At 48.8% G+C, this 139,141-nt stretch overlaps 7 protein-coding genes across 30 annotated transcripts in view; 2 read left to right on the forward strand and 5 right to left on the reverse strand.

The window, feature by feature from the left end:
* Positions 1 to 10,763: 10,763 nt before the first annotated feature.
* On the reverse strand, positions 10,764 to 24,179 carry LPAR5 (lysophosphatidic acid receptor 5). Its single transcript, XM_061454060.1, has 2 exons — positions 23,729 to 24,179; positions 10,764 to 16,641 (listed from the first exon to the last, which is right to left on the reverse strand). Exon 2 carries the CDS (start codon positions 16,318 to 16,320, stop codon positions 15,208 to 15,210), a length of 1,113 nt encoding a protein of 370 aa, XP_061310044.1. The 5' UTR covers positions 16,321 to 16,641; positions 23,729 to 24,179; the 3' UTR covers positions 10,764 to 15,207.
* A 2,728-nt stretch (positions 24,180 to 26,907) lies between these two features.
* LOC133269765 (protein Wnt-4-like) lies at positions 26,908 to 29,812 on the forward strand. Its single transcript, XM_061454431.1, is given in 4 exon segments — positions 26,908 to 27,332; positions 28,164 to 28,295; positions 28,448 to 28,590; positions 29,294 to 29,812. Coding segments are annotated over 4 exon segments (1,044 nt in total). The 5' UTR covers positions 26,908 to 27,082.
* Positions 29,813 to 30,159: 347 nt separating this feature from the next.
* ACRBP (acrosin binding protein) lies at positions 30,160 to 45,227 on the reverse strand. 4 transcript variants are annotated; one of them, XM_061454111.1, is made up of 10 exons: positions 44,851 to 45,160; positions 43,883 to 44,095; positions 40,437 to 40,531; positions 40,218 to 40,320; positions 39,695 to 40,097; positions 32,083 to 32,215; positions 31,682 to 31,861; positions 31,411 to 31,578; positions 31,250 to 31,336; positions 30,160 to 30,313 (listed from the first exon to the last, which is right to left on the reverse strand). In XM_061454111.1, exons 1-10 carry the CDS (start codon positions 44,912 to 44,914, stop codon positions 30,194 to 30,196), a joined length of 1,566 nt encoding a protein of 521 aa, XP_061310095.1. In that variant the 5' UTR covers positions 44,915 to 45,160; the 3' UTR covers positions 30,160 to 30,193. The 4 variants fall into 4 exon arrangements, with proteins under 4 accessions (XP_061310095.1, XP_061310097.1, XP_061310098.1 ...); XM_061454113.1 differs by lacking the exon at positions 44,851 to 45,160 and adding an exon at positions 45,167 to 45,227 and having other exon boundaries at positions 30,162 to 30,313; XM_061454114.1 differs by lacking the exon at positions 44,851 to 45,160 and adding an exon at positions 45,167 to 45,227 and having other exon boundaries at positions 30,175 to 30,686.
* An 8,115-nt stretch (positions 45,228 to 53,342) lies between these two features.
* On the reverse strand, positions 53,343 to 69,222 carry ING4 (inhibitor of growth family member 4). Of its 5 annotated transcripts, XM_061454078.1 has the most exons (9): positions 68,802 to 68,897; positions 62,947 to 63,047; positions 56,423 to 56,494; positions 56,054 to 56,220; positions 55,745 to 55,859; positions 55,311 to 55,419; positions 54,851 to 54,998; positions 54,387 to 54,448; positions 53,343 to 54,211 (listed from the first exon to the last, which is right to left on the reverse strand). In XM_061454078.1, exons 2-9 carry the CDS (start codon positions 62,984 to 62,986, stop codon positions 54,172 to 54,174), a joined length of 753 nt encoding a protein of 250 aa, XP_061310062.1. In that variant the 5' UTR covers positions 62,987 to 63,047; positions 68,802 to 68,897; the 3' UTR covers positions 53,343 to 54,171. The 5 variants fall into 5 exon arrangements, with proteins under 5 accessions (XP_061310062.1, XP_061310064.1, XP_061310063.1 ...); XM_061454080.1 differs by lacking the exons at positions 62,947 to 63,047; positions 68,802 to 68,897 and adding an exon at positions 69,195 to 69,222; XM_061454079.1 differs by lacking the exon at positions 62,947 to 63,047 and having other exon boundaries at positions 68,802 to 68,906.
* Positions 69,223 to 76,339: 7,117 nt separating this feature from the next.
* Positions 76,340 to 99,085, reverse strand: ZNF384 (zinc finger protein 384). 14 transcript variants are annotated; one of them, XM_061454064.1, is made up of 13 exons: positions 98,995 to 99,022; positions 98,432 to 98,480; positions 97,619 to 97,772; positions 97,343 to 97,532; positions 94,555 to 94,621; positions 94,184 to 94,424; positions 93,502 to 93,832; positions 88,604 to 88,684; positions 81,329 to 81,553; positions 80,499 to 80,681; positions 79,580 to 79,658; positions 78,566 to 78,724; positions 76,340 to 78,399 (listed from the first exon to the last, which is right to left on the reverse strand). In XM_061454064.1, the coding sequence occupies exons 4-13, from the start codon at positions 97,393 to 97,395 to the stop codon at positions 78,124 to 78,126; spliced, it is 1,695 nt and encodes a 564-aa protein (XP_061310048.1). In that variant the 5' UTR covers positions 97,396 to 97,532; positions 97,619 to 97,772; positions 98,432 to 98,480; positions 98,995 to 99,022; the 3' UTR covers positions 76,340 to 78,123. The 14 variants fall into 14 exon arrangements, with proteins under 14 accessions (XP_061310048.1, XP_061310046.1, XP_061310047.1 ...); XM_061454062.1 differs by having other exon boundaries at positions 98,935 to 99,021; XM_061454063.1 differs by lacking the exon at positions 97,619 to 97,772 and having other exon boundaries at positions 98,995 to 99,047.
* An 18,108-nt stretch (positions 99,086 to 117,193) lies between these two features.
* PIANP (PILR alpha associated neural protein) lies at positions 117,194 to 130,114 on the reverse strand. 2 transcript variants are annotated; one of them, XM_061454082.1, is made up of 7 exons: positions 129,865 to 130,114; positions 129,416 to 129,556; positions 123,042 to 123,110; positions 122,332 to 122,888; positions 122,092 to 122,173; positions 121,625 to 121,843; positions 117,194 to 121,486 (listed from the first exon to the last, which is right to left on the reverse strand). In XM_061454082.1, exons 3-7 carry the CDS (start codon positions 123,056 to 123,058, stop codon positions 121,465 to 121,467), a joined length of 897 nt encoding a protein of 298 aa, XP_061310066.1. In that variant the 5' UTR covers positions 123,059 to 123,110; positions 129,416 to 129,556; positions 129,865 to 130,114; the 3' UTR covers positions 117,194 to 121,464. The 2 variants fall into 2 exon arrangements, with proteins under 2 accessions (XP_061310066.1, XP_061310065.1); XM_061454081.1 differs by having other exon boundaries at positions 122,332 to 122,891; positions 129,865 to 130,111.
* Positions 130,115 to 137,130: 7,016 nt separating this feature from the next.
* COPS7A (COP9 signalosome subunit 7A) overlaps positions 137,131 to 139,141 on the forward strand; it is a 3,492-nt gene continuing 1,481 nt past the window's right edge. For 2 of the 3 annotated variants that reach the window (XM_061454124.1, XM_061454125.1), the window contains exons 1-5: positions 137,206 to 137,439; positions 137,555 to 137,630; positions 138,214 to 138,302; positions 138,377 to 138,579; positions 139,051 to 139,141. The exon at positions 139,051 to 139,141 is cut by the window's right edge and continues 15 nt beyond it. In XM_061454124.1, coding sequence (XP_061310108.1) covers positions 137,278 to 137,439; positions 137,555 to 137,630; positions 138,214 to 138,302; positions 138,377 to 138,579; positions 139,051 to 139,141 — 621 coding nt within the window. In that variant the 5' untranslated portion in view covers positions 137,206 to 137,277. Of the gene's footprint in view, positions 137,145 to 137,205; positions 137,440 to 137,554; positions 137,631 to 138,213; positions 138,303 to 138,376; positions 138,580 to 139,050 lie in introns of those variants that run through there. The other variant, XM_061454123.1, reaches the window with a different exon arrangement.

Here is a 139,141-nt window from a genome sequence, read left to right on the forward strand (position 1 = left end):
AACCAGACCCAGCTCCCACAGTTTCTCCACAGGAGATGCTCCAGAACGCTGAGCATCCTTGTGGCCTCCAGTGGCCCCTCTCCAGTAACTCTTTGTCTTTCTTGTCCTGAGGAGCCCAGCACTGTTTTAAGCTACTGCAAGTCACTGGGAAGCTCTGGACCCTCAGTTTTGAAGGGCTGCGTGTTCTTCCCCTGCCTCAGCCACACAGGCAACACAATTTCCCCTGAGAGCCAGCAGAAGCCCGCAGACTGCTGGAGGCGTGGACCCACCCTCGGCTTTCCTTGGAACCCACGTGCGGTGGCAGCCGCGACCCCCACCGCGGTTTTGTCTCTGCCCGTGTCCGACGGCGTGTGCCCCCTCCCGCCTCCCTGCACTGCCCCGAGGCCCCGCACGGCGAGAGCCCCCGCAGCCCTCCTGGGCAGCCCCACCCTGCCGAGCCGGCCGCATCCCATAATAGTTCACAAAGGCGAGTCCATCCCATAATAGCCACAGACGGGAAACGCTCCATAGCAACCACCCCCCCACCCCACCCCCAATCCCCACACCGCTGGAGCAGGCAGCCCATAATACCCCGCCGGCTTTATCGGTTATGACTTGCCGAGGGGCACAGGAAAGGGGGGTGAAGGGGCAGGCGGTGGGACGGGGGCAGCAGGGCTGTACTGCGAGGGGTGACTGAGGTGGCAGCTCTGCAGCGGCATCCCATAATAACCCCCTTCTCCGTCCCTCCCTCCCTCCTCCCTCTGTCTGCCGCATCCCATAATATTTCCCAGGGAGGCAGCCCGCCCTAGGTATAGAGGCATCCCATAATAGTCGCCCCGGTCACACGCGCAGGGAATGGTGCCATCCCATAATACTCCTCTCACGCCGGCTGCGGCGCGGGCCCTGCCATCCCATAATAACCGCCTGCTTCTCTCTTCCCCACCCCCCATCCCCTTATGGGGCATCCTCATCCCATAATACTCCCCCAGCGGAAAGCAGGGCCCGCCATCCCATAATACTTCCCCACCACCCACCTGCCCCCCTCTGGTCGCGGGAGGCCTCGCCATCCCATAATAGCCGCGGCTTGGCTCGCCCTCCCCCGCCGCAGACGGCCTCGCCATCCCATAATACCCTCCGCTTGCCCTCACCCCGTGCACACACACACCCCCCCGCGGGCCTCGCCATCCCATAATATCCACCGGCTGAGGCCTGACCCCGTTAACCAGACATCGGCGGCCCCGCTCGGCTCGGCCCGGCCCGGCCCGGCCCGGCCCGGCTCTGCTTCTCCTGGCCAGGCTCCCCCAGCCTCCGCAGCCCCCTGGCACTGCCTCACCTCGGCCCTGCCGCCTACCTCTGCACTGGATTCACCCTCTCCCGGTGTCCCCGGGCCCATCGCCGCCCCAGCCTTGGCCCCACGCCCTTGCAGAGCCTTGCCCAGGATGCCCCCTTGTCCCGGTGCCTGCCCCACTCAGCCCTCAGCAAGCGTCCGCTGGCCTTGCCCAGGTGCTGCCCGCCGTCCCACAGCTGCTTCGGGTCAGCAGGAAAGCAAGCGCCACATCGTGCTGCTCAATGGCAAAGTTCAACGTGGCCGTTCCTGGTCTGGACAGAGCCCCCGCTGCCATGGGGCCTGGGGCTGTGCTGGCACTGCCTTTGTGGACACCTTAGGTGGGTGCTATGCTGCTGTCTGAAAGGGCTCCCACTCCTCACCCGTGAGCACTGCGTGCCACGTTCTGGTCGGCTCATGGAAAGCATGGCTATCTAATCGCATCTGCATTATCACGCATCTGCTGTGGAAGGTAACTCCTCATCTTGCCTTCTGCTCACATGAGTGTGAATATTTCTGAACACAGTTTTTACTGTCACCTTCAGGTTTTACTTTCAGCTTCATCGCTGCTTTTGTGCTTTTGTGTTGTGTTTAATGTTTATTACTTGCTCCGGGTAGCCTTTTGTAGCTGCTTGGTGGTTTTACTGGACACACCACCCATCCTTACATGTATGGTTTTGCACTTCCAACGATTACTTATTGCTAAAGCCAGCAAAAGTGTCTCAATACCTAAGGGAGGAATAGAAAGCGTAAACCCGAAAAGCTGAAATACCAACATGCAAAAGGTTTATATGCAGAGAAGAACACAAATCCCAAACCCCTGTGATTTCCAATATCCTGAACAGAGGCTCCAGAATGACCCACTTTGTGTATTTAAAGTTCCTAGGCGGTCTGGGAAACAAGGAATAGGCAGCAGCATGGCAGCGAGGCGTTCCCTTGGAGCTATAAGGGTGGTACACAGCGAAGGCACCCACATCCATTCAGTCAGGTCCACACAGAGCAAACACGGGGCTGAGGTTTTCGAGCGGCAGCAGCAGCAGCATTAAGTTTGGACACCACTGCGATGAAAGGTGGGAAGGATTCTGTTTTCCCAGTGACAAACACACTGCTGCTGCTTCATGGTGAAGGCTATCGAACCTCATCCGGGTGAACCGGAGAAGGGGTCAGCCAGGAGCACGCCTGTGGCTGTGTACCCAGTGGCTGCCGGTTACCAGCACTGGCAGTGCTGGCGAGGTGTGGTCCCTTTGTCTGTTGGCTTTCCAGCAGCGGATGCAGGAGCCCCCTGGCAAACTGTGTGTTTTACAGAGAGTGCCCCTGCAGCAGAACTGTTAGCAGGAAGGAAAGCATCTGCAGGGGAGTGCAGGGCTGTGGTGGAGGATGCAGCCTACAAAGTGCCGCTTGTTTTCTGCCTGTCATGCATTTCGTTTGCAGATGATCTGGCATCAGTTAGAAACAAGCAAGCAGGCAAATGCACTCATCACTCCATGGTCTCGGAGAAAGGAGCTCTGGACTTGGAGCCTGGAAGTGCTGAGTCCTTTTGAGAATCCTTCCTTCTTGCTGTTTTGCACGTTTCCATGTACTTGGGCGCTCGCTCAAGCTGGTCTCCAGCCTGGGTCCTTGTGAAGAGAGTTGTCTTTTGCTTCTTTTACTGAAGGCAAAGCAAGGTTGTGTCAAGCTGAGCTAACACAGAGATTTAATTTGCAACGTGTGGTCCGTACTACACCATCTGCACGTGACACATTTGGATCGACATTACAGCTGCTTAGTAAAACCCGGAACACCTAATGCAGAGGGGGAACTTAATCTGCTCTGAGCCTGGCTTTAATTGGATAGATCTGTGGTTTGGGTACACGCTCTGCTCACTTGGTGGGAATCATCGCAGGTTCGGTGCTCTTGTCCCCTGGCTGTCCACTGCTGACCTAGCGCAGTAGTAGTTGTTTATCTCTCGGCCCTAGTGACAGAGCAGAAATCATGCATGCTTGATGCCTGCTTCAGTGTGAAGTCCAGCACTTCATGCCACAACAGCTGCAAGAGTAGAAGGTCTGAGCTAAGGAATCTAATTCAACCTCAGCCCTCCCAGGGCACCCCACTTTTCAGGGCCTGCCTGTGCTGCCAGTTTCCTCCTCTCTGCATGCCCTCCTTCCTCTCCTCCAGTCCTCAGCCCCCACAGCAGGTCCTGTGCCATGCAGCTTTCGTCTTGCACCTTTCACAGAGAAGTAACACAAGTGTTGTCCTGGGGAGCAGGAGCCGTATTGCTGCAGGGGCAGTAGCTGCACTGGGCACCTGCATGCTGCAGGCAGGCACAGGAGCATCATTAGAGTCCCAGGCAGCGAGCCACACCAGCCCGGAGGCTCTCTGGTTGATTGCACTAAGTTAACAGGTGCCTCATCCTTTACTTTAAGAACTCACCAAATTAATTATACCAGTTTGAAACGGTCCACCTTAGGCGAGGCTTGAACATGTCCACATTAGCCATTTTTAGAGGTATAACAAGACTGTTTCTAAATGGGTTTATTTACACTGGTGACAATGCTAACAGACCAACCATATGCAAAACTCCAGGTTCCAGGTTTGCCCTTCTCTCTTCCCCCAGAAATATTGCAGGCTTTGAGTGTAAAGTAACAGTTTCCAGCTATCAGACGTCATGTCTCCATCTGCCTTACAATTCAGACAAAGCTTCTGTGAGAAGGCATGATCTAAGGCAAAGCAAATGCTGTGTTCCCGCCTTATTCTGAAGCTACCAGAGACAGTGATGTGACTGATCCCAGAGTGGCAAGTTCAAACTGCAGCTTTTTGGAAGGAGAGACTTAACAGCAGAGCTGGAATTAGGCTGTCTGGGCATTCCCACTCTAAAACATTAAGTGGCTTCTAACTTTTATGATTGGAGCTGAAATTTTCCATTTGGCTGTCTGCCTACATCTGATTTTTTATATATTCTTTTCTTTTAAAATATAGCTTCATTTAATTTACTTAGGGAAAAAAAAAAGGAAAACACATTTTGGTTTAGACCATTAAACTGTATGTTAAACGGAACAGCCCTTTACTACAGCTCAAACCCAGATGCTTTGGAGGAAGCTGATGTGCATGAAGGAGAGCTGTCCTTGCATCAGGGTGACACTACTCAGGGTGAAGGAGAAGCAGCTCAGTGCAAGGAGGACAGTTAAGTCCCTTGGGGATGGAAAGCACAGGGAATAGATGAGGGCAAGGAGCGTAATGACACTAGAACTGGTGTGGGGATTAAGACAGGAGTTACCAGAAAATGAAGGGGTGGAAGTGGGAGAAAAGAACCTTGACTGGGTGAAAAACATGACTAGATTGAAAGTCAGAGTACACAGGGTTAAAAAAAGGTCAAGACTAATAGCTGTAGTGGAAGCAGGGCCTAGGGAGAGGGAAGGTGGGCATGTTGAACAAGCACACTAGGCTTGGGAGCTGTGGCTAACGGAGGAGTAAGGAGCCAGCGAAATGAGGAGAAAAGGGGAGCTAAAAGTGATGGGAAGGGCGTAACAAACTTTCCTGGAGATAGGAAAGAACAAGCTGTGATAGACCAAAGAGCAGGAAGAGCACCCAGATAACCGAGCAAGGAGATCGGAGGCGGAAGGGTGGGCAAAGAACTGGCCAAGCAAGAACCAGCATGGATCCTGTTCTAGGGGCATAAGCAAACCCTCAGGTTCCTTCACCTCATCATTCCTGAGTCATGATTCAGGAATGCTGAGGCTGGCAGCACTGCTACTACCTTGAAGAGCTAAGGGAGAGAAGGAAAAAAAGAGAGTAAGACAGAGGGGATTCTACAGCAGCTTCTGAGCTGCCATTCTCCATATGAAAAAGCATATGTTACTCCTAAAAAAAATCTGCTTTCTTCACCAGCTGATAAATGACATTCTGTGACCATCTTATGGGCAAAAGAGCATCCCTCCTGGTCCCCACATCCTCATCTGCTCCCTTTCCAGACTCCTTGGTAATGACATGGAGACTGAACCACATGAATGAAGATTTATTTATGAAGACTCATTTTTAAAGTCTTTGATTAACAAACCCAACTTTTATTGTTTGCTTTTTGTTGTGGTTGGGGGGGGGCGGGGGGGGGGGGGGGGGGGCAGAAGGGGAAAGGGCAGGGTGGGATTAGCAGACCAAATAGAAAGCTCTTTATGTAAAAAAAGGTGAGGTGTTCCCAAGGTCTGTGCTGTACCTCTTCCTGATTCCTACATGCTCTGCCCAATTCCCCTTACAGATACCATACCTGCTCTCCACCCTGGCTTACTTCCCAGGCTGTAAGGGGTTTTACCAGAATTGCTGATGGGGCAGATGACTGGGATGCCAGAGCTGGATGCGGTTCATCCAGAATTGTTGAAGGCTGTGTTTCTTCTTCTTTCCTCATCCTCTTCAAAAACTATGAAGCCATGGAGGATGAAGTGGGACAGGCTGAGAGTGACTGAGCCCTACAAGGTGTGCTGTTCCAGATGTGTTTCTGTCTTTATAACAACACCTGATACGTTTGCTGGCAGATGCAGTCACCTAGACTTGAACTAGAAACACGGAAGGCATTAAGAAACCCTGCAGACCTGCATATAGGAGCAACATCAGATGTTAAAATTGGTCTTAAAGTATTTATGTTAACATCTTTAAAACTGTTATTTCATCAACAGCCAAATAAACTTAACCAGCCACACAAAACAGGGACACTGCACCTTTCCAACAAAGTTTCCAGTTTACCCTGCAGTAGTTTCATGTACAGCCAAGTGGAATCTCTCTTTTTGTAATTGTAACTTTCCCCTTTTTATGGATGGTTGAGATTTTTATTTTCTTTTCCTTCTCTGCATTGCTCCCCATTCCCCGCCCCGGAGAAGCTGTGGAAGCAACAAAATATAAGAAAGAGATGCTAACTTCCCTTGACCACCTTTCTCTTTAAAATTATAGCCTAGGAATCACTTCCTAATCTATCTGGGGGAGGAACTTGAGATGCATTTGATGCAGGTATGGTGCAGGACAGGGAGTATCAACTTGTGAGATTGGAAGCTGTAAGCTCTAAGTGGCTGCAGGTCCAGATACAAGCAAAGCCCCATCTCAGCTTCCAAAAAGCATCCGTCACTGTGGCATGAGGCCAAAGAGCTGAGACAAAAGGCTGTTCTGGACATCTTCCCTGGCATCCAAGCACAAAGACAGTGCTATGAAGATTGTGTGTTATTGGTAGGGTCACCGTGCTGTCAGCATCTCAAAATGTTCCTCTGGTGATGAGCACAAGCACCTTCTCCAGCAGGTCTCAGAGCCTTTCCTGTTCTTTTCAGGCTTTGTTGCTGTGCAGTGTCTGATGTCTCATAGGCAACCCTGGCAGTCTGGAACATAAAGCAGGACAACTACCCTCCACAGCACTCGGCAGCTACCAGAAGCTGCATAAGGAAGAGCTGTCTGTCAAACTGAGATCCCCACCCACCAGTCCGCTCAGCCAGACCGGCAGGAAAAGCAGTACAAAGCTCAGCCGGATCAAACCGTCAGCACAGAGGAGGTTATTTCCTAGGACCACTAACGCCATCTCTGTGCTAAATCCAAGCCAGCAGGGAACAGTTGATTTTCGTTCTGCTTTGGTTTAAATTATTCTTTAAATTGGTGAAGGCTACCCCCTACCAGAGAGCTACAGAAGACAACCCAAGGACAGAAAGAAGTGGTGGAAAGGCAGGCATCATCAGATTCATCCCATGTTTTGGTGTCCCTGGGGAGCTGCTCTCCAAGCTGAATCATGTTTTTGGTGCAAAGTGCCTCGGGTTTTTAGAAGAGAGTAGTTTTCTTTAGTACTTTCAGACTGCATGTCTAGAAAATGTCATGAGGAAGGACAGCATGGAGGGAATAGAGCAGCAGCACAGGGTCAGGTTTGAAGAAAGCAAAATGGAGAATTGTATGTATGACAGGCCCCTCCCAAGCTTCAAGAATAACTCAAATGATGAGTCTGACCATTTCCCTTTGAAGCATTGATGTCAACCTGCCTGTGGCAATGATCTACTTACCAGATTGACAGTATGTTGCTACTGGCAGTTATTCTGATGCAGCTAAAGTCAGTAAATAACATTTCTAAATTAAGTAGCCTGAGAGTTTTCCTATTGCTTCTCCTATATTTAATTCTTCCTTTTCCAGTAAGTCATGGTGTCTCACCCACTGGCTTTCCTTTCCCTCACCAGTAGAAAATACAAAGTGCAGAATGACAGAATGACCCGTGTCACCTTTTTGTCTGTCTTGACCTTTTACTTTCTAAATTTCTCATTTTTATTACCCCTAAACTAAGATGGCATTTTCCCGTTGGCTATAGCCGTGGGCTCTCTGGCTGGGTAATAAACTTTGTGCAACCAGCCACCAGTATTTTCTGTATAATCACTGGTATTTTTCTGTCACTGGGTTTCTTCTGGACTAAATCCCCATGCCACTCCCCTCCTCTGGAGGAAGGTCCTTTTGGAGCACCAAGCATGCCTGTTGGTGGTTCAGATTACTCTCTAGATACACAAATAAAGCAACCAGGTCAAGAAGACAACCTCTAATTCCCAGGCCAAGAACATACACCTCACTAGCCATTGCAAGGCACTCCAAAACCAAGCCAGCTTGTGGCAGTGCTGATCCTTGCCTTGCTTACAAATTGTCATCAATAATTTCCACAAGTGCTAACGGGACATCCTTTATCCCGTAGGTCTCCCAGATGCAGGTCTCTCCCAGGATCCAGATTCAAGTCTCCGAGAGTATCCCCCCCCCATTCCACAGGCACACCGCAATGCTTCCAGCTGCTGTATAGCAGCAACTGCTGTCCCTAAGCCATAGCCAGATGTTTCCCCAACACTGCTATTTTTTTGTTTAACCTCCCTGTCCCCTCTGAATAGGCCATAACCGGGGATTTAGCGCTGCAATTATGCAAATTGTTCTACCGGGTTTTTTGTAATGCTAATTATATCAAATGCATGCTCATCAATGAGAACGTCTAATTCCCCTTGCTCATTATCTAGATGTCACATGCTGATGTAGAAGCATCTGAAAAAACTCATCTCACAACACTGAGGTTGTGAACCCCTTGCTACCACCTTCACAGTCCCTGCCTCTGCCCCGGAGCCCCCAGGTCAAACTGAGCATCAGCACACTCATCAAATTGTCCCCGAAAGCTAGCGCTCCTGTGCCTGTTCTTATACAGGCTTTCGGCTGGGGACTTTGGTGTTTGGTTTGCAGGATTGCTTAGATCTTGTGTTTGTGGCTGAAATCAGTAGGAGAACACAAAGAATGCATACGTGCTATAGAGCACTCCGAAAAGTGACACCCAAAGTAATTTGGAACATACTTTTCAGCTACTAAGTTTCCTTGCCCATAAAATCCTAATAATACCATATCAGCTTATGGGCCTCTGGAGAAAGAAGTTAATTCAAATTTACGAAGCCATTGGATGCAGCGATGATAAATACTACAGGGAAGCAGAACAGTCTCCCTGTTTGCAGAATGGAGTTCAGGTATGTGCAGTAAATACCCAATGGGTTTGTATACAGCATGAGGGGAAAAGAAAGAAAAATAAGGAAAAATATCAACTAGCTGCTTTTTTTTTTTCTCTTTCTGAGCACCATGTTCTTCCTACACACAGAACAAAGAAGGGACTTGGTGGGGAAAACAATCTGTTATTGTGTAACCAAGGACAACCGTGACACCTAGGCACAAGGAGTCCACAAGGAGAAAACTAACTCCGGCATTTCTGAACCCGAAGTGCAGAGTTGTGAGACCTTTTTCAGCTGTGTTTTCACCTATTGCAGCACTCCCCGAATGTGGGAGTTCAGCACTGGCCAGGCTCTGACCAGGTCAAGCCCTCACGGAAGGCTCAGAGCTCCGATGGGCAAGACTGCTTTCCAATGCTTTCTTTTGTAGTTGTTGCTTCTCTATTCTTCATTTCGTACTGGGTGATGCTACCTTGACCACAGAATTACCTCCCCTTTTTCCCCTGCTCCTGGGGAAGAAGCACTCTCAGCTTTAATTCCTTCTGCTTTGCAGCTTCTTTTCTTTATTACCACTTATTTTTTAATCGCTTTTTCCTCGCCGGGTACCTGCCCCCAGGACTCGACGGCCTCGTTCTTTCGGGTGCTCCGGTGGGTGACCTCCCCCCAGCCTCGCTGCTTTGCCTCGGGACACCTCGGAGGCGCCGGTGCTGCAAGAGGAAGGGTCCCTCCGGAGTCCCGCCCCGAGGAGCCGGGGATGGTCACCCCTCTGCCGTGTGCCGGGACCCCCCCGGCTAGGGGTTCCGCGGGTTCGGCTCCGAAGAGCGGCAGCCGTCGCCGCCGCCGGGGGCCGCTGTTGGCCGCGGAGAACGCGAGTGGGGCGGGAGTAGTAACAGCAGCGAGCGCTCCTCCCGGCTCGGAGACGTCCTCCCGCCGGCAGCGACACCGGGGGAGCCTGGGGGGTTGTGTGTGTGTGTGTGAGGAAGATGAAGGCTGCAGCCGGCTCCTTCCGCCGAGCTCCTGGGGGGGGGGGGACACCCTTCCCGCTTTGGTACCCACCGCCGTGGGGCTGTGCTGGTGTGCGCGGCTGCCCAGGGACGGGTGGCTTTGGCCACGTGCATGTGGTGTCGGGTTTGGACATTCTTTTGTTGTTTCAAATTAAAAAATAAACCCAGCCAACCCAAATCAGAAAGCAAATGGTTATGTTGGTCGCAATGAAATTTTGGTGAAAGCTTCCCTGTCATTGCAGCCGGCCCTGGGTACATCTGGCTGGGTGAGTTTTACCCACACAGGCTCCTAAGAGGGCAAAGAAGAAGAGGCTGAGACCCTGCAGGTATCCCTCTGAAGCTGGGACAGGCTGTTCCAGGTGTCACACTGTGCTGAGGGTTTGGTCCTGTTATCTGAGTCCATTCCTGATGCAGTGACAGGTTGCTTTGTAGCCCGATGATGTCTGTACTGTTTTTATCTTCTTTTTCCTTTCTATTTTTTTTTTTTCCCACTCAGAGTCAGAAAATGCCTTTCATCATCACTTTGTGGGGAAAAGTTTGATCCTTTCCTTCCAGCCCTTGCCCTCCTAAAGAAAAATACTTCTTGTTCCCTTGTATTTCAGGCACTGAAGTGTAGACTGCCTGCGCTTCAAGGTGTGGTATTTGCAGGGCAGGGAGGAAGACTAGATCACCTCTCCCTGCTCACTCTTACTATTTGAGTAAAATAGGTTAAAGCAATAATAGCGATGTCTCCCTTTAGCACATCCAGACTCCCAAATATCCTTGAACAAAATTAGCAGCAGAGCCAGTTCTTCAGTGATATTATGCTATTTCTTCCTGTTTTGTTTGGGAGCCCTTAGAGACAACTACCTGACTGTACAAGGTGCCACACAAGCCAAACAAAAAATGATACAAATCCAGATTGATCTGTGAGTGTAAGAGCAGAGACAGTGGATGACAGGGAAATGTGGGAAACCACAAAGAAACCCTGAGACGATTTTGGTCAGCAGGATGCACAGCAGTACCAGCGCAGTGACAGTCTGGCCTCTGCCGAGATTCTGTTAGCATTGCAGAATACAAGAGTTTGAAAGAAAGGCTTCAAAAGGAGCTCATGAAACGTAAAGCTTAGACTTAAGGCTGTCAGCCACGGGATCCGCAGGATCAAGGACTCCAGCTGCAGCTGGAAGTCAGGCTGGATACGCAAAGCGTAATCTAAGCAAGAACAGCTTTAAGAGGGAATGATAAAGAAGGAGCTGAAAAAATGCTTGGGATGGCAAGTCAGCATCTAAACCACCAGGTCAGAATCACACATTTCTTTAGGTTGGAAGGACCTCTGGAGGACATCTGTTTCAACTCCCAGCGACTTCGGGGTGGGAGGGAAGGAGGGGGAGCAGAGGCAGGGGGATATCCTCCCAAGCTCAAAGCAGGCACTGCTTAAGTTGCTTGGGGCGTCTGTAATACAAAATACATGTTTTGTTGGAGGGATACATGAAGCGGTGGGAGGCGTACAGCCAGTGCATGGTGAAAGGCATACAAGCAGTAGTAAAAAGGATTTGAAGATTATGTCTGGCTTGTTCTAGGACTTCTGAAACATCTTTTCAAACTGACTTTCAGAACCCAGAATGGCAGTGGGTTTCTAGAAAGTATAAAATACACTTCAGATCATGGTTAGTGGTCACAATGTTTCTCTATAATCCAAATAAGGAACCATTTCCAGAAGTGATTGTTAGTCTCTTTTGGAAATCAAAAGACTCTACATGCAAATGCATTTATGCATTTTTGCAGATACCCTGTCTGATCCATATAGAATAAGCATTCGGTGCTCCTTTGCCATCTCTCTGACCTTTCACTTGTTTAGTCATACTTGATAAGAAGACATTTGTTTAATGTTCACATCTGTGAATGACATGAAGTGCAGGGAAGCAGCAAATGACATCTTTTACCCCTGACATTCTTAGCAAGAACACTAATTCAGGAATTACCGCAGTAGGATGTAGAGGGTCAACTACACAGGTTGAAAAAGATTTGCTGAGCTAATATTCCCCTTTAGCTTTCCTTTACTGAATATGATTGCTTTGTGTAGTTTGTTCCTGTTCCATGCTTTCAAGTGGTTCTATTCTGTAGCAATTGGTATTGTTGGACTCCATCATAGTGTAGGGCTTTCAGGTTTGTTTGCTTGGATTTTTTGTTATACATAATCATTAAACAGAAGCTATAAAGCAGGCTAGGGTGACTCATTTCCCTAAGAGACAGTACATGCATGTTCTCTTCTTATCACCACGTGACAGAATAAAAAAATCAGGCTAACAAAGGCAAAAAATGCAGAAGCAGGAGACCTACCTAACACTGGTTCTCTCTGTCAGACAGGAAAAATACCCAGAACCCAAAGCAATTAAATTTGACTAGAATCCTCAAAAATGAAGCAAAACCAATTCAAGCTGAAACAGATTGAAAACCCAAAGAACAAAACGCAACATCCCACACCGGGCACACCATTGCCTATGTATAACAATTAAGGAAAGGTTTCAGAACCCTGAAGTCAGGAGCTTTTCTGCTCGGTGTAGCATGATCAGCATCCCCCTTTATTGTTAAACTGTTTCATAGGATTCATTAAGAGATCAGCTTTTCAGTTGTTCATAATTTTGTCAAAATATTTGAGCTAAATTTTCCTCGGCTGGAAGTGGAATATTTATAAAATGTTCCAGGTAAAAATAGTTCCGCTATTTTCAGGGATGAAACTGTAAGAAAAGATTATGTTTTCTGATGTTCTTTTTGAGAAGTTCGGTACTGTGTTTTGAGGAGGATGCTGAAACTCTGGCAGAGGAGCAGCCTCTTCCAAAGGAGTGGTGTCTGCCACCTGACATTTCATTCATACTTGGCAAGCTTACCAAGAGGAGATGGAGCCAGAGTATGCTCACAGTGGCCCTGAGAAAGCACAAGAGGCAACAGTCATGACTTGCAAGGGAGGTTCCTGCTGAGCATTAGGGAAAGCCTTTCCCCAGGGCATGTTTCAGCCCTGCTGTGAGTGTCCCAGAGGCTGTGGAACCTCCATCGTTGCAGATGCTCAGAAGAGACCTGGGCAAGGCTCTGAGCAACCTGAACTAGCTCGGAGTGCTGAATGCATCCTCCCTGCTCCAGGGGCTTTGGCAGGGTGAGCTGGGGCCAGATCAGAGAGTGCTGCTGAGGGCTGCCCCTGCCCTCTGGTGACTTTGGGGAGAGTTTCCAGAAAGCTCTGCTGGAGCTCCAGCCAGAGCTGACCCCCTGCCCCAGGAACTGCTTTTAAGCTGGTGCTCTTGCCCTTGCATCCTGCCCAAGCAGTCTTGCCTGTGCCTGACCATGCACTGTCGATCCAGACTGATGGATCAACTTCCTGACTTGACCTGAGACCTGCTTTGTCAGGATGGACTTGTCTAGCGATCACTGGACTGTGGGTCACCCTGGTTACTGCCTCCAGAGCTGATCCTGGTGCTGACTTAACTTCTTAGTTTGACTTTGGACCTGCCTCATCACCGCAGGCTTGTCTGGAGATCTGGATTCTCTGATGAACCCAGCTGTCGTCACTGTACTTGCCTTGCTCACGTTGCTTGCATGCTTACCCTTGCTGCGAAAGCCTCTCCCTCTGCCTGCCTTCTTACCATGCCTGGCTCTTAGGTGCTGTTCTTTTGGGGGGCATCCAGCCCTCACTGCCCCCAGCAACCTGCTGTGAGCAGGGAGTGCAGGTACAGACCTCCAGAGGTCCCTTCCAACCCAAATCTTCATATGAATTTATGACAGTGCTGTAGCCAAGATAAAAGGAAAGAAAAAAAAAGAGTTTCTCTGGGCAGAGAAGAAAACACAGCAGTGAAGGCATTGTATTGATGCTTCGGTACATGGTGGGTTAGATCTGGGGAAGGGAAAAAGGACCAGAGGAAGAGGGACAAGGAAAGGGGTCTAGGAAAGAGGAAGGCAGGAAAGAGGAAGGGGTGAAAATGGGCATCAGTGCTGCTACTGTAATACCACTTTGCTACCCTGTAAATCACAGAACAAAAGGGTAACATCAGACCCTAGCAGAAGATACGTACACAGCTCTCTTTCCTCTGTAGCTGTACTATGTCACAAATGATTCACATTCACATGGTAGTCTTGAGTTTTCAAAATAGAAATACCTCCTGCCCTGCAAGCCCTCCTCCACCTCCCTCACCGCATCTCTCAGACACCATTAAATGTCCTTCATCTGCAGATATATTTCAAGGCTGGTTGGCTGGCTGCAAGGCTCAGAAAGGGGATGGAGCTTGCCTACCCAGGGCATATGTCTCCCAGGGCAGCCTGTGGCACAACAATCTCTCTGCAGAGAGGTTTATCATCTTCTATAGGTCTTTTTGAAGACCTGCTTCTACAGTCGCCTGTGGAAGCGTCTTCAAGGGAGACTGGAAAGATGGTTTTAAAATGCTGTGTCCCTTATTTTGTAACACAAAACTGTGATGCATTGCAATACATAGCACAGCAGTTATGAGGTAGGGAACTGCTAATTTAGAAGTCTAAGAACCAGGACTTCACCCTGAACTGCATTTCATGTCATTTTCCTTTAACAGGGGTAGCCTCAGTCCTGCTGGAAGCCACAGAGAAGCTGTTTTACAATACAAGTGTAAAGGCGACTGCCCTGTTCACTAGCAGGAGTGAATAACAGGTTTCTGTCACTGCCTATGTACAGCTGGATCTCTCTTCTGGGAAGATTTATGGGGCTTTCACATGGAGCGAGGGCTGAAGAAGCATGTACAAGCAGTGCAAGCAAATACATTGCACTGCAGCCTCATTCTGTGACATCATTTCTCTTTAACAGTGAAAATCACTCAGACCTGAAATCAATTATCCTGTGGCTGAGCAGCAAGAAAGTGCAAAGCACTAATGTTAGTGTGAGCTTCACAGATGACAACAGTATTGGTATCCTCTCTTTTTTTTCCTGAGGTCATTGTGAAAGTTGGGTGTATTTTTAAGTATGCTAGTGTTTCCCAAGCCGTTTTGCTTTAGGAAAATGTATGGCCATTGTGCTGCATGTGTGCGTATGGCTGCACAAGCACATTTGACATCCCTCCTAAAGGTTGCTTTGCTAAGGTTTGTGACTCTCTATACAATTAGGAACCTGTTTTCTGCAAGAGTACGAAACACTCAACTGACCCCAACAAGGGTTGCTAAATGTTTCATCTCTTCTGGAAAATTAAGACACTTACTTAGGTGCCCCAAGCTGGATTTAAGACTCAAAATGAAGCATACTAGGTTTGTTTCAAGTCCCTGTTCCCTTGTTTCCTGTACCAAAAGAGTGAGGTGAGACCATGTCACCAAGACAGCTCTGTTTATTCAAAACAGCCATTCATCCTTCAGTTTTGTATCATCACCTTCACCCACATACAGTCTGCCATGCTCCCTCAAACAGTTTGCTAAGCTACCTGAGCTGTAATCAGTGAAAGGGTGACTCTGCAATGGTATGACCTTTCTGTGCTTATATTTCTGAGTCCTCAATAGGGCCATTCAAAAATACTGCAGTAGGAAGTGATGGCAAAGATTCATTGGGATGGATATCATTTTCAGTTGAGAACTGCTTTACTTTTGAGACAGCATGGTCTCGGGTTGGCTTATGCTCCACAACCTGATTCTTAAGCACCGCTGTTTCTGAGTCCCAGGCTTGTCCCCGCCGCAGTTTCTTAAAGGTGTTACGGAAACCCTCAGTACTGAAGTAGTAGATCAAGGGGTCCAGTGTGCAATTCATGCTGGCCAACAGCATTGTTATAATTAACACTTGGCGGACAGAGGCCTGTGTTTCTTTCTCAACCTTAATCACCCGGGCCTTCATCATCCCATAGACTGCCAGGGTAGTGTTATAAGGCACAAAGCAGATGATGAAGATGACCAGATTGACCAACAGGAGACGGACTGTCTTCTGCTGTCGCAGGGTCTTTGTCTGGCTGTTCCGGTAGAGCTCTTGAAAGATCCGAATTGAGCAGTATGTCACAGAGCTGAGAGGCAAGAGAAACCCCAAGATTTCAGCCAGGACAACTAGGGGGAAGAGGTTATTCTGCCACATGTTGTCACTAAAGCTTTCAAAGCACAGATAAATGGTCTTGTTCTGTACCTCACAGTGGTTTTGCTTGTGAACTATAGCTGTGGGGATGGAGCCTATGAAGATCACAACCCAGACAATCAGGCAAAGGAGCTTGGCTATCTTGGGGCGCCGCAGGTGCCGCCAACGAAGTGGGTGAACAATGGCAGCATAGCGATCCAGATTGATGCACATGAGGAATAGGCAGCTACCATACATGTTGATCTGGAAGACAGAGCCAGAGACCTGGCACAGGGTGTTACCAAAGGGCCAGTGGTGGTTAAAATAGTAGTAGAGTCGCAGTGGCAGAGGGAGTGTGAAGGTGAGGTCGCTCATGGCCAGGTTGAACATGTAGATCATGACTACGGACTTCAGGCGCAGGTAGCGGATGAATATCCATAGGGCCATCACATTCAGCATCAAACCTGTCATGAAGATCAGGATGTAGCCAGGCAGGAGCAGGTGGTGGTTGAAAGTGTAATCCTTGCATGTCTGAGATGCATTGGAAGCTGACATGCCAAGTGGGGATCAGAGGAGGGTGATGCTGAGGTGGCTGAGCCTGCTGGTGGGCTAAGGAGGCACAAAGAAAAGCTCTGAGAGAAGTCATTCCCCTCTAAGAAGCCACAGGCTGATCATTCCCCTTATCTGGAGCTGGGAGGTAGATGGACACATCTCTCTTTCATCCAATTTGCTTTGGATTGCTGCTCTGTGGTCATCTAGCAGGGGTGGTAATGTAGTCACCTAGAGTCAGCTTCTGCCTCTAGTTCAGCAATTCTTTCCAGTGCTTATGGGGATTCTGATGCGATGGAGGGTCATTGCCAGTTGTCAGCACAACTCCTGGTCAGAGTGGAAGACCAAGACAGAAGATTTTAAGTTAGAGGAGGAAATCTCTTGAAATGTTAAAATCATGGTAACTTCTGCAGCAAGAGCTCACAAAGAAACCAGAAGACTAAGAAAAACAGACAATAGAGAAGTAAGTAATTACATGGCAGAAGAAGCCAGAGCACAGAGAAGGTAACTGTTGTACAGAATCATTTATTGCTCAGCCTCAGGAAATGCACTTTGATCACTGCTGAGGGCACGTGTATACAAGAAAGGGACAGCACAAGAGTGCATGAGGAAAGTAGTGAACGCAGGTCCAGAAAGAGGAAGAGAGAGAGAAAGAAAAAGAAGAGAGCAGGCATTTTGAGGGGAAAACACTGACTGGAAGGAATTGAAAATAAAAACTCTTTTATATCAGAGAAACAGGACTTTGTACATCTGTACATCTGTGGCAGATAAAAAGACTTAACTTAGACTTAGGCTTGACTCCACCCTAGCTCCTTTTCCTAGGTTAAACAACCCACACAAAACTGAGGCCCAGCAACTAGCTGGCAGTTCCTTACGTTGCTTATAATCCTATAGTTCCTTGCTTGCATGGGACAAGTGGTGCTTATTTGGGTTGCATGTCCTCAGGGCATTTTCTGACTTACAACATGGTAAAGCATGTTGCTGTCCATGCCCCACAGACATAGCACAACCAGGTAAGGCAAGGGAGCACACAGTAAAGAAGGATGGGCCATGGGTTTCAGTGGTCTGGAGGCTGGAGCACTTGCCCCATGAGGAGATGCTGAGGGAACTGAGATGGAGAAGGGAAAGCTCCAGGCTATATAATGTATACCCTATATTGGGTTTGCCTGGCAAGGTTTTGGTGACACAGTTGGCTTCTGTGAGAAGCTGCTGGAAGCTTCCCCGGTGCCCAACAGAGCCAATGCCAGCTGGATCCAAGAAGGACCTGCTGCTGACCAAGGCTGAGCCCATCAGTGATGGTGGTATCTCCTCTGGGATAACATATTTAAGAAGGGGACAAGTTGCTGCATGACAGCAACTGCAGCCAGAGCAGAGGAGTGGGAATGTGTGAGAGCAACAACTCTGCAGATGCCCAGGTCAGTGAAGGAGGAGGGCAGGAGCTGCTCCAGGCACTGCAGCCTGTGTGCAGACCATGGTGGGGCAGGCTGTACCCTTGCAGCCCATTGAGGTCCATGCTGGAGCAGATATCCCCCTGCAGCCCATGGAGGTCCATGGCAGAGCAGAGGAATGCCCAAAGGAGTCTGTGACCTGTGGGAAGCCTGTGCTGAAGCAGCTCTTGGCAAGACCTGCGGTCCCGGGGGGGAGAGAAGCCCACATTGGAGCAGGTTTGGAGGCAGGAGCTGTGACCCCCCAGGGAACCCACGCTGGAGCAGCCTGTTCCTGAAGGATGCACCCCATGGAAGGGACCCACACTGCAACAGTCTGTTCCTGAAGGATGCACCCCATGGAAGGGACCCACACTGGAGCAGTTCGTGAAGAACTGCAGCCCGTGGGAAAGACTCATGTAGAAGAAGTTAATGTAGAACTGTCTCCTGTGCGAGGGACCCCATGCTGAAGCAGAGGAAGAGTGTGAGGAATCTTCCCCTGAGGAGGAAGGAGCAACAGAGACTATCTGTGATGAACTGACCGCAACCCTTATTCCATATCCCCCTGTGCTGCTGGGGGAGAAAAGGTAGAGAAAATCAGGAGTAAAGTTGAGCCCAGGAAGAAGGGAGTAGGGGGGAAGATGTTTTAAGATTTGGTTTTGGGGAAGATGTTTTAAGATTTGGTTTTACTTCTTATTATCCTATTCTGATTTGATTGCTAATAAATTAAACTCATATCCCCAAGTTGTGTCAGTTTTGCCTTTGACAGTAGTTGCTGAGCAATATTCCTGTACTTAATTTGTGAATCTTTTGCTGTATATTTCTCCCCTGTCCATTTGAGGAGGGAAGTGATAGAGCAGCCAAGGTTAACCCACCACACTCTCCATACCTGCAAGGTGGCTACTGAAAGAGAACATAGTTAGCTGCTCACAGTAAGGCATTGCAGGGGAACAAGAGGCAATGGACATAAACTGAAGTAACAGATTCAGACTGGATATAGGACAAACTGTTTTCATTGTGGGTACAATCAGGCATTGCAACAGATTTCATAGAGAGGGTGTGGAGTCTCCATCCTTGGAAGTTTTCAAGACCAGGCTCTGTAGAGTCCAAAGTAACCTCGTCTGATCTCATAGCTGCCCCTAGAGACTAGGGACTAGTCTTAATTAGGCTAGAGACTGTCTTAATTATTCTATGATCCTAAACCCAGACGTCTGCTCTCAAAGCTGTCACAGTGGAGTAGGAGTTGGTAAGTATGACACAGTTCCCCCACAGCTGTTTACAGGGGTTAGATAGGGTCTCCCTCACAGAGCCCACATAGATTGCGGTCTACTTCAAAAGGAAAGTAGAATTTCTTGTCTAGAGGAAATCTTTACATAAGGTTGATATTACTGGAAGAGGAAGCTAGTCAGCAACTTGTCAGCCACGACAAGCACGTCAGAACTTCTGGATGGCACTGGGGGGCAACGTACATATCTAGAGGGAGGATCTATTAAAGACGTAAGTGTGTGCTAACCTAGTAAGTAGGAAAAGATTCATCCTGGCAACAATATGTTCAATGATGAAAATGGAAGTCTAATATGAGAGAGCAGACAGCTATCAAATTGCCCATCCTTTTGTGTCGTTGGGCAGGTCCACCACCATGACAGGTTTCTTAGAGGAACTTCTATTGGTTTATCAAGCTATATCTGGATGGATTTCATCCTTCTTCGTGGATGAAGACTTTGTGTGAAGACTTGCTTAAGTTTAAAGTATAAAATAATCCAGCAACACAAGGCAAACGTGCAAGAATGTTGGTTTCAAGTGAAATGATTAAATGTCTTAACAAATCTCAAGGATTTTGACTGGGATAAAGTGAGGGAGACCGAGTCTCTGAGAGAGACTGTAACCTGCTCTAACTTGTGTGCCCAGACCATCCAGGTGTCAGGTGGAGGTGACTTGTCTCAACAGACAAGCTATTCAAGAGGAGGTATTCAATAAAGAACTTGAGAGGGAACTTTTCTTTCATAATTTTACATGAAAAGAAAAGTCAGTGTAAGATTTACCATCTACAACATGCAGTGCCAAGGAGTTCCAAAGCTTAATTGCATCTCAGGTGAAGAACCACTTCTGTGTACTATTATTTGAATCACCATCTGCTAGATTCAGTTCCTAGTTTTAGTGCTGGAACACAGTGGTAAAAATACCCCAATTTACCTTCACCTTATCACGGGTGGTTTTGTAAGTGTCTGCCATATTCCCTTCATTATCTTCTTTTTGTTTTGGGTTTTGGTTTGGTTTTTTGAAGTTAAAGGGTCCTTGTCTTCATAGTTGCTCCTCACAGAGGAGCCATTCTGTTCTTTTGAACATCCTTGTTGCCCTTCTCAGCACCTCTCCACTTTTACTACTGCCTTTGTGAGCCCTGTGGCAGAGTGCTCAAAGGATACACAATGTTGATGGGTTGAATTGAGTAGGCGTAGATCTCACTTGCAAAGGGCTATGGTCAATTCAGATCGTCTTTTCTCATCCCCGGCTAGATGATGGTATTTTAAGGCCACTCACTCATACTTCTCTTAACCTCTGCAGTTCTTCACAGCCAAGCCTCATCTTTTCTGACTTGAATAATCTTATTTCTCCAATATATTTGTTATTTTATTAGTATTCATCCCTCGTGAATAAGTCAAACAGTGCAAGCCTCAGCACTGGTGTCTTACCACTCCACTGTGAAAACCAAGCATCTGCCTTCATTCTCTGTCCTATCTTGTAAGCACTTTTTATCCAGGTAGGCACCTTTTATTTCAGTTTCTTTAAGCACCATTGGTGGAAAGCCCTTTTGGAAATTCACATGGGCCACTGTTCATGTGCTTGTTGGCTCCTTCAAAGACGGACTGTGAGACACAGCATCCCTTTATAAAAGCTATAATGACTCTTCCCCAGTAAGTAGATGTGACTGCATGGCAATTGATTTTTCTCCTTTATTATAGCTTATAATTTGTTCAGCACAGACATCAAGCTCCCCGGTCTGAAATCCCTCAAGAGCCTTTGCTCAAACTGTGTCTGCAAGTGAGCCTTTAAAAGCAGTTTTAGGCAAATGTTTTTACAGCACAGTTAGTGAGGTCATCCAACCTTCAGCTGCTTTCTGACCTCTGGGGTAGGAACTATGGGGTTTCAGACACCGTTTAGTTCATCGTGCTGCTCCACAGCCATCCCTACCACCATCTGATCAGAGAACACCCTCTGATTAAAGTAGTTAAGAGAGAGTTTTGGCTGTGGAAATCTCTCAGACTTTCCTGCCGTGAACACCAGTGCAAGAAATCTGTTCGGTGTTTTGCCCACCATCACCTTTTCTCTCTTTTCTGAGTGGTCTTTCCTTACATACGAGCCCATCAGCCTTCAAGACACCAAGCAGCAGAGTTCTAAACTGCCAGCAAAGATCACTGACAGCAGAAAATAGATTGGGGTTTTCAAAGGGATTTTTTCTGTTGGTGGGTGGATTTAAGCACTGAAGTAAAGAATCCTCTACAGTGGTGTTACTGACGTTAAGCTGAGAGTCTCACATTTGACATAACGGATACCATAGTCAAGATCTCAGAGACCTGAAGTGAGATGTGTACATATGCGGTCTTTGGAAAGACGAAGCTGTGGGAACAAAGCATTTCTCTGCAGAGCTCTGCAAGTACTGTTTTGACTGCCCCTTTACCATTAAAAGGTAATTGCTTTAAGCTAAAAGAGAGGGGAGATTGAGATGAGATCTTAGGCAGAAGCTCTTCCCTGTGAGGGTGCTGAGGCACTGGCACAGGGTGCCCAGAGAAGCTGTGGCTGCCCCATCCCTGGCAGTGTTCAAGGCCAGGTTGGACAGGGCTTGGAGCAACCTGGTCTCATGGAAGGTGTCCCTGCCCATGGCAGGGGGTTGGAGCTGGATGAGCTTTAAGGTCCCTTCCAACCCAAACCAGCCTGTGAATCTATGATTCCTTCACTGAAAAGGAAAGCTAAGAGTAAAGCAGGTTGGTATCAGGAAGCTGAAACTGGTTGGTTTATCCTTGTTGGTTAATGTCTGAAAGCCACAGGCCATGTTCTTTGTGTTTGCCTCTGAAAGAACCTCAAGTACCCATTGCTCCACATGAAAGCTACTGAGGGGACTCAACTCAACAACTGTGTAAGGAGGCAATGGTACCACAATCCTCCTCTTCACGATGAGATGCTGACTTGAGATCCTGAGGGAACTTCTGTTTGGTGACTGACCTTACGTGGCTCAGAAGGTGGAGGAAGCATCTTTTTACCTCTCAGTGAAGATCAATATAAGCCCCTGAAGGCCATCTGCCAAGACCATGGTCCTTTTCCCAGCAGGGACAGAAAAGAGCAATTCAAACCTACAGATCCTATCTAGACAGATGTTTCTTTCTGGTTTTAGGTAGAAAATGAATCTGCTGCCAATATTCTTGCCCTGGGAGGGGGAACAGGGGGAATGACATAGACATGACACGTGCAGGTGCACCTGTGTGCACACGGACACACATACACCTCTGAGCAACTGCTGCAGGGGAGGAGAAGCTGCAGAAACAAGAAGGAAGGAAAAACACCAGTGTGGGAGGAAGAGGTGCTGGTATAGGTGTGAGATGAGGGCAATGTCAGCTGCTGCTGCTGTGTGACGGAAGAGGAGAATGTGATGCTGGGAGGTGGTCAGACAACCCCAAAACCACAGTTGAAAAGAATGCACTGTCCTCCCCTCCCACAGCTCCCCTCCTGTGGCCACCCCACTTGAACAACAGCCATGTCAGGGGGGTTGGAACTACAGGATCTTAAGGTCCTTTCCAACCCTAACTATTCTATGATTCAATTCTACATGCCTCTCATGGTGCTCAGGAGCTGCATAGGGCCCTGGCAGGTGTGGGGTGCTGGACTGAGACAAGCCAGAGATGGGGCCCAAGGTGGGCATCTCTCTCCAGAGGCAGCAAAATAGGTGGTAGGCCTGGAGACCCCACAGGGCATGCAAACCCCATGAGGATTTGGGTAAGCACACACCCACCCACCCCTACTGTACTTGCATACAGGGGCTAGAACAGGCAGCGTGCCCTGAGGTGATGTGTGCCTGGCATCTCATTGCATGGTCCTGGGCTTCTTTTCTCCTGACACTATCTCACCAACAGACACTGCCTCCTAGCACTGCAAATAGGAGCACAGCATGGTGGGCAGAGGGCTATGCACAGGGCTGAGAAACGAGGTGGAGAAAGACAGCAAGAAAAAGCTTGCTGAGCATGCCACAAGGTCAGTATTTCTGAGAGTGACTTGTGTTTTAAACCCTGGACCTCTTTGGGGCTGGGGATGCAGACAGAGAACGTAGCACTGGGGTGCAGAGCAGAGCAGCTGAAAACACAAACTGCATGATCTTGCTTAGTAAATCTGAAACCAAAAGGAAATAACAAAGAGTGCACCGAACCTCAAAAACACCCAACTTTGCTTTAGAAATCGAAGGTACATTTTATCATAAAGGTGGATGCTTTTTATCTGCTGTAAGTGATATTTAAGCCCCACTTTTCACCTTTTTTTCTAACCAAGAAATTAGATTATTGTGATGATTTATTGTGATGATTAGAACTGTGAAGACATTCAAGGATGTCTGTTTTTTAATGAGAGACAGATGACATAAAAGCTGAGACCTCCACATTTAACTCACAAGGTCTGGTCACACTTCTACTGCCTATTCCCTAGAGGTGTCATCCCCCTTCATCTCCTGAGGGCCCCACGGAACAGGGCTTCCGTAGTGGGCATTTTGTCAAGTAAGCTCTACAGTCTGCCCGTGCTTTTAGTATCACAGGATCCTAAAACCAGGATCCTCTGAGTAAATACTGAGACTTGCCTTGCACTTCTAGGCTCACTAGGCAACTGAAAGAGGTGTAGAGGGTTCCCCAAGGGCCCCATTGTCAGGTCTGGCAGCACATGTGCAGCTTCTCATGGGGACCAGTGCCCAGTGCCCCCACACCATCCAGCTCTCCAGGTGTTTCCATCTCACTTACCTCTGTGCTGGTGAAGAGCCAAAGGTGCACGCAGGCTTGCTCGATAGCGACTGCCGTCACTGCAAAGCTGTTGATCCAGGCACCAAAACTGAAAGCAGCTGGAATCAAAACAGGACCAGGCAGGCTCTTTGCCTACCTGTTCATCCAAATCACAGACATCCTCTACCTCACCATATCTAGTTCTACATCTGTCATGCTGCAGATCATCTCTGCTCCTTTCTCACTTCCTGATGCACTTCTGGCTGCCCACAGAGAATGAACCTTGCTACCCAAAGCTGATTAAGATAAAACACTTCCTATGAAAACAAACGTAATCATGAAAGAAACAACACCCAGATGTCCTTGCAACTGAGGAGACATGCCCAGGGTCATGGTGCTGAACACTTGCTTGTCTTTGCTCAGCCACCCCCAGGACTGACAGGGGAAAACTAAAACATCCCCCTCCCCAGAATACTGCTAAACAGGAGGTAGAAGTGAAATAGAGGAAGTGAGAGCAAAGCTGATTTAACTGTCAGGCAGTGCAAAGGCTCAGGGTCCTGTCAGTCCCATGGGTTGGGTGCTTTGGGACTGAGCTCCTGCCAGCAGGAACCCAATAGAACTGAGCTCTGAAGAGGTGTCAGTGCCCGTGGCAGGCAAAGGCACGTTTGCCACAGACACAGTCCCTGTAGTTTAAAGCTACAGGAGGCACGGTGCTAAGAAAGTACAAGGGCTGATTTAGCAGGACATCGGTGACCTAGCACTGCCTGGCATAGTTGGAAGGGGATCTGCCCTTCTGCAGAGCCCATCTGGCACTCTGTTGCTTCAAGTCCCATTCCTGCATTGCCAGTCCCAGCACACCTGGAAGAAGACAGAGGTCATGGGGACACTCCTAATCCTAACAGTAGTCCTTGCCAGAAGCAGCTGCCTTGAGAAGGTGCTGTGCCTGTGGGATCCCGCTTTCCTTGCAGCCCTTGACCAACTCCTCCACCTGCTGGCTGCTGCTGCTGCTGTTTGACTTTCTCACTGCCTGCCTCCCTTGTTCTGCCAGCACTGCCTCCTCATTCAGGGAATGACACACCGAGGGATGTATGTTCCTGCTGCTCATAAATCCTTGGAGGGTACAATAGCACTCAAACCACTGATCTCACCCTGCTCCTTTTTAGTGCTTCTCTTTTTTTAACGGGACCCACCCTTTCTCATTTCCTAGTTGCTGGAGTCTTTGTTCTCACAGCTTTTTGTGTCTCTCCAGTCCCCATAGACGCTCTGGTGCTGATAAAGACTTGCAGATATACCGGGGAGGGGGGTAGGTGTCCTTCTCCCTTTGCAAAAGGAGTCTCTGATAGCCTCTATGGGAACTTTCTCCTCCCCTCACACACGTGCACACACCTGCCTGAGCCTGGCTTTTCCATGCGTGCCAGAAAAGGAGAACACGGTGGCACTTAGCCCATGAGCCCCAGAGCATCCCTCACCCAGGTTCACTCACCTCACCAGGTCTCAGTGCATCAGCCCACGAACTCCATCTCCCCCTGCCCAGGTGGGCTCACACCTCTGCTCCTCACTGTCCCTTGGAAGCTCGGCTTGTGGTGAAGAGCAGCGCAACCGCTGGCATTTCCTCACAGCTGAGTCTGTAGCAGGTAAGACCAGATTAATGGGGTGTGTGTCGGAGGCTACACCCTGGTGCTGCAGATCCCAACATGCCTGCTGCCCCGGAGAGCTGACTCCAGAAATCAGGAACAAGGACCCAACAGATCTAGGGATGCAGGTTGCTGTGAAGGCAAGGGGAGAGGTGGAAAGCGTGCTACAACAGAGGGGCTGCTCGGGTTTGAAAGGATGACTATAAACCCTAGTACTCTTCATACCTCTTTGTGCAGGGAAATGTGGAAGAGCACAGCAAAGGGGGGCCATGGTGGAAGAGCCATAGCAAGGCTGGAGCAGCCACGCTTCACTTTCTGAATGATTCAGACAGGAAAAGCAGAACCTTCTAGGCTGTGAGGAATTTCAGCCTCCAGGATGGTGGGGACGGCTGGCACTTCCCAGGCCTGCTAGGGAATGACAGGCTTTTTTCTCCCAGGACATTCTGGTCACACAACGCACATTTTCTGGGGCTCCCAGGAGCTCTTAGGAAAATCCTACCCACTGAGAAGAGGGGCAGCCCCCTCATCATGCCTGCTTAGGAAAAGGGCAAGGACTGAACCTCTTGCCATGGGGAAGAAAATGAGGGGGGTGGAGAGAGACCTGCAGAGAAAGAGTTAAAAGAGCCAGGGAGCAGCCAGGCTGTGTTTGTTTGCTGTGGCTGTGTGGGCTGCAGGGTAGAAAAGAAGAACCTCCAGCCTGGAGGAGGCAAATGAGGGGGGGTCCTCAAGGATGGTGGCTGGGGATGAGGGAGGCTGCAGACCTTCCCCTGCTTGCTCCCATGAGCTATCACTGCAGGGGAACTCTGTCTCTCCAAAGGGCTTGGTGACAGAGCAGTGATGAGCTGGTGGGTCTAACAACCAGCTTGGTGCTGCCAGGTTTTTCTTGTGTGGAAGGCTCTGCTGTTGGCTGGGTCTCTGGCTGCTTCCTGCTGATGGAGTGACTTGGCTGTGGATGAAGACAACCAGATCGACTGCTGACAGAGACCAGGGCTCTGACACTGAAGCTGTCCCCAGCCATGTGAGCTCCCTCTGACAGATGCCTGCCGCAGACCCCAAGTTCAGAGCCCTCCCATGATGCTGCCTGAGCTGTAGGTAGGGAACAGCACCAGCGTGGAGGCTCTTCAGGGCCAACCTGTCAGGTTTCTGTGGGATATCAGGTCTTCCATGTTGGCACTGCACACCAAAGCAGCCCACAGTCATTGCCCAGGGTAGGGGCTACCTGTGTGCTGCACTAGAGCTGCTGTGAGAGCGACTGTCCGGCAGAGGCAGTGGGAGGCCACAAGAGGGGATTCAGGTGCTCTTGCAGAGTGGATGAAGTTGGAGTTTCACCAGGGACAGGATGGAGATGGTGTGGCTGTACGTGGTGCTGATCCTGGTGCAGCACGTCCTTGCTGTGACCTGGCTGTAAGTATGCTTTGTACTTGTCTGGATTGGAAAGTCACCTGGGGAGGTGCTGTCTCCCAAGAAAACAGGCAGATCTGTGAGAAAGGGTGGAAGAAGGAACCGGGCAGCCCAAAGGCAGCCCATTAAAGAGGGGCATCTTTGGGATCATGAGGGGAAGGGACAGTGAAGCTGGAGAGGTGCAGACCAGGACGAGAAGCAGGAATGTCCAATTTGGTACAGACAAGAGGCAGCACATCCCCTTCCCTGCCCCATTTCTGCTCAAAATAAGGCTACAGAGGGCTAGTCTACAGAGGGCAGACACAGCTCCGGCTCTCTCTTATCGGCGACTGACTCTCCCATGCCCCACAGGTACCTGGCCAAGCAGACTTCCCTGTGGGTGCTCCTCCGGGACCCCAGGGCCTGCGAGAGCCTGGCAGGGCTGGTAGAAGAGCAGGTCCGCCTTTGCCAGAGGGAGGTGGAAGCCATGGATGCGGTGAGGCGAGGCGCAGAGCTGGCCATCGAGGAGTGCCAGCACCAGTTCCACTCCCGGCGGTGGAACTGCTCCACGCTGCAGGGCCTGCAGGTCTTCAGCAAGGTGGCCATCCAAGGTCAGTGATGGGGAGGCGGTGCAGGGGGTCCCTTCAGTATGTCCATGGGATCTCCTTGACACACTGGCTCTTTTCGTGGGCTAGTGTGGCCAGAGTGGCCAGTGCCCTCCTCCATGTACTACCATAGCTGTCAACACGCAGCAAACGGAACCAAATGCATGTGTTATTACAAATATTAGTATTCTGGCTAAACTTTTCCTCATTTGTCCCGATTTGGCCTTTTTTGGTCCCATGTGGATTATTGTGGGTACTAGCTGGTGCAAACTGGTGCAGACTGACCAACCCAGCCCTTTGGAGTAGCAGCTCAAATCAAACCTTTTGCTCTGCAGCTGCAGTCCATTTTTATTGCAGGCCAAAAGAAAAGGATCTGCCTATGCCCCCAAACAGCACTGAATAGATTTTGCATGTGTTTGGGTGGGAAGAGCCATGCACAGAGCTATGAGCAAGAGTCTCTTTGGCTCCTAGACACAAGGCAGCAGGGTCCTCCCTGACAAACCCCTCTGTGTGGGAGGCTCAGACTCTGGCATCCCCCACCATGGCTTCCCTTTCACTTCTCCCGGTGGCTGATGAGTTGTCTCCCACAATGGGACACCTGGCCCAGGAACTGAGGGTGTCAAAGGGTCCCGAAGGACCCCACAGAGCCGTCTCCCTTAGTGGTCCAAAGCTTTAGAAAGAGCATCACCAGGAGAGCATCCTTACAGTGATTTCTCCTGAGCAGTCTCCATCAGAATACATCTTCCCTGCATGCAATCGCAACCTCTTTTCCCTTGTGCCGTGTCCCATCAGTGCCTTTCCCCCCGCAGACTGGTGCCATGTCTCTCCCCACTGCAGGCACACGGGAGTCTGCTCTCATCCACGCCATGGCCGCGGCCGGCGTTGCCTTTGCTGTCACTCGTGCCTGCAGCCGCGGGGGGCTGGAGAGGTGCGGATGCGACCCCAAGGTCCGAGGAGTCAGCCCCGAAGGTGAAGGAGGAGGGGGTGGCAGAGGAGAAGGTCCATGTAGGAAACCCTCACTGGGGGGGGGGGGTCACCTCCCATCTCCGCAGCCCTCAGCCCTTTAGTTGCTCCTCCCAGGGCTGCTGCAGCTTTATCTCACGGCTGCTTTCCCTTTGCAGGTTCCCAGCGGTCAGGCTGCTCTGATAACCTGTCTTACGGGGTTACTTCCTCTCAAGCCTTTGTAGACAACCCTGAGAGGAGCCGCGGTGCCTCCTCCAGCCGAACGCTCATGAACCTGCACACCAATGAGGCTGGGAGGAAGGTAAGGGCAGGAACAAGGGCTGGGGAGCGAGCCTGGCTTCAGCGGCTTCTCCCTGGCTCGGTGGAGCTCGGTCCCGCCCGCTTACCCTGAGGAGCCGCCATGGGTCCCCAGAGCAGGTCTGTGTCCTGCTGCCTTTTCCCAGCCCAGCACTGCGCTGCTCACACCGAGCTGGCTCCCCTCCTGTGTGTGTGGGTCCCAGCCTCCCTAACCCACCTCTGTGCAGGGTCTCCTTTTCCTCACAGGCTTCAGCCGTGATTTACCTTTCTCTGCCTTTTTTGCAAAGGAAATGGGTTTCTCCATCCTGCTCTGAAGGGCTTCCCTGTTCCTTCAGTACCTCCTGAATAAAACCACCATCTTCTGCAGGGGACACTTAGATCTGGTCCTCTGAATGTCCTCTGGCTCTGGGCAGATCTGTTCCCATCCCCACAGCCCCACGGGTCACAGCACGTCCCCATCTGTTCCTCTGCATCAAGGATTTCTTTTACATACCCATCCGGTTTCCATGGAAGGGAGTCCCTTCTCTTTCAAAATGGCCTGGCTTAAAGAAACTTTTTTACTCCCTTGCTTTCCCTTGCCTTCCCCTGGTCCCTTCCCTTCCCACCCCATGGAGGTGTGTGGGTACAGTGGCTGCTGCACCTGCAGCCATAGGAACTATGGGTCAGGGTGTCCCAGGTCTGACTGGCAGCTGCCTCCTGCTCCCCAGGCTCTCCTGGCCCACATGAAGGTACAGTGCAAGTGCCATGGCGTGTGCGAGGTGCACACGTGCTGGAAGGTGATGCCTCCCTTCCGCAAGGTGGGCAACATCCTCAAGGAGAAGTTTGAGGGCGCGACAGAGGTTTACCCCAAACGGGTCGGTTCCCACAAGCTCCTGGTGCCCAACAGCTCTCGCTTCAAGCCCTACACAGCTCACGACTTGATCTACCTGTTGGCCAGCCCAGACTTCTGCTACCGGGGCCCCCTGCGCGGGGTCTTTGGCACCTAGGGTCACCAATGCAACCGGACCTCAGCAGCCATGGATGACCCCAGCAGCCATGAGGGACAGCCTGGGGAGGGACATGGGGAGCAGGGGAAGGCGTGGGGAGACACACAGCCTGGGGGGGAGCGGAGGAGGTGTGGGGTTCTGCTGTCCTGGCAGAGAGGAGCCCCTGGCTCCAGGGGTGCCACCCCTGTGCTCCCTGCATGGCACCCCCTTGCCAGCCTTGTTGGGGTTTCTGTTGTTTGAATTGTTTTTCCAGAGGGAGGGTGGGAGAACACAGGCCCGATAAACCCTTCAACTTGAGAAATAAACCGTCTGCAATGGAAAGCCAAAGGTGTATGTCAGCTCCTTCCTGGTGCTGCATTTGGGACTGGCTCTGCTGCTTCCCATGGGCTGGGAGGAGAAAAGGCCATGGTGGAGTCCTCATGCTCAGGGGGATACATGGACTACAGCAAGTGAAAAACACCATGGTGCAGAGCAGGGGGGCGTAGGGGCCCACCTCGGACATCAGAGGGGTCACTGAGTGGTGTAATAGAGCAGTGGCATCAGAGAGAAGGGAGTGAGTTAGGTTTATGGGAACAACAGGCTCTTTATACATTGTTGGGAGATCTCCTAACTGGTATAGACCTACAGGGAGGGAGGGAGGCAAGAGGTGGTTGGGATGTCAGACAAGGATGCTTGGACCAGAGACTCTAAATCCAGGTTCCCAGGGCTGATGCCTTCTCCAATGCTCAGCTGCTCCTTTGGCTGGAGAAAAATGTTTCCAGGGGTTCCAGGCAGGTGCCACAGTGACATGCTGTTGAGTGAGGCTCCCCTCATGGTCTGCTGCTGCCCCTGGTGCGGAGCAGATGCTTGGAGGGGGAGATCTGGCCATGATGAGCTGCCATAACCAGCAAAGGGGTCTGGGAAGAGCTGTCCAAGCCTATCCAGGGTACTACGTCCCACCACAGCCCCAAAGACCCTGATGGAGCCCTGTGCTCCCTGCATATGTCACTGCTACTATGCATCACCCCCTGGAGAGGTCGAGGAACCTCTGGTGCCACAGCTCCACTTCCTCCTCTCCTTCCTTCTCACTCAGCACCCGGTATGTCTTGTTCCTGTGGCAGCTGCGGCGAAACACCTGCAAGGACAGCCTGAGCTCATGGGACTGATACCACTGCCCATCCCTCCCCCAGGAAAGGAGGATCTCCGTGATGGATGGCATATGGAGGCTGGGATGATGAGGGCACGAGGGGGAAGAGGGGAGAACCAGCAGGGAAGAAGGATGAGGGGCTGCTATCTAAATGTGTGTTTAGCTGAGATATGGGCTAGTGCTCTGTGCTGCTCTTGTGTGTTTGGGTTTTGTTACCACCTAGGAAGCACCCAGTAGATGAGGGAGACATTCCCCTGCAGGGATAGACAGGGATACCCAGACAGATGGGGGCCTCCCCACAGCTCTTCTGTCTCTCAACATTAGTGTCTGTCTCTGATGCCATCTCTTACAGCATCTGTGCAAATCCCATGGCCTCAATTACACGCCAGCTGCGCTTGGGTCGCTATTTGCCACCCCCTCCAAACACACACAATTCTGTCCTGCTGGAGGGAAAAGCAGTGTGCCTGTGAGTCCTGCAGGGACTTGGGCTGGCTGTGGAGGGACCAGTGATGGAGAAGGCTGTGTAAAGGGAAGTGCAGGCTGCTTCTTACCCTCTGGTTTTTGAGGCTCTGCTGGAGACACTGGTGGCTTTTGAACCCGCAGTAGCTAGGGTGCTGAATTCCATCTGAGTCACAGATCTGGGGGGAGACGTGAATGAATGCCAGAGGAAGAAGAGGAGAAAGAGGGATGGGAGTATCCACTGGGCACCCACCTGGTTTGGGACACCTCCATCTTTGAACGCACTGTACTCTGCCTTCAGCCAGAGGGCCACACGAGCGTCCTCACAGCCATAAGTGGCCATCCGGCTGCACCAGTACTCTGCCCTCAGCCCTCTGAAAACCTCTATGCCATGGTAGTCTGAGGTCTCCGGGAAGCTGGTCTGCAAAAATGGGATAAAGAGAGCTATGCTTCTTCCTCCTCTCCCCATCACCCAACCTAGGCTCCTCCTCAGAGGCTGGCAGGACATGCAGCATGCTCAGTACCTTGTTGCTTGCAGCCTGGTGCTGGGCTGAGATCTGAGGGTTGATGTAAGGGGAGAAGCTGCCCGTCTCACAGTGAACACGGTTCAGGGTATGGATGTTTTGACATTGCTCCCTCTTCAGTGAGCAGAAAGCGCAATCAGGACACAGGTCCATGTGATGCCGCCCGAGGCTGTCACACACCTAGGGTGGATGCAGTCAGGAGGTCAGTGGGGAAAAGGGAGACTGAGGAGCTCCCATATCCCTGGCTTGGAGCTTGCCTCCCTGGTCACCAGGTCAGCTTCTCCCAGGAAGTGGCACCTGAAAGGACAGTGCTGATGAGCTCTGGCTGCCCAAGGACTGTGTTCAGCGCTGCAGGGAGCCCTGCACCCAGAGAGAGTCAAGGTGGACATCAACATCTTTACCGAATCTCCGAACCCAAAGACGCTTTCTTCCATCTCCTTCCAAGCCTGAGCGACCACTGACGAGAGACAGTTTCCCTCCAGCATTGCATAGCACAGGATCATCACTGCCTCATCCGTCTTCAGGGCTAAAAGGCTGACAGAGGAAAGGACAGAGGAAGTCAAATCTCATCTCTTGTCACGAGCTGAAGAGAGACCTTTAGTTAAAAACTGAAGGAGGAAAAACAACCCCAAGGCAGAGCAAAATAAACGTTCCCAAAGAAACCTGGAACTCTTGGCCAAGCTGCGCAGAGAAATGCGGGTATCTGCAGAATATGTGCACATGGAATGGGCTGCCCAAGGAAGTTGTGAAGGCTCCGTCCCCGGCGGTGTTCAAAGCCAGGTTGGACAGAGTCTTGGGTGATACAATTTAGTGTGAAGTGTCCCTGCCCATGGCAGGGGGTTGCAACTGGATGATCTTAGGGTCCTTTCCAACCCAAACCATTCCGTGAATCTATGATTCTATGGTTCAGGAGTATGTGAGAAGGACTGGACAAGGAGCACAGCTTAAGAAACTTTCCCATAAGGTCCTTTTTTGTCCATCTGGGTGTACACCAAGGAGGTGTTAGAGGTCTGCTGAGTGTTGACCATGGAGCAGCTTCATTTGGGTCTGGAGTATGTAACTTATTAAGTCTCCCTCCTGCTTGAACCAATATATTTGTCAGAATGGGGAAAAAACTGGTGACAGTGAATTAACTGTTCATCCAAACCAACATGGGAAACTAAAAGCAGAAGATTTAATGCCAGCGGGATAAAGACATTTTGCATTTCTTAGGAACAGTAGAAATTGTAGACATGGTAAAATGGTGCCAGTTATCAGTAATGAAGCGTAAGAGGTAAAAATGCTCATTTGATATTTGTCTTCTGTGTCTGGAAACAAAACCAGTGATAAATAAAGCAACCGGTTTAGTTCCTGATCTTTCAGAAAGTAAGAACAGCAATTGCTTATGTTAAAATGCTCTTAAAATCCATACATGGGCTAACCTGTATGGAGAAGTTTTCCTGAGAGTAGCTTAAACTTTCTGGAGACCTTCAGGTTAGCATTAGATTTCCCAAGGCCTGGAAAACTTTCACCTAGGGTGAGAAGCTAAAGAAGCTGTACTTAGCTGAGCACAGACGCTAGTGGGTGGCCATTCAGGCAGTCAGTCAGTATGGGGATCATCTGGAAAGTTCTTTTCATTAGCAGATGGAACAGCAATGACTTTCAGTGACTAGAATTCGGGATGAGATTCATTCAAACCAGAAATTAGCTGCATTTTCCTGTCACAAAGGGTATCTACCATGGGAGCAACTGATGGGGTGGTTTCTCCACAGCTTGGAGACTTCAAAAAGGTATCACAAATTTCTCTTAGTAGAAGGCCACATGATGCTGTTTTTTCTTCAGGGCTCATCAGGCAGGGCTCTCCATCCTGTACGGAGCAGGAAGGCCAGGGTGAATGATCAGAGTAATAGCCAGGCCTGAAGGCTAAAAGAGATCAGCCTCCCCGCTGTTAAGCTCTTGCAGTTATGTGGTGTTTGAAGAAATGGAGATGTAAGGAATGACTAGAATATGTGAGATATGTGAGAGTCATACACTGCATGTACAGGAACATAGAGATGCTTGGCATTTGCATTGAGTTTGGGTGTGCACTCCCATAGGAGAACATGAGTGAGCATTAGGGTTACTAAGAAGTTTTGTGAACCTCCTTAGTGTGCACCTCCTTTTGTGCATACCCTGTCATACACCGTGGATGAAGGAGCTTACAGCATGTGCTCTGTACTTGCAGTGAGTCAGAAACAAGTGATGCTGTACCCAAACACTAACCAGCAGCAAATGAGCCTGTCAGAATCTCTGAAGGCATCTCTCTCTACTAAAAGAGAACCTTGAAAGTCTTAGTCATGGAAAATATGAATATTAGTTTTTTCTTTTAAAAAGACATTACAGTCAAGCTTGTTTTATCACAGTGCAGCAGATGTTGCTCTGAGCCTGCATCCAGGCAAGCAGACGTTACTTCAGCACGCCATCCTGTACTGTACTGTGGACAGCCTGCAAATGGTATTCTGTAGATACAGACATGTGAGCAAATTAGTGTGCTGCCAGCCCACAGCATGTCAACCACATCCACTGGAAAGCTGAGGACAGCTGAATACCTGGAAATCTACATCTCCCAAGCCTGTGCATCTCTTACTGCAATGCGCCACAGTGGGACCAAACTGGTCAGAGGTTTGTGAAAGAAAGGTCTGAGTTCAGAGAGGACAATAGAATGCAAACTGAGGAGAGCAGTGACATGCAATAATTCCTCCAGGAAAAGTTGAAAAGAATTAAAATGTGCCAGTAAAACACAGAAACAAACCCCCCATATCCTGTATCCTTCCACAGCCTATAAGATCCTTTATGTTCATTCCTCCATTCCATGGCTCCACATGATACTTTTAATCTAGGGGGTATTTTTGTTTCCTCTGTAAACATTCAGACCATTTAGGATACCAAGAAGAACAGGAAGTTTTAAATTTAGACCAAAAAGTCTGTGCTGATCCCACACTAAATCCTGTCTAAGCTTGTTCAGTTCAACCCTCTCAGCATTTTGCTGTGACTGGGAGCTGAATATCGCTGAGAGAAGAACCAGTGACAGCCTCCAAGGCACACCTAGCATTCCTCTTCTGTGAAGGATTGCTCTTTGTGTGTGGATTACCTGACACTGACAGTTTCTCTCTTTAAGCAGTTGTAACCCAGGAGAACAAGTGCTCACTCCATGTTGCTGATAAATCTGTGACAGCCAAAGGGAGTCCCTGCCACCACTCAGATGCTTGACTGCTTAGGAGCAGTTGGAGTTTCACCTTCAAGATTTGGTAAACTGGCTGGGGCATCCTGATGAGACACATTTCAGTTAATGACCCTGATATTATTCCCCAGACTCCTCTGAAAGAATTTACCCACAAATACGTCACTAATGGCTACTGTTCCACTACTTGCTTGTTATCCCAGTGACACATTGTGATTCAATTGCTTCTTCATCACACCAGGATGATCGGGCCAATAAAGCAAGAGGCATATTCACAGTCATTAAAGTGATATGAACGGCTCTGGTGTTTTCATCACTGAGGTATTAAAAAAAAAAAGAAGAAAAACTGTCCAGCTTGCTGTACTTTTTAAGAAACAGCAACTCCCACTAAAAGGGTTTAACAGCCTTTGCTTTCTCCAGCACACGTACTGGTCCAAGAAGTGTAGCCCAAACAAGACACAAATAGATTACAGGCAAAAGAGGCATAAAAGGGAACTTTTCTATAAAGAGTGCTTCCATAAGTAGCGATGAAACATCTGCTGAGTGTTGATGACCTACTTGTTCAGAACAGATGCCAAGTCAGATGTGGGCAGGAGCCTCTGCTGCACAGCAAACTTTAGATTTGTAGACCACGTTTGGTATGATCAGCTCTCGCACTCCTATTCACTACCTTCTGACGCTTTGCTGTTGACCCTATATGCACATGAATTGTGTCTGTAACATCCACTCACCCACCCAGGAAACTGAGTTGTGCCATCAGGTTGAGGTTACCAAGAAATTCTGTTGCCCTGTCTGCCGCATCCTCCTCTATCTCTGTTCTCCATCTCTGTTGTGAGGCTTTCTGGCCTCCTCAAGGTTACAAAATCAGCAGCTGGTTTACCACCTCTGGATGAGTGAGATGCATCTGTATCATCCCCGAGTGACAGCCAGTTCCTGAAAGCAGCTGAGAAGTGTCAGGAGAATGGGTCCACCCCACATCACCAGACCCAAGGAGAGGTCCTGGGCTCCTCCCTTGCTTGTGGGCACCTGGAATCCACAATGCCGTGGCACTAGCTACACCCCAGGGCTGTCCCTGGTTTCTCTCCTAGCGATGCCCAGCACCCTGGCACTGATCTTCGATGTAAACAGCCACCCTCCCACTGCTGCTGCCTTATGGCAGTGCTGGGGCTTTGTGTCCCATCACAGTGGTATTATAGACAAACGGTATGGACCCTGCAGAGTATAACAGCACTGCTGCTGGTCCCCTGCAGTCATTGACATGGTGCTGAGTATGTCAGTGGATGTGCATAAGTTTCACCATGCATCAGGGAAAGTCATAGGTCTAAAGCAATTTTCTAATGCAAATCCCTCCCTAGCTTAGTACCTCTGCACATTGGTGGCCTAACCTGGAAAAAGCCCAACAGTTACTTGGAGGCAATGTTTCAAAGGGAATGTGAAAAAATGTAATTAAGAAGAATCTGTGGGCCCAAATCAGTAATTGCTCAAAGGCAAAAAGAGAAGAAATCAGGTAAAAACCTGTCTTGCTCTAATATCTCAAGACATGGAGTGACACACACAGAGCCTACTTCAGCGTATCTCTGAAGAGTGCTAGCTAACAACATCCACCTTTCCCTCGTCATGATGACAAGGATTTGGGCCATTAACTTTCAGCTGCTGAACCTCTCCAATATTGGCTGGCTGTGTGAGATGGAGTGAATACCTGAGGCAAGCAAAAAAGATTATAAGGAGCAAACAGCAGCTCTCTAGCACTTTGTAACCTCTGATTTAGGGCAGTTGCTGCAGGAAACTAAAACCACTAAGCAAATAGCCATTCTTAGCATTTTCAGAAACAAAAGAGATCTTGGCCTGCATGCCAAGAAGACAGGCAGGCTGGATAGGTACCTGACAGATCAAACCCAGAAAGTAACCTGACACAGGAGCTATTGGGAGGATGGGGATGTAAACACATCTCTCCTGCTGACCTGTTCATATTGCAGTCCTTTACCTCTGCCCCTGAGACACTGAGAGACCCCTGCTTTGAGAATCCCAGAAGCCTGGGAGCATTTGAATTTCGTCTAGCCTGGTGGTGAGAGGCAAACCTGCCTTGTTACTATCCCCCTTTCACAGTTAGTTGTGCACAGTAGCAATAGTGGGACACTAAACTGGTCCCTGGACTCACTGGATGGTCAAAAGATACCACTACATAATCCCCAAGTCACAGCTAGTTCCTGAAGCAGCTGAGAAATGTGAGGGGAATGGGTCCCATCCTGCACTACCAGACCAAAGTGAAAAAAGGAATTGCAGACAGGTGATGATGCTAAGTCTTAAAGAGTGGTGTTTTTCTGGGGATGGTATTTTTAATGAATGGTCTGATCTTAAAGCTGCTGGGGATGAAGTACATAAGCACCACAGGAACTGCTTGGAGGGGTAAAACAGGAGGAGGAGGGTGCAGCCACTGGGAGGGCTCTGCTCAGCCTTGTTGGAGAAGCTGGGCTCATGAGCATCCACGCACAAATACCAACAGGGTGCGGGCTGTATCCAGGACAGCCCTGACACTGCGAGAGGTGTAGGGGTCGTAGAAGGCAAACAACGCGCCAGCAGAAAGCCATGGGGAAAAGGGCAAATGCAATTCCTGTGTGCAAACAGGAGAGCAGGGGAAGGAGGTTGAACTCCTTCTGCACACCCAACTGCCAAAACCCGTTGCTGAATGGTGCACGCAGAGCTGGAGCGTGTGGATGTTTTGAAAGGACACTGAAAATTGCCACAGAAAATGAGAGCTGGATGGGCTTTACAATGGAAGAGCCACAGAGCTCTTTTTAGCAAGGCTGAATCATCCTATATAGGTAACTTTGTGGAGAGGAAATACTTGGAAATAAATAGCTCATTAATTGTGGAGCAGAAAGCACAATAAGGACTAGAAATGGAAAGTAAGTGCACTAAGAGACATTTCCCTCCCATAATGGCTCACTGCTAGCAGAAAGACCACAAAACAGTGCTGCAAATTCCTCACCTTGTTATACTACTGACTTTGGCCTGTCTCTCTCTAAAGGTCATAGCTGGCTTCAGCAGGTACTATGAAAGCTAGTAGAGCTACCAGAGCAGCCACCACAAGCAGGAGTGAGGAAGAAGAGATCTATGTCCTGCTGGACATAAGACCTTAGGGAGGACACGCAGCCCTGGTTTGTGCCTGTCACAGCCGTGTACACCTTGCATTAAACCAGGTGCTGAATGGCACCTCTGCACGGCGACCAGTCCCACCCAGCACTGCTCCTCTTGCTGGAATGGAAATGCCTCAAAGCATTTTGCTCTTTTTTTAGGTCACACATTGAAGTCCCTTTGCGAGGAAACAGGATGTGGTGAGCAGCAAAGCTGACAGGCATGGTCTATCTTGCCTTTTAATCCTCACTTGGGTTTAAGCTTTGCTTAGCATGATTGATGGGGCTCGGCTGCCGGGTTACAGACACACAGTCAGCTTTAGGGTCTTTGAGAAACTCTGCAGCAGCATAGTGAGTGTCATCTGCAATCACAGCAGACCAGCAGTAATCCCAATGTAACTTAATCAGAGCAAGGCTCAATTTCAGAGGCAGGGAAAATGAACATGTCCTCAATGAAATGGAATTTTGCCTTAGAGTACTTACACAAGAAGAAGTTTGTCAAGCAGTAAATTAGGAATATAATAGGAATAATATGAGGAAGTAGGATGACATAAGTTACAGCCTTGCACAAGGACAGTTACAGCTTTAACAATAGGATGCAATTCATTTTTACGTGCAGAAGTGGGAGCTCTGGTTAACTGTAGTAGTGTGGCGTGCAGTGTGTTTAATAGACCCCACAGAGGTACAGTCGTGCACAAAACATGTGTGCTTGCAGGAACATCACTAGCCAGCAACAGACTTGAAAACAACATGATTTCTCCATGAAAGGCACACCTACACAGCATTTTTGTTTTTCCTCTTGGCAAGGAAAGTAATCTTTGCAACTCAGTCAAAGCAAGTGGTCCTCAGCTACAAAGGACTAAATGATCAAAAAGTAAATTTGAACGAAAACAATAATTCTTTTGCAGGTCTTTTCTGTTTGGACTCACCTCAGCTGCTTGAGGACAGAGGCAAATTGATCCTAGCAGATCACCTGAGAAGAAATCAAGATGCTTGACAAGCTCCTAGAGCATCCCTAGACCAGAGAATCTAAGAGGGGTGTGTAAAAGGATTGCAGTAAGCTGGGCTGTCACAGGGCATGCAGCTGCTTTCAAAGCCAGAACCTGGAATCAGAAACTCCTTAAGAAGAGCAGTGAACAGATCCAGAACACAGAGACGTGCTCAAGGAGCAGTAGTGGTCCTGCACAGCCAGGAGCAAGGCTCTGTGCTCCTGGCTCTGACTTCTACCTCAGGGCTGCTTTTGCTCTACCTGGGTGAGGACAGAGCACTCTGCAGAGCAGAAACATCTGCTTCACGTTGCACAGTGAGATACGTTTACCCCAAGGAAGCTATTTCTGCAGGTCACCCAGATTGCCAGGAGTTGGGAGGATGAGGGCAGGAGGTGGTTGCACACTGCAGATGACCACAGGCTGGGGATACGCTTTGCTTAGGATGCAGAGGCAATAGCATTGTCAGGAGCTAGCAGTGCTGGGTCACCCTCTCCCTGCTCACTCTGTGCTGGAGGAGGGGGCTCCCCGGCCGCAGTCTTGCTCTGTATGGGTCATCTTGCTCCAGAAAGCCTGCCTGCACTCACCAGCTGAGGGCAGGAGCGTGAATACCATGTACCGGTACGCATTAGGACATCCCTGCCCGGGTGGCGTGTGGTACCCTGCCAGGCAGGGAGATGGGTGCTCCCCTTACCTGCCACGGAATGCCGTTTCCTGCACCTCCTCCTGAGGGCTGCCTGTTGTGCTCTCTGAGTCTGGCTGGGTGCTGGAGTTCAGAGAAAAGCCCTTCCTGCCCACCTGAGACATCTCCAAGTCCAGGGCCATGTGGATCAGCTGCCAGATGCCCTTCTGCAGGTGCTGCTCCCAGGCTTGGTCTGGCTCCGGAGGGGATCCCAGCCAGGGAGGCACTGGGGCAGGGGTAAGTGGGACCGGCAGGGTCAGCCCCCTGCCTTGGTGGGCTCTCGGCAGCTTTGTTGTGCTCAGGGCAAGGTTCCTCGGCACTGGTTTCTGATTTGAGAGCGCGTAGGAGTACTTCAGGAGAGTGTCCACGCTGGCGCGAAGCAGGCTGTCAGCAGGCAAGAAAGCTGGCCCTGGAGCTGGGGAGAGAGTGGGATGGGGGTACTGAGCCAGCCAGAAAGCTGATGTGAGGGGGGAAAACAGCTATGGGATGTCAGCAGGAGAGCAGGGATACCCAGCACGGATAGGTGCAGCCATACCTTCTTCTGCAGGGGAGCTTTTGCCCCTTGTCCAGGAGCCCACTGTGTGGGTTTGCTCCGTCGGGAGAAGGCTTTTTGGAGACAAATTCAGGCATGGGATTCGCTGAGCAGAGGAGAGAGGCAGAAACATGAGTCCCACTGTGCTATGTTCCCTTCCTCCTCGCTCCTTCCATCTCCCAGGAAGGGATTCCCCACCCTGTCTGGAATTTCGCACCACACCTTGATGTAGAACTGGTGTGTGAAGCAGCGGTACTGGGCGAAGTGGCAGAAGGTCTGAAACCACGGTGCTTCCTGGAAGTCAGAGCAGACTGGCCCTGGAGAGAGGTGAGAGACAGATGTGGGATGAGGGCAGGATGCAGGCTTGTTTGTTCCATTGGGCTGGGTGCAGCAAGAGGTGGGGACCCCTGGACAGCTGTTTTCAGAGCAGCTTGTGCTTGAAGCTATGCCTCCAAGTGGAGACCACAGCCTTGTGCTACTGCAGCTCCCAATCCCAGGTGACACATGTACTTTCCCTCCAAACTACCCGGCTTTTCAGTTAGCCCTTCTGCCTTTTTTTCACATGGTTATCTTCCCTTTCACAGAGACTCAAACCTGCTGTTTCCAGTTCCTGATAAAGACTCTGTTATCAGTCCTTGAAGGATTTAAAAATAGAAAAAAGGCAAGCAGAGATGTGATGGGTTAAAAAGGCGGCTGGAGTGGGCCTAACAACACCGGAGGAGACAACCTCTTCAGGGCAAAATAGTCTGACATTGATTCCATCTGTGCAGGGGATGGAGCAAAGTCCACAGGGCCAAGATGCCACTGGCAAAGTCTGTGCCTGTACACACATACACCATAGTCTTGACCAGCACTGCTGACACTACTGGCTTAAAAGCTGCAGCTCTTCCTGCAGGGATTGCAGAATAGCTGAGGTCACGCAGGACAGCTGAAAACCCTGGGAGGTTTGGGGAGGGGGTAATCTTGTGCTCTCTCTGCTCACCGCCAGCCCGTTCCACACACCAAATGGGTTAAGTGCTGGCTGAGGCAGAGCAGGTTAGTAGTGGAATTGCACTGCTCTCCTCTTAGTTGCTTGTACACCATCTTTTACACCGTAGGCGCTGCTCTTGGGCTAAGCATATGGATTCACTAGCAGAAGTAGGATTTCAGGTATCCACCAGGATCCCAGCCCAGAAAAGTGCCCAGATTGTAGGGGACATGCCAGATCCCCACTGTGCCCTTTGCTGATGCTCTGTGGAATCTCTCCAGGATGTGGGTGGCATGGACTCAGCCAGTGCAATGCTCTTCTGTGTGGACTGGGAGCTGCAGAGTTACACTCCATCACACAGCCACTGCTTGCAAAGGAACATTGCTGCCGTTGGGCAGGGCAGGAAGCCCAACCGCTTGCTAACCCCACTATTAGCCTGGCTCTCCCAGCGTTCCCAGCAGTGCACACCAGACCAGACTTGGAGTATTACAGCTTGCTATGTCCTGCCAGAAACCATTCCTGTGCTGATACAGAAACGTTCCATTTTGGTGTGGAAGAAGAAGAAAAGCACATTTTCATTCCAGCATCTGGGAAGAGAAGAAAAATTTGACACAGATGAAATTTCCCGTGGGCTCTCTTTGCTGGTCTCTTTATTTCCATGATGGTTCAGCTCTCTCACAGTCCGTTGAACACTGATGACATGGCCTGACGAGCAGCTTGCCTCCTTTAGCACTGATCCCTCTTTCCTCTCATCATCTCATCTCCCCTATGGAAATACTTGCCTGGCTTTCAATCCTCTGACTTTCCTGCCAAGAGCAGCCTTTCCCAGCAGTAGCTGCTTGGTTTAATCAATATTATCTTCTGCCTTCTTCCTCTGCTCCTCCTGCCCATGTGGTTGCTGGTTTGCTGCAAACAGCTACAGCTTCTGCTGGGTGTCAGGAGGCCTCTGGGCTTTGTGGCCAGCTCACAGGAGCTCCCAGCGTGGGGGAAAAGGAAGGTAATTGGGGCAATTAATTAACAATCACTAAAGAGCTGGAACCAGCCAAGATGTTTGCATGCACTCAGCAGGAAAACATCTTCCTGAGTCATCTTCCACAGCAAAGAGTGTGAAAAGGCTTCATGTAGGCTTCCCTTGTTTGAAAGGCAAGGTAACTGCTTTCCTCAGCACCACACCTGAAGAGGCTCATGAATACTTGGATATAGACGGCACTGCCGTTTTAGCTGTGAGGACGCTAGAGACAAAACACGAGGGCACGTGCTCTGCTGTGTCTGCTCATTCGCTCAGCCCAGCCGCAACATGCACCAAAGTAGCCCTAAAGCTGGAAAAAAGGGGACTGTGGAGGGGAATAAAGTCTGCAGATGGGGGTGTGGGGCTGAGGGATGAAGGCAAAGAGGGCATCCTGCAAAATTGTCACATCTCCTGGAATTCCCAGGTGTTTCTGCTCTTGGCACCTGAGTTTCCAAAGGCAGCAGCAGTGGGAACGTGTCTGGATATGCCAAAAAGTGGTGCTAGGGTGAAGGGCATCGCCAGGCGAGGAGCCATGGACAGATGGTGCACTGGAACCCTGGGTGCACCTAGTACCATGGCACTGTAGATTGCAGGTGCCCGCAAGTGAGCGAGGAGCCCAGGACTCATCCCTGGGTCTGGTGATGCAGAGTGGGACCCATTCCCCTGACACAGCTGCAGAAACAAGAAATAGTTGCCCTCAAGCTGCAGTCCAAATAAGCACAGTTGGCTGATCATTCAGTTCATTGACGTTCATAGCTAAATATAAAGACATATTTTTTATGAGAAAATTGGTCCTATTTTTTTTTTTTCCTCTGAAGAAAAATACAACAGAAGTAGTCCCAAGTTTTTCAGCTGCACAGATATAATTATGCCACTTAAATTCTCTGATGCAGGGGTGCAGGGAAAGTATCTCTGCAGAGATTTAAAGGGTGCTGTTGCTATGGCGCTTTCTGAACTGGGATGTTTCTTGGCTCCTGAAATGTTTAACACTTAAAAAAGCAGCTTATCAGCTCAAGCTTTCTTAAAGGCCCATGAGAGTCTGTACACCAAGCTTCTGTGCTAAACCCCACATCATGCTGGAAGCAGGCAGTCAGGTTGCAACATGAAGTGTTGGGAAGAGATGATGAGCTTCAGCAAGCTTCAGAAAACCGTGGCCAGCTTTTTGCCCCACCAATGGAGATGTGGAGAAGACAAAGAGCTCAATGAAGGGCCAACAAATTGGCCGTGCTTTCAGCCCATGACCCGTGAAGAGAGTTCAGGGCAGCTGTGCTTCTTCAGCTGGGTGAAGAGGAGGTGGGAAGGTGACTTAACAGCAGCCCACAAGGACCTGAAGGAAAGCTACAAGATGACAAAATCAGTCTCTTCTTGGTGGTGCCAGACAACACAAGAGGGAAGAAACTGCAAATTCCTGTTTGGGAGGTTAGGAATGCCCATTAGAAAAAGCTTTTTTTTTTATTCCAGGAGAGCAGTGCAGCACTGGAAGGGGTGCCCAGAGAGACCACAAAACCAAACTCCCTTGAACAAAGCCAGGGTGCTCTAGTGCTGCAAGTGTCCTGCTCCACACTGGACTTTGGGCTAGAAACCCCAAACCAACCCATTGCAACTCATCCCCATCCCCATTCCCTCAATCCTGGGTCGTTCTGCGGGGCATAGAAACAGCAGGCACTGCTCCAGGAGGAGCAATATCCCTACCGTTGGGGACACGGCCATGGTTCTCCTCTTGGTCCAGCTGCAGGATGATGGGGCTGAGGCAGCCGTGTACCTGGCGCAGCTGGCAGGACACCTCTGCCTTCCAGGGGGGCTGCAGGTGGGCGAAGAAGAGCCGGTACTCTCCGTCTGACAGGGGGCTGCCCGGAGCAGGACCCACCGGAGGGGCGACACAGGACATGAGCAAGGCCAGCAGACCTGGGGGAAATGCAGGCTGTGCTTAATCCTTCTGCACGGGGACAAGCAGGGAGGGGAAATGAAAGAGCAGCCTGCTCCTGTCTGCTGGTGGTGAGTGGGGCATGGGGTATCAGCTCCATCACCCCTGTTTGCAGGGCTCTGGGGGAACCAGGACCCCTGGGAAAAATGAGAAAACAATGAACAACAAAAGAAGAAAAAAAAAGAGCGAGAAAAAGAGAAAAAAGTAAAGAAAAAAGAAAAAAAAGAATAAAGAAAAACAAGAAAAAAGGAAAACGTTTTAAAAGAAAAAATAAAGAAAAAAGAGAAAAAGAGAAAAGAGGAAGAGAAAAGAAAAAGAAGAAGGGAAGGGAAGGGAAGGGAAGGGAAGGGAAGAGAAGAGAAGAGAAGAGAAGAGAAGAGAAGAGAAGAGAAGAGAAGAGAAGAGAAGAGAAAAAAAGAAAAAAATTACAAGGAAAAAATAAATAAAGGAAAAAGGAGAGAAAAAGACAAGAAACAAGAAAAAGGGAAAAATAAAGAAAAAAAGAAAAATAAGAAAAAAGGAAAATAAGAAAAAAGGAAAAATTTTAATAGAAAATAAGATAAAAATCAAAATGTTAGAAGTTGGGAGTTTGGGGAGCTTGATTTGGGTAGAGGAGAGAGATTTTTACTTTTGGTTTTGTTTAGTTTGAGGGATTTTTTTTGGTTCTTCCCCTACAAAAGCCTTACTTGCCTCGTGCCTCTGGAGGCACCCACAATGATGCAGTCTCTGCTCCCACCTCTGTGAGCTGCCCACTCCACCACACCAGGGGCCTGAGCCCCTCCGTGGGGACATCCCTCCATCTTTCCCCTTCTCTCCTTTGCCTTCAGCTGGGTCCTTTCCCACTGCCTTCTGCACCCCAAGCAGGGATGCTCTGCCCCAGCCCCATGTCCCTCCAGCCACCCTCCTGGGGGAGGCAGAGCCTGTGGTCCCAGTGGGGAGGTCTAGTGGGGCAGGAATGAGGGGTGGCATCAGCAGGGGCTTCCAGCCTCCCTCCAGCACTGCCTCTGTGGTGGCCCAAAGAAGGTGGGCAGGGAGCAGGCAGGGGCACTCACCCACTAGGCACAGCAGCCTCAGCATGTCTGCCCCAGGCCTCAGCACTGGGTCCTCCTTGGTGGCCCGGGGCAACGGTGGAACGAGAAGGAGGTGGTGTCAGAATGAGAAGGGAACGACATCACAGCGGGGCTGGGGAAGGGCACGTGGAGGGGGGCTGAAACACGGGGCTGGGGGGAGATGGGCACCCCATGAGGAAGGCAAGCCTTTGTCCCACTACCGGGACAAGGCAAGCTACAGGAATGGGAGCCAAGCAGGGAGCTTCCCCTCTGCTCGCTGACACAGTGGGGGCTGGCAGAACCTGCAACAGCATCTGAGGCATGGCCAGGCTACTCCTGTGCTGAGAGTGCCCCCAAAGTTGTACCTTATATCCCAAAGCATTTTGTGCTCTTCTGCAGGGGAAAGGCAACAAAACCTCTTCCAACTGCAAGGGATTGAGGACAACCCCCCATGCCTCCCTAGGTATGCATCCCAGCACTGGCTTGCTTTGGGATGCAGGGGGAAGCTGGCTTGATCTTTTCTGGGCAGCCGTGCCACTTTCTGACCCCCCATGGAGCACTCGCTGGTCTCCCTTTGCCTCCAGCATGGGTGCCCTGAGCACCGCTTTCTGCATGGGAAAGCTTTCTCAGGCAAAAGTAGGAATGGTGCCAACAAAAGAGGCTTTGGGACCACCAGTGCAGAGGTGCCCAGAACCCTCAAGGGCTGATTTTGAGGGACACCCACACCCATGTGCCCACGCTGGTTCTTACTGCAGAGACCAATGCGTGGGGCACAGACACAGCGACCCACATGTGCACGCTGTCGATAGCCACCAACGCATCACTTCCCATGGCTGGGCACTTTGTGATGTGAGGGGGAAAGACACGACCATCACCAGCACGGGCAAGCAGCTGTCAGGGAGGTTGGAAAGAAAACGCCTGGCACAGCAGCTACAAGAAGTGCAGCCGTAAGCAGAACGCAGGGCAGCACAGTGGCTTTGTGCAGCCGCTGCATCACCCCACAGCCTCCGCTTGCCTGGGAATTGGCACCCTTACAAAACCGAAGAGGAGCTGCAGGCAAAACAGAGGAAGTTTTCGCTGTGTAGCAGGGTGCTGCTGAAGGAGTCACTTCTAACATAAAGCCCAGGAGATTCGAGCAGTATGCAGTGTATACTGCAACACATGCAATGGCGGCAGAGTGCTGCGGATGCCCTGGCCGTGACTGCAAGGCTGGCACACCACCTGCCTGTCCCCTGAGTAGCCATACAGGCTATCACAGTGAAAGCTCAAATCACTTCAGTCCATTATACAGGTGTCTGGCAACAGCACGTGGCTTTGCTGGTCCTTGCAAGAGGCAAGCTGTGGTTTGCTGTAAGATGTCTTGTTGGAAGGTAACGTGTCTGAGATGCTGGAAGCCTGACCATTTATCAACAGCATTGAGCTTTAGGATGTTTTTGCAGCTTCTTAGAAAGACAGAGAGCAGGAGAGATCTCCCAGCCACCTCCTGCCACTCACATTAAACCAGGCAATGCTGCTGGCACTTGCAAATTATAACCAGTTCCTACTCTTCCATTGCTTAGCTTAAGATATATTGCTTATTAGCTGATGTTAGACAACTCCAGGTCCTTCAGCTGCCCAGCTCTGTTAATCCCTTCTGCTCCCCCATGACAACAGAGCCCTGGCTGAGTTCTTGTGCAGCTTCTCAGAGTTGTTCAGTGCTGACCTCAGTGCCTGATGGAAATACATGATGTAGGGAAGCACTCTAGTGTGTCACGTCACACAGTGTTATTAATGTTTGGCAGGTGCTGGCTACACAGCCCGTGTGTACACGTGCCAGAAAGAGATTTATGGCTTATGAAAACAGGAAACAAGAACGAATGGACCAGAGTCCCTGGACATAAACTGAGAACTCAAACATGAGGCAGAAGATGAAGGAGCTGTCAGAGCTTGATGCTTGGTCGGTGCTCTAAGTAGCAATGCCTGTGGGAGCTACTGTATAGTTGCAAAGAAAGTGATTAGCCATGTGAGGACAGGTTGGCCACTTAGTACTTCTCATGCACTGTGGCATGCCCTGCATTTGGTTCAGGTTGTCTGAATCCTTCAAGGAACTCTTACGGTCAATGCACCACATGCATTGAGAACCTGGTCTGCAGCCTGCACCCAGCAGGCTTGGAGACTGCGAGTGCAGGAGGCACTGCTGTGCTGTGTTGTTCAGCCTGGTTTGCTGCTGGCTATGGGGCACTTGTGTTTTAAGCCACCACAAAAAAAAAGAAGTCATTTCTGTGGGAAGAACAGTCCTTTGGACAGGATGCATCAGTGCTGCAAGCTATGGGGGAGTCTTCCTTTCTGGTGCATCAAGCAATGAGAGGGGTCAGTAATGCGCAGCACAGCGGGGATGTTAATCCAGTATTTGCTGACTCCCAAGGGTTAACTTGGCACCTTTAAGCCTTCCTCCCTGACGACGCAGTAGAAGCTGTGTCGCTTTTGCACTGAAGCAGATTTGCAATCTTGTTCTCAGAACCACCATGAAATGGAGTTTCCTGCAGATGCTGCTCCTGAGCTGATGTACACAGTTGTAACCCCCAGGCCCAGAGTGTACCTGGTGCCAGCAGCAGGAATGTGTAACAGCAGGATAACAACTCGCTGGAGTTGTGTTTTCCATGTTGCCATCTGATTGCTGTGTTGCTTCTGAGCTTCGGAAGAGCCTGTGTGGTTTGTGAGGGACCACCTCTGGCAGACAAGCTCCTCTTGCAAGTGAGCCTCGTTCTCTTACTGCGGCTGTTTCACAGCACTTCCCACTCTGTGCGTTCCACCACAAACTCCACCACCAGCAGCAATGTCTGAAAACCAGGCCCCTGTGCCCTGGCCTCGTCTGTGTTCAAAGCACAGGCCCCACCAGCAGCAATAAAGTCGCAAGAAAAACCAGCTTCAGAGCCAATGTTCAGCCATCTGCCCCTAAATCAAGTATCCTGGTGGGGGAACCTCAAGGAGAGGCAGAAGATGGCAGTAGTAGGCTGAGACGTGGGACAATGAAGCCGCTGGCTAAACAGCAGTGCCCCCCCCAGCACCTACAAGAGGTGGATTGAGATGTCCTCCAGTGCTGCATCTGGAGGATGCAGAGCTGCTTCTCAGGAGCATGCCTGGGCTCTAGATCAGCTGCCACCTGGTGCTTAGGGCAGAGTGGACAGCCCAGCCAAGAAGCCGTGAGAGTCATTGCACAGCAACTGAGTAAAGGTCCTCTTCCAGTTCAGCTCTAGGTCTTTCATGAAGAATAGACTACTTCAAGAGCCCTATTCAGAACACCTTCATCCTGGTAGCTATGGGCCTGTGTGAAGGGATGGGGGTACCAACCCCCTCAGACAAGGGCTGAGTTCTCCATCTCCACAGACAAAAGCATCAAAGAATGTTCTGATTTAAACCATAATGCTACGAATTGCTGACTTTAATCACAGGTTAAACAGTCTTCATTCCACATTTGTACTGTATTTTTGTAGGTTTACTGTCACTGGCTGAGAGCTATGTGATATACTGATAAATATAGACTTTACATTAAAATTGGCACTCATTTTAATTTGCTGGATATGTTAATCTATTCACATTTATTCAAGCACTGTACAGTTATAACATGCATTAATTCAGACAATTTACATTTTATTTTGTTAGGAAATAGTGAATGAAGCAATTTTTTACTTGTCATTTAGAAAATGGAATATTTAATTGATTGCAAAACCAGCATTTAAAAATGGTTTCTTGAATTCATGAGACAACCTCTAATGGAGTGGATTCATAAAAGAGTGCTCGACTGAACTGCTCTGGTCTTTTCAAGGACTCGTTTAGTGCAAGAACAACCTGATCTAAGCACAAGGTTATTCCTAGTGAGAGCAGGAGCTTGGTCTACAGCGCTCCAGAGAGTTCTCTTCCCACCTAGATCTTCCCATGGTAACTGAATGGGTTCTTCCAATGACTGGATTCTTCAGGCTTTTGGAGTGAGAAGATCTCATGGGGTCAAACTTTATTTTCTTGTTTGCTATTGGTGTGTAAAAAATAACTCCAGCATTTTCTCCTCCCAGCCTGGTGTTGAATGAGTTATTCCTTCAACGGCAGCAACCCAAAGCACTGAAATTACATTGTACATCTGCAAAAACAGACCGAAGTGGGCAACTTGCTGAATACTTTTTCACACTAGGCTTTAGGAGTTGAGTGTTTGCCATGGGTTTGCCTGTCCTCAAGATTAGGGCAAACCCATAATTTTTAAACTAACTCTCCCATTTCTTTCATGTGCTCAGAAGAGGAACCATAAATTAGCAGAAATGAAGATGTTTGGCTATTTTTATAAATGAAATGCATTTTATTTCATAAAAGCATCTATATTTCTTCTTATACTGTAACTGTGAGCTCCACTGAAGAAATATTCACTTGTCTTTGGAAAGCAAGATGGGACATTTTGTTTCCTTCTGTCAGTCCTTAACTGTTGTAACGCTGCAGCCTGCCTTGCCTTTTGCTGCTGCTTTAGAGCAGTCAGGGATTGCATGCACCGCAGATATTGCCACTCGGCGTGCCAGCATCTCCACAGTTTGTCCTCCTGCTTCACACGGCAGAGAAAAAGCAGCGCTGTGGTTGGTTATACAAAGGAGAACGGCTTAGGAGCTGTCAAACCAGCCAGGTCTGCTTCATACAGGCCCCTTACGCTTGCTCTGGAGTTTGGATAATCACACTAGGTTGAGTAATCTACTGATGAGCACTTGGTTCATGGCCACTGTGCCTTGCCCTGCTCTAGGAGATAGGAAACGTTAATGTTCCTGTTGCCAGTTTGCCAAAGACTGTTCACTGGGCTCAGTCACTTTAGTGTCCTGCTGTGCTTTAGCTAAAAATTCACTTAGGAGAATAATTACACATGCTCCATATCCCTCCTTCCTGGGACTTGGAGGAACTGCCACCCATTTCTTAGTAGATGTGTGAGGGGAGCAATCCTGCTGTCACCACTTCTCAACCATGTATATCTGCTATCTTCAATGACAAACATCATGGGAGGACCTGGCCCTATTTTCAGCCAGTATAAGCAAGTTATGTCTTAGGAATGCTCTTCTTCTCTGCTGTATCTGGAGATCTTTGGACTGACTTGGCCAGTTCTTGAATCAAGCCTTAAGATCTTCAGCAACATCACCTCTCACCTGGAGCTGCTTCTTACCCTAGCTTGTTCTGCCACAGAGCGTGATGCCACTCAGCATATATCTGACCTGATTTAGGACTGACAGCAGCCCTACTTTGAAGTGGAAGCTGAACCAGGTGATCTCCAGGGGTTCCTTCCAATTCCAAGATATATATATTTATATGCAGTAATTGTCTCACAAGAATTGATCCCCCAAAATCAAGTGAGCATCACTGAAACACAGCCTATAATTGAGCCTCAAATAGCCTGCCGAAGCACAGAAGCCTTAGTCAACACGTTCAATAAACAGTAAGATACTGGCTACCACATGGCTCTGAGCGTAGAGCTGGGTAAATAATACCTTAAGAGAATCTAATGACAGGCTGAATGTTGCTGAGCTAGGGTACTAGTTTAATTGCTTGCTGTTTGGAACAAGAAGGTGGTCCCACTGGTGGAAGGCAACAGATGGTGCACATCACACAACGTATACGGTGGTGGCAGAGCCCAGGGAACGGAGCTTGCTGAGTGCATCTGCTTGCTGGAAAGAGGAATACTTTGCTGAACAGCAGCATGAGCCACACTTGCCCAGCTTCCTAGGAATGGTGCCCACAGTTGGGGCAAACACAGCTGGACAAGATAAACCGGTTACCTGAGTGCATGGTCAATTGTTATTAATAAGCGGACTCAAGAGGCCAGCAAAAGTCTTCTCTCTTGTCTTCCTGCATGGCTCCAGCTTCCCGAAATCCAGACTTGACTTTACTCATCAACTAGGTTATTTCCAATCACTCTAAAGGGCAATTTCTCCAGCTCCATTTTAGAAAGTGTTTATGTTGCACTGACAGCTGCTCCAGAAATCTGCAAGCTAGCCAGTTCTTTAAAGGACTTCATGATTACTTTAACTTAGTGTATCCCCTCTTTAAGCACTTTGAGTCTAGAAGTAAACTTTTTCAGATCTCATACCACTGCAGTGATACAGGTAACGATTTACAGTGATCTTAAAAATAAGTCATTTTTGATTGACCCTTTTTTGCTACTTAACCTGCTTTTATTTTGCTATTGACCTGGATTTCCTGCTTGTTTTAGAAAGAAGCAATTTACTTCTCTGTTGTTTCAGTGTTTCACATCTGGACTGCAGTGGCAGCCTTCTTGACATCCATTGTTAAGGACCAGCACAGAGTTGGCTCTTTTCCAGCTTTGTAGGCTTTCCTTGGCAGGCCAGAGCGTGACAGGGAGCAGACCATGGATGCCTTCGGGTGGCTTTTACAGGCTGACAAGCACCATTTACTGAAGACTGCTGATCAAAAAAATCCTTTGCCCCAGTAGATGCTATTTAAAATCTTCCTTACTGTTTGCCTAGGAAGTGCCTCATCCCCATAGGACACCAGCACCAACACAGAATAAATATTTACAGAACACTTCCCCCTCCTCTCATTAGAAACAATTCTGCTGGCTGCAGTTGGTAATGGACATGTGCCATGTTCAATTATACCCCAAATAAAAGGCATTCTAAAAAAAGCTGCTGATGTTTGTAGCCTTGTCGCTTACAGGCTTTGTTCCCAATGGCTTCATTTTTGTACTTTGTCATTTCTGACTTCTGATTCTTTTATTTTCTTCCTTTGGTGATTAAAGATTGCACAGTTACTGCTGTTATCCCCTCTCTTCCAAGGTTAGCTTTCAACATCCTTTCTTTTGCATATATACTTGTCAGCCATTTAAAAAGTCTCAATTTTAGTCCAAGTTTCCTCTTCCTATGTCAGAGCATTCCCTCAGCTGCAGTAAATGTGCTCTGGATGCTGCTGGTTGAAGCACCCCTTTGTTGGACAGAGGCAGGATGCAATGGTAGAACGGCTGTTAGTCGAGCACCCACAGCCTTCTCACCTATTTTAAGATGGCACAGTGCCTCCTGTTACAAAGACTGCACCAGACACACACCCAACGTCTCCCAGAATATACTTCCTGTCTGTTTCAGGAAGGAAGCCCCAGAAAAATGGTCTAAGACAATCTGGGGACTGGGATCCAGACTGTAGCACCACAGACTGTGTGAGCTGTAGCCTGGGTAAGAACTTACCTCTATTTTACTTCTGTGCAAAATGGGAAGCGGAGCACCTCTCCTCGACACAAAAGCAAAGACTGCCTGAATGCTAACTCACTTGAACGGAGGACTCAACACCAGCTTCTGAGCTGAAGGCTTGGGCATACAAAGCTTGCTGTACAAGGTAAGAGTAGCAATTGCTCTTTACCTACACAGTCCTCTGACTGCTCTTAGTAATGAACCCCTAAAAGAACTTCGGCTTCATGACTGCAAGAACAAAAATGCTCCATTAGTCCTCATACAAGTTAGCTATGAGGAAAACCCTTCATGTTTCAGGTGGAAAGCTTAAACCCTCCTGAACAGCAGAAACAAGCAGGAAGGAGAGATTCAAGCTCATCAATCTCCAGGCCATGCCAACACAACGGGAAAGGGGGAGCTTCAGTATGGGTCATCTCCTCACAGTCACCAGACCCTACAAAGAGAGACTCATCTTCACTAACTGTTTTGGAGCCTTACATTATCTTGGTAACAGCAGATGGAGGTTCTGGCACCAAGGTGATCCAAGGTGGAAGTTATCAGGATATCTGAAAAACCTATCCACATTCTTGGATGTGCGTGGTTTGTCCTGCTGGCTTGTTTTCTCAGCTGTACTGCCCAACAGCCACAGTGAGGGTTGGCCTTCTATAAGCTCCACCTCTCCTCAATTAAGAGAAGACAACTGATGAAGTAAACACCAACAGAAATGGGAATAAATGTCTACCCTCATGTGAGGGCATGACTGAACAGGCAGATATTTTTCACAGCCACTAGAAAGCTTAGTAACCTTTTCCAAGTACATTAGGACATTTCCAAGCCTGACTTAGGCAGAATGTCACTTATTAACACTGCAGGATTATTATATGAAAAAGCTGTATCACATTCATAATTTAGAATAAAAGCAGAGCTGCGAGAGAAGGAATAACTGAAGAGACTAATTGCTGCAGTTTATTTTGGAGGTGACAGCAAGGTAAACAGGAGTATTTGTTTCAATGAACTTTATTTAACTCTGTATTATACAAGTGGGATCTGAATCCCCAAACTTCCCATCATCAACATAATGGAGAAGCACCACTGCACAATAAGGAAGGCAGAATTTTGGAGATGGAAGACAGGCTAGATCAAGCCGTTTCTCCCTGTGTGGTCAGAAATTCTTCCTCCTTCACACTATGTGTTTCCCAGACCCGCAGGTTTTACCCCAGGAATAAGAGAGACAAAGCTAGTTCTAAACACTCTCTCTTCCTCCTGCTCTCCCCAACAAAAGAGGCTGCTCAATACCAGTAGTGGAATGATTAAAGATAGGGAGTACATTAGGTTTGCAGTCTCTCAACCAGCCCACTAGATTAAGAAGTGGCCTGGTTACTCCCTCTCTCCTGAAAAAAATCCAGGAAAATCAAAGACCTAAAATGCTGAAGACTTACCTCCTTTCCTTCCCCCATCCCATAGCCTTGTTCTCTAAGCAGAGAGTAGGCAATGAACTCTGAGGAGGCTGAAGGAAAGCGAAGGAAAATCAGGGGCTACCTGAATCCCTGGGAATCTGGTGGCTACCCTGGTGCCCTCATTCATTCCCTTTGAGGCTCAGAGACCTGTTTGGAATAGTACACAGAGAGGGCCTTTCTTAGGGATTCGGAAGCACCCAGGGATACAGAACACAGAAGCCACCGTGAGGGTACACACCATTCCAGGGAGGGCCCAAACCACAAACAGGGCAAGACTCCCCCCCAGCCAAGGCCTCAAGGGCTGGGGGAGCTGGGACGAGGCCCTGACAGGGGGAAGAAAGCTCCTGCAGCAGGACTTAGGGCTCATGGGATTTTACTTCTTCTTCCTCTCCTGGGAACAGCGAGGGCAGAACCTGACAGAAAGGGAAGCAAAAGCCTTTAGGCTTTTAGGGTATGACATGAACCTCGAACATACAGTCCCAAAGGACCTTTCCCAAGGTCCCTGACAAAGCCTCCCCCTTCTGCCACTCAGGACCTCCCCTTCCCAAAGACCAATGTGCTCACTCTCCATATTGCTTGCTCACTCACCATTTTCCTCTTGGTTTTGTTGTCAGACCCACACAGGCAAAATGAAACCATTCAATGGAACACTGTTGGGATAGAGAGCAGTCAGTCAGTCAAAAAGCCATTTTCTTTTGAAATCATTGCTTCTGGGCTACAACAATTTCCCAACATTAGATCACAGACTCCTAAATCCCTAGCAGTGATCAGGGAATGAAGACTCAAACCCAACCTATACATTGTTAGCAAGAACTCCCCTTTTCTCTTTCTAAGTGTGGGGGCAAGAAAACAACCCATCGTTTCAAGGAAAACTTGAAGAGGCACTTAACAAGTCCTGGTAAACCACCCCTCCACCCTTCCACACCACCTGAGGTAAGCCCTCTTTTTGTCACTGCTTGCTGTATCATGCCCTGCCCAAGCAGGACAAGACTTTCCATGCAAGACTCTCTCCACTTCCTTCTCCTCCATTTACACCAAGAGCAGGCTCTTACATCTGGGTTGTCGCAGCCAATCATCTCCCCATAGGAAACCTGGTGGCAGAGGCAGTAAGTAGGCTCATTGGGATCGACTGGCATATCCAATACATCCGAAGGGTGCACATTTCCAAAGGTGACTGAAGGCATCCCATACTCTGTGCTACTGCAGACAGGAATAAAGTAGGTCAGCAAAATAACTGGCTTTGTGTCCCTTCACTTCTCCCAAGACAATGCCCTTGTTTGCTAGAGATGGTTCATACACCCAAGTTCACTGAAATGATCTGCCTTCCCCTTCATGCCACACTCCCCTGAAAGAATTAAAAGGTCTCCTTCATCCTCCTTCCCAAAAAACGGACAGGGGACACACTGTCTAGTCTGGGTATGTGCCAGATCCTTTGCAGGGAGGTTGGCTAGGCCTTCTTGGTCTGATCTGTAGTGCTGCTCCTCATTCCCACAAACCTCTTAAAACACTTACGTGCGGACAAGCTTCAGTTTCTTTTGGGTAGCTTTTGGTGCTTCCTCATCAGAGTTTTTCCCTTTAGAGCGAGCACGGGCAGCTTTCTTCTCTTTTTGGGCTCGGCCCTCTGGTAAGAAGAAACAAACGTGGTTCATCTGCCACCCTACCAAAATAGACTACCTGATAGTAACAACCTCTCCATCACTAAAATACACTCCCACTTCAGAGCGTGTATTGGCTTTGGGCCATGCACCCCATCTTAATTTTATCTAGCAGCCTTGAATATGCTCACACACAAGAAGAGCCCAAGTCACCATCTTTTTACCTGTCCTTCAGATTCCAGCGTAACAGTCTTTGATCTGTACCACTCCAGTGCCTGCCTTCATCCCCACCACTTCCATAGTCACTTGGCTGCCTCCTGTATCAATCTGCAGCCCAGTGGTGGTACTCACTCTTCTTGCCCTTGCTGGAAGAACTGTCATAGTCACTCGACTCTATCTGCTTCTCCTTCAGGTCTGCTTCGAAGCGAGCGAGGTCTGTGTCCAGCCGACGGATGTGCTTATCAACCTGCGAAGATGAGAGTGATGACAAGTTACCACAGAACACAGCCCAGGAGGGCAAAGAGGAGAGGGCATGGGGCTTGCACTAAAGAGCTGAGAAGCAAGAGTGGGTAGGGCCTAAAAAAGACATCAGGGCCTTCCAAGACTGGGGTCTTTAGCACAGCCTTTCACGTGGTAAACACTAGACACTCCCCTCCATACCATCTCATAGGTCTGCATAGCCAGCTGAACCTTGTCGTCCCCAAATTCCTTGCATTTCCCATAGGCCTCCTGGATTTGCTTGAGAAGCCCCAGTTTTTCCTCCGAAGACAAAGTCCGTGCATTGCTGATATACTCTGTGGCCAACTTATCGATCTCCGACTTGAGGTCTGAAACAAGTTCACCATTAAATACGTAAGTACACACATATGCCCACACACTACAGCCCTCCATTAAGAGAGGCTGAAGGATCAGAGCAGCTGTAGGCTTCCTCCCCTGCCCTGAGACCTTCACTGATCAAGGCAAAGAAAGGAAAAACTGGCCAACCTGCATCCTTCCTGTCTCACCAACAAAACCATCTTTAAGCCTCACCTTCCGTCCTCTGATCCAGGTCTCGCATGAGCTGGAAGTTTCTCTGCAATTCAAATGGCAGGTTCTCAATACCTGCAGGGAAAGGAGGATACACGGAGAAGTCAGGTTCCTGTCCATGATGCGAATGCAGGAACAAAGCTAACTGACATAACAACACATACACTACTCCAGTGATTCCCAACACCCTTTCCTGGTGCACATTAGTGTGGTTCCCTTTGTTGTCAACTCTAAAGGAGACAGATTATAAAAACATGATATATTTAATCCAGGAGCATAGTTCTACAATAAATATTAGATAACAGAAAACTGCTGTCGAGCATAAAGGCCTACATTAGGAAAGCAGAAAACCAGAATTTGTAAAGTCAGTCATTATAATATAGAATCATAGAATCCCAGACTGGTTTGGGTTGGAAGGGACCTTAAAGCTCATCCAATTCCAATCCCCTGCCACGGGCAGGGGTACCTTCCACTAGACCAGGTTGCTCCATGCCCCGTCCAGCCTGGCCTTGGACACTGCCAGGCATGGGGCAGCCACAGCTTCTCTAGGCACCCTGTGCCAGCGCCTCAGCAACCTCACAGGGAGGAACTTCTGCCTAAGAGCTCACCTAAATCTCCCCTCTGTCAGGTTAAAGCCATTCCCCTTGTCCTGTACCTGAGGGCCCTTGTCCAAACCCCCTCTCCAGGTTTCCTGTAGCCCCTTTAGGCACTGGGAGCTGATCTAAGATCTACCCGGAGCCTTCTCTTCTCCAGGCTGAAAAAGCCCAATATATCCATTCGAGCTCCATTCAATAATGGAAAAAATAGTACAGTAGCTGGTAAATAATGCCATTTAGTTATTTCTATACAGGGATGTACAAATTGAAGTTGACTGAATGCTAATTCACTGAAAAGTGAGTCTATTTTAGCGCATCCATTTTACATATAGGGGACAGGAGACACTGTGAAAAGCCAAAGAACAAATCTGGGACAGGACAAGGAGCGGTGAACAGCAGTCTTAACCCTGTGTCACATGTTCTTTGTTTTTCCTTCTGCACTGTAATCTCAGTGTGGTCTGTCCAACACCTGTAAGGATGCTATACATTGTGAATAATAAATGTTCGTAGGGCTCAGGATGAGCAATGTGAAGTTGATAGCTAATTTTCAGTGTACTATGCTACTCATGCCCTAGGCATCACCTGATGCTCAACTGACAAAGCTGACAAAAACAATTCTCATTTTTCCATGCCTAATTAAAGCAAGATCTGGTGTCACTGCACTGACCTCAAGTCCAAGCTTGATTATTGTTACCTTTATACCTAATTAAAAAAAAAATAATAAAATAGAGAAAGGTTGGGGAAAAAGCTCTTCAGAAACATAAGCATGTCTTCTTCCTGAACCCACACACCAATATATAGGGAGTGTGAACAACAGTGTGTCTACCCAGCATCAAAACCATCTCATACATCATTCCCAGCAGCAGTCTCTACTGTCCCTGCCACATGTTTTTACAGCAGAGGCACTTCCCTGAAAGGTCTGTATGCAAGTGGCAGGTTGAAACAAGTACTACACATGCCCATGAGGTAAACCCAGCTGTGGGCCTCACTCTGCTCAGAACCTGGTCCTTTAACTTCTTTTTTGCACAAACGGAACATACGAAATTACATACAGAATCCTTCTAAGTAGCAAAGCTATTACTTCAACAGAGTTCTGTTGCCATTTCTAATGTAAAGATCTTAGCAACGCTCAGACAGCAGGTGTCCTCAAGCACACAATCACACAGCACATACACATCGGCCCCTACATTCAAGGACAGTTAACAGAGCAAAATCAAAAACCGAGGAAGTGGCAAACTGAAGGCTGTGCATTCCCAAATATGATACTTCCACGTTTGTCCATGACAGACTTCACACAAGGTGCAAGCAGCTGACTACCAGATCACATCCCTATGGCTCAAAAACACATCTCAGAAGACAACAGGGACAGAGTGCTGAAGATTATCATTGCTTACAAATGGAACTTATGGCAAGGATGAAATCCACTTTGGGAATCTCAAGACCATGCCTTTTCCTTTCCTGCAATCCCCAGTCTGGTTAACTCCAAACCTCTCAGTGTATACAGCAAATAAAACATGGATCATACTGCAGCATACTACTTTCCATTCCTCTCAAAGCACCCCCTATAGAAGACAAGACAGGTATTCTCTAGAGAAAAACAGTTTCTGTTCTTGGACTGTACACAATATGTCAAGTTTACACTGAGTTTAGCAATCCTGGAAGATCTCAACTTCTAAATTCTTCACTTTGGAGTTTTAGAAAAGGATTAATGTAATTTTTTTTTCTCTTCTAAAAAGGAAAATCAGTAAAAGCACAAATTCTACTGGGTGTAGTCAGTTTTCCCTCAGCCAGGATAGAAATCTTTAAACAGTGAACACCCAGGCTGGCACAAAAACCAGTAGGATGCTATTGTCTGAGCAGAACTACCCTACGTAAGGTTATGGCCACGTTTAACAGTGATCTTTTCACAGCACAAACACAGGTAGGACTTTGCTTCTGTACCAGCAACCTGAAAGGGACCAGGGAGGTTGGATGATCTTAAGGTCCTTTCCAACCCTAACCATTCTATGATTCTATGCTCTAGCTTTTCCAGCTATTAGTGTAAACAATCTGCCACCAGCACATCATGCCCTCATCTGGGAAGCCTCTGTCTTCCCTTTGCCTCTACATGCCTAGTCTCATCTTTTCAGCCCATGTCATCGATCCTTCAGAGCACTTGCCACCTATCTCAGTGTCTCCAGCCTGGTTACCTGGTTACCACATGCAGAGCCCCCTGCTCCCAGTGGCTCTTGGCAGCGCCAGAGAGGCTTCACCCAGCTCAGTCTCTGGCCTAGCAGACACTGAACACAGACACAGTCAAACATGCATGAGCACTGATCTTCCAGAGGCTCATTAGTTGGGCAAGGTTTCCACAGGGACTGATGAGACAAACGCCTGTCATTTGAATTCCTTCTCTGCTAAACCCAGCAAAATGATTTCCTAAAACTGCAGCAAAATGTTCCACCTGCAACTCTATTATTGGACCAATGTTCTGTAATTGCTTCATCAGTAAACTGGGAGAAAATGAAACAAGTGACAGTACAGTGACTTTACAATCAGAACTGGTATAAAGACACTTCATCTATTCAACTGGAAGAGGGAGGAAGCCGAGTGCACAACTACAAATTATGATCTGGAGAGTGTGGCGAGAACAAAAAGCACAGCAAGATAAAGCTGCAGCTAAGCAAGTTTTAACTGAGCAACAAACTATTTGTATCGTATATAGTTTTGTCTAACTATGGGAAAGTTTTCTGCTATCTGCAGCTTAACTCAAAAGCCCTTACATACCCTTACACAGAAGTGATGCTCTGCATCACAGGATTCTATTACAGTAGTGAGAACACTTGCTGGAATTGCCTGGCTTGTGCTGTGGTAGTGATTGGACATCACCACCCTCACAGTCCCATTAAAAAGAAACCAAAACAAACCTAAGAGTTACGTTGTCATTTCCTCATTCCTACCAGTGCAACACTTTCCTCAGTCTTTTTCAAAACATTCCTGTTACTCATGGAATTTTGCTTCCTCCTCTTCTTTTACAATTAATGTGCTCTTATTGTAAGATGCACCTGAACTTTTAATGACTAAATACTATCTATCATAAAATACACAAATAATTCTCACATTCTGAAATGGAACACAGTAGAGGAGAACCACCCTTGAGGCCTCCTTGATCACTAGAGCAGGCAGCAGTCACTCTGTGCCAGACAGGCAACAACCCCACAGAAAATTAAAGAAAATCGAGGGCCTCTTTTTACATTAAATGGAAGCAGGAGAGGAAGAGGAGGATGGTGAAGATGTACAGTGAAGAAAGGGGCTAGCAGCTTGGCCCAAAGCATGGGCTGGCATCAGTGCAACTGTGTCCATGTGTACAGGTCCACACAGCCACGTACAGCCCCACTGTGCCCCACTCATCCCTCCCACAGCACGATTAGGCTGAAAATCATCAGCGCAGGTCTCTCACTGAGGTCCTTCCCACTTCTTCCTTTTCTTACCCTGTTTTGACACAAGCCAAAGTCTCTCTACCTACCTTCATCTTTCCTGAATTCTTAACCCTTCACTACTCCCTTTCTTTTTTTAACTATTTTATTCTTTTCTTTCCTTATCACTCCTTCCCTCACTCCTTCCTCTGCAGGCATCCATAACCACGCTGCCTCGTCCCTTAAGAACCACACGTTCTCCCTCTCCAAAAGTCAGCATCCATCACCACCCTCCCTCCCCTCCAATTATTATCATTTTATCTATTTCTTTATAGAAACATATGTGGGGTGTCAGGTGTAGGCAACTGATACTTAAACTTCAGCTCCTTAACTCTGATGTCAACTCTGACACACACAACACAGAAAGCAAACCCACCCAACCTGGTAACTTCCACTGCGCTTCAGCCCTCCGCAGCACGGCTGTTACCTCTGCTGGACAGCAGGTTTGTACCGTGACAATGTCCAAATTCCTAGAGAGATCCATTACACCAAGGACTATCCAAACACACAGTGCCTTTCCCGAGACATCTGTTCACCAACCGTGTTCAGATGCATGTTGAGATTTATTAAAAAGCATGAAAATACATTCTGAAATACAGCCGAGGCTGCTTTGTTCAACAGTGCAGATTTCAGCAAACACTTTAAACACCCAATGCTAAAGGCAATTAAAAAAATCCTGCTTGTGTCAGGGACCTCCACAATGTTCTTCAGCCCCCGAGACAAGGAACTGCCTGGGATCTAACACTGGAAGCACACATGATGGTATTCCATACTTCTAATTTCGTAGCATCTAAAGTATGCTGCGGGACAACCGGCTTACAGCAACCTTCAGGAGCTTCCTTGTTTCCCCGTTAGGGGCAGGATGGCTTTATACTACTCTATCCCTCCTTTTAGAGGCTATAACCCTTTTAAACTGCTGCTTCTACTCTGTCCTATGTCCTAAAATAATTATCTTCTTATGCACTAATATATACCTTTCTCTCTATTCACATATGGCTCAGCCCTACTGCAATATATCTGTCCTAACCTATAACATTATTCTCACAACACCTTTGTAAGGGATACTACTACCCTCGTTTTTACAAGCAGGGTACTGAGGTGCATGGTAGACTGATTTAGCCACAGACACCCAGGAATTCTGTGGCTATGTCATATACCCTGAGTTCTGGGCCAGTGCACTACACACTAGTCCATAAGGTGTATCTCCTTCAGGATCTGTCCAAAGAAACACGTATCAGTCAGCAAGGACAGTCAACGTACCAGCCACAGAAACCTAATACTCCCCCAGAGACCCTTTTCTTGAGGAGGGAGGGCTTCTTTTGTCGTCTTATTATTATATTAGTTTAATGCTACAGTATCCAAAGCCAAAACAGTAGGCAATGTTGTTAAGTCTCACAAAAGGGATCTTTCTTGCTGTGTTAAAGATCAACCTTTGATTTCAGCAGCTTGGAGGCCTTGGAAGACTGACATGTCAAATGAGACTTGCACCACCCCAGGCATTCCCAGCCTGTCACAGACCTCCAACGGCAGGGACCACCACCAAAGAGATCACAGGGCTGTTTGCCAAAATGGTCACATCAGATTTGCTGTTGGGCAAGTGAAAAAATGCAGAGGAAATGCAGTATGCTTTGTCGTGTAAAGCCATCTTGTATCAACTCTGATAAAAGCACTGGTTAACAACAAAACCAATTCTGAATGAGCTGGTCATTAACAATAATAACTGTATTCGCTTAGCGTGGGCTATGCCATGCTATGAATCACCAAATTCTCTCCCCTGCATGAGAGAATTGTAATTTTCTACAGATCATGTATGCTGCATCACACATGCAACTAATCCAAAGTCTCAAGAAGGTGAAAGGCATCTTTCACTATGCTAAAACAAGACATTTGCATATCTGCGGTATGGTGTGAGAAACCATAGAGGCATGAACAGGAAGGCATGGCTGCATGCTACGCTGTGGAGGGGATGAGAGTAATGACAGGAGGCAAAGCAAGGGATAAAAGAACTGCTGTGGAATTTGGAATGCAGCCAGGACTGGGAACGAATGGCGGGCTAGCCTACAGCAAGTCCTGACATCACACCCATGCCCTCTCATCTTGTATTAAGATGACAATACACATCATACCCTCATTTGATGAGGCTCTACAGAGGAAAATCCAGACAGATGCAGCTATTCCAAAAGAATAATCCTATTTTACAGGGTTAACTAACGTTATCAAGGAATGAAAAGACATTCCCATGTCAGTTGTAGGAGAAAGAAGATGACTTTCAAGAGGGCATATGCTGCTCCTGTTGTTCTGTGCTTATGCTGACAGAAGTTTCCTAGTATTGACAAGCCCTGGACTGCTGTAACACTATGTGCCTATTGACATACACAAGTAGAAGGAGCAAAGGAAACCTGATGCCTCCCTACTCAGTATAAAAAAAGGGAAAAAATCCAAAAGAAAATTACTACACAGAACCATGTTAACTTACCAGCTGAGGACTCCTCATCTAAGTCTGCTGTCTCCATCATCCTCTTCACTGAGGCAGATATGTCCTAGTGTCTGCTCCTGGAACAGGTCCTGACTGGTGGCCTCCAAGACAATGGAATTAATATCAAGCAGCCATCTGAGTAGACAGGCCAGCGACATCCTTCTACTTCTTAAACTCACCAAGGTTACTAGCCCTCTGCTCACTATTCTCCCAACCATTTAGGTCTAATTTAGACCAAATGTTGGCAGAATCTAGTTGCTCAGAGGTTTGGGGTGGAGGAAGATGGAAACACTTTTTATTGTTTTGTTATCATTCTTTACCAACATCTTATGCTGACATTTATTCAGTAACAGAGCAGTGCAGCCACAGGGAAATTTGAACTTCCTTCCAGTCTGGCACACATTTCCCAACTGGCACAATGTGTACTCCCCATTTATCAAGGCAAATAAAGCAACAGACTCATCAGTCCAGGCAGGTCGTATGTTGTGGACAGTGTTAACTTGAACCAGCAGGGAAGGTGCTGTTGGAGAAAGTGCACCCCACAAACATGACCTTTCCATCCACCTCATCTATGTGAGCAACTGGGCAGACGTCCTCAGCAGCAGAACATAGGTAGGTGAGTGGAGATGTCACTTTGTAATAAATTCAGACACCAGGCAGTTGAGGAGAACTCCGTGCCTTCATTCTGAGGCCATAAAAAATAAACGTGTGTTGTCACTAAGTATACTTACTTTATTCTAATACCCACTAGATGGATAAACCTAGAAAGCACCAAGGGTAGAAAATACATGTGGCTGCAGAGCAGTCCTGTGGACTGTAAAGACAATCCCTACACTCATGGCACATTCACATATGAACAGAGATTTGCAGAAAACTATTTGGACTGTTTCCTAATATGTGTACTTCAACAGTGCCTAAAGAAGCTCTGCAACCCTTAAAAAAATTCCAAACATGAAGAAAACTCATTATCTGGAAAATCTGTATTAGTCACCCTTCCTTTCTCCCCCTCAAAGCCCCCATTACAGTATTTCTAAACCCAGTATGAGAGCAAAGCACAGTAACTCAAGTTTGAGCAAATACAAATTAATGAGTCTCCAGGCACATTCAAGCTTCTCATCACAAACTACTGTTTCCTTCCTTCTTATTCTCCCTCCACTCCTTTCTACATCTCTAACTTCTCTGCACCCAGTTTTTCCCCTACTAAAGCTGCGCTGCTTTCTTGGCATGAGGAAAAGCACTTCAGTATCTTGCTTTCTCCCCTCAGAAGCAGGCATAAAATGGTTTAGAGACCAGGAGGAGAACAATATTTGAAGGGATGGAAATCTTTTCATGCTTAACTTCAGTCACTGAAGAAAACTGAGGAAAAAGTCTTGCTCAAAGAAAAACACTCAGGAAGAAGGAGGAAAGAAACATTCCTCTTCTTCCCCTTCCCAAATCCTTTGGCTCAGTATAGTCATTGAAGGGGGAGCTTCACCAGGATAGGAAGGAAGGTGATCAGAGTGGACAAGATGTGGAGTTCATCTATCAGGATGTTCAGCACAGAAGGAATGTGTATATTTTTCTGCTGCAAAAACATCTGCTAGGAGCATAACACATTTAGGACAGATACGCTTTGCAACTGAAAGCTTAGAGCAAAGGCAAGGGCATGTTTAATCCTAGGTCTAAACCCGGTTTCAAATTACAGCAAGGACATGAAAGCTACAGACGTACCAGAACCACGAAGATGCCAGACACCTTTTACTAAGAGAACTGTTGATAACTTGGCTATTCCACAAAAATCTCCTGGAAAAGAACTTTAGATGCCCAAAGGAGAGAGCTCAGAATTTATGAACTGAGGCTGCATACCGAGCTTTGTCAGGCTGCTTGTGCATTGTGACATTTAGTTTTTAAGTACGTAACCACATGAGATTTTCATACAAGGCGTTTCTCATTCCCTAGTGACTGAGCAGTGATTCAAAGTTTTATTTTATTCTCTCTGCTCAATACAGTGTCACACATACACAGCCCAAAAGCCAAGCTGAAAATTGACCTAGTAATCAGCTTTTCAAGGTGCTCATTATTGTGACATTAGACTGCTTTTTCACAAGCTGCTGTGGAGCAGCCTGCTTCCCTTCCCAATAAAATGAAGGTCAAGAGATTTACTGAGGCAAAGAGATTAAAGCCAAGAAGACCAGCTAATTACAAACATTCCTCTTGAAATGTCTAAAAATGCTCCATAGCCTGACTTTTCAGAATTATCTGCTCAGAGCAGACTTCAGTTGCAGCTATGAACATTCGGCACATCAGCTCCTCTGACTACAGATTTGCACTCAGAATTTGAGGGAAGCATAGCATTACAGGAGAACCTGTAAAAAGTGTGACACCCCCCCCCCCCCAAATAAACAAACCCAAACTCACTTTGTCAGAGGGGTATTCAACTGCCTCAAGCATAAGACCACCTTTTTTTCTTCCTACAATCTCCACTTAATTCATTATACACCTTCCTTTCTTCAAGGACATGAAGAGGTCCTACAAAACAACTGCCCTCTTTCATCACACACTCCTCATTCATTCCCTGAGCAGATCCAGCCAGTAAACCATATGAAAGAGAATCTCTGTGGGAGGAAAAAGAAAATCAACTGAAAACTGTGTCTGCATTAGCACTATGATACTAAAAGAATTCCATTCCAAGGACATGTAAATATTAGACATTTTTAGAAGAGCTGACCAAGGGTTCTAGTCTATTTGTTTATTTCAATTTTCAGGAATTTTTTGAACATCAGTGAACTGCTTTAAAACCGAACTGAATGTTTTTAAAGACTGAAATAATGTTTAAAAAACAAAGGGAAGGAATGAGTGAGGGGGAGGCTGAATGCTGTCAGACAGGCATGAAAAGAAATGGAAGAGCTGATCTGAGATCACCTCAAAGAATCAAACAAGGGCAACAACACACACTAAGTGGTAAACTTGCCTGACTGGACCTTTTGTAGTAAGAGTATACATTTCATTAATGAAAATAACTTTTTTAAGTCATAAGACTACAGCTTGCATCAAATACTCTATGTAGTATCAGGAAGTATCATGCATAACAAGCTAGAATAAGAAAACAAACAAAAGATACATTAAAAAGACTTCAGACTGCTACATAAGACTTTGGAATGCATTATAGAGAACTATCAGCAGTGGCTGCACCACTCATGCAAATCACACAGAAGCAGTTCTTGATCCAACAAAAGAAGAGTTAGTCACTTGGAAGCGAGTTGCAGACTGCAAGAACGACAATGGAAGGAAGACACCACTGGGACAGCAAGAGACAGCCTGACTGCAAGCAAATACTTTCCATCAAGTCTTACAGGGTAGTACATTTAGGAGCAAGGAATACAAGTGATGGATAAAGGATGCTGGACCATATTTCTAAGAAACAGAAAGACTGTATCATATCAGTATCATGGTAGATAGTTACCTGAATCTGAGCTTCCAGCTGAAATGCAATATGCAACAGAGATAAGGGTATACCCAACAGAAGAATGATAACCTGACTTTAGTTAGTATCATGAAGAAGACTGGTTACTACTGGTTACTAAAGGGCTGTATGCATTTTCAGAGAGTCAGAACTTCAAGTAGGATGTCAGAAGATTAGAGCAGGCTTGGAGAAGAAAAACACGGGTTATTAGAAACCTGAAAAAGATGTTATTACAAGTAGCTCTTTTCTTTCCCCCCCCTCCCCAAGTTACCAGAAAGAAGGTTCAGATTTCATCAACTGCAATCTACACAGAGAAGAAACTTTTAATAACGGAACACTTCAACATGGCAGGTAAAACACTCTGTAGGTGCAATGACTAATTACTGGAACTGTGAAAATTAACTACAGCCAAAAATCACAAAACCATGCCAGGAAAGCCTATCATCAAACTAACTTACTGCATACTGAGATGTTCTTTGATTCTAAGTATTACAATTCATATGATGTGTTTTTCTGAAAGAAACCTTTTTTTTTTTCTCAAAGAAGTACTTTTAGATTGTGCACATTACTTAAAAAAAAAAAAAAAAAGAAAAAGAAAGATACCTTAAAAATGACAGTCCATACCCCCTTATTAATATATCCACCCTTCAACAGGGCAAGAATCTCTAGCTCAATTGCAGGACCACATGTTTCAGCTGAGAGAGAAAATTTGACATTTTCTCTGGATGCTTCTGCTAGAGGGGAACAGAGCAGTTTCCACAGGGGTCACTACTTGTAGCTGAGAGTGACAACAAAATCCAGAAACGTCTGACTTTGGTGGGAGCACTCTAGCCAGCAAGCTCCTCTACAACTTCCTTTCTGACTTGGTACCTACTGTACCCCTCCAAACTCAGTGCTGTATATTTCTCATTTCTGCCTACCATCTGCAAACCCCTGTCTTTCAATCCTCTATCTTCTCACCGCAGCTCTTACTCCAAATACACTTGTGCTCACTCAATAGTAAACCCCTGCATCCTCCCCGCACACTTACTTCTCATCCATCTGTATCTTTCTCCTCCTGCCTAGTCCCTGTCCTCCCAACTCTTGGCCATCTTTACTGAGGAGCCTCAGTCAACTGCATTCTTCCACAACAGAATGAGAACAACAGATGAATGTATGCTTTTGAACAGCATCCTTGCTCCTCTCTTAACAATCCGCCTTCTCATCCACCTCTTCTTCGTAGCTTTTGCAGCCTCCTTCCTAGCAGCTCCTAGATCCTTGCCTGTTCACTTCCAGCTTCTTTCAGCTTTCACTGAAATTTATTATTATTCTTGAACTTCTCTAACTTAATCTTCAAGAGGTTTCCTTTCCTAATGACAAAAGGAGCACTGCAGACACAAAGGCTGAACCCCCTTGCCTCCACATCAACGCTGTGTCACCTCTATGCTGGAGGAAACCCAGTGCAGCAAAATAACTGAATAACCAAGCTCCAGTGCTTGTAAGCATATACAAATAGATAGCAAGAGCTTTAAGTTAGCCAGGTATGGTGAATAAAAACACGTTACCAGAACTACCACACTTTAACCACTGCACCCCATCAACACGATACCCCATCTCTAGTGCTGAGGGCAGATCAGAAGGAAAATGTGAAAAGAGCATTCCTCAAAGCACAGGTTACTACATCTTAAACCGTTAGTTCATTCCTTCAAAAACAATTGCTGTGATTAGCCTACTCGGCTGTTTTTAGAACACAGGGGTAGAACAGGCATCGAAAGTCTTATCCCCAAAGTCTGACAAAGTTTAAACACCTTATGTCAGGAAGACGTCAAAGAAGGGCTCCAATAACGCTACAGACTCCCTTAGTGTTTAGAGAGCTCTCCTTCGACCAGCAAAACAGGACTGCACGTGTAAAACCACAGCCCAGGAAGCGAGCTAAACCACCTCCCGACAGACACGAAAGCTGTCTTTGCCTGGATTTCACCAGCCAGGCACTTTATTTCGGGAAAGCCACTGACAGCCGGGCTGCGGCTCCCGAGAGGAGGCGGCTGAGGCAGCACTGGGCTCCTTGCTCCGAGGACAACCAAACGCTCGCCGCCGGTGTCAGCGGCGCTGGGCTACCATCGGAGCCGCAGCCGAGCCCGTCCCCACGGCGGAGGGGCAGTCCGTGCCGCCGCCGCCGCCGTTTCGAAACGGCCCTGAGTCTCCTCTACGCGGCGGGCGGGGCCTCTCCGCAAGGCCCCATGACGGGCCGGCCGCGCCAGGCTACCTGCCGCCAGAGAGGCTCGGAGCAGGCCGCGGGCGCTCCGGGGAGGGGAGGGCGCGGTCAGCCCCCGGGCAGAGATCGGACCCCGCAGGGCCCCGCCCTGAGCCGCGGTCCGTTCGTGCCAGGGCGGCCCCGGCAGCGGCCCCCGGCCCCGCCCCCGGCGGCTCTTACTATCCAGGTAGTGCTCCAGGTACATCCCCGCCGCCATCTTGGGCCCGCACACACGGGCGCTTCCGGCGGGAGCCGGACGCCGGCGCTCCCCCCCCCCCCCCCTCCGGAAACAGCGGTGCCCGGCTGCGGCCGCCGCTTCCGCCCGCCTGCCCGGGCGCTTCCGTGCGCTGACGCCGCCATTTCGGGTCCTGCGGCGCTGCACCTTCCCCCGGCCGGTGGGTCCTGCCCGCCCGCCCGCCGCCGCTTCAGCAGCACCGGCGGTGACGGAGGCGGGGTGAGCTGCGGGAGCAACCCGGGCCGCCCCGCTGCTGGTTGCAGACAGGAGGATTAGGAGGGGCGGCCCAGCTGCAGGGAGGCAGGGGAGCAGGCCCGGGGGTGCGGGCAGGTAAATACCTGCTGCCTTCATCTCCGCAGTGAAAGAAACGGGCTTCGTCTTTTGGAGGCTACGGAGGTGTCTCCTGGGCACTCCCGGCGGATAATCTGGGGAGGAAGTGCTGTTAGTTTGTTACGGCACTCTTGTCTCCATTCACCGTGTAACTCGCCACGAGAACCTTCTGCTGTGCTACAGAGACTGCCTTTGCTGTAAAATGATTATGGCACAAACTTAACAACTGACAAACTGACGAAACAGTGAAGTTAAACGTGTGGCTCCGTGCTCTTTGCTCCTCCGTGCCAGACCCACTTTCATGACCATCCATCATGAGCCACCTCTAGGTCAGAGATCCTCCTGTTCAGGAGTCATTCCCCAGCCTGCCTTTTACTACTGAGTGCACATGCAGGGTATGGTGTCTGCCAGGTCTCTTCAGGAAGGAGGGTGAGGTCACCTTATGAAGGAACACAGACAAAATTACCTGACTTCTTTTGATCCTTCAGGTCTGGAATATCCAGGATGGTTGTTTCAATAGGTCAGCATTAATTCAGCATCCCATATAGTTTAGGAGGCACTGGGCGTTTTTGGCAAATGTTACATTTCATCCACTTTCCTCCTGCTCGCTCCCCTACATCTTTCAGTTTTCCCTAACAGACTGTGTAACAGCAGTCACGGCTCAGGACTGGGTGCTGCTAGATTCCAGCCATGAGGAGAAGTGACCAGCCTTGTTTCTTTCCTCCCAAAAGTTTTCCAAAACACTTACTTATATGGATATACTGTGATTAAGTCCTCCAGCAGCCTGCAATGCAAGACTGAGGTGCTCTTATAAAAATTAATCACAGCTCTTAGAACTACCAACCATGTACCTGTTAAACTATTGGGTTAATTTAGAGATCCCCTGTGTTCTGAAGATTCTGTTTTCCAGGCCTATTCCTATAGCCATTTATACATGACATATTTTTAATGACTCAAAACACATTTCTTACTCATCTCGATTCCTGTATGGAGCAGCTGGCTTCAGTTACCAGAACATTATTGTTAAACCACACTTGGTTTTTACTTGTATAAATTGCCTTACACTCTTAATTAAGGAGAAGGATCTGGATGTTACATTAAAAGAAATCGTTCCCTATACCCTGTCACAGTAGTAAATCATAATTCCCCAAACGCTTCCTGCTTGAAGCTACCAGGCTGAGTGGAGCCTCTGTTAAGAAGCAGGCATTCTTACACATCACCAGTTTGGTTAAGAGGCCACCTGGGAATCCCGCTTTATTCTCCAAGTCAAAGCTAGGAGGTGTCAAAATGCTAGAGCCCTGAAATACAAAGACAAGCTCCCTTTGGACTTGTTGCCAGTGCTGATAAAGTCAGGGCAAAGAAAAGACTCTTGCCTAAAATCTAAATGGTAAACCTTAGCGGTGTACAAACGTGTCTAACTTCCTTAACTACCACTGTGTAGTAGGAAAACAAAGGGGAGAAGCAGTTTTGTTACCTGTGTGGTCTCATGGCAGTAAAAACTCTTCCAATCCAGCAAAAACTAGTTCCTGAGCTCAGAATTTAGAAAAGTTTGCTATTTTTGCTTTCTTTAGAAAACCAAGGCAGAGGTTCCTGGAGAAATGCATTGCTCAGTTCCACAAGCAACCTCACAGATGGAGTGTCTTAGTTCCTATGGTAGTTACTTGGTGAGGGGTGTAATAGCTGTTAAAGACCTCTCCAAGTGCAAGTCCTAGAATGGGCACAGATGATTATGCAAGGAGATGCTTCCCCAACTGGAATACACTCTAGAGGTACATGCCTATTTATGTCTCCCCTCCCCAGCCTCCTATACCAACACTTAGGTAACTGTTGTTACAACTTAGTAACAAAGCCACATATGGTTATCACACACCACCCCCTTTACCCCAGAGTTTGCTACTTCAATTACATCCTAATGTTAAATGGGCCAATACCTCCTAGTTAGATGAAGGACCTGGCTGACAAGAGGGCCTACTGCCCACAGGGCAAAGGGAAGCTAACAGCCTACTGAAGTAGTCTAGAGTAGTGGTTCTCAACCTTTATTGATCTACAGATGCCTGTGTATTTTCCCTTGGAAATGTAAACATCTGCATACCAAATTTAAGCCTTCAGCTTTTGTTACCTTACAGACCTCTTAAATGTTGTCCAAGGACCACAAGGTGAAGGCCAGTACTTGAGAGCGATCCTTATGCAGCAGGAGGCCCACAACTTCAGTCTTGTTTGGTTCCCTTTCTGCTGCAGTGGTACACATTCAGCTTTTCTCACTCTTCAACATTCTCAGTTCAGAGGTCCCTGCTCTGCATTTCCTTCTCTTCAGGAAAGACCAGATGTACCCACACTTAAGTCTCATGAACATCAAACAACTGATCTGCAGCACTTGCCCCCAAGGTGGTAAATCAGCTTCACAAATGAAAGAGGATGCCAAGGGGCCCAGATTATAGCTGTGTCCACATTCCAAAACCATACCCTAATTCAGGAGCAAAACTAGGCGTACACTCTACTTCTTTGGTGTCATGATTTCTTTTCTTGCAGGTTTTTTTTTTTCCATTACATAGACACTACATGAAATGTTTGTTGGACCAAGTTACTACATCTCTCTAGTACTTTGGTGTACTACTACACAGAAACAAGAAACCATGCACACAAATGTAATCTGTTGTACCTGAAATGACGATTGAACAGGTACCTAGTTAAGGAAGTGTACAGAGCAATTTCATTCTATGTTCTGAAATTGCACTAGTAAACTTGGGCAGCTTTCAGGTGCATTACCTGCAAAGTATTAGAAGAAAATCCTAAACATGATATATATCATTTAGCTGATATAAAGATAAAATAATCAATAAAAATATATAAGACAAGCAGAATCTCATAATTATATTCTATATTGGGAAGAAAGTTGGATGATGTAGACACATCTGTGAAGTAACGAAATATTACCTTGCCAATCTAATGAGTTCTACTCATTAAATAAAACATCCAAGAAGTTGCATAGCTAGAAACTGACAATCAGTAACTTTAGAAGAATTATCTGGCAAGCAGATGGAAGCAAGGGGCTTTCTCTTCCAAACAACTCTGGAGCTCTTAATGTGTTCCAGAAGACAAGCAAATACTTTTACTTAAAAAGTATTTGAAAAGTAAATGGGATCATCCAGGTTGCTGTAAGTCAGTTAACCTAACACTGATTTGGCAAAGTCACAGTGTAACTGATACAGGTTGCGCTCAGCTAAGAAAAGAAACATAATGCTGCTTTAATTTAGAGAAAAAGATCTAATTCAAAGAACTACACATCCTTGTATGGCAATGTAAGCCTGGTGGCTCAGGATAACTGTCTAGGCATAATGTAGCAAGACTTGTAACTGAGCATGACGCAGCCTGGTCATTCACAAAGGAAAAAGAAAGGCAATACAGAAGAACTCCATGATGGAGCCAAGCCTTATTGTGAGACACCTAAACCAGCTCAATTTAATTAAGCCATTTGGAAAGATGAATACAGTGACCTGATCATGGTCTGTAATTCATTACAAAGGAAGAACTTCTTATAGCAGAAGTCTTTAATGTACTGAACTGAATGTACTGAACAAAGGCATAACAAGACTGTATGGATTAAAAAGAAAAAAAAAAGTAGTAAAATAGAACGACAGTTTCAGTGGCAGTGATAACCAACAAAAAAACTCTAATAGGGGACATGGCTGACTGACCATAAGGCTTTAAATTATGAAAGTCTTAAATCTTTCTTTAAGATTTAACTGAATTATAGACCAGCAGTACAATCATTAGTCACGGCTGAGATTCAGTTACTGTTTGTGGGTGACTTTTCTAAATGATTTCCAGCCTACATGATGTTTCCTTTTAAAGCAACGATAATTTGCAAAATCCAGCCACGAACAGACAATGGATTCAGTAAAGGACAAGAAGAAAAAGTGCTACCACCTTCCAGCAAAGATGCAAGATGCAACCTAATACCGAACTCCAGAGTCATTGTCAAGTCTTCTTGCGGACAGACACAAAGAAACAAATGGATTGGCATCACAGAGAAAATTCAGGCTCAAAGAGTTCAGGGAGCTGAAGAGGAAGGACCATAGGATCTTGTTAGAGAATCTTCCACTCTTGTGAGTGGTAGTTAAATAATTGAACCATGGTTGGCTTAAGTGCACAAAGTGGGAAGCTGCAGACTGTGGAACCTGAGGCACCATCTCAACAGGGAAGAATTTTCTATAGATGTTAGATCTTGCATCCTGCAGGGAGAGACTATACTTTTTAAACCACCTGAAGCATTCTGAATATGTTAGAAAGGCCTTGGGAATTCAAAGAGGAAGACTTAATCCAAACTGAAGTAAGTAACAAGGATGACAATAAGATTTCTTCAATTGCTTCTACACCAGCAGCAGGACTCTGGGTAAACAGAGAAGTAAGACAGCCTCACTGATGAGAAAAAAAATAAGAGGCCTGGAATAAACTGGCATTTCTGAAACTCAATGGGAATGTCCCTTGAGGAAAATATCATTAGTTTCTTCCTGGGCAAAAGTAAAAGCTGTAGGAGCATCAGCAAACTACACAAACACAAGCAATAATAACTTTGAAATAACTGGTAATACATGAATGGTACAGCCTTAAATACATACCTATGCTAGGTAGCAGATTCCAAGAAGGAGAAGGATAGCATACATCAGAAAACAACAGATCAAACCAGGGACGAGGAAAAGCAATTTCAAGCACCTTTAACTTACAAAATGAAAAGCCACTGCAAGGAATTTTAACTTGGGAGCCATTCCCCAGGGAATTCAAGCAGTTGGAAAAAACACCTTTCTGACTTTTAAAAATGTAGGTTTCCTAATACAAGACACTGCACCCAAAACAAGTCAATTTTTCAGACTTCAAGGTGATACATACAAAACATCATAGCTTGAGTGAAATTGGGAATTTTGTCCTGTTCATATGGAATATGGACATGCAAAAGAGAGTCACAAGCAGTAATAAACCTGTGCTGATTTCCAAGGTGAGCAAAACTATAAACCGAGTTGTCCATGAGAAGAAGAAGTAAGGCAGGAAAAAGTTGAAACTCTTCTCTAAAAAAAGTATTACGTGGCCAAAAAAGCCCTAATTCCACAATCAAAGAGGAAAACTTTTGGTAAAAGCTCATCCTGGGTTCAGTAAGAAAGTTTGTGGGGAAGAAGGAACAATGTAAGATAACCCCAAACCAAACCAAACCTGAAACGTAATAGATGGAAAAGGAGAAGGCAAAGACAGCACCTGACAGAAATAAGCCATTATTAGAATAAAGAAAACTGTTCAGGAAAGCATTGTGGCTAGGAAAACCACTGGTAATAGCAAAGGGATTTTGGTTCTTTCATTTCTTTTTTAAATAAAAAATAAACAAATCTTACTGTATTTTATACTGAGCCATGCTAAATAAAAACGCTAGTGACACTTAACAGGGGAAATCTGGTCAACAAACACTTCCAGTTCCATATTCAGAAAGAAACAGGATGTGGCAGTCACATGAAAACAGCAACTTCTATCCAGTACCTTAGCACCAAAGTAGGAGATTAGACAGCATCTACTAGGGATGTGTATTTTTAAGTCAGCAAAGAAACAGGAATCCTAAAAGAGATCACTAACGAGCTCTCTAGCCCATCGGGTCTGATTTTAATTAAACTTGGGATATTAGAGAAGCACCTTCAGACATTCATGACAGCGCTCCCAAAAGGCAAATGAAATGACTCCTTGTCAAACTTAAGGAAAAGCTGTTGAGATGAAGAATTAGTGAATGAAAAATAAAACCTTTGACCCAAAGGTTTTATGGAATACAGATTTTGTAGAAAAAAAAAACAAACCAAACCCTAATTTCATCCTTAGGGGACATCACTACACATTTGGTTTCACAAAGGGGACTGCATAGGTGCAACATACTTAAATTTTTGTAAGGCATTGACCTAGCACCATAAGTCAGAAAGATTTACTGTACATAATCACATACTAAGAGGATTAAGAAATGCCTAGCCTGCAAGTCTCATAAAGAAGCTAATAAAAAGTTGCACTGAATGATGCTTTTCAAATTAAGGTAGGTCAGACGCAATATAGCATTTTCAACCTGGATCTGAAAGTAAGAAGCAACTGATACAGTTTGTGGGTGACAAAACTGGGAGAGCAGCGAGTAACATGGTCCATCAGTAAGCCAGGTCCATTCACACAGACTGGCCTTTGTTAACAGCCTCATGTTAAGTATCTAAGAAATAAAAACTCAAGAGCATACCTGTAGAAAGGGGGAAACGCTATCACAGAAAGCTGAGACTTTGGATGATCCAGGGATCACACCACACAAGCAGCTAATGCGAGCTCCCATATAATGCTGCGAGAAAAGGGCAAAACGTAATCCTCTGCGGACTTAAGGCAAAGGGGCAGGGGGGCCCTGGCCATGGCACTGGGGCATGAACACCCCATTCTGAAAGGGACATTTTTACAAGATACTGAAAAAATTTGACGATGTAGAAAGAAAAGACAAGAATAATTCATGGGCTGGAGGAAATCCCTTACAGCAGAAGACTTCAGGAATTCCATCTATTTAGCTTGCCTAAAAAGTGGATTGAGAAGTGACATTATAGTGTTTAAATACCAGGGGGAAAAGCCCCACTGTGCTTTAAGGCTCTCTGAATCCACGGGATGGATGTATCCAGAACTAGTTACTGGAAACCAAAGCCAAAGAGATCCAAAGGAGAAATTGGGCTTAAATATTCCAACAGCGAGAACACAAAGCCTGCAGTAGGCTACCAATGGAAGGGATTCTGTGTGTCCCAGTGCCTCAGAATCAACCTAATGCAATTTGTCAACACATACTTCAAATATACATTAGTTCTTGGGGCTCAGTACAGGGTAAACAGGTTGAAATGTCACCTGTGAAATGCAGAAGCCAAATCAGGCAGCTTCTTCTGGCCAAACCTATTGATCTAACAAAACAACCATTTGTAGCCAACCCTGGTGACTAAATGCAAAGAAAAAGATTTCTGCCACAGGCTCCAGAGGTGCAGAGCACAAAGCTCCTCGCTTTCCTTGGGTGAAGTGAGGCTGCCCAAAGGCAGGCTGCCTGCTCAGGACACACAGCAGCAAGATGCTCGTGCAGTGGTCTGGTGCAGGAGGAAGGAACACACGTCACAGGGGCAGGCTGCTCGCAGCAGCACCTTCCAGGAGCCTTTTACACCAATTTATTTCTATACAGATGGTTAAAAAAAAGCCCCTATTGGTTGTTCATACAGAAGTCTGGGATTCTGTAGGCTTTGGGTGGGCGTTTGATTTTTAATCCCAACAACACATGCTTTTGTTCCCTTGCTTTCTCATTCTCTTCCAAGTCAGCCTCCATGATCCAAAGGAACTAACAAGTGACACACAAGACTAGTAGTCATGTGGATCAGTTATATATCAAAAAAAAAAAGGGGGGGGGGGGGGAGGGAGAAGAATTGAAGATGAAGAGAAAGGGAAAAACAAACAAAGATTGAAAATAAAAATTCATCAGGATAATGCGTTTTATAAACACAGAGATAGAAACAGTTACAGCAAGGACAGAGCGGGCCAGGGGTGGGGAATAGATATTTATATATATATATATATATATAAATTCAAGGGGCCTTCAGTTTATTCTTGTTGGCTCCCCCTTCTCATTAGATTGGTCTCTCTGTGGGGATCTTCATCCCCTTCTCTCCACTGTCCACCTTTTGGGGATTCTCTCCCATGACCAGGGTCCAGAAGAGGCCACCACTGCCATGTGAGTCCAGCCCGTCTTGGCAAGAGGGAGCCTGGGAGAGCGCTCCGCTGGGAGGTGAGCAGGAGAAGCTAGCCCCTTTCCCTGCCTCCTGCCGGCTCCTTGAAAAGACTGGGCTATTCCTCCTCCTCCTCTTTCCCTTTGGGAACTGGGGCCAGAACAGGGATACAAGAGTCAGAACTGCTGTCGTTCTGCCTTTCAGGAAAGGGAGTAGAGAGACGGGTGATGATTATTTTGGCAGTCTCTTACCCTCCCTCCAGTTGCTTTTTGGTTTGTTGTTGATGCCTGCAGACTTTTCGGGGGGGGGGGGGGGGAAGCAGGCAGGAGGGAGAGGAGGAGGAGTACAAGCTGCTAGGACATCATCCATAACGGGCAGGAAGAGCAATGAGCAGGAATCCACATTCCTACAGGGCCTTGGCCACCATGCTGCTCAGACAGCTGGGAGACAGAGGCAGCAGCCAGTGCAGACAGACTCCTCTCTATTGCTCTCCACCACGGGAGGAGAAAGAGTGCAATACTCCACAACCCTCGGGCAGCGTAGGCACGGTCCAGCCCAGAGAACATGCCTCACCTCTCCCCCCACACTGGTCTCACCTTCCTCTGGGGAGAAGGTTTCTCCCATCCAGTCCTTGGGGCAGGACGAGCAACCCCTCCTCCCCTTCACAAGCAGGAGGGACAGGAATGGATATTTCTCTCTTAGACACTCAAGGAAATCCTCAAAGAACGCCATCCAGCTATGAACCCTTCCACATTCTTCTGTGGCCTGCTGAAAACATGTGTCCGAGCCCCTGTACATACAAGGACCCTCTCTCCATCCCATTCACCATGCATGTCTCAACAGGCACCCCCCCTTCATACACATCCTACAGTGAGAGAGAAGGCAAAACAGGGGCCTTTCTTTGGGTTTGAAAGGAGGGGCTTTTGCATGAGGAAGTGATCCCAGCACAGGAAAGGGGCTCTTGCACAAGGAAGCATCCTCCTACCAGGCAGGCTGTTGCACAGAAGGAGCACCCCCTTGAGACAGGCTGTTGTTCAAGGGGGTGCCATGAACAGGGTTACACGGCCAGAAACGGCTGTTGCAGGAGGAGAGGCCAGAGACTGTTGCACGAGGAGGGCCGCTGCACAAGCGGTGCCCCTGGGTGCCGGCTATGCACAAGAGGCTTTCTGCTCCCTGGGTTGAGGTCTCTCTAGGAGCTGGAGAGGTGCTCCACTTGGATGGCGCTGGTGCTGACAGTGAGGCAGATGTCCTTGTGATGCTCTGAAGTCTTGTAAGGAGTCAGGTCAAAGGAGCACTGGGGGGGAGGGTTGGGTTGGTTAGTGTCTCCAGAAGGGCCCCCTGCTGCCCCCCCACCCTGTGGCTGGAAGTGCTGCTGCTGCTGAGAGGCTTGAGCTTGTGCCTGAACCACCTGCTGCTGTGGGTCAGGGATGTTGTGTTTCCGCATGTGCTTCATCAGGTACGTCTCCTGCAATGGGAAGAACGGTGGTCACAGGAGGGGAGGGCGTTCACCAAAGCCAAACCCAATGGGAAGGCACACGACAGCCCAGGCGGCTGCTCCCTCTGGATCTGGAGGAGCTACTCCCTGGGAAGTGTGTTCACTCCTGCTACTCCCCAGAGCAGCAAACACTCACCGAGGTGTAGGCCCGGCTGCAGATGGAGCAGGTGTAGACCTTGGCGTGTTTCACCGTGTGCGTAGCCAGGTGTACCTCCAACGAGGCAGCATCCGTGTATGCACGGTGGCAGTTGTGGCACTTGAAAGGTTTGTCTTTGTTGTGCTGCCGTCTGTGGGACTGGGGACCAGCAGCAGGGTGGAAGAAAGAGAAAGCAAGCACAGGGGAGGAACCAAGTGTTAGTACTGAAGAAGGTTTTACCTCCAATACCCTCTTCCAGCCAGGCCCCAAGCTCCCTAAGTCTCCTGCCTGGCTCCTACTGCAGGGGACAGAGCTTCTCCCTTCAGCCGACCACATCATCCCCACAGATGCCGTTTTTTCTCAGGCATATTAGGCATTTGAAGAGCAGAGTCTCCCAACTCCCCACAGCCCCCATCTTCTCAGCCCTCCCCCCCCCCCCCACTTTCTCAGCCTGTTCCTTTTCTCTCTTCTGCTTCACTACACATTTGCTCCCAGCATCTGTCACTGCCCTTCAGGGCAGGATCTGCTTTAATTGCTCACAGTTTACAGCTCTTTGCCATTTGGCACACGCTACAGTTCCCCTCCTTCAGGATACTGCAACAAGACACACCACCTCTGCTTCCCTAAATCCCTGAATGTCCTCCATTTCATTGTAAAACAAACAGAAAACCCAATCAGATACCCAGATTTTATTCAGAATGACATTTAGCAAAAATCTTGCCCCAGCTAAGTTAGAAAACTCTGCAGAACAGATGGGGGGAACTTTACCAAGGTCTCACTGCCTTCAAGTCAAGTTTACAATTTTACAGGATGTGACTTCTTTGGGTCACTAGTGCTACAAAAGCCAGGAATCTCTCCCCTGCTTAGGGCTTCAACAGCTTTTCTGTATTCTTACACTCCTCCCGAGTGCCCCCATTTCTCCATCCACTCTACCACAGGCAAGTAGCCTCCCCTACTACTTGACAGCTACCCTTGCCACCTGCACTGGTGAGCAGGACAAGCCCAGCCCCTTACCTGCAGGTTGGAAAGCTGGGTGAAAGCCTTTTCACACCCAGGATGAGCGCATTTGTAGGGCCGGTCCCCTGTGTGGATACTGTTGAGAAGGAAGAGCACAAAAGGGAGGCAGTGAGCAGGCACGTAGAGCAGACTGCCAGGGCCTGCTGCTATGATCAAATCCCAGAATCACTCAGGAAAGCAGGGAAGGGGATCATGTTGCCTCCAGATGCTGTTCTATCTGGACAAACAGAGCTCTGCCCAGCTCCTGTGTCCAGCTAGAAGTTAGAGAAGACAGGCAGTCAAGCAGATTTCAGACAGTGACTAGGACTGAGGAGCAAAAGCTTATGAATGCCTGGCCAGCTTGGCATTTTGTGCCACCTGAAAATAGGTTAGGAAAGGGTCTGGAGGTCCAGACCCCCTGCTCCAAGCTCAGGAGGCCCATATGGCCAAGAAGAGTCTGTTCTCTCGTTTCTGCAAGGCCAAGAAAGCAGCTCTGTTCCTTCTCAGGAACAGACACTCGAATGCTTTTCCCTTTACATTATCAAGCTGAGATCATCTACAGCGTTCATCTGTCCCTGTCCCTGTCCCCCTGCAATGCCAGGAGAAGCTTCCACACACTCAGTCCAACCCCCATGGTGCCAGGCTGGGATGCCCTATGGCCAATGCCTCTCTTCTCTATGGCTCTCTCTCTCTGTGCCCCCCGCGGTGCAAGACCAAGGATCCCCAGGGCCAGCATGTGCCCACCTCCGCCCTGACGTGGTCAGTGTCTCCTGCGCAGCCTCCACTCCGTCCACTCTGGGGGGGTCACCTCCTTGCGAGGGTGCAGCCGGCCGCGTTCCCCGCCCGCCCCCCGCATGCTTGGCGCGCGTGCTCCACTGGTGCATGCCGGCAGCGCGGGGGGGCCAGGGCCAGGCCCCCAGCCTCCTCTGGCCCTTACCGTGTGTGCTGCTGCAGGTGGGAGAGCTGGCGGAAGGCCTTCTGGCAGTAGCGGCAGGTGTAGGGCTTGGCCCCCGAGTGGATGCGGAGGTGCTGGGCCAGGTAGGATGTGTTGGCGAAGCTCTTGGAGCAGTGAGGACACTTGTGCGGCTTGACAATCGCTGTGTGGAGCTTGGAGTGGATCCTGCCGAAGAGGAGGAGGAGCAGCAGCAGTTGGACATGACCGCCATCTGGCTAGTGCTGATGGAATGAGGGCATAAAGGGGGTGGGACAGCACCACTCTATCTGCTACATGGAGGAACTCCAAACACTGCATGAGCTCGCTCGGTTTCAAACCGTGCTCCTCTTGGATTCAAGAGACCATGGTCTGTCTGCACCGGGGGAGGATCCAGAGAGAGGAACTATAGAGTTTGGACTGAGGGGCATTGGCAGAGCTGTGTGTGGGAAGCCTACAGCTGTAATAGCAGGGGGGCTGCAAGCCTGGACTGAGACGTTTGGCAGAACTACGCTGGGGTGACAGGGAACAGTCCTCTTACACCCACTCTCACTCTGACACAACCAGCCCTACCCTCCATCAGAAAGCATCACTCCGTTGCAGATGCCCCTTAGGGTGAGCAGTGTTAACCTCTGTGCGTACCCAGCCCCTCACAGCAAGTGACAAGTCTCACATGTCGGATACCACTACTGCCCGTTTGTTGTGTCCGAGACCTGACCAGCCTGTGGAAAACAAGCTTGGTCTCCCCAGGCAGTCGCCCACTGAGGGTGCTCACAGCATGCTGGGATGACGGCAACATGCAGTGTGGAGGGCCCCCAGCCTCCTCTGGCCCTTACCGTGTGTGCTGCTGCAGGTGGGAGAGCTGGCGGAAGGCCTTCTGGCAGTAGCTGCACGTGTAGGGCTTGGCCCCTGAGTGGATGCGAATGTGCTGGGCCAGGTAGGAGCTGTTGGCGAAGCTCTTGGAGCAGTGAGGACACTTGTGTGGCTTTGTCTCCGTGTGGGACTTGGAGTGGATCTGCATCTCCGACTTGGAGTAGAAGGTCAGCGAACACATCCGGCACCTGGGACCGGGACGAGGGGAAGAGACAGTGTCACATGGGGGCGAGCCCCACTACCTATCAACCCTAACTGGATGGGGTCTTCCACACTGCGTGAAGGGATGTTTTCTTGCTATATGTGGCTCTGGGGAGGTTTCACCCGGGACACTGTGCTTGGCTGCAAGTACTCCAGTCCCAAGGGGACAAACTTAAGCTAGGAACTGGCAGAAGAAACCAAACAATACCTTGCAGCCAGACAAGTGAAGGTCTTAGAAGAATCAAAGAGGTTAATTTATGAGACCTACAAGGGAGACAGGGCAGCACTTTGGAAATTTTCCAACAGCAGTCTGAAGGGGACAGAATAATAATTCCCAGACAAAAATCACTTTTTGTTCATCTATGATTTATTTCAGTCAAAAAAAAGGTTGGAAAACCTGGAAATCCCAGGTTAAGGTTCATTTTCATCATAAAAATTAACTCCATGTACTGCAAAGTCTGCAAAAGCAGTTATGACCAAATCCACTTAACTCTGCTCCCATTTTTGGAGAAGACGTGATTATTTAGAACACAAAATGCTGACACTAACAACAGGGCTGCTTTCCTAGTGGGTCTTACAAAGATACTCTGGATATCAAATGTGGTATTTCACTGGTCTAATGGGCTTTCATAATTTCAACCTTACTGATGTGATGCAAAATGTTTTGTCTAGGAGTTTAGATCCATCTGTTCCCATAATGATCAGAAATGTATTTGGTAACACACAGACTCTTTGAACAGGAAGAAGCAGTTGGCATCTATCTGCTACGGATGCTGCTGTTAAGAACTGTTCCTCCATCATTACACCATGCTGTTAAGAGAAGCTTGCACTGTTTTACAATTCAAGATAGTAAAAGCTTTTGTGGTTGATAATATAACGGAGAGATAGCAGCAGTAGCCAAGTTACTGGACTTTTTCTTATCCCCTTCCTCCCCACCACCCATATGTGTGCCAACCAATGGGCAGAGTTAAAGGTTTCTCTGAACTTCGTTTTTCCATTTGCAGACTTTCCAATTAAACAAGACAAAACTGAACCTGCACTTGGAACTTCCAGGGCCACAACTGAGAGTCTGGCTAACATGAATTCAACCTTCACAGCAGGTCGACTTCAGTTTTTGTCTGGGAATTTCCTCAGGCTTTCAAGTGTTTACAAAACTGCTCAATGACAGAAGTCCCTGCAGGTATTACAAGCCACAGAGAATTATCCTGCTCTTCCCCATATCTATCTCCTCCCAGGAAGATACTTCATTACATCTGCTATTGTGACTATTTACACTGAGCCAGAAGCTTTAGGAAGTGTGCAGTCTGATTAGCATGTGTAATGTAGGCAGTATTTATCCAGCACCCACTTTAACTTTCACAGGCCCTTCCAAGCCACAGCTTGATTTTAAGCCATTTAGGTAGAAGCCATGCCTTCCTAGCAAGCATTCTACAACACACTTGCCATAACACTTTCTTACCATCCATCACTGTTCTTTTACATTCATTATCATCTCTAAGAGTTGTTCTCATGTTTCCTACCTTCATCTTTCTCTTAATCCACTTTCAATGGCAAACCCTAACAGAATATGCAAGCTAAATACATCCTTATTTAGATCCCACCTCACACACACAACAATCGCTTCTGGAATCAACAAGAAGCAATTTGGCTGTTTAGGTCTATGTGAGATGCAGGGAGTAAAAAGAACACCAGAATCATAAGGAGCTATCTTTAAACACTTGTGCAGTTTGTTCCAGACTTTCTGACATGTTTAAAGCTAGACTTGAATACAGCATATGCATTTTCCACTTATCAAGTCGTACTTACAGGGTGAGGATTGTATCCTTGAAAGCAGCAATGTTAGATAGAACTTTGAGGTGAATACTGAACTGAAAAACACATCTGAGTGCCCACGTCCAGTTCCCTGCTAATGCAAGCAATTATGGCATAACCCCATCTATGACTTTTATCAAGCTCCTCAGCAGATTCTTACTTCAGTTACTCTCAGCTGAACTCTGTTCCACAATATTAGTCCTCTGATAAGGAAACATTCAATTGAGAACAAGCTCCCAGTGGGACACTGTGCTAACATGGCTAACCATACTAAACCAAAGGGGAATAGCAGGGATCCTTGTAAACAGGACTAGAGTGACTATTCCTGCAACAATGTGTCTAATTCTGACTTCCACCTAAGTCGACAAGTATTGAAAAACTCAGGCAAATGCTGCAAACTTGAAGAATGCTGGCATGTGGAAAATCGACTTCACAGTGAAGATTCACTGAGCCCAGCCTATCTAGGTTTGGAGAAAAGCTTGAAAGATAGCGCAGCCAATACCCATATAAATCTATGTAGGGAGAAAAATATCAATTACTAAGGGCTTGTTTTATGGGCCGAGAAAGATATAATGAGAAACAATAACTGACACTAGAAGCTAAAAAATCCAAGAGGAAACAGGATCTTTCCAACCATGAGAATAATGCATCTTTGGAACAATGCTCAGAGGCTATAGTATGGTCTTAATCGCTTGGCCCCTACAATCAGTAGTTTGAAAATCCAACTACCCTTCTGAGAGAAATACCTTTCTGAATGTTTTGCTGTAGTTTAAATACAACTCTGTGCGCTTATCTCTTCTGCGCTGTACACATGACTATATTTTAAACAGTCTATTCTGGTCTGAAAAATTCATGAACTTTTCTATGTCATCAAGTCTAAGTAGTCCCATGCATGAAACCTGTAGTGCCGTAAAACCATCTACTTTATGGTCCATTACTTCTTGTGCATCCCTTCCTTTACTTATTTACTTTGTCAGGTATCTGCCTTCAGGTCAGAAACTCCCCAAAATTAATGAAGAGAAATGGACTGAATGTCCTTTTCCATTTTCAGAATAAAAGGAAAAGAAGGTAGTTCAAAACCTCTCCTGCACTTGCACAAAAAGAGGAAGATAAATCTGCCTGTTAGCAAAAACACCCTCCCCCAGCTCCCCAAACCTGAACTCCTCTTGGCTGAATTCAGCCGCTACTGACATTCTAGCACTGTTTTTCAAACAACATTTAACAAGAAAATCTTGCAAGGACTCATTTTCCCATCATCTAATTAGTATCAGCCCTGAGAGGGCAAGAACCATTATGTAGCATTAACAAATTCATGAGCCTTATAAGTTAAAAAAAGCCCTGGAATACAGCAGAAAGCTGTATTTCAGAGAGTTTCGTATTGTGTGGCATCAGGCATTTTCAAGGAAACAAATGATCCATTTAATTAAGGGCTTCGCATTCTGCCTCAGACAACATCAAATATTAAAGGGGAAGATGCAATCAGCCCTCTAGTGGGCAAACATGGATTCAAAAACTGTTAAATCCATACGGATAATGAGAATGTTGCAGCTGACACTAAGCAGCGTTTCGCTATTCTACTTCAGTGAAATCCTCCTAGCTGGGAAGAGGAGAAGTTGGGAGTGCTCCTTGCTAAGCATGAGCAAAACGCTATATGAAATAATTGATTTTTTCCCCCCTCTGTTTAATATACATTTTTAATCTTTTCTCCCCACTGTGCCTCTGAACTACCACTACTTTCACTGTATTCTTTCTGAGAGCAAGTAACAGAAATGACTGCAGGGCTCCCATCGACAGTGGGATACAACATCTCTACACCTGCTAGTTATGGCTCTGCAAATTCAGACAGCCTAGGAGAACATAGTCTTAATAACACAGAGGTTCATATAAATAGTTAATTTAGTACCCAGCCATATGCCAGAGATCAAAAGTAACCCCTTCCAATGTAGATAATCCTTCCTTTTTATACGGAATCTGCAGGGAAATAAAGTGAGATATTCAGGGAATGTTCATGTTAGACAGAAACACCCTCAAAAAATCATTAAATGCCAGTAAAAGGTGGATGTATAATTCTAATTCTGCTCCCATATGAAAGTCATCATGATGACTCATAAACAAAATGATGCTTATAGCTACTAGACTACAATTCTGTGGCCCACAGTGCCATATTTTTTTCCACTTTTCATGCAATGTTCGGCTTCATTCATCAGATGCTGTTATGAGATAAAATACCATCTGAAACACCAACTCATAGTAAAATTTGCCCAAAGTGGATTAACAGCATTCTTCAATCAAGTGCTTAATGAATCAGTATCACAGTTGTGAAAACTATATAGGCTTTTACATGGCTTTGAGAATTTAAATTCCTAGTATCTACTGAGATTAGTCTTAGAAGTTAATTGAGCCCCTGCTCCTTCTCTTAGTCTATAAATACAAGTTTGCATTTGTATTTTTTTAACTCACAAGTTAAAAAAAAAAGAAAAAAGAAACAAATCAGGAAGGTCTGAATTTAAACTAGATGACAAGAGCAAGTTTAGGCTGTAGAAGTCAGCAGTTCATTTAGCAAGGGAAGAAACGTACTACCTTTGCAATGCAGAGTTAATGAAGCAACTGATGCAAGCAGAGCATACTAATGGATGCACACAGTTCATGACAAATGCTATTTTAACCCTCACATTCCCTGATTTATTTTGCTTAAAGATTAAGTTAGACCTTTTCTTGCTAGTATTTTCAAAGAGGCAGGGGTAAAGGAGACAGAACTACACACAGCTAGAAAAACTGGGTAAGACCTAACTAAAGCCAGTGAGCATGAATATGCCAAATGTAAGCACATGAATCTGCTTCCACACTTCTCCATCCAGCATCAACTCGTATTCAGAAGTTAATACATGCTTCCTTTTACCATTTTACACTAATGGCATGTATACTGTCAAATCTATCAGCTATCCTCACAGATTTTAGTCAACTTGCTTCCACAGTCCTTCAGTTGCTTGGTGGCTTGCTAAGGCTACAGAAAGGCATACTTTCCTGGCAAGGCAGCAAGTGTTTTTAAATGCTCTCACCATACAGCACTTTTCCAGTTCTCAGATTTCAGGGCACTCCTGCATTTTGTCCATTTGTTCAAATTATCTTAAAAATACCAGACCCAGAATGCTATGGTATTTCAGCATGCCTCACAAGTTGCCTGTCTTATTTTAATGACTCCATCTATGCTTTTAACAGATGCATTTACCCTCTTCTGTCACAGTCTTGCTCTGGGAGCTCACACGATGTCACCACATTCCTAAAGTCTTTCACAGTCATTGCTTTCCAGGATACTGTTTCCCCACATTCCTTATCTTTATATCAAAGACATTCAATTGCATCCAACAGGCCACTTCTGTCTGACACTGCACTGTGTCCAAACACCTAGGCCTCCATCCCTGACTGCTGGAGAAGTCACAAAGTATTATCCAAAAGGCTGAGCCTTCCATTGGGCTGTATTAAAATACATTTTGCTTGAATAGTTCCAGTTTAGCAACCACATAAAGCTTCCACTTTTTTTTACAGCTATCCACCAGCGTTGCTTCCATCTGTAAATTATCAGTCGTGATTTTCTGTTGACCTCCAAATCATTGAACAACATCAAGCCTAAACCCTTGTCTACCAATTTTAGAAATCAGTCACCATTAGCATAAAAGACCAATGAAACAATAAAACACAATAAGGTGTTTCCTAGTAGAGTGATAACATGCAAAAGCTCAACCTAAAAGAATACAAAAGGCCCATAAGAAAGCACTAGCAAATTTGGAAATGCCAGAATTAAGGTCACCTATGGCACCATAATTCGGCTCCGCAATGCAGATGCATTATAATACAGCCTTATTGACTGTTTCCACAGAACTGCATCCTTACTGTGTTGCACAGATATTTAACAAGCAAGCATTCAGGTTCCTTAATCTCCACTGTGTACAGCCTCAAGCCTCGTCGACCACATGCAATTCCAACCTCATGAAGCAGAATCACTTATCTGTTGTACCCACCACAGAAGTATCAGTGCTCCGTAAGCACTCATCTACCCCCACAATGTCCCTGGGATTGATGAAAGGCAGAAATGAAACACAGACATACCCACTAATTCCAAGTGGCCAAACTGATACCTCTGACCACTTCCTTTCCTTTAAAATAAAATTCATATTACATACATTCAAATCACAGCTCCTATAGATTTCTATGCTACAGCTATGAGATGCAATGCTTCTGCGAAGCAAAACAGGGTCTGATGTAACAGAGGACTGTTCAACAATATTTGAGGAGAGATTAGAGTTTCAGGAACACCAAATGTTAATTATTTCAGGATAACTGTGGTCATTTTTAGCCTGTGGCAAATGCAAATCCACTGAAGACTACACCTAACTCATATTTGCACACGCTTCAAGGCAAGATTATATGCAGGCCTGAACCACGTGGCTGTAGGATACAAGAGCACATCTGCAGCAGAGGCAAGCGGAATCTACAGTTCTTCAGACTAGCAGTCCAGTAAATGCCTCCCCAAAATCATCCTCTTCAATTCTGCAACCCCATGGTAATGGTTGTGGGTTTTTTTTTTTAATAAACCACTCATTTCAGGTTCTCTGAGTAAATATGCAGGACTGACAGGCCTTCATGTGCACACCAACTATGATCACACCATCAAGGATGGTATCAAGTACCTCGACTCAATAGGGCCAAATGAAGGTGTGATCAGATGTGTGACAAGAGTTTTGAAGTTCTCCCTCCCAGCTGAAACTGTAATGGTCTCCCTCATTCCACTGCACACACTCATTCCATTGACATGTGCTAAAATTAAAACTCATGACTGCAGAACCTTTGCTGCTAATTCCTTCTGCCTGGCACCATGATGAACTTGAGAGTGCATGCACACACACAGCTACAATATCCCAGCAGAAGGGAGAGAACTTACCGTAACACAAGCTTTTACCTCACTGTACTCTGAGGCATGTGGTCAGTCTTAATTCTGACACTTTCTAACCTCCAAGCACAGCATTCACATACAAAGCAAACCGTATGTGTACAAATTGCATGTGTGTATATGGATGTGCACGTGCACCTGTGCTCCTTAAAGCCAATTTCAACTAAATCTGGGAAAGGGGTAAAGAGTCACCACAAGTCCCATAAAAACATACAGCTGAGGAAAGAAGAGAGACCCTTTTGGAGCCCCCTGCTGAGGGAAAGGCTAGTAAGCTCACCCTTGATTAGACATCAGAGAATCCACACAGGAGAGAGCCGCTGGAAACCAGGCTTCATTAGTTCCGCTGCTCACGGAACTACTTGTTAAAAAAAGCAAACAGAAATTCCAACATGTGGCATCGTACTGACACCCACGTTGGTCATCAGCAATCTTAAGATCCACTGCACAGACCTCTGCCACTGCAGCTAGGATGATAAATAACAGCAACGGGAGTTTATCACCTTTTGCTAGCCTTAAGAGGGGGATGAAGTTCTTTGCCAGAGGAGGTCACATTCTTGTGCTGACATCAGAGACATGGCAAAATTTGGGTTTAATATTTCTAGGCTTTGGAGGGAATGTGGTCAAACTTTCTGCTTGATACTTCAAACTCAACTCCCCCTTTGCCCTTAGACTTCTAGCCTGTTGCAATCCCTTCTCCCTCCTGCACTGACACCCAGGACCAAACTCTTTACCCACATGCGCCACTCTTTTCATCCTCTATTGCAGTAGCTCTTGCTTATTTCAATCCCTTAATTACCTAACATGTCTCCTCTGCCCCACACTTCTATTTGTCTGTCCATATCCCAAACTCTTGCCCCCATCTGTTTTGCTAATTCTAGGTATCTCCTCACTTTTCAGCCCCTAGCAGATCTGGTTCTCTCTCCAATAACTCTTGGCCCTGTCTAGCTTATCTTTGTGTCATCCCTCCCTTGCAAATAGGCTCCCCATCACATCCTCTGCTCCATTCCCTACTTTGTAGGCTCCTATCTTTTCTCCCTCCTCCCTTCCGATTCCCATCTCTGCTCTACTCAGTTTCCAGACTTCTGGACTCAGTCAGCTCCAGGGTTATCTCAGTCTCATCCCTACCACATTTGAACCCAGCAGTGTCTTCTCCCACCTTCCCTTTGTGCCCATTGGTGGGGGAGGTTACTGTCGACACTGGGCGCAAAAGACTCCGTTCTGAAGCAGAAGGAGGAGCACTTGTGACTGAAGGAAAGACATGCTTGGCCCTTCAGCAATAGTCTAGATGATGCTTATTGCTGCAGAGAAAGTATACGTGTAGTTCAGCCTCAAAGAGAAGCTGAGAAAGTTTAGTGTATTTATCTCTTCTGTAGAGATAGATAGTCTGGTCAGTGCCTGGAGTTATACAAGCCTCAAGAAATGTCAAGGAGGATATAATCTTTGCATATTTCAACTGCCAAGCCATAAGGCATCGAAGAACACACTTAACAGATACTTTCCAAGCTTACAACTTGGCCAAATTCGACCACATTTCACAGATACATGTGGCTTACAAAAGCCATAGCACCAGATTTCAAATCTATTCATAACTATGGGAAGCTCAGCAAACAGCAATGCTAAATCCTGTACAGGGCAGAAAAAACAGGCTTCAAATGAGATACGTATGAGAACATGCCCACCTGCTGTATTAAAACCACCCGCTCCCCTTGTGTGCCTAATTTCCTCATAAAGCAGGCCTCCATCCAGCTTCTTCACCTTTTACAGCTCAGCTCTGCTTCTTGCTAGGACTTCTGTACACTTTTGTACCCTACTCTCATGTCAGAAGCTTCCTATATTCCTCGGCTGCTTACTGTCTCCCGCAGCCCCTGCTGTTCCCACAACCTAGTGAAAGTAGGGAAATGCAGAACCAGGGGTGGGGAACACAGCTTGTTGGTTATGATGAGATGGCAAAGCCCTTCTCAAGCCTACAACCTTTCTGCTGGTATCCTAGGCTCTAAAGCACAGTTCACAAAACTATTCCAGACTATAAACTGGTATTCATCCTAGTCTTTACAACCTTAATACTGGAACCAAGCAATGCACAAAGACAGCTCTCTTCCTCTTGCAAAGAAGAAACTACTTAGAGAACCACTTGTCAGAGAGAACTGGTGATCTGGACCAAAAAGGCTGAACCACTTCATCAGCGTTGAAGTCCACTGTTCACACCACATCACAAACTTCTAAAAGTGCATAGGAACAGGCACCACAACAGTACCAAGAACAATACCACTGTCTCCAGGACCTACACTCACTCTCTCTTCCTCAGCATCTTTTAAAGTACTGAGGAGAAACCATGTGCTTCACACTGCCAGCATCTTACCAGAAAGGCTCTTAATGCTGAGCTCATTTTCCACAGAAAAAGTGAATTCTACAAAGATTCAGGGAAGATTAACAAAGAGCTGACAATGAATCCAGAACACAGATAAAGTGCCATTATTTATGAAGGAAAACGCTTCGCAGGATTGGATTAGATGCTGTCCCCTGGAGGTGCGCAGCATTCTTTTAATAGCATAAAGCAAAGCACTGAGGACTCTGCTAGACTAATCCTAAGGCTAGATGCCCATAATCTGCAAGTGACACCACCACTGGTAAGGCAAAATCTTTGCACCTTTTCTTAGAAGAAACCTGGCCACAAAGATTCTTGCACCACTTTCACAGCAGACTACTGATTCACTTCTAGAGATAATACAGCGGCAAAACAGCTGCCATTCACAGGAGCAGGAATCTCTACATTCAGTAGAGAATAGGATGGGCTACAATACATATATCACCTCTGTGCTCCAATTCCTTCCAAATTTGCCTTGCTGTGCTGCCCATTCAAGACCTTGCTCTGTCTTCACCGACACACCAGGAGTCAGGAATTATGGCAACCAAGCACTTGCTCAGGCACTCAGGACAGGAGAGTTCACAGAGCTCAAAAAGAAATTTACAAGCAACAAATACTTAAATTTGACAAAATAAACTTGGCTTTAGCAATTGGGTATTAAAAAAAACCCCAACTCATATTGCTCGATGTAGTACAACTCCTTCAGGCATCTGACTAGCTTGTCCTCAGTGCATCATCATAAGAATCAGTGAAATCATACAAATGCAGATGTATAAATACCACAAGCAACTCCTCCTCCAGCCCGAGAAGGAAGCAGGAGTAGATAAACCTCACCCAGTCTTAATTTAGCTCGGATATGCCTGCGTACTGTAGTAACGGGAACTGCCCAAATCATCCTCTAGAATATAGCAGAAACCCAGGAGTCCTCAAAGTTTTAACTTGCAAGTCTATTCATACACCTATTATGGAGATACAATTCTCCTGTATTTCACAAAGGTTTTCTCTGCCACAACTCCAAGAGGAGATAGCATCTTATTTTTTCAACGCTCTTTTTTAGTTCCAAACTTGCACATAGAAAGCATCAGCTAAATAAGAGATCCCAAGGAGGGCAAAAGTGGTCTTCCATAAATCTCAGTTTAGCTATCTTGCACCTCAGCACTGCTCAAAGACTTGCTGAGGATGGTGGCTGGAGAAAGAGGCAGAGGTACCCCACTCAGACTAAACAGGAACACAGGAAATCTTCCTGATTACATGTTCCTACATATAAACTTATTCGGTTTTTCCCTTTTTCATGAGCTGTTACACAGATGAAGCATGTTCATAAAGTTTCTGCTGAGTCACTCCACCTGGCCTTGGGCATTTTTCTCCCCCCAAACTTACACGTAAACAAGGAGCTATAATTAAAGCTTTGGTTCAGCTTTAATTCTAGTGTTCACTGCCAATTGTGTCCCCTGTAAATACATATTTAACAACCTAATTAGCAACCCAGACTGTAAGCAGCTTGAGTAGTGTGGAATTGTGGCTAAAGCCCAAAATAAATGGTGGGATTACAAATAGCAAGCTACCTAACACTCCCACCCCTCCTCACCATACGCTGATTATATTTTCAAAGTGGAAGAACTGGGACACTGGCTAAGAGAATAAAAAGGGTGAGACAAGCTCTGGGTTTGTACTCATTTAACTTATTGATTTGAAAATGTAAACATTGAAAAAAATGCTATAGTTAAAAATGAAACAGTGCCTGAGGTGGATGCACTGATCCTGGGCCTTCCTATTGTTATGATTTAATTCCAGAAACTTAACTAAATCTGTATGAAAAAAAGAGGGTTAGGATGGTAAAAGGGAAACTGAAACGGGATCATGGGCACATAGCAGAGAAGTGAGAAGAGCTAGAGACCACCTTCTATTTCTGTTTCCATCTACAGAATGGCTACTACTTTGCCTCTTCCTGATCTTAATCATCCCCCACTAAACACTAAACACCCATTACTACATCACCCATTCATGCTCCTGCTTCCCAACTAAGACATACCATTGCATTCCATCCCTAGCACTTGCCTGCTCCATCCAGCTCCCATCTTTCCTAAAACACCTACACTCCACATGCTCTGGTTTAAGTATTCCCTCTTGGTTAATCTCTCCCTCTTCCACTACTCACCTGTAAACAAAAGCCACATCCCTCCAAGCTCAGAAACCCAACCTCAGGGCTCAGAACTCTCCCCCCTGTTACCTGATACCTCAGGGCTCACAAACACTCTTATACCAAATTCAGAAATACACTTTCTTTTTTCCCCCTCTTCTGTTGGAAATGCTGAAATAGGAGATCACAATGCACACAGAAGCATCACAGTTCACTTCCTGCTCTGTGTGCCTCCAGTTTGCAGTCTTTACACTGGAGAGACTGGAGTCCTCATTCAGGATCACCCAGGGATGCTAGGGGTCTCAGCTGCACAAGTCAGTACTGCATTCTGCAGTACACCAGCCATACTACCTGGCTGTGGCCTCAAGGATATGGTTTAACCTCCATAACATCCTGGTCATTAACTAGCCTGGTAACGTTAACATCTGGATAGTCAGAAAATCAAGGCTGTCCACGAAGGAGATCTTTAGTTTTGGGTCAACCCACCAACTTGCAAACACTCCTGATTAGAGAGAAAAACCTCAACTCTTTCTACAGCTGAAAGATTCTCTACTCAGGGACACTATGGGGAAAAGGCAGCTCTCTCTTCTTCCCCATGTAACCTTCTGAAGGGTAAAATGCACCCCCATCCCCATGCAATGCTACTGTCAAGGTTTAAACCCGCTCCCACCTGTATGTCTTGCCATCCTTGTGCTGGTCCTCATCATCCTCGTTTGACAGCACAAAGGGGTCGCTCATCTCTGGCAGCCCTGACTCCTGCAATCGTTTCTTCTTCCGGCCCCGAGGCGGTTTGGGGGCAACTCCCCCACCCCCGCCACCCCCACCACCTTCAGAGAGGGTGGTTGTCCCTTTCTTGGACAGGTCAGGAACCACCTGGAGGGCTGCCTGGGAGCCAGGGGGTAGCGCAGAGACAATCATGGGAGCTGAGATGGGAAAGGTTTGGGCAGAGGCGGCTGTGGTCACTAGGGAACCTGATGGGGAAGTTATCACCAGACCAGGACCTGCAACAAAAGAAGATGGAGGAAGTCAGTTATTACATCTCTATTTATGTCCAACCTCATTATCCCTCAGAAGCAAGCTTTATACACTTACTTTTGACTATAATGCAAACAGAAGAGTAGCTTACCCTCCCCAACACATTCCCAGTCTCCAATGCTGGAAGTCAAACTTCCATAAAGAAGGCGGCTGAGTGCCTAGAGATTCACCATGAATCATGATGAAACCATGCCAAGGCAGTCTACACCATCAGTAAGGCTAGGAATAATCTACAGTCCAAAAAGGATTCTCCAGGACCCTGTCCCCCCATCCCAGAGTCTCCTTTGTATGCTGCCAGAGTCCTTGGAGTCCCCTACCTGCTGTCATGAGCCCAGCAGACTGCACTGGTACCACGGTGATGTTCTGAGTCACAGGGGCTTGGCTGTGTGGCGTCAGTTGCTCCGGCTTGGTGTCTGAGTCCATGGAGATACCAGTGGGCAGGGCCACAGAGGTGGGTACTGTCAGCAAGGCAGGGTAGTGGGGGGGAGCCAGGCTGCAGCCCTTCTCTGTGGGCAATAGCTGCTCCTTCATCTTGTTAATAAACATGGTGTTCTCAATCTAAACAAGTGGGAAGGACAGCTTTTAGCATACCCTGGCTGAGCAAGAAATGCAACAGAAATGCATAGCATGCAAGAACTTCTAACAGGAAGCAAGACCAGCAAGAGAGGCTGGAAGACAAAGATCTTACCTGTCCCGAGACGGTGGGCACTGCTGGCCAGAAGTACGGGGAGGAGTTGAAATGAGATTCTTCCATCCTAGCTGGGCACAGAGGGGAAGAGGAAGGGGGAAGGGAAGAGGAATGGAGGAGAAGGAAGACGGACGGACAGACACACAGACACACAAAAAGAACATTAAACCCAAAGAGACTCCAATATGGAACTGACTCAGTCTAATGCTGTGACAGTTCCTTAATCTCCCCTGTCCTGAGCAACTTCTCCCCGCTTCTGAGCTACCTGCCCAAATCCAAAAATAATTTTCAAGGGAAAATGATGTCTGCTATTCCCACAGGCTTGGGTCCACCTCAAAGACCTCTTGCCCAATAGTCCTCCATGCAAAAAAGGGACTGACTACAAACCCAGAACACCTCCAGACTTCCCCACTTATCATCCACCCAAGTACATGGCATCAATGATGAAGTCTGTGCATCTGCAACCAGGCAAATACAGCTGAAAACCATTTTTCACTGTCACAGACAGCCCGAGCCCACAAGCAGTGAAAAGTTTGGACTTTGCCTGTCCTTCCACCCCAGCTCAACACTAAGGGCCCAGATGCAGCAAGGGGACATTAGCATTATGTTATATAGGAAGAAAGACAGGCAGAGAGAGGGAAACAGACTTGCCCAAGATAACAAACAGCCACAGCAGAACAAGAAGTCAAACTCAGGGCTCCTAACTTCCAGCTGCCCACCGTGTTGCCCACCCCAGCCCCACTCTCAAAAGAAGCCCAGAAATATCACTTAATATTCCTGACAGGCAAGACCCTCCACTATAATCCAACTGGATGAGACGAGGCAGTGGGAAAATAACCTGATTACCCTGCTCCTAAGATACCCTCTTCCCAAGTGAAAAGAGGGTATCTTCACATCACAGCTCTCTATTGCCCATTTCCATTCCCTTCTTTGGGACAGGATTCTGTAGGATTCTGTCCTCAGTCAAGTGCTCACTGCTTCATCTCAACTCTTTATGCAGCCAGAGGACCAGTTAGACACCAAAAGTTAGCCCTCTGAATACAGAGGCATAATCTCTTTAGGAGCACCTGGCTGAAGAAGCCCTTTAATCCCTAATCCTTACATTCCTCTCTGTAATAGTATTAGCAGAAAAGTTTGTTGCACTCATGAAAACGCTATTCAAAACCTAAAGAAATGAAAGAAAGAGGAATATATCCTGAAGCAGAAGACACACCTATTCCTGAGCAAGCATGGCAAAACTGGTAGGTACAATATGCAGGATTAAAAACTATGCTCAGAGAACATCTGGCAGAGCAAGCTGCTTAGAGAAAGCAACCACTGTAGGTTTCTCATGCAGCTACCTGCAAATTGTCCCACTTCTATTCCTGCTCTGATGTGGCAGTAGTCTAATTAATGAGTAAATATTGTTTCTGAAGGGCCCATTTCAATCATCAGATAAGCTGAGGAGCATGCCCTGAGTAGCATGAAACATTTACTTTCCAGAAGTCTATTAGGGCAGAATAAATACATGTGGAATTGCTGTGGGTGAGCCAAAATGCAAAGGTAATTTTCCTCTATGTGAAGCAGTATTTAAATGAACCAAATTACCTGATAATTTTGTTTTTATGAATTGCTCATGCAACAGCAAAGCCAAGTATTCCTGCCTCACTCACTCACTCCAAATCAACCCATAAACACACTTGAGGATGAATTATTTACCTTGCATCGGTGGCATGAAGTCAGACTGCTAGCTGCCTGCCTGAATTACTCTGGATTTACACTGCTGTGATTCAATCAGAACTTGATGGGGCAAGACTCTTACCTTCCTTCCTCTGCTTTCTTTTCTGAGCCAAATTAATTATTAAGTACACTGCCCACAGCAAGGCCCTGTGTATGTAATGCTTAATTACATGACTTTTTTTCTTCCACAGGATGGGCACAAGTGAAGAGATAACACATTCTTGGTAATCGAGCACCTCCTGAATCAAGAAGGGGGGTTTGTTTGGAATGTCAAGTTTGGGTTTGGGGGTTTTACGGGTTTTGTTTGTTTGGGGTTTTTTGTTATTGAAATAAACAAGCCCTTACTTCCTTTACTCCCATGTCAAAAACATCAAAGCAAACCTGATTCTGTAAAAACATAAAGTCTCATATAATAATCAGATGCATTTTCCAAATAAACTTCTCCAAGACTCCCTTGGATTCAATTGCAAACTACAGGCATGAAACAAAGATGCCAATTCAAACACAAATCTCACAACAGCTTTCTTACTTTAAAGAGTACAAGGAATGAAAGGCAACTCCATTTCAAGGTTCTAAAATCTATATTAGCATACGCCAGGGCACTCAGTGCCTGCCTGCGTCCATTAGTCCTCTACCAGAACTTCACAAAACAACTAACTTTTGTTTGCCCAGTTTACGAAGTATGCAAGCAAAAATAAGGCTCTCATTGATTCTCAGAAGATGACTACGTTGTTTTCCTTAAAGTCTCTAAGGATCCACTTCCCCATCTAAAAATCTTCCTGCTAGAGCAGATATCAGGCCTCAAAACTTTTGGTGTGAAGGGCTGAAGTGTGGTGAAGTTATAAGAATGTGGAGGAAAAGGAGAAACGGTGTAAAGGTTGAAGCTTTCATGCAATCTCACTAGAAAGCCAGTCTTCCAAAGGGAGAGAGCAAAGGTAAGATTCCTTCACCAAACGGCTGCCCCGATACCCACAGCCATCCCTCCCCTACCCCGCCTTTAAGGCTAAAGGATGTTTTGAGAACATGCACCCCTATTTGCAGCCCCCACTTTCACGCTGCTCACACTTACTTTACCAGAACTCTGCACGTAACCCTTCCAATTGCTCTATAACTACCAGACATGGGCTGGAGCTTCAACCCTGTAACACCGCACGTTCCCACTGCAGGGCCTTCATCATCCCAGCTTCCACAAACAGGCCAGAGATGGGACCTTCTTCCTATTCACCAGTCTAGTATCAGACAGATGTCAACGTACCCTCCTGATATAAACCAAAAACACTTTCTATGTACAGACCACAAATGTACATACACCAAATAAACAACCAGAGTGAACCAGAGAACTCACAAGGGACAAGGAATCTGGAGGTTAGATCTCAGAGTACTTCACAGAATCACATACTTAATGTGCTGGACTTATACTTCTTTGCAGGTCATCGCTTTAATCATAAACAGAGAGATAAAAGCACGTGCAAGTATACAGTGAGGTAGAGGTTGTGTTTCTGGAAGGCACAACCAAGGTTGTACATACAGTTTTTTAGAGATTGATTTTTAATGGTTTTTTTTTTTATTATTATTCTCCAGATACCTAGCTTGTATTTTTTATTGGATATGGAGTTTTCAGCTGACAAAACGCCCCGAGTATGCCACTCGGGAATGATTTACAGTGTCATTTTGTGTCTGCCCAAGATCTTTGCTCAATGACAAGGAGCTTTCAGGCTTAATCACTGCAATATACTTAGGATGCTGAAGGCCACGCAGGCTGCTAGATCAAATGCAAAAATGCTTCCACAAAGCTCATAAGCACCGGAAAGTTCAAGCACCGCTACATCTTTAGAACAAGTACATCTGGATGCACATCAGGAGTACCCCAAACATGCCAAACAAGCTCTGAGCCCCGAACCCGCACACCCAAGCTAGAACAACTTTGGTGCCGTTCCCTGACACATGCACGGCCTTCACCCCAACAGAGCAAGCCTCTGTCTGCCAGGACAGGGGACTGGCAGGTGATGTTCCCTGCACCTCAGCTCCTCACCCCTCCAGCACCCTGCAGCACAAGCCACTTCAGGCTCCCAAGGCTGGACGTGTGTCCCATGCCACCCCCACCCACCCCCCGCAGCGCGGCCAGAAGGAGCCCCTGAGGCGGGTGTCAGTTTCTTACCCCTCTCACTCTCCCTCCTCTTGCATTTCTCCTCCTTCCAGGGCCGTCTCTGCAAACAAACCGCCAGGGTTACGGGGCCGCCCGGGACCCTGCATGACAGCGGGCGATGCAACGCCGAGCCCCCGGACCCGCCGGCCGCCTCCGCTCCCCAGAGGAGCGGCCATGGGCGGAGGAAGGCGCTCCCCACGGGGACCGGCCAGGATAGGAGAGGGGGGGGCCCAGACCCACCTCCCCCGGCGGGGCCCCGCGCACACACGGCGGCGGCGGCCGAGGACAGGGCGCAGCGCCCGGTCACCCACCGCGGCTCGGGGCGGGGCCAGCCCGGGGGGCGGCTTCCCCGGGAGCGCTCCGGACCCGCCGCCGGGACGAGCGGGCGGGCGAGCGAGCAGACAGATAGACAGACAGACAGCCCTCCTCCGTTTCCGCTTCCGGATCGCCTTGGCCCCGGAAGTGCCGAAGGCCCGGTCCCCCCTGTCCCTCACACCCGCCCCCCAGCAGGTTACCGGGCACCACCCCCAGCGGCGACCCCGACCCGACTCCAGCGGCAGCAGCGGCCTCCTCACCGGAAAGAGGAGCGGCGAGTCGCTTCCGGGTCAGGGGGCGGGGCTCGCCTCAGCTCTTCCTGGGCACCGAGCCGAGCGGAACGGCGTCATCGGCGGCTTCGCTTCAAAAAGAGGCGGAGCGGCGGCGGCGGCCACCGGCCCGGGGCAGGTTCCCCATCAGCCGTGGGGGGGGGGAGGTGTGCACCACCGGGTGGCCGCGGGCCGGAACCCAGGACCGGGGCGTTCAAGCTGGGGGGGGGGGGGGGGGCAGTAGGCAGGCTGGCGCCCGCGCTTACCGGAAGCGCGGGGTGGCGGGAGCGCGGGCTGTTAAGAAGGGCGGAAGTGGCGGGGCGCGCGGCGGCCCCGAGCCCGGCCGCGAGACCGCTTCCGGCCGGGGCGGCCTTCCCGGCGTGACGTGCGCGGCGCGGAGGGGGTGGTGGCGGTGGGGGAAGGCCGCGGTCATTAATATTAATGACTGCTCATGAATAATTAATTTCCTACCACCGCTTCCTAGTCGCGGCCCGCCGCTCTCGCCTACCTGCGGGTGGATGTCGCTCTGGCTGGGGCAAGCGGGAGGTCGTGCCCGCGGCAGCGGCTCTTCAGTTCGCTCCTCCGGTCCCGCGGCCGAGAGCTGTCGGGCGGCCGCCGGCCTGGTGTGCCGGTGTGGCAGCGGCCGGGCCCGCTGGCGGCGCAGCGCAAGAGGGAGGCTCCGGGTCCGGCCCGGCGGGATAGGGCGACTCGGTTGTTGCAGATGAGCTGACCCCAAGGCTGGCTGCCAGCACCTGGGGCGGGCCCGGCCCGCCTGCCCGTTGGTGCCTGCTGGCTCTGGAGCTTCCCTGGCCAAATGCTAAACGTGTTTGTCGTGCTTACCCAACAGAAAGGACTTGAGCGAGCTGATTCTCTGCCAGGGCGGCAAACTGGACCTGCTCAGTCACAGAAGGGAACAGGAGAGCAGCACCAGGCACGGAGGGGAGCTGGGTAACCTTTCCACAGCTGCAAGCCGGTGGCTCAGTACTAATACACCCCAATACTAATTCATTTTTAATTCTTCCATTTGTAACCGTTCAGAACTCGACCCCAGAGGGGGCTGCGACTCACCCTTGTTCTCACTCATTGAGAATTCAGTTTCACAGATTCAACCCACCTCAGTTTTGGCTGGCAGTTTCCTGCTGTCTCCCGTGCACTGGCACTATCAGGCGTGTTGCTGTGCAGCGAGAGTTGCTGTGCCTGAAGCAGCAGGCAGACCCTGAGCCTTGGCTGTGGGGCAGAAAAAGGTATGAGGCTGTTCCTGGAGAAGACAGGTGCTCTGCAGGATCACCGAGCCATGCGAAATTGGAGGCACCCTACAAAATACCCAAGCCAGGCTGGCTCTGTCTCTCTTGGACTCTTTAAGTGTAAAGAGATTTTTTAGATACCATCTACTTCATTCCATCATTTGTAGCAGGGCTATCTTTGGCACTGGACCCACCTCCTAGGTCAGGTTAGATTACCTTCCTCACCTGTGGTGTTGCTCCCTGGGCATTTGGCTGAGCTGTTTCATTGCTCTGACTTAAGAGAAATCTCCTTTTTTAATCGTTGCATGAGTTTTCTGCCAACTTGGCAAGCTGGAACAGCTTCTCTGAGCCAGCATGAGTAAGAGGGTGGGACCAGAGAGAGCACGACTGGAGCAGCCAGCGGTTAGATCGGCTCTGGTGATCGTGAAACCGCAACATCCGAAGCAGTGGGCAAAGGGAAATGTGGCTGCTGAGAGCCGCAGCCCACCTGCCTGTCCCCACAAGGTGCTGGGGTATTGGTCATCCCGGGGGGCACAAACTTCCTCCTGGGAGGAGCCAGGATTAGCTCTGCTCTTCAGCAGGAGTCACATGAAGGCAATTGTTGATTTATTTAAATAAAAGGAGTTGGCAGCCTAATCAGTTTGGAAATTAATTTCCTTGTTAATTTGGGGGTTTTGACTTGCTCATGAATATGCACAAATGCTCTGTGTTTGTGGTGTGTTTTTTTTTTTTCTCTGTGTAATTTATTTTTGTGATTGTCAGATCACCTCTGAAGGTGACATTTCCCTCCTCGTTCTGCAACGCAGCAAATGCATTCAGTCTTATGCCTTGGAAGAGGAGCTCTGGCCTGGCACTGATGTCTCTTTTGCCTCTTCTTTGCCCCTGTAGCCTCTCAACACTCCTTCCTCTCTGTGTGCTCCCTAGAAAGAAATGAAAGTCTATTCCAAGAAGAGGGCTGGCCTGGGCTTGGTAAGCAGGACAGCTTGTCAAGGTGCCCTGTGCTGGACAAGAAAAAGCGGTGATGCCAGCTGAGGACTAAGTGCTTGATTGTTTCTTACTGCACCTAGAGTTTTGTGCTCCCCCTTCCGGCCCACACTGCCGAGTACCCTCCAGCAGCACGTGAGGCAGCATGACTAACATCTGTCAGAGACACTTGATTTCTCTTATCTCCTTAGAAGGAGGCAAAATCAGAGAAAACGTGTGTGCGTCTGTCTCTGTAGAGTCCATCTGATCTCTTCACCTTCTTTCTCAGTTTTCTTTTGCCTCCTCCTGCCTGCCCTGCCTCCTCCTGCACACCATGGAAGAGCATCCTGGCCGCCACCACTGGTTTCTCCCAGTGAGGTGTGCCTGTGTCCCATGTGTATATATTCAGGGCTTCTGACATTTCATAACATTTACCAGCTGTGTTTAACAGAGGACTGCAGCGGCTATAATCACTGCTGTTGAGGGCATGAGGAGCAGTGTGGGCAGTAGGGGGGTGAAGAGGTGCCCTCCTTACCCTATGCTTGTGCACAGGGGCAAGCATTGCCAGGCAAGTAGCATGATGCATGCAGTGGAGACCCCCATACCCAGTGGCTGCTTCCAGACTGGCTTATTTCTTTAGATAAAGTCAGCTTTGGTACAATCTCCAGCTATACAACTTGCTCAGAGCGTGCCATCACAGGGCTGGGAGCTGTGCAAGCCATGGGGTTCACCCAGAGATGCTACCAGCCCAGGCTGGGAGCTGAGAAAGTGCTGTCTGAGAGAAGTTTACACTTATGTGGCAAGAAAATAAGCCAGCAGCAACATAAAGCAACTACAGGAAGTAACTGAGCCCCGGAGGGGATGGCTGGTATGTGGAGGTTAGTGGGGCCTCCCTCTTGGGAGCTGGAGCATGCAAATAGCACCGCTGGGTGCCTGCTTCCTACTGAGGGTGTGAGCTCCTGAGAAGCTCAGCTGAGCCCCAAGTTACGGCACCAGTTCCTCTCGCAGCCTTTGTAACAAGCTCTTCTATGCACCTCTGACCCAGGAGGGTGGCAAACACACACCTCCACGCTGGCTGCCTGTTCCACCTCCCATCCTTGATGCCTCCTCCACAGTCACATCTGACTGTCACGTTCCCACCTCAGCTCTTCCCTTCTTTTTCTGTTCATCTGATTTCTTCCTTTCTCTCCTTGCCCACCACCCTAACACAGGGCATCCACCCCTGGACCTTCACTAACAATTACACACCATCCACTCATGGTGCAGTTGTATTCTCAGTGCTCGAGCACCTTTTGTTTGCTGTGTGCAAACTGCACTGTTCACGGTGGCCATTCCAAAGATAGAAGTGGCACTTTGTATTGTGGGATCCTGCTTGGCTGGCTCCTAGGGCTGGGAGACCTGGCCTGATGTGTTCAGTAAATCGCATCTGAATTTGCTGGGAGTACCTGACAGTAGGCAGGGATAGATGAGCTTGGAAGGTGTGATGATGTAGTGACACACATTTTAAGGATGGAGGCTGTTCATTCTTGCCCAAATTTTCATCTGCTCATGAGACAATATTAGGTTTATCCTGAAGCTGGTATTTTAATCTTGTGAGTACATTTCTTAGCAAGGCGTGTTGTCCTCACTCTTTCAGGGAACTGACATCTTTTTGGCAATTGGCTGATTAAATCCCCTGGCAGCACACAGCACACAGCATTTCAGCACGTCATTCCTGCCTTTTTTTTTCCGCTGCATGGAAATAGATTGCATCTTGCTTAGTAACTTCTCTGCTTAGTGTTGTTTAAGGTTTGAGAAATACACGGTAACAGAGAGTTGTGCTGCACATGTTTGCTTGCCTGAATCATAGCATTATAGTGCACAAAGCAGAAACCACACACCTGGGATACACTTTGGAATTGGAAGCATGTGCAGCAATGATCCAATGCTTTTGCACTGAAAGAAGTAGGTCGTGCTGGAACCAGGGACACGTGGGGTCCAGGAACATGGTAACCTGGGACTGATCAGCTTTAGCCACAGGCAGAGTTACTTGGCCACTGCAGTAAGCACAATTAGTTACCTGACCTTCTGGCCAATGTGCCACGAATACAAATCCCATCATTTGGAAGGAGGAAAAAGTACCAGTGGATGTGTCAAGACAGCCAGAGGGGCTGTGCCTGAGGACCTTCAGCACAGGGCAAAAATCACAGTCACATCAGAAATGCCTGAGGGGGATCTCTCTTGAACAGTCACAGCCAAAGCGCACCACATGTGCACAGGCAAAACTTGCTCCAGTGGGGTGATAGCTTCTCTGTGGCAGTAATGACACAACAGGATTAAACCAAAATGGATTTTATTAGATCACCACAAAAAGCCTCAAGAAGCATTTTGAACATGATTCAGCAGTGAGCCCTTCCAGCAGTGAAAGATCCCTGCAGCCTAGGCTGCATTAGCAAAAGTGTCGTCAGCAGATCAAGGGAAATTATTATTCCCATCCACTTGAGAGGTATAGGGCCCCATCTGGAGGATTACACCCAGGACTGGCTCCTCAGTATAAGATGGGTGTTGAAGAACGGCAGCATAGCCAGCAGAAGGGCCGCACAGTGGAGGGCTGGAGAACGCGATGCACAGGAGATGGCTGGGGGAGCTGGGTTTAATGAAGAGAGAAGGTCAAGGGGGAATCTAATTCGTGTCTGCTCCTACCTAAAGGAGAGTTGCAGAGAAGACGGAGCTCACCAGCTCACCTCCATATTCATGATTGTTCAAAACTGGCTGAGGAAACTGCAGTTTTGGGAGCAAAGATTTGCAGCATATCCATCAAATTCAGGGTAAGCATGCCAGGGCTGGAAAAAGGGAGCTGTATTTCAGGAAGAGAGAAAACAAAGTACTTTGGGCAGCTGCAAACCCATTAGTCTAGTCTCAAAAGAGCATAAGGTTAAGAACAAATTACAGAAGGAAAACAAAATTAAAGCTACAGCAGTAAGTGGAAAATGGAATCAAATGCGGAATGGGTTTATCAACAAAAGCACTGTGTGCCCTTAACTTGATCCTTTTCTTTACCTCCTTTCCCTTACCTGGATGAAAAAAAAAGAACTCAGTAAATCTAATCTAGCTGGATTTCACTAGGGCATTTAATACAGTAAAGGCTGGAAGGCAGCTGGACCAGCTGAAGTGAAAGGAATTAGTAGGAGAAATTTAGGTGAGTAAAATGCAGGGAAAGGCAGATGATGTGTGGAGTCTGAAGGGAACTGCCACCATGGAGGAATGTTACTGGCCTTGGGAATATTCTGTTTGCAGTAATGGCTCTAGCTCAGCAAAAAGCAGCATGAAAAAGAAGTTTGCTGATTAAATGCATTTAGAAGAATTACAGTTTGGAGCGGAGAACTGTGAGGTCCTGTTCTTCGCTCCTGCTAGCAGGCATGTCTTTCACACAGAGATTCACTGGCTAGAAATGACAGAAGGAAAGACAGATCTGGGTGCATTTATCATTCACGAGATGATTATAAAGCTCTGATGCGATCACAAAGACAACAGCCTTAAAGAGATCATTACGTTAATCTTATTTAGGATGCTATATACAATTTGTCATCCATATTTGGAAGCAGGCTGAGGACTGGAAGCAGTGTGGGGGAGCCAGAATAAGAGAGTCGGTCTGCATGCCTCCCCTTGCTCCCTATGTGAGTGGACATGGAGGGGGCTTGGCTTCTTCAGCTTAGCAAAAGGCTGAAATGGTGAACTCTCTAGAAAATCATTTTATATACAGGGCTGCTGCCCAGCAAAATGAGCCATTAGAGAAGGGAAGGAGCTCGGCCATGATTGAGTTGCGTAGTACCTTTTTCCTCAGAGTTTGGCTCTTTTTCAGGCGCAGATTTACCTCTTTCTGCAATTAGCTTTGCTTCTTTGGCAGGCAGAGCAGGACAGCACAATGAGAAGAGGTGCTGACCACAGGCCCACAGACCCCCAAACCCACATTATCCTACCCCATCTCCTAAAGAGTTTTTCCTTCAAGGGTAAGAAAATAGTTCAAATCTTAAGTTCTCTATGCAGGTGACTGCTTGGTGTTTCTCCCAGATAATGCCCACTTCCGTAAGCCCTCTGAGGAAGGAAATGTGAAACCCAGAACCTCAGAAAAGGCTTTGTTCTTTGGAGAAACCAGCAAAAGCCCCTCTGAACTACATGTACCACACAGGCCTGTGCAGACAGCAGAGAGCTGAAAGGGTTTCATCCTGCTGTTTTCATCACTTGGGGGTGTGTGTGTGTGTGTGTGTTGAGTGATAGGTCCTGAATGTGGTATACACCTGGATGGGGTTAATGCAGATCTAGTGTCTGACTTGGGGGGGATGCAGTGAGGACAGCTTGCTGGGGCTTCCTTCTTGTCAATTGTTTCTGAGGCTTACTTAATTTAATTGGGGGACATGAAATTGGGACAAGACCTTGGGCAATCCTCTAATTCGTCCTCCTGACCCAGCGACAAGATTAAGTAAGCACAACTCATCCCTGACAGATATCTGTTGAACCTGTTCTCAACAGCCTCCAGTGACAGGGCTCCCTTGGTCAATCTAGTCCAGCATTTTATTGCTTGATGCTTTAAAAAGCTTTTCCTACCGCACAGCTTAAGCTTACACTGGTGAAAATGAATCTGTGGATTTCCACGGCCCCATTGGAAAGTGCCTTTCCACTCTGACAGCGCAATCTCCCCAAACCAGCTGCATATTCTTTTTGGCAATTGCATGCACCTTTTGCCCATTCTGCCTGTGGGGTTTTTTCCATAGTTTGTTTATGAGAGCTTTATGCCTTTTGCTGTATCAAAAGCCTCAAAGTCAAGATGTATCACATCTTCTACATCCCCCCGAGGTCCACGAGGGCATCTACCCTGTCAGACAGTGAGGTTGGATGGGCTTAACTTGATCTTCTTGATGAATTGACATTGGAGGGAGCTGTTTTCAGGTTTGAAGAACATGTTGGAGGGGAAGCGAGTTTATACATGCAACTGCTGCCTGACAGGAATGAGAAAGGGGCTTGGGGTTGCGGGAAGGTGAAGGGGCAAGAGGCAAATCCAACTAGGATAAAATGAAGTGCTGGGATTCTGGGCATAACAGGGTCTACCAGGAGCCCCTTGGGGAAGCGCCAAAAGCGTGGAAGGATGGTCTGCTACAAGTGTTTTAACAGTCTGTAACATCAGACATGCATCAAGTCTGTGCACTGTGAACCCCTCTGGAATTCATTATGGTCTCAGACACACTGCCTGGTTTTTAGAGTAACAGGCTTGGGCTGCGGCACTCTGGGTGGCTTTACAGATTTCAGCAGCTCTTGCCCTTTTACTGTATCTCAGAGTTTTCCCAGCCTCTGGAGCAGATCCCTTTGGGCAGGGCTCCCAAGTTTCAGGTGAACATAATGTTCAGGGAAGTAATTTTTCACATGTCCTTACAACATCATCAGGGAACACTCACCAGCTGCCTCGTTTCCTCTCGCTGCACCATGGACATCTTATCTCCCAGGATTATTTCATTGTCCTCATTCTGTAGTTCCCACAGAGCTAAGCTCAGCAGCAGTGGTGTTACCCTGTCACAGCACATCTTGCAAGCTTTCCACTGTTTCTCAACCTGTATCACATATGTGGACGCTTCTTTTTCCCCAGTAAAGGCAAGGCGTGTAGCTGTATAGCAGGAGGGAACAGCTCCTGATGAGAAGCAGAGCAGGTTCCCCACCATCACGTTCTTCTTCCCCATACCAGTTCTGTCCTTCCCTCATTCCACCTCCACCGGGGCAGGAAGTCCCTCTGCCCCTACAGCAAGACAGCACAACTGTGGGCAGCCTCAGACTGGCATCTCCTGAGCTGTGACTGCATTAGTGCTGCAGAGTACACAGCCCCAGGACACCGGGCTGAGTGGGCATCACTGAAAAAAGCCCGGCTTCCTCCTCTTTGCAGCCTCCCTTCAGGTGTTCATGCACATTGTTAAGATCCCCCTGAGCCCTCTCTGTTCTAGGCTGAACAGTGCCAGCTCTCTCAGCCTTTCCTCATAGGGACTGTGCCCCAGTACCTTAATCGTCTTAGCAGCTCTTCATTGGACTCTCCAGTATGCCAATGTCTCTCTTGTACTGGGGAACCCAGAACTGGACGCAAGACTCCAGGTGTAGCCTCACCAGAGCTGAGTAATGAGGAAGGATCATTTCTCTTGACCTGCTAGCAACACTTTGTCTAATTCATTCCAGGATACCATTAGCCTTCTCTGCTGGCTCCTGTTTAACGTGGTGTCCACCAGGACCCCAGGTCCTTTTCTGTAAGCTGCTTCCCAGCTAGGTGGTCCCCAGCATACCATAAAATCATAGAATGGTTTGGGTTGGAAAGGGCCTTAAGATCATCCAGTTCCAACCCCCTGCCATGGGCAGGGACACCTCACACTAGACCAGGTTGCTCCAAGGCTCTGTCCAACCTGGCCTTGAACACTGCCAGGAATGGAGCAATCAACACTTCATTGGGCAACCTGCGCCAGTGCCTAGCCACCCTCACAGTAAAGAACTTCTTCCTTATATCTAACCTGAACTTCCCCTGTTTCAGTTTGAACCCATCACCCTTTGTCCTATCACTACAGTCCCTGATGAATAGTCCTTCTCCAGCTTCCATTTGGTGCATGGGCTTGTTCCTCCCCATATGCAGGACTCTGCACTTGCTGTTGACCTTCATGAGGCTCCTGACAGCTGATTTCTCCAGCCTATTGAGGTCCCACTGGATGGCAGCATGGCTCTCTGGTGGATCTGCTACTCGTCCCAGTTCAGTATCATCAGCAAACTGGCCCCATCAACCATCAATGGAGATGTTGAACAGGACTAAATCCAGTATTGTTGAGCCCTGGTGTACAAGGGGTAGTTACTGGCCTCCAACTTGACTTTGCACCGCTGACTACCACTCTCTGGGCCCAGCCAGTTTTCAATCCACCTCACTCTCTGCTTAGCCAGCCCCATACATCAACAGCTTGTCTGTGAGGATTTTATGGGAGTCAGTGTCAAAGGCCCTACTGAAGTGGAGGTAAGCAGTAACCCCAGCTCTCCCCTTGTCTACCAGGCAAGTCGTTTCATCATAGAATGTTATCAAGTTGGTCAAGCATGACTTCCCCTTGATGAATCCATGCTGACTACTCCTGATGGTTTTCTTGTCATCCATGTGCTTGCAGATCGTTTCCATGATTATCTGCTCCTATATCTGCCCAGGGATCAAGTTGAAGCTGACTGGCCTGTACTTCACCAAGTCCTCCTTCTTGCCCTTCTTGAAGATAGGAGTGATGTTTGCTTTCCTCCAATCTTCAGGTACTTTTCCCAGCTGCTATGATCAATGAAAGATTATTGACAGTGGCTTTGCAATGACATCTGCCAGCTCCCTCAGCACCTGTGGGTGCATTCCATCAGGATCTGATGTGGTTCTTCTGCTTCAATGGTAAGCAAGTCCAGCTGCCTGTATCTATAAATGTGTTCTGTCTGTTTGACAGAGCACTGGCCTTTTCTCATTTTGTACACTCCATCTTTATGTCACTCACACTTCACAGTGCAGTCTGGTTTCCAGCTAGGTTTCCAGTGTTTAAGATGAGTACACAGTTGCTGCAAACTTGTTCCTGGGGCCTTTGACAGACCCAAAAGCTGAGCTCCTGGATTATTTACTCTTTCTCCAGGTGGAAGCACCTCTAACTTTAAATATGACTTTGGGGAATCCAGAAGTTGCCAGGTATTCTGCCTGGAGGGAAATGGGACCCAGAGACACACATTTCCTGCCCAATTCCTCTTTGGAAGCAGTAAGTCCCTGGGTCAGACTACAGCAGTTAGAGCTCTGCAGGTCCAAGTGCCTCCTTCCCATTAAGCATAGCCAGCTGCTGGGTCAGCAAGGGCAGAGGGCAGTTCCTACATGTAGAAAACTATGGAAAGCAGGCAATAAATGTAAGAAATGCTGCTTGACATCCCAAAACTGCCAGGGGTCAAGAGTCCAGCACAAAGTCTGGTTAGACTAAAGGACACTGAGCAGGCTGTCTAGGGCAGGATCTGATCTGTGGGCTGCACTTTGTACTGAACCTCCTGTAAGGTGCACTTAGGAAAACAGATCCAGCAGCAAAGACTGTAAGAAAGTTATTTAAACATTAGGAGTTTCTAAAGCACTAATGGTTTAATGCAGTGAAGAAGGTGAGCTGGAAAAGGCAGCAGCATGGATAATTGGGGAGAGGTGTAGAGAGGGAGTCCCTCTGGCCATTAAATAAAGGTTTCTGTGCTTGAAGTTTCTGCAATCACCATGTATTAAAACTGCAAAAATGTTCAGCCCTGGCTCTTGTGTGCATCTTTGTGGCCCTGTTGGTAATCCTGGCCTGAATTCCCAGCTCTTAATACGGAGAGCCCAGGATGGGGCTGAAGCTCACAGCAACCTCCTAGCATCCTTCACCTTAGACACAGCAGCCTCCATGGTAGAAACAGCATGACTTCAACTGCTCAAAAGGGCAAACAGCTTGCTGCTGCCAGGGAGTGCATGAATCCTCTTCAGCTGTGGGAGAGCCAAATCTGCTGGACTAACTAAACTTCTGCTGGAGACTGCTGCCCCCACTCCTGTGCTTTGCAGTGCAGTGGGTTGGGGTGTGCTCTCTCGGCCAACACTGGGGCTGTTCTTCCCAGAGCACTGATGTAGTTTTATGAGCTGATGCCTGCCTGTCAGTTCTTCCTTTTGGTGCTGTTGCAGAATTGCCTGGTGAAATCTTTACCCCAGGACATCCTTATCACATGTCACATCCTCTGTCCTTGGAAGTGCCACACTGAAAAGTGCCTGGCTATCCCATGGACGGAAATGTTTTGCCTTTCATCACAGCGATGGGAGTCAGACATGCCCACATGCTTGCCCTCAAGAGACTGGCTCTCCCCTCCTTGCTCACCCGCTCCAATGCTCACAGTCCTGCAACGTGTCCCAGGTAATGCTGACTCCAGTCGTCACAGAACGCTCTATACTTGACGCAGTGAATGCAGAGGGAGAGCTGGCAGTCCCTGTGGCAGAAGTAAGGTTGCCTGGGCATGTACTTTAACTCTAAATGTCCTGTTTTTCCACAGGTTTGCATTTTGATGAACATAATGTTCTGGTAAGGAATGAGCTATCACCAAGCAACATTAACTCTGTGTTAACAAAGGTTTTTGACATTGAATTTAAGCCTGAGGACAATGCTGGCACAAGAATAAATTCTCACAGGCTGGGCCATGGGTACACTGAGGTTGGAAATTAGAAGGAGCTTGCTACCTGCCAATGCAAGGATCTGGAACAGCCTTTCAGCAGCATCAGTGGGGCTAGGAGGCTGAACTTGTTTTGGAAAGACTGGAAGTCTCTGAGCAAGAGTGTTCAATGGGGCTGTCACAGGCAAGGAGATCTCTGCCAATCCTCCCTCCTTATGCAACTGCAGGACATTTTCATGACAAGTTTGCTCTTAAAGCAGCACAAGCCGAGCCAGGTGCCTGAGGCTCACCTGGAAATGGTGCTGGCTGAGCCTGTGGGGATGCTGTGCTGGGGATACTGCAGAGAGTGCTGCAGGGCTGCAATTACCCAGTGAGTGCAGGATGCACATCCTGGCCGCCTCCAGTGCACAGCACAGAGGGGACAATGAGTGACAGGCAGTCCAGGAACTGATTGCCTCAGGAGGTGGCTGAGTGTCTTGCAGATCTGAGGGCATTTCTGATGAGTAAAAGAAGGCTCCTCATCACTGCAGCCCAGGGAAATGTGTGCCCTTATGAGCTGGGCACTCTGGGGCTTTGAGGCAAGCTCCTCTACTGTCTTCGCTCATCTTCTTCAACTGAGGCTTAGTACCCAGCCTGGGTACCCATCATTCACCCCATTCCCAAAGAAGGCAGTCAGTAGGATGAGACCAGCTTGGCACAGGATGGCAAAAAGGGATAAAAGAAGGGGATGCCCCAGGAACAACTGTCAAGGAAAGGTGTCAGCAGCGGTCACAGGCCAGCCACAGGCTGGGTGCTGCACTGAACCAGCTGCATCTGCCTTGGAGCACCTCCTGCCTCACTTTCTCCCACTGCCAGCTCTGGACACCAGCAGCCCTGAGCACCAGCAGCCCTGAGACATAGCACACAGCTCCCAGCCATCCCTGCCTCTAAGCATCTATTTACACTCAACTGCCCAAAGCAGAAATCCTTCCATCCTTCACTGCCACTGCCACTACAGTGGATTATACAAGGCAGGGATAAAATGCGAGTTACAGCAAACTCAGTGGTTGACTCTCTTTTCTGTTCTTTATTTTAGTAGAAGATGAAGGCATTGCCAGAGTGACGTGCACATCTTCCTCAATAGTGAAGGTTAAGGGTTTCAAGCCTAGCTGCTGACTCATAAGCAGGCAGAAGAGAAGAGAAAAGAAAAAAATTAGCATGAAAAATGTTGCTGAAATGGCTTGTATGTGTTCAGAGATCAGTGTAGATATTGTACTGCTGCCTGTGTTATGGCTGGTGCATTTAGCAGACGTTTTTAATGAAATCTGATCTTTTAACAACACGGAGCACCTGTAAGTAGAACATTTGCCTATATCTGCAGATTCACTGCCGTAGAAGGCACGTCTTTAAGAAACAAGGTACTTCAGAAAGCAACTTTAATTCATGGAGTTATAACACCATACTTTTTTCTGAGCCTGGATACTGTTGGACATTTTAGTGAGCCATTGATCTGCTGGATGGCATTTCGCTGTTCGGAGTCTAGCCTGGCTCTTCAGGGATTAAAAATCATCCCAGGACCCTTTTTGCACATGAGTTTGGTGTTCCAGCTACCCAATTAAATACTTGCTCTCTGACTGCACTGGCAACATCAGCAGAGGCCTGGAATGTGACCTTCATCTAAGCCACATCACTTCTAGTGCACGTTGCCTCTGGTTCAAGGCAGAGGCAGGCAAGTGAGGCTCAGGCTGCTGCTCCGGAGATAACTGGAAGGATCAGGAGAGTTGGTGAGTGCTCAGCCTAAACAATGGCTTCAGAGTCAGAGTTGTGATCAGATTCAAATTAACTTCAAATATGCACAGGAACACAAGAAGCAATTTGCATAAGACGTCACATGGAGTCGCCTGCAATTTCACATATTTAAACAAAATACAGTAAGCACAGCTCGGGTGGGTATGTGAAATCAGCACAGCGAACTGTGCAGGGAAATGACCTGGAATTACCACGCAAGAAAACAAATGGCAGCAACCATCCAGGATGCAAAGTCAGCTCAGAAATTGTGAAACACCAGCCTCTTCCTTCATCTGCCATCCTGATAGATGCTTGCATTCACATTATCATTACATGAGCTTGAGCTACTTTTCACCAGGCCCTTCTGGTGCAGAGGATGGTGCTCACTGTATCATGTCAGAGTCACTCCTTCACATTTGCATCCTTGGCTTCATTTTTGCAAAACACTTTTCTCATGCGTCATTCTTCCTGGGCTTTGCAGTGCATTCATCTCCGAGCCTGAGGAACTCCTCTCTCGTCATGCAGCACTCTAGTGGCTGGTCTTGCCCTTTAGTGGTAACTGTCAGAGGCCAATATAATGGCTTTGGGAGCCCAAGGGCAGACACCAACAGCATCATTTTTGGTGGTCTCAGTGCTGTGTGTGGTCAGAGTGCAATCCCTGTGGCTTAGTTCTTGGTGTCTCTGTACATCAGACGATGTGGCCTCCACCCCAGCTCCTGGAAAATGATGACCAAAAACTTGACATTAGAAAAGGAAGCTGGCAAGAAAAGGGAACAATGTCCCTTAAGTGGGAATGCATCTTCCTTCAGGGTGAACATCAGGAGGGCTGAGACCTTTAAACCTGAAAAAGGGACTTTTACCCCCTGACTTACATTTTAGGACAATCCTGTATGCCTGACACATGGGCTGGATCCGCACTGCAGTAGTGAGGCTGAGCTCTGAGGGCTGAGCCATGAGCATGGACAGTTGCATCTGCTTCCCCTTCCCTCCCAAGGTGGCAGGCAGGGGAGGATCCAGCTGCTGCTCCTGAGGCAGCTGGAAGGATCAGGAGAGTTGGGTAAGTGCTTCAAGCTAAACCAGGGCTTTGGCATCAGCATCACTCCAGTCCCCATGAGCTCCCAGACCCCTGTTTCACCCATCTTGTCTTCATTTACCCTAGCTCTTTTAAAGCCTCCTTGTTCTCAGCTTCCATCCTGATGCCTTCCTGTGACTCTGCTTCCCATTCCTGTCCCTTCTTTCAATCCTAGCTACAATTTCTGGTTCTGCCCACTCTCTCTTCACCCTGCCTTTTCCTGTCCTCCCTCATGTTCCTGATCCCTCATAACTCTCTTTAGGTTTTTGCTCCACAGCTTCAGCTACTTGTATTTTAGTTAGGCAGTTTGCTTCTCTCCACAGGACTGCCTGAGCATCAGCAAAGAACTGTCACCAAAACCCTGGAAGAGGCAGTGTTGTGCTTCGTCACCCTTTCATCCCAGCCCTCCTCTAACTTGCAGGTACCAGGGGAAAATCTGTCTCTTCCTCATTTGCTGCACTCAAAATTACTGCACCATGCAGTTAGCTACAAGTAAGCTGGCCCGTGTGAGTAGCTGCAAGAAACCCCCATTTAGCCAGGACAGTCTTTTTGGTCTTCAGTTTTGTCATGGAGACCATGGCTGCTTGGTGTAAGAGAAATCTCACTGTAAAGGAAGGAATGACACCTCTCTACCACCTCTTACAGTTCCTGCTGTGTATCCAGCCAACACAAGGTAATGCTAAACAGAGCCTCAGCCTTCATTTGCGTGATGTTCACTCACATGCAATATGTCACACAAGAAAGGAGCTGGCAAAGCAGAAAAAGGCATCAGAAAGAACTGTTTCAGGCTTAATATCTCACAACTTATCCTGGTATTGCCAAGTGGGTCTGAATCTATGTAATGAGACTGGCACAAGCCTCCACTGTAGCTGTGTTTAAGCACTGCAGGCATGTTTTGGTTAATAAACACATTCAACCAAAGCTGTGTGCACTCACAGTGCACTAACCTGGCTAGACTGAATGATTCCCCTGACACTAGCAGAGGATATCCTCCACTGACTGCCCCTTGGGTTGGGAAGGGCACAGAAACCTCCTACTCTCTGGGTCACTTTACCAAGTCTCAGATGGTACCTGAGAGAATTCCAGTGCCTGTCCAAGCACCCTTCCTTAGGCAACCTAACTGGGGAACCAACTGTCTCTTCAGCCAGGCCAGGCTGTAATGGAGATTTGACCAGTGCATGCTAGACATCAAACTATGCTCCTCTGACATTCAGAAAATGAGTCAGCCAGGCTTGCTTGCTTGCTTGCTTGTTTGTTAAACCCTTGTGGTATGTCCAGGCGTTGATGAAGTCTGGCCTACAAACTAGATGGGCTGGCCTAAAGCATCTACTCTGCTGCCACTGGAGCTCTAACTAGGAGCCACAGAGATGCAGGACAGGGCCCCAGAGCAGAAACTGGCATTTCTTTCCCTGCCAGATCCCTTGTGGGGATTGATCTAAAGCTGAAGATGGTTTTGCTTGTATTCTGGTCACTCCCAGATAGAGCTGGGCTTTGGATCAATGTGGAGTGCGTCACTGAATGGCCTATTATTCACTGAGCGCGATGTGCACTCAGAGACACAGCAGCCCTCAATAAAGATTCAGTTCTGCCTCTGAGGATCAAAGCAGGAGTGAACCAAGGGAACTACTCAACTTCCTTTACATGATGCTGAAATGAGTGGTTGCTTGTTTCAGGGCAACTCTTTATGGCAGATTCAAGTTGTGCATTGTTCCTAATTAAATGGTCATCTACACAGCCACATCCCTTTAGAGGGTGTGGAGATACCTCTAACTTAAGCTGTCCATCTCCTCTGCGCTGAGGCTTACACTTGGGTTAGCACAGCTTGTACGTGCTGCCATGCCCAGTCCACACCATGGCCCCGAGCAGCACAGGGATGGCCAAAGCTCAACGGTGCTTTCCCACACTGCCCTCATTGCCCATAATGTCAGTCTGTCTCTCTTGCAGGGTGCACTGCGATGGCACACCAAGTGTAAATAACCAACAGGACAGACCGGGGGAGTCAGGCAGAGGAGCACACGGAGTCCTAACATCCAGCCCCAGCTCTGGAGAAGCTCCTTGAGCAGGGGAGGCAAATGAGTGCTGAGCTTGCTGCCAAATCCCTGCACTGACAGGCGCTTCCAGCTGACAGTTGCCTGGGTTGGGTTTTTTTTTCCCTCTCATAATGGGATAATTTATTGCAGGTTATAGAAGGCACTCAGCTGGAGGGAATCCCAGCTTTGGGAGATGTTTTCATAACATTTTTTCTGAAGTATTTTCTTTCTCAGGAAATCACAGTGGTCAGCAATGCCTCATGCTGGTTTTTGACCATTTGTTGGGTGATTTTCATGTCTTGATGTGGTTGTAGTTTTGAGGTCATTTTCTTTTATTTAAATGGTTGCATCCATTTCTCCCATCTCTGCTCCCCTCATTCAGCATGAAGCTATCCATTCTAGCTCTCTGCTGAAGAACAGGATGCTGGGGGGATGCTAGGGAAGGAGACAAAACTGGAGACCAGGAAAGAGGGAAGATGCTGGGGAAGGAGACAGGGCTGGGACCAAACTAGAAGGGTGGGAATTCAACAAGGGCAGGTGGGCAACAGTGAGTAGAAGAGAGTGGTGACGGGAAGGGACTAGTCCAGGGACTCTGTGTTTCAGGAATCCAGAAGAAAAAAAGGGCAGTTTATGTTGCTTCTCCTGTGACGTATGGAGAGAGCCCTGGTGAAGAAAAGAAATGTCTGAGAGCCTGCAGCCTCAGCCTGTGCAGAGAGGGCACCGAAGGAAAAGCATCTGATGACAGAGAAATCAGCAAGAAGGGCTGAAGCTCTGGCTGGAAGCACATGAGGTTAGTGCAAGACATTTCACTGCACCAATGAGTACATGAGTCTGTAATGTCAGCACAGTGAGAATTTATTGCCTCCTCACTCAAGTCTCTTCAGCCTACTCAGCCCCACAGCTGCTGTATGCGCTTGTCTGGAGAGGATTAGCCGGGGCAGCAGGTGACCAGCCACCTAAAGCAACAGGGGTGAGGCATTCCATCCTCACACACCTGACACAGGGGCAGAAGAGGTGCCATTAGCCTCTTCAGCTCACAGAGATCATGCCCAGGGCACAGGGTGCCATGCGGAGGGGTCTGGCCCTCTGCAGGCAGTGGTCCTCGGTCCTTCCAGTGGGCAGACTCCAGGACAGGCCTGGTCTGGGGACCCTTCTTCCCCCAACAGTAAGGCAGACGATCCCTCCAATGCCTAAAGGCCTCAGACACCAAGTGTGCAGAGTCAACAGGGACCAGGGACCATCCCCAGCACCCAGAAACCCTCCTACCATTGCTGGGGAGTGGCCCTTCGGAGTGGCCACTGTGCCCGGTGCTGGTCTCCAGCATCCCCTCTGCACTCACCCCAGCACCAATCATACCGGGGTTTGCAAAGTGGAGGAGTTGCAGGAGGCAAGGATGCTTAATTACAGAGCAGCCCTGGAAACCAGCAGCAGCAGCAGCAGCACTGTGGCCAGGAGGGGAGGCAGCAGGGCTGTAAATAGAAATTGCGGAGGCAGCCGCGGGGAACAGAGTGAGGGAGGCTTCTGCGCCTGCATTGCTCCGTCTCCCTCCCTTTCCCTCAGCTTCTCTCACCTCTCCCGGCCACCCCGGCTCCCAGCACGAATCTGCATGTGACAAGAAACCCCAGGGCATGGCTGGGATGCAGCAGCTCCGGAGGTAGAACAGCCGCTCTGGGTGGAGAAGCGGGTGTGCAAGGCCTCCTCCATCAGGGGCCACCTCCTGCGGAAATGCATGAGGAGGGTTAAAGAGCCTCTTTGGCCAGCAAAGAAGACCAAGGCAAGATGGATGTGGGTCCAACTGGCCCTGCCCGCCACCCCAGAAGAGACTGCGGTGTGCCAGATGTATGAGCCCCCATCCCAGTGGGGTCTGCCTGAGGCGAAGTCCCTCTCATCCCACCCTGACATCTCCATTGCAGCCTCTTCCAGAGCAGCAAGAACTGTGCTTTCAGTATTTTGCAAAGGTTTATTTAAAAATGTTGAAACTAACATCCCACAAGAATTGAATATTTCACCACGAGGAGAAGAGAAATCCTACAAAAATATATATCACAGCACACAAGGGCAGGGGAGGGGGAAGAGCGAGACTGAGCGGGGAAGCAGGAGGGAGCACAGAGGGGAGGATGGGAGCCGCAGCAGAACGAGACTGAGTGGCAAAGGGAGAACAAGAGAGGAGTGAGGAGAGCGAAACAGTAGGAGAGCGGAGATAATCGGGAGGGAGACCATGGTACAGGACAGGCATGGGAAGCAGGAAAACAGTGGGAGAGGAAAAACAACAGGAAAAAAGGAGTAGAGAGCAGCAGTTGGTGTAGGAAGGGCCCCCCCCCTCTATGATCTTGCCAAGGTAGGGCCAGGGCTACAGTGAAACATCAGCAGGGATGCAACTGGGGAGCTGGAGTTTGGCCCAGGGCTTTTGTGCTGCAGGACTCGGCTCTAAGGCTGTGCCATAGACGTGGTTTGTCAGAGTGAAAAAACAAAACCACAGTTTAATTCAGAACAGTCTGGAGGTGATTGTGTTAAGAACTTGCAGGGAATGGACAAACCGCTCCTTTCCAAGCATTTTTCCTTATCTGGAAAGGGAGCGGGGAATGAAAGGACCAGATTTGCAAGGGCACTTAGGTGCCATTGAGGAAGAGGTAGATAGCCCTCTCAGAAGTTGTGGGGTACTTGGCTGGATGTGAGTCCCTGGAAACTGGACCAGAAGAGTGGTGTGGAAGCACACACCGGAGGTGTGCTCCCTTGCCTACCAGTTGCAAGCAACAAGATGGGAAAGCCCAAGCAGGATTTGGCTTTGTGACCATACCACTGCTGGGTAAACAGGGGGAGACTCCAGTTCCTGCTCCAAAACAATACAGGGCAGAGGGGAGAGATTCTCCCTCAAGTCTTCCCACAGCACTCACAAGAGAAAGCACCCTTGTGTTAAACAAAGCCAGGACCCTCCAGGAGCTCAGCAGAGATATAGTTCCTTCAACTCAGCCAGCCCACCTGGACGTTCCCTTTCAATTGCACAGAAATGTTGGGCAGGCTCAGCTCGAGGCCAAGAACATTTCCAGTCAGTTTTCCCACACACCTTTCTCCGTAATATTTCCACTGGAAAAAATGAATCCAGATCTTTCTGCTCCAGTCAGGTAGAGCGCAGGGAAACCTGATGGGCTGTGACTGAGAACGTGCTGGCCTCTGCCCTCGCTTGGTACTTGGTGCTGTCAATCCATCTGTGTGTGCATCTCACAGACTGTTAGCCTGTGCCAGGGAGTACACTGCGGGCATGCTCTGGCTCCAGTCTGCATAGGGGAAGATGGTTTGTAAAGCTCCAGTCATGGAGAAAACAGATCCAGTGAGATTATTTATTGACTGGAAGAAGCTGGTGTGTCCACATGTATCTCAAATGTTTTGTTCCAGGGACAAAGAGTAGCAATGAACGTTTGGGCAGGACAATGAAGTTGTTTCCCTTACCTAAGCTGTTTTATGTGAGAGAGTAAATGACTGTCATAAAGACATATTTGACTAGAAAAAGTGGTCTTGGAAAAGATGTTTAGCATATCCAAGCTTCTGTCATTGTAAGAGTTTTCTCTACCGCATTCCCCAGCTTCCCCCTTACCACAGTATCCACGAAAGGCTTCACTCCCTGGAGATACAAAAACAGAGGCGTTTTAAATGGGGAGAAAAAACCCCAAACCACCAAAATCTGATTTGTTTGCAAAGTTCACAAAAGCCAGGCCAGCAGAGCACAGGGCTTCCCTGCATTGAGTGCTGGAGAATGTTTTCACTACGCCTCCTGCAGTGCCCTGGCACTTTCCTACAGACCTTCTCCCCATTCGGCATGTGGAAAGGGAAAGTCCAAGGACAGCCCTTGAAGTGGTAGAGTCTAAACTCTGGCCTTGTTTCAACAAACACTATTGATCAAAGAGCAATCTAATTAATCTGGCCTGGGAGATGACTTAAACCAGTTCAAGGCATTATATTGTAAACTGCCAGCAATAAGCAGTGCAGCCTCTTGCAGACTGCATGCAGATGTCCTTCCCCAACGCTGATATGCCAGCAAGAGGGGGAACAGTGGGCAGGAACAGCCATCTGCCCCCTTCTCTGCCCATCCGCAGCTTGATCGCCCACCAAAGCCTTGAATGGAGCCTGAATAATGAAAAGGCTCAGTAATAGATTGATCTGCAGTAAAGCAATAATATCCCTTGCTACAAGTGGAGGCTCAACCTGCGCTTAAACTTGAGACCTCCAGAGTCCTTTTCCACCTACATCTTTCAGCCATTCTGTGCTTTTAATAAGCCAGTAATTTTATTTGACCTGTCATTTTCACCAAATCTCCACTGTTTTTTGCAAAGCTTATTGCAATTTACACTCTCATTTAAATGTCCTTCATGGTGAGTCAGATGGGACTGGAGATCACCTAACAGTTCAGCTGGGTAAATGGGCAGAACCAGGCCTCTCAAGAAATTCCCTGTGCTTTGTCCTACAAAGAATAGGCTTTTACTGCGGAGATAAAAGATGAAAGATCCATTTCCTTTTCTCCAAGATGACTTTTGTCAGGGACCTTGTATTAGAGCCTTTATATTGTGGGTGAATTTCCTGTCTCTGGCCACATCAGTGCAGCAGCTGAAGGTGTTTGTACAGTATAGGGGCAACTTCACCAAAATCTGCATCAGTTCAGTGGCTGTCATTGTGGAGTCTGTCACCACAAAAGCCAAGGGAGAGCAACTATTGTCATTGAGCTGAAATTTGCCATTCCACCCCTCCTCAAAGTGACACCCATGGGTCCACACACTGGAAGAGGTTGAGATGCACTGATCTTGCTCACACAAGTAACTGACTGTGGCTGCTGGCCTTACAGACCACCACAGCCTTGAAGTACATGCTCAGGCAACCAGTTTGCACCAATACCTGTGCCACTGGTTTTGTTCCCCAGCCAACTGGGGCATAACTTAATGAAGGTTGTCCTCTCTTTCATGCCCTTGGTGAGCGTTGCCTCATGGGTCTCCAGTCACCTTGCATTCCAGGAGACATCTACCAGCAGTATGTGGCAACCCTCCAAATGTTCCCAAGGTCAAGCCTAAATTGTTCTTTGTCATCCCAGGCGTAGAGAGTCACAGCTGCTGCTTGTTGCCTGTGGCATGAGTGTCTGAATGCAATTCCCTACCTCAGCCCATCAACCTTAAGTTCCTCATGCCCAGCAGCATCTTCATGCCATGCTTCAGCCATATCCCAGTGTACAGGATGCTTCCTAAATAACATGCTGGGCAGAGGGCTTCGCCTGAGATTTTCTAAAGAACATCACCACAGACTGATGCTCTTCAGGAAAACCTTTCTGAAGCAGACTGAAGGGTGGAAGGGGACAGCAAGGAGGCTTCCAAGAGATCAAAACATTTGGAAAGCTAAAGGAACCTTTTCCAACTTTAACTGGCAAGAGAAGTGGCAGGGGGAGGAACTGAGAGAGGAAAAATGGGGACAGAGAGATGATGAAAGATAAAAAGCTGAAGAGAAAAAACCCAAGAGTGTTAGGCAGAAAGAAAATGGAAAGATGTGAATATCTTCCATCTAGAGGGAAGATAATGTTTCCTTCAAGGAAGTGGGTTTCTGAGGGGGCCCAGGTGCTGTGTGAGCCTCTTCTGCCCAAGCTTCACCCCTCCTTGGGACCCTCGGGAGGGCCAAGGCCTTGGCAACAAAGGACCCTGCTACCACCTGAGTCCCGGCTGAGCGGAGACCGAGCCCCGGCGGGCAATCCTGCAGCCACTGAACTCCAGACGTTCACTTCAAAACACACGACGTGGGAAGGGACACACAGAGGGGTTAGGGCCCATGGGGACAGGGGTACGCCTTTCCACCTTGCCTACCCCCAATGCCAGGCATGCACTGGTGAGAGAGTCACGGAGATCCAAGTGTTTGTGCTAGGACACGGGCCGGGGAGGCTGAGATTTCACACCACCACCAGCTCTCTTCCCTCCCACCACACTGCTCTCTCATCACCCTGTCCTAAGTGGGCCGGGGGTAGGGTCTCCAACCTTCCCCCAGCAGGAGGCTAAGGAGGCCCAGCTTGTCCACTTGCCCAGGCACATCCTGGTGGAGTTAGTTAATGATGGTGGTGGTGGTGTGGTGGTGGTGGTGGGCCGTGGCACAAGGAGGTTGTTTATTCCTGGGGTAGCAGAGGCGGTGGGAGGCTGTGCTCGCCAGCTGTGACAGGAGGTGTGGGGAGCCAGCTCTGCTTCTCCCGTGAGCATCACAGGTTCACCAGTGGGATTCTGGAGGGAAAAGGGAATCGGAAATGAATTAGCAACAGGCATTCACGCTGCTCCACCGCTAACAAACCAGCACCTTTGTCCTGCTCAACCTGCCTTCCCCCTGCCAACACCTCCTGCCCCGGCTCACGGGCCACTCACCGGTTCAGCTGGAAGGCCGTGCTCTTCCCATGGCCCCCCAGTTTCTCCTGGCCCTGCCTGGATTCCTCCGCCTCTGCTGTGGGGGCCAGGGAATCACCGTAGGGCCCCAGGATACTGACGGTGGTGGGGGAGAGGTCTGCGAGGGGCTGCTGGCTCTCCTGCTGCCTCCCACTGCTCTGCTGCCCCGAGTGGCGCCGGCGTTTCTGGTTACGGTCCCAGCTTTGGAGAGAGACAAGGGGTGAGGTAAAGAGTGCCTGTCAGACACTTGCCAGCCCTTGGTGATGGAGAGGTTCATGGGACCCCGCATGCTCAGTGTTAGAGCTCAGCCATGTGCCAAACCTCTCCAGGGCTTGAAGCACCAGATCTGCGCCCTTGGGACAAATGTGTCCTAAGCCCACAGTCCTCCTGCCCACCCATCTGCAGACACCAGCATCATGGCAGCCTCCGTCAGTGCAAACCCCACTCACCAGAACTTGAATATGATCCCGGTGGCAACCAGGACAATGATGATGGAGATGGTGATGGTGACATACAGCTGGGGGTCCACACCTGCGAGAGACAGCAGGAGAGGGGGATGTGACGGCGACCGCCACCGGTCCCCAGGGAGCAGCAGTGCAAAGGGAAGTTCAGCAAAGGGAGGTTCAGCACAGGGACCTGCCCTTACGGGGCTGTGGGGTGTGTGTGAAAGAAGCAAAAGGCACATTTACCTTCCCCCCGGGGCCCAAACAAGAAGGGCCGCAGGGTGGCCGGGGTCTCACGCAGGTTGAGCCCCGCGTTGTGCAGGAGCGAGTGGGAGTTGGGCTGCGCCGTTGCCATCCCGTGTGGCGAGACGAAGGTGTACCCCAGCGGCGGGAAGCCCGGGTTGGCCGAGTTGGCGTCCCCTCCGTCCTCATCCGACACCGTGGGGCCCCACACAATGGCCCAGGGGTACTGGGAGGAGGGCATCCCGTCCTCAAAGCCCGACGGGGTGGCCGGGCGGGCGCCCGCCGCCTGCCGCCTCAGCCGCACGACGTGCCGCAGCTCTCCCCCCCGCGGCGGCAGGGCGCGCTGGCGCGGGGCGAGGCGGGGATCCCGCTCCGGCAGCGAGGTCCTGTCCCAGATGCAAATGGGCCGTGGGGCTGAGGGGCTCCGACGGGTGCAAAGAGGCCGAGGGGCTGCGGGGCCCCGAGAGCGAAGAGACCAGACGCCGGGAGGAGGGACGGCCGAGACCAGGAGGAGGAGATGCCAAAGCTGCAGCGAGTGGATGCAGAAGAATGGAGGCATCCTGCTGTGGGGTCGGGGACAAGGAAGAAGAGAGCCGTATCTGAAATGTCCCTCCTGTCGAAAGGACAAGCCCGGAGCAGCCTGGAGCATCCCACCACCCACACTCCTGTTGTCTTCCCGTGTTGCCAGTGAGCGTGGGAAGCTGTGAACCTACCAGGCACTGGGCTCCATCTCAGATGCCACAGCGTTTGTGCTCAGCAAGGATCCTGTCTCATCTTCTTCACTGGGAAACAAAAGGGCGAGGTGTCAGTGTCCCCTCATCCAGCAGCAAATGCTGTCTCCCTGGAGGCAGTGTGTGCCACCATGTGCAAGCTCCCTGTTGGGAAGGGCACCTGGGCACCCATGCACCCACATGTGCACCCTCTCCTGCTTTCGTGCTCTCCTGCTCAGAGGTGCACTGTCCCCCTGACCCCAGTAGTGCACAGAAACACGTGCGTTACCGTATGCACACAAAAGCAAAATGCCATCACCGGGCCACACGTGCAGAGGCACATGTGCAGCTTCCCCAGGGACTCTCCTGTCTGAGGGCCAAGAGGGGGATTCAGCATCTTTGTTTGCTTATCGCTGGAACAAGTTGGAATCTTAATTCCTGTATTTATTTATAGTGTAGAGCGTGTAATCCATTTATTAAAAAAGAGCCTCTTCATTGTGTGCCAGAGTGAGGGAGCGAGAGGGGAAGCACGAGAGTGATAAACCAAGAAGACTGAGGAAGAGAGTGAATCAGCGAGAAAAGTCCAGCCTTGCTAAAGAATTTAAGAGCAAAAATATGTCTATCAAATATTTAGTATTTACTTACATCTTAGCTAACGTGGAACTACCTTCTTGCACTCCTTATCCTAGTGCCCTCTGCGCTGTCCCATCCCTCCCTTTCTCCCCTCTCCCTCCTCTTTCTCTCTCACTCTTGTGGCCGCGCAGCACTAGGAAGCATCGGTATCAGGGAGTTAAGGGCTGGTCCCCCCTCTGGATTTCTGCACCGGTTGCACGCCACCCTCTGGCATCAGTCCGGTGGTAGCACGGCTGCCCTTCATGCTGCCTGCCCCTTCCCTTGGCTGGGCACAGCGCAGCGCCAGCCCTTCCCTGGTGAGCTCTCATATGCCTGACCTGGGACCCTCTCCACAAAAAGACTTCACACATGCACACACACGCACAAAAATCGTTTAGGATACGCAGCTTGCTCCTTCATCATGAAGGGGAAAGCATGAATGCCAACAACCCACTGTCATGCCCTTCTGTGGCTGCTGGGATGGGGAAGAAATGGGGATGCTTGGTTAAGGGAGTCAACGCAGTGGCCAAGCCTGCACCTCCAGCCCTGAGCCAGCTGCACTGCACCTCCGGGGTCCCAAGGGGTTACTGCCATTCCCTCCCGCTCAGCCCATGACCTGAACTAAAAGTGCAGCCCCTCCTAAACGGGAAGCTTCCTCTTGATGGAGGAAGAGCTTTCTGTGGTAAGGGGACTCGCAGCCCTGATGTACACCTGAGGAGAGGGGCTGGGAGGAAGGGCACCCAAGAGTAAGTAGCTGTCTAGCTCCTGCTGCATTAACCAGGGATATTTTTAGTTTCCTTCTGTTAAATATTTAAACAAAGTTCACAGAAAAAAAAAAGGAATTGTCGGCTAATGTGCCCTGCCCTTCCCTCCAGGGCAAGATCAGTCTCTGGAGGGATCCTGAGATGAAGATGAGGAGAAAAGAGAAGCTATTCTCAACATTTCTTTGTACTTTGCTCCTGAACCTCTAAGCCTTGAAGGGGACTCTATTAAAATGCAGCTCTGCAGAGAGGCAGCAGAATGGAGCAAGTTTCTTCCAAAGCCAGATGCTGGTGAGGCCTTGGCCATCTGGATTATGATCATGATACCATGGAAGATCATGTCTGGCAACACAAATTCATGACAGAATTTCTTTTGGACTTTGGAAAGGGAAGGAATTCCAAGCGCTGGGGAGCTCCATGAGTAAATCCCTGGCTAGAGGGCAGATAAACCACCCAAGAGGTTTCAAGTTGGCCTGGAATGCCTGGGGCTATGCCTGGGACTCATTAGGGGATAGTGGCTGATCAGGGGCTGTGGGGTGTTTTACATCAGGCAGCAGGAGATGTGGGTCTGGACAGCGTCAGGAGTGGAGACCTCCAGGTGCAGGTAGACCTCAGTGCCAGTCGCACAGGGAAGTGGGGTAACTTAGGGGTGCACATGTAACCACTAGCACTTCTCCTAACATGGATGGCACCACTGGCAGAAACGTGGGGATTGCCCAGCTCACTGTGCTCTTCTTGCTTGTTGGGATGTCTTATAGTGGAGACCTTCCTAGATGAGATTGTGAGCTCCAGCAACAGCAGTCTGGACCATATATTCCCGTGGTCTGAAGCCTGGGAATAAGAAACCGTGCAGAGCCAAATCCTGACTTGCTTTCACACCCAGTGGTCTAAATTTCAGCCCTACGGAGCAGGTAACTGGAGCTGAGGGGAAGGAGTGAGCCACAGCGCTGGCCTCCTCTTGGACACATAATGCAGTAGAAGCAATGAAGCAACAGCTGGGTTATTGGGTGTAAGCCTCAGATCCAAGACGCTGCTGTGCACGGATCCTGCTGCCAGCGGTGCAGAGCAGGTGACTCATGGTGTTCCTGCCCCAAAGGTGGCTCCAGGTGAATGCAGGAATGAGGCAATGTCCATCAGTCTCAGTCAACACACAATGGTTTGCTGATCATATTGTGGCTGGAGACTGAGAGTGTCCCCTGCACTAGCACACCCAGGCGTGGTTGTGGAGGAGCTGAGAGAAGCACAAAGGTGTCTCCTATGGCCCGAATGCCATGAGAGCAAAGGAAGGTTTCAGGTGGAAATGCCAGCCAGTGAGGGCTGGACTCCACTGTGCGCAGAGCATTCATGTTCGAACAGAGCATGGGTGTCTCTGAGGCTTACTGACGAAGCAGCAGATAGAGCATGTCTGGGGCACTCTGCAGTTACCATTGACAGTGAGGATTGTGTCCTGGGCACAGACCCTGCTGCGTTGGAGGGCAAGTGCAACAAATGCCCTTCATGCAGCTCTGCATGCACATCATGGTGTGAATGCTGAATAAACTGGTAGGTCTTCAGAGATAAGGAGGGGGTGCCAATGCTCTTACTACCTGGATATATAATGCCAGTATCCACGCGCCTTAAACCATTCAAGAGGCCTTTGTGTGCCAGAGCAGAGAGACTGGATTTCTGTACCAGTACCACATGGAGTGGCTCTTGCCTTCAGATCTGTTTTCCAGGTCTAATTGTGATAAAAACAGACAGAGCTACTCCCAGGGTCCAAAGATGTACCTGGGTATTTTCACTCTAGGTAGAGAGCCTTCATCGCAGTGTTCCAGTCCTGTGATGCACAGATGACAGAGTGTGAATGACAAAGCTATTTCCCCAGGGCACTTCATTGAGCTCAGTTTGTGAATCTTGGTGCTTGAAAGCTGTGAGTAAGAATTACACTGCTCTTGTACTGCGTATGGACCCCACTACTGATCCAGTCTGGAGATCCCTGGGGCTAACCTACTAGGAGCTACTCTCATTGCATTTGCAGGACGGAAGCACGAATCCTGCTGCTGTTGCCCAGTGTCAGGGACCCAGCTGTGCTTCCTCCCTCTTTGTAAGTCTCCCACAGCACAGACCCACTGCTGCTGGGACATGAAAGAGCAGATCTTGGTAACCATTCCTCAGAGCATGTATCCCCATTCACCAAGGGGGCTGGGAATTTACACCCTAACTAATGGCTAGGAGCAAAGCCTGCTGCACTCCTGCTCTAAGTACAGAGCACAGACTAAACCCTGAATGTGACACTGAGCTCCAGAGTTCAGATCCCACTGTGCCCCGGGGAAGCCCTAGGATTTGCTGCCAATACCTCCTTCTCCATGCCCAGCACTCCTGTATACCATGGTCCCAAAGATAAATCCTATCCAAATATAAAAGCTGTCACAGGAATAAAAGAGCCAAGGTGCCAGCCGTGTGCCGGCAATATCCATGCTGTAGCTCCCTCACATCAAATGCAATCTGTAACCTCCTGTTACAAAATGCTGAAGTTTGACAAATTCAAATGAGGAATAATACTATTAATAAAGAGGGTCATACTCTAGCACAATTCACCTAGGCAGGTGGTGTATTCCCTACTGCCTGGAGCCTTCATGTGGCTCTATTTCTAAAAGGAATGGCACAGTTCCATCAGAAGTTATGGGCTTGATGCAGGAAATGAAATTGGTGAAATTCTCTGGCCTATGTTCTGCTGTAGGTCAGACTCGATGATCAAAATGGTCCCTCTGGCCTTAAAATCTGAGAATCTCCCAGCTTTGTCGATGCCTAGCCGAGAGCAGTTCTGACTGAAGAGCGATCGGAAGAAGCCGAGCACACACAAGCTGTGTTAGTGAGAAGTGGGTAGAGTTTCCGTCCACCCAGGGATGGGGAAAGAGTTGCACCCAATTCCGGCTGGCTTGGCTGGTAGATGATGATCTATCTGTATTTTTGTAACATCTCGAGCTTGACTGCTGTGATATTGTGCCTCTAGGAATGAAGCTGTCTGCTCTCAGAGCGCTCCAGCTAGTTCAGAATGCAGCAGTCTGTTTGCTCGGCGACTCAAGCTGCCGGGAATGCATCACCGTGCCCCTCTGCAACCCATATCACCTCGCCTTTGAGCACAGAGTCCAGTTCAAGGTCTCCAAGTCAGCATTCAAAGCCCAGCATGGGACAGGCCCCAGTGACCTAAGCAATCAATCACCTCTCCTTATGCAGCGATGACCTCACAAGACAGATATATTCCACTGGAACAATGAAATTGCCAACCAGTTTGGGGAGAGGGGGAAGGGATGGAAGAAGGGGAAAGATGCTGATGACCCTGAGGAACAGAACATTCACAGGAGCAGGGCCAAAATTATGGAACTTAACTGCCGGCTGAAATAACGCTCACCATTAGCAACCCTGCAGCACCAAGAGCTTCATGCAAATCCTTTCCTTCACCCAGCTCCCCCGCGGCAATGATCCCACTCGAAATAGTGATAACAAAATCAAAACAAACCTGAGGAGGACCCAGTCCTCCTCGCGGAGAAAGAACGCTAGGTTGGCTGTCATTTTTTAACTCCCAGCCAGTATTAAAGGCTACGGTGACAGCTCTGATACGAGACTGTGATCTCGGACCATGGAACCTAGCAGCTGTCTCCAAGCTTCGAGCAGAGCGAGCCCAGGCACTGGCAGTGAGACCCCAAACACACCGTCTGGCACCCCAGGCACCCCAAGCCTGTATTTTTCTCAGTGATCATGAACATCCCGGAGTTCATGGTCCAAGAGGCAGAGATGCAGTCATTACTGGTTTGGTAACAGGAAGCCTGAACCCCCAGTGCTGGTGAAAAGGGATTATATATACGTCCTGCTGTATTCAGCTGGGTAGGGATGGGGAAAGGGAGGAATCCCAGAGCAGCTGCCCCAGGGAGGTAATTCTGCTGCATCCGGAGGAGTTTCCTCAGCTGGCAGCATGAATCCAAATGTTGGTTCCCTGGGGTGGGAGATGCCAAGACCATCTGGGGATGGAGTTCCCACTGTGCACGAGGCCAGGAGGGACAGCTCTCAGACCAGGCTCAATCTGGGGCTGTCAGCCTGAATGCAGTAGCTCACATCAGGCTGCACTACCCGGTGGCTGAGGCTGGGAGGGTGGGAGGCAGTGCCCAGGAGGATCTGGCAGGACCGTGGAGGGACTGACGCTGCCCGCCCTGTGTCAGTGCGGCTCGGGCAGTGTTTGGTGACTGCCGGTGGGAATTCCTGTGCCAGGGTACCAGGGTGAGCCCTTATGGGCTGGGTATAGAAATCCTGGGCTGGGGCAGAATCCAAGGCTGGAAGGGTGATGGTGCTTTTGGACATTTTGGTAGCTAGGGAATGGGCGTGTGAAGCCCATCAGTGGTCCTCTGAGCTTCAGTCTCCCTGCATTTGGGAACTGTGTGGCCCCATTCCAAGCAGCACTCTAGGATGCCGGTCCCCTGCCATCTAGTGCCTGCCTGCAATACATGTCATGAGTCTGCCAATCTTCTGCCTCCCAGTTTCCTACTGTTCCCGGGCATCCGAGTGCTTCAAATGCTGAGTCTCCACGTCTGAATTGCTCTCTCTTGCATGTTGCACCCTTGGCCAGGCAGGAGGAGGGATTGACCCCTCCGTTTCCTTTCTCCAGCTGCGCCAATTTGGCTGAAGTCGCCTTCCTCAGCGCAGGCTCCAGTGCTCCAGCACAACAGGTCTGTGATGGAGCCCAGAGCTGGAGGGCAAGAGGCAGCGATGCCTCGGCTGTGTCCCCTCCCTCCCAGCCCCTCGGGCATCCCCTGCCCCAGACTGAAAGAGCGGGGGACTGGGGAGGAGAGGAGACAGCGGCTAGAAAGAGACACAGCACCTAGATGGGGAGAGGGACAAGATAACGGGGGAGAAAGGACACAGGGAAGGAGACGGGGAGAGATGACTTGGAGACGGGCACGCATCCCTTCCTGCCCCTGCAGTCCCATCCGCACCCCGCTCCCCAAGCCCGGTCTGAGAGGATGAACTTACCTTGCGGGCAGACGACTGGGGCGCAGCCGGGGTGGCGGAGCAGGGGGCTGTGGGAGCACAGCTGCTGCTGCCGGTGCCTCTCATGGCCAGGACGAAGGAAGGAGAGGAGGAGGAGGAAGGTTTGGTGAGGCTGAGCCCTGGCTGAGGGAGAGGGAGCGAGAGATGCCTTGAAATAAACAGCTGCCGAGGACTGGTCCAGCCCCTCTTTCTCTCTCTCTGTCTCTGTCTCTCTCGCTCGCTGCCTCCCGTTAACCCCATGGCTGCTGGCACGGGCGCGTCCGGCACCGTGGCCGCGCTGCAGCCGGAGGGGCGGCCGGGGGGAGCCGGGCGAGGGCAGCGGCCAGGCTGGGGCACCGCGTCCCCCCCGGCTCTGGAGCCCCCCGCCCCGGCGGCCGGCGGCGAAGGCTCCTCCCGCTCCCTGCCCTCCCGCAGCCCCGCTCCCGCCGGACCTGCCCCCCGCCGCCCGCCGCCGCTGTCCGCTCCGCTCGGCTCGGCTCCGCTCGGCTCCGCTCCTCTCCCGTCTCGTCGGTTATTTCGGGATCTTCACAGGAAGCGATTAGGTTGCCATGGAGAGAGGTGTCTCCAAGGGACCAGCCGCTCCAGCTCGCTCCGCCGAATGCCACCCCCGGACGGGTCCGTCCTTGGGGGCGGAGGCCCCTTGGGATCCCCCTCCCCCGGGCCGCCCCCCGGGCTCACCCCCGCCACCGCCCCGCAGCAGTCCCCTCGGGGAGATGCCACCCCTCCGGCCGCCCCTCGCCGCCGCCGCGCCGGTCCCGCCCCCCCTCCCCTCATCCCGCATCCCCCATCCCCGAGCTTCGGGGCCCCAGCCCCCCTGCGAGCCGCGGTACCGGGCATGGGGTAGGGGGTGCGGCAGGCGAATGCCCCCGGCAGGGCGCAGCCCGGGCGGGAGGGCGGGCGGCGGATTTCGGTCGATCCTCAGGGACAGAGCCGAGCTGCCCACGAGTGAGCTGGGTGGGACAGAGGGGTGCTGCGGGAGCAAGGGGGGGGAGGGGGAGGGTGTCCCCTCAAGGTGGGTGTCCCCGCTGAGGGATCACCCAGGTCGTCTGAACGTGTCCCCAAGTGTGTTTCTGCCGGGGATTGATGGGATGCGTCTGGAAATGGTAGGGATGTGACAGCGAAATTGAAGACAGAAGCAGATGTGCCTTTGAGGGGCTGGATGTCTCACAGGGAAGATCTCATCCCACCATCAAGTACCAAACAGCAAGCACAGTCCAAATCAGATGGGAGCAGCTGAGCAACCAATGGGTGAGAGAGGCAAGTCAACGACAGAAAGACAGTTTCCACTCCAGGGTCTGAAATATGAGGAAGCAAGAAACTAATTTCCTCAGATCCTCAGAAACAATCAAACTTTTCATCATAAAGCAAGGAGGAAAGACTGCGACTGACCCTGAGAAAAAAGAGAGGAATGGTAGAGACAGTGCTGAGCTGTAAAGCAACCTGCCATTGTGTCAGGAATGGGCACAGATGACAAATAGACACACAGTACCAAACCTGAGCACAGCAGGATGCCCAGAACATATTGTACCAACTTTGGACAGGCACCTGAGGGGGCTGAGTCCATTGTTCTTCATCAGGTCTCCCACGAGCTCCTGTGCTAATGAATGTTCCTTTGGAACAGTTGAGTCTTGCGCGTGTTTCTGTGAGCGTGTTTGGGAGAATCAACAGGTTTTCACCACGTTTGGGAGTAATGCTGTGTGTTTGGACATCTCGGCACAGGGTTAAGGTTGTGTTAAGGCTTATGGTCACTGGGAGGTCAGGGTGTGAGACAACGGCACTGACAGAAGAGATGTCACAGTCAGGGTTTTTGTGAGCCGCAGCGCCATTGTGTGTCAACAGGCGTGCACGCGGCTGAGCCCCCCGGCTTTTGTCCCCTTCACATACATGGGGCTTTATGTCAGAGATTATCCAGGCTTCTGTTGCATTCTCCAGCCTTTTCATCTCTAGCCCTCCCAGGAGTTGTACCAGTGACCTGTGCCAAGCTTGCTCAGTGAGCCCTCGCACACTCATCCCAAGAAACCACCTATATAGACATGGCCAGGGACGCAGCAGTGCGTCATGAGCCCTGCGCTTCTCCTCCTGCTTTCTCACCTGGGAGCAGCAGAGGGTAGAAAGCTCTGGAAGGGGCTCTACATCAGCCACACAGGCTCTTTCTGACCTTTTCAAATCCTGACAAATGTGTTTAGTATAATTGGGAAGCACAAAATAGACGAGAAAATTCAGGCAAGGAAAGGTCAGTTAAAGGGTGAAAATCCAAATGACGCAAACACTGAAAATCCCCCTGAAGAGCAGAACTAAAGAAGGAAGCAAAAGGAGGCAGAGATATGAGAAAGAACAAGGAGGAGGGTGTCGTAGGGGCCAAGAAAACTCTGAGGGATGGGGTTGGGGAGTCAGGAAAGCCATCGAGGTGATAGGAACAGCAAGCATAGGGGCTAATGTCACTCATATCACTCTTATGTGATATAAGGGGAATGGCTTTTTTGGTTTGGAGCACAGGTTAGGGCAAGCATAGGTTTAGTGGCCCCTTGAAGTGCTCTGGATGGGGTGGGCTCAAAAGAAAGCTAACATAAAATTACAGGGACATTTGAGGGGAGGGATGGAATCAGATGGGCTGAAGGAGGACACATGGGGTAGCTGTGGAAAGAGGATACAAGAGTATGCCAAGGATAAAGTAGTACTCTGAAGGTGTTCAAGGGAGGGTGATGTGGTGATGGAAAGAAGATGGAAATGTAAAAATGATCTCTGTTTGGCCAGGACTTGGACCAGGACCAGTGCATGTCTTGTGTGGAAAATGAAGTACCTCCCTGCCCATCCATACCATGGAAGGAGATGAGGCTGTTATTTCTGTCATCATGTACAGATCATTTACACCCAAGTGTTCTGAGGTCAACAAGAACACTGCTGCTGTTTTTAGTGTTGTTTCCTGCAAACAGCAGGGCAACCTGTGTGGTTGTATAGAGTATAGAACACATGGAAGAACATACAGAAGTATAGAACATACGGGAAACAAATCCATAGAGAACCCGGTTTCCTCAGCCCTGTTGCTCACCAAACAACTGGTTAATAAGCTCTGGAATATCAGAGACATCCCAGAAGGCTGGAAGAGAGCTGTGCCCTGCCAATATTTGTAAAGAGCAAACAGAAGACCTGAAAGTTTCTCAGCAAAGCAACAAAAAGCCAATATGAAATTCTCCAGTTAATGCCAATCAGCCTGATTTGGAGGAAACTGATCTTGCTGCATAAACTTGTTTTGTTCTTGCCAGTCTTTGATGTGACTAGAGGTTTGTTTGGAAAAGGTGACGGCTTAGATCTATCCAGGCTTCTGGAAGCATTAATATCCCAAGGCATACCATGAGAAAAAAAAATAGCATTATGCAATATTAACAGAGCAGGAGGTTAAGTGAGCTGCTTGCCTCCATTTAACGACCTGCAAACACAAAGGAGGTCATCCCTGGAAGCCCACTGTTGGGTGGCAGTGTTTCTTACATGGATGCCCAGGAAGGAGTCCTTGGTCAGGTATGACTCACCATTTTATTCAGTGCTTGGTGAGCAGATACAGTTCATTCTGACACAATTTACTGAGGTCACAAATATTGTTAGAGTGTTAAAAATAATGAGGATGGGACCAGCACAGAATGACCTCCCACGTTCAGTAAGGCTGTCATTCCCATAAAACTTCTAGAAGATAGCTGAGAGCAAATTGCACAGCCATAGACAGGGAAAAGTGTCCGTATCTACAGAGAAAAACTTCCAATCCTGAAAAGAGGTGATCTGGAAAGGACTGAGAGATCCTAACAGGCAGAAAACCCGACATGAGGTCAGTGGGCCAGGCTGTACCACTGGGTCTGAAGTGATCTCTGGCCATGCAAAGACAGAAGGAGATGATTAAACCTCTCTCTGTGTCTGGGTAAGTCCCACGCTGGAAAACGGTACCTGGCTTCACGCTCCATATTTTAAAAATAACTTTGAATCAAAGGTGACCTGAAGGCTGGAGATCTCAGCAATTTAAAGAGGTCAACCTGTTTAATGTATCAAAAAGCAGAACGAGACATGACTTGCTTGCAGTATCGCTTCCTTCCTGGGGAAAAGTCTACCAGGTATTCTGGCAGAGAATAACAGGAGCCAGCCACTGGAGAGTGATTAATCACAGAAACAAACTACCAAGTGAAGTGCAAGATCCTCTCTTCTGGAGTCTTTGACTCACAACTGGAGGCCTGTCTGGAAGAGAGCTGCTTGTCCACAAAATCCATTGGGCTGTGAGAGTTAAGAACCCTCAGGAGGAAGGAAGAGTTACCACTCAGTTACCCTCTCTTTAAAGTCCTCTGTAAGCACCTGATACCAGGCTGCCTTTAGGTGTAACTAAGAACAGGTATCATGACTGTGCATTAGCCCAGTACGAGTTACAGGGGTGAAAGCCTTCTGGACCATGTTGGTATCTGAGTGCACCCCAGCCTCCTTTGTCTTTTGGTTTTGTCTTGGAGTCTGTGTTACATACAGTTGTGAAAAATCATCTCAGAAGATGTGACCCTCGCTATGTTTAGAGAAGGACTGGGGAAAAAATACCACCAGTGTTTTGACAAGTTATTTGGATTCTGCGGTGGTGAGGAGAGAAACAGCCTAGAATGAGCCAATACAGCTCTACAGGCTTTAAAGTGGGACAGTGAGCACGTAGGAAAGAAGGTGGATCTATAGAATGAAGAGAATGGAGGTTTCTTTCTGGAAAGATCAGAAAGAGATCAGAAGAGAGGGATGGTGCTAGGGGTGGTTACAGTGAGGATTAGAAATCCCAAGCATTCAGAAATAACCATGCAGAGCCTCCCTGTGCCACAAGATTTATCTTAAGATTATGAAATGTAAAGACTTGCTTTCATCTGCACTCTTCGCCTCCTACTTTCAACTCTTTAGGTTACATGAAAACCACTTTCACAGTTCCCCTGTGACCATAAAGATAGGCATTTGCTTTGTGAACAAAGTGAAAGCATGGGAGTTAACGGCTTCAGGAGTCTGGAATTTAAACTCAACCCCAGCACCCTGATCTAGGAAATGAAGCATAGACTTTGCTAAGTTAGAGGGATCGCAGAGGAGTTGCGTATTTTGGGAAGAAGATGACCTTCTTGTTTGGAAAGCTCAGGATCTGATGCATTCAAAGGACTTCCTGGTCTTTGCCCTTGTTTCAGCTCTATGCAGGACAAAGAGAGCGGACAAAAACGTGGGGACCCAGCACACAGGACCTAGGGGTAGGAGTGGAGAAGGGGGACAGAGAGAGCATCATGGAGCTAGGATGCTGGGGCTGCTTGGCTTTATCTGCCTAATAATGAAAAGCAGCAAGTGTGTCAGAGAGTGTGAGGGAAACAGATCAATAGGGAGATAAAACTGAGATGGAAGGAGCTGGTGAGGGGGGTGGGGAAGAGAGTAATAAGCCACTACAAATCAGGAGGGTTACATCTGAACCCGATTTGAATGCACTCTGAGCTGGTGTGAATACAGCAGGTGTAAGGCTACAGTGAATCAGACCTAAATACAGAAACAGAGAAGGGAAGCAGAAAGGAGGTAGTCCTCTTGTTAATACTGCCCTGAAATCTGCCTCCACAGCTCTGATCCAACTTTACAAGCCCTGCTTCTCCCCTAATCCTGCTGTATGGAGAATCCCAGACCTTGCTACCTCTGAGAACAGGGATTGACAGCCTTTCCCTGCTCCCCTGGCCACCATGACCTTCAGCATGTCCTGAAGACGTGTCTCTTAGGTAAAAAGTGTCTCAGAGACGTTTACCCCACCAACTGCAATGATCCTTACCAACTCATTCAGTGAGGACCCAAGGCCAGACAGCTTCTGACAGTGCCCTGAGCCAGTGGGTTTGGGCACTTTTCTACAAGAGATAATACAAAAGCTGACCAGGGAAGCCTTTTTGCTCAGCTCTAGATTTTGGAGGCAAATGAGACTGAAACATCCCAAAGCTAAGGGGGCATCAGAGGATGTAAATGAAAACGTGCTCTATCGGACGAGGGCTGAGGGTATGGGTGCCTTCCCCTGTTTGCCTCCCCGGCCCAGGCACTCAGAGCCATTTTTCTCCTTCTGCCTGGAATTAGTTTTGAGGGACATCTGCCTAATTGTTGTGGCATGACCATTAACACTAGAAGTTCAGTTTTCCATCGCTGTCCACACTGCTCCCTCCTGTCAGCAGCCTCAGTGTGGAGACCAAGCATTGAAGGAGCCTCAGGGACTGAAGGGACCCTGAAGAGGGGCAAGGACAATACATATGGCTGTTCAAATGAACTTGGATTAACCTCTCATTGGGAGACACAATGGCCTAACTCCCCAAGGCAGCCATGGGTTCTATTTTCTAGCTCTAAAATTGTACCGTACCCCCAAAGGAGCCTTCTCCACAACTCAGCCACAGCAGCTGTGTGAGAAGAGCTAGAGTCAAAGCAAGCAGCAAGAAGAGAGTTGTTGATACTGGCAAGTAAAACCTTAACAAACTTAGACTTTACCCAGATGAATATTTCAAGATGTTATGCTTATTTCAAGATGTTACGCTTACAGAAGTCTGGCAAAGCTCAAGTCAACTGCCTTTAATTACATGCTAAACTGATCAAGCTGAAGACCGATTCTCTTGCTGACAATCATGGGCAGGAGTGCAAACTTGTCCTGGCAGCACTAGGATTTTAACATGCTCAAAACATGTTGCCTGTGCATGGTATGGGCTCCCCTCAGTGTGTTGCCTCCTCTGCTTTCATGGAAAAGCAATGCTCATTTATAAAGGAGCAAGCCATGAGGTTGGGGCTGGATTGGAAACTCTTGGCCAAACAGTTTAAATACTGCATATCAAAACGAGTGTTTGTGACTGCGCTCCTCCCAGTCCCACTCACAACTCAGTTCCACCTACCGCATGATTTACACAAGACAAGGAAAACTAGGAAGGGGTTTTTATTTCCCAAAATGACCCCCACTTTTTAGTCCCATCATTCTAAAAACAGCTCTTTCACGTAGCAGAAGGAAGCGTGCCCTTGGTGATGCCTTTGATCGCATTACACTAAGTCATTTGCCCACGAAGAGATACTTAAAATACACCATAAACATTTCTATCCTTGTGAAGTGTTTAAACTATCTTTTTATGGCCATGCCCTGCCTGCACCAGGGATGAATTTCTTGACAAGTGCGATGGTTAATGATTCAGCAGGTAGTAAAGCAATTTTTCCATAAGAATGAATGCTGTAGAGGCGGGGATGCATGCGGGGATTGACGAAATGCATCGTTTAAATACCCAAGTACGGTGCTTTGCAGCATAAGATCTTTTACATTTACATATCCCCAAAACACTGCCCAAAATAGCGAGATCTGAACCGTGTGAAAGCAGAGCAAAGCCCGTGTAGGCACACACACAAGGTATTTGGTGCACCTCTTCATTCTGGTGTGGTGCCAGTGAAACAGACAAAAGATGGTGCCATGCATTAGTGTGTCTCTTTCCTCACCGGTTATGTTGACACAGGACAGATAAAGAGCAGATATTCACCAACACCTGCGGACAGACTCACAAACGCGGGGCTGGCACACGCGGCTGCCGCACACCGCTCCAGCCGGCGGCGCACACCCCGGCCGGAAGGGGGCGTCCTAGCGCCGGGCCCACCACGCCACTCGTCCTTCTGGGCTGCCAATGGGGAAGCAGCGGAGGCGGGTCCTGCCGCTGTCTCTGCCAGTCGGAGGCGGGGCCGGGCAGCGTTAGCACCCGGAAGCGGCCGCTCTGCGCTTGCGGTGCCACAGAGCAGCAGTGGCGGGGCGGGGGCTGAGGCCTGCGTGAGGGCGACCGCGGCGAGGCCCGAGCCCCGCGGGGGGCGGCGACAGCGCTATGGCGGCCGAGGGGAAGGTGACGGGGCAGAGCCAGGAGCAGTTCCTGCTGTTGGCCAAGGCGGCCCGCGGCGCCGCCCTCGCCAGCCTCATCCACCAGGTGCTGGAGGCGCCGGGCATCTACGTGTTCGGGGAGCTGCTGGACATGCCCGCCGTCCGGGAGGTGAGACCGGGCAGGCCCCATGGCGCGGCGCGGCCCGCACCGGGCGGCAGGCCCGCCGGGCCCTGCGCGCGGCCCGGCCCGGAGCGCGGCGGAGCCTGACCGTGTGTCCCCGCAGTTGGCCGACAGCGAGTTCTCCCCCGTCTTCCGCCTCCTGACCATCTTCGCCTACGGCACCTACGCGGACTACCTGGGTGAGGCCAGGCCCGGCCCGGCCCGGCCCCGCGGCGGCGGGGGCACAGCGCGATTCACCCCGGCCTGGTGGGGGGTGGTCCTTCGGTGCGGAACCCGTGCCAGAGCCACGGGGCCTTGTAGGCTCTCGCTCAGCCTGCCTCCTCTGCGGCCAGGGCCGTGCCTCCAGCGCTACGGCACACGCCTGGCCGCGGCTTGGGCTGCAGACCACTGGGGTAGTAATTAATAGCACTGGCAGTAATTAATGCTGGCGTTTGCCAGCGGAGTGCGGAGCTTCGAAGAACGTCTTGACAAAGGCGTTTTTGAGGGGAAAGACTCGGGGATCCTCTGGGATGTGCAGACCCACATAAATAAGGCACAGGACAGGTAGAGAGGATGTCTTGAGGCTGAGGGGAGGAAGGCTGCTCGGAAAAGGTCTTTTGAGCAGAGAATTAATGGGGATGGTTTGGCAAGATGAAGCATCACTTGGGGGATTGGTGTGCATATGCCTTAAGAAACAGGTATGGTGCAGATCCTTCTGTGAAGGACTGGGAAATGGATAAAGAGGCATAAATTCTTATACCCTGTTCTTTCCCCTGCCAATAGCTGAAGCAGCAAACCTCCCTCCCTTGACAGAGGCTCAGAAGAACAAACTAAGGCACCTGTCAGTCGTCACTCTGGCTGCCAAGATCAAGGTAGTGGCCCTATTTTTCCCCAGTTTCCCCTTCCACTGGATGACCTCATGCTAGTTACCACCGTGTTTCCACAGTGCATCCCCTACTCGGTGCTGCTGGAGCAGTTACAGCTGAAGAACGTCCGGCAACTGGAGGACCTTGTGATCGAGGCCGTGTATGCAGATGTGCTGCGAGGGAGCTTGGATCAGCGGAACCAGCGCCTGGAGGTGGATTACAGCATTGGGAGGGACATCCGGAGGGAGGAGCTAAGCACCATCACCCGCACATTGCAGGAGTGGTGAGGAGGAAGCCCCCAATACTAACACCCAAAAATGGTTGCAGGAGTGGCCGGTGGCTTCCCCGGGTCCTCTGTGTGTTGCTGGGGGGTACTGTTGTAAGTGGCCTACTTGGTTGCCTTTCCCATACTAATGGAAAGTAATTTTCCAAAAGTAATTTTCCAGATTCCTCTGTTTGTGGCTAGAGGGGTGATGAGACTGCAGCAACCTTTGCACAGTCCTGGCTGCTGGCAGGAGGCTTTCTGAGCCTGCATTTCCTAAGCTAGTGTCGCCTTGTTCTCTCTCCCCCTCCCAGGTAGTAATGTCACTACACACATTATGAGATTGGGCTCTTGCTCCCGTGTCCTCCCTGAGTGGTGTAGCTGACACCTTCTAGTCTTTTTGGCCTCTAGAGTTGAAAGCTGCCATCTTTCACGTCTCTTTCTATGCCCTGTAAATTACGTGGCCTTTTCAGTTCCACATCTTCTCTGCAGGTGCCAGGGCTGTGAGGTTGTCTTGTCGGGCATTGAGGAGCAGGTTAGCCGGGCCAACCAGCATAAAGAGCAGCAACTGGCACTGAAGCAG

Source organism: Pezoporus flaviventris, unplaced genomic scaffold (assembly GCF_033815535.1).
Source record: "Pezoporus flaviventris isolate CSIRO_AGI_PZ_B2104156 unplaced genomic scaffold, CSIRO_AGI_Pfla_v1 ptg000015l, whole genome shotgun sequence".
Classification (NCBI taxonomy): Eukaryota; Metazoa; Chordata; class Aves; order Psittaciformes; family Psittacidae; genus Pezoporus; species Pezoporus flaviventris.

What these genes read in the sequence shown, in the direction of transcription:
- LPAR5 (XM_061454060.1), bottom strand. Translation starts at nt 16,320, where the DNA reads ATGTCAGCTTCCAATGCATCTCAGACATGCAAGGATTACACTTTCAAC.
- ACRBP (XM_061454111.1), bottom strand. Translation starts at nt 44,914, where the DNA reads ATGGAGGGATGTCCCCACGGAGGGGCTCAGGCCCCTGGTGTGGTGGAG. An exon ending in GGAGTGGGCAGCTCACAGAG is followed by an intron (nt 44,096 to 44,850) that starts GTGGGAGCAGAG and finishes CATTTCCCCCAG; the next exon opens with GTCTGCTGGCCTTGCTCATG. An exon ending in CACACCAGTTCTACATCAAG is followed by an intron (nt 40,321 to 40,436) that starts GTGTGGTGCGAA and finishes TCCTCTGCTCAG; the next exon opens with CGAATCCCATGCCTGAATTT.
- ING4 (XM_061454076.1), bottom strand. Translation starts at nt 60,954, where the DNA reads ATGGATCTCTCTAGGAATTTGGACATTGTCACGGTACAAACCTGCTGT. An exon ending in CCTGGATCAGAGGACGGAAG is followed by an intron (nt 56,221 to 56,422) that starts GTGAGGCTTAAA and finishes AACTTGTTTCAG; the next exon opens with ACCTCAAGTCGGAGATCGAT. An exon ending in CTATGCAGACCTATGAGATG is followed by an intron (nt 55,860 to 56,053) that starts GTATGGAGGGGA and finishes TCATCTTCGCAG; the next exon opens with GTTGATAAGCACATCCGTCG.
- ZNF384 (XM_061454063.1), bottom strand. Translation starts at nt 97,395, where the DNA reads ATGTCTGGTAGTTATAGAGCAATTGGAAGGGTTACGTGCAGAGTTCTG. An exon ending in TGCCCACCGTCTCGGGACAG is followed by an intron (nt 94,425 to 94,554) that starts GTAAGATCTTTG and finishes CCACTTGTTTAG; the next exon opens with ATTGAGAACACCATGTTTAT. An exon ending in CACCTGCAGCAGCACACACG is followed by an intron (nt 79,659 to 80,498) that starts GTAAGGGCCAGA and finishes CCTTCTCAACAG; the next exon opens with TATCCACACAGGGGACCGGC.
- PIANP (XM_061454081.1), bottom strand. An exon ending in GTTTGGGCCCCGGGGGGAAG is followed by an intron (nt 122,174 to 122,331) that starts GTAAATGTGCCT and finishes TGTCTCTCGCAG; the next exon opens with GTGTGGACCCCCAGCTGTAT. An exon ending in ACGGCCTTCCAGCTGAACCG is followed by an intron (nt 121,487 to 121,624) that starts GTGAGTGGCCCG and finishes TTTTCCCTCCAG; the next exon opens with AATCCCACTGGTGAACCTGT.